The sequence below is a fragment of the Acomys minous genome, assembly GCF_964271855.1.
Source record: "Acomys minous genome assembly, chromosome: 13".
In the NCBI taxonomy this organism is placed as follows: domain Eukaryota; kingdom Metazoa; phylum Chordata; class Mammalia; order Rodentia; family Muridae; genus Acomys; species Acomys minous.
This window is the reverse complement of record NC_140495.1, coordinates 109405620-109523963: the sequence shown is the minus strand read 5'-3', so window position 1 is coordinate 109523963 and position 118344 is coordinate 109405620. Positions and strand designations below refer to the sequence as shown.

At 53.6% G+C, this 118344-nt stretch overlaps 4 protein-coding genes and 1 long non-coding RNA gene across 15 annotated transcripts; 2 read left to right on the top strand and 3 right to left on the bottom strand.

Moving 5' to 3' along the window:
• The first annotated feature begins 25226 nt into the window (after nucleotides 1-25226).
• Nucleotides 25227-31522, top strand: HMGA1 (high mobility group AT-hook 1). Of its 6 annotated transcripts, XM_084752146.1 has the most exons (6): nucleotides 25668-25796; nucleotides 26043-26163; nucleotides 28559-28727; nucleotides 29834-29917; nucleotides 30386-30436; nucleotides 31320-31522. In XM_084752146.1, exons 3-6 carry the CDS (start codon nucleotides 28593-28595, stop codon nucleotides 31371-31373), a joined length of 324 nt encoding a protein of 107 aa, XP_084608272.1. In that variant the 5' UTR covers nucleotides 25668-25796; nucleotides 26043-26163; nucleotides 28559-28592; the 3' UTR covers nucleotides 31374-31522. The 6 variants fall into 6 exon arrangements, with proteins under 6 accessions (XP_084608273.1, XP_084608276.1, XP_084608274.1 ...); XM_084752147.1 differs by lacking the exons at nucleotides 25668-25796; nucleotides 26043-26163 and adding an exon at nucleotides 25227-25419; XM_084752150.1 differs by lacking the exon at nucleotides 26043-26163 and having other exon boundaries at nucleotides 25658-25796; nucleotides 28584-28727.
• Nucleotides 31523-32574: 1052 nt separating this feature from the next.
• On the bottom strand, nucleotides 32575-34490 carry SMIM29 (small integral membrane protein 29). 6 transcript variants are annotated; one of them, XM_084752151.1, is made up of 5 exons: nucleotides 34395-34490; nucleotides 33361-33545; nucleotides 33176-33201; nucleotides 32941-33046; nucleotides 32575-32862 (listed from the first exon to the last, which is right to left on the bottom strand). In XM_084752151.1, the coding sequence occupies exons 2-5, from the start codon at nucleotides 33469-33471 to the stop codon at nucleotides 32797-32799; spliced, it is 309 nt and encodes a 102-aa protein (XP_084608277.1). In that variant the 5' UTR covers nucleotides 33472-33545; nucleotides 34395-34490; the 3' UTR covers nucleotides 32575-32796. The 6 variants fall into 6 exon arrangements, with proteins under 6 accessions (XP_084608277.1, XP_084608281.1, XP_084608279.1 ...); XM_084752155.1 differs by having other exon boundaries at nucleotides 32575-32760; XM_084752153.1 differs by having other exon boundaries at nucleotides 33176-33274; nucleotides 33421-33545.
• A 6746-nt stretch (nucleotides 34491-41236) lies between these two features.
• On the top strand, nucleotides 41237-42359 carry LOC311580650. Its single transcript, XR_014773539.1, has 2 exons — nucleotides 41237-41593; nucleotides 42163-42359. It is a non-coding gene; the product is annotated as an uncharacterized lncRNA (long non-coding RNA).
• Nucleotides 42360-48674: 6315 nt separating this feature from the next.
• On the bottom strand, nucleotides 48675-87917 carry NUDT3 (nudix hydrolase 3). The gene is made up of 5 exons (XM_084754187.1): nucleotides 87510-87917; nucleotides 64613-64723; nucleotides 53571-53615; nucleotides 52095-52179; nucleotides 48675-50282 (listed from the first exon to the last, which is right to left on the bottom strand). The coding sequence occupies exons 1-5, from the start codon at nucleotides 87606-87608 to the stop codon at nucleotides 50113-50115; spliced, it is 510 nt and encodes a 169-aa protein (XP_084610313.1). The 5' UTR covers nucleotides 87609-87917; the 3' UTR covers nucleotides 48675-50112.
• Nucleotides 87918-93395: 5478 nt separating this feature from the next.
• LOC311581691 (small ribosomal subunit protein eS10) lies at nucleotides 93396-98483 on the bottom strand. The gene is made up of 6 exons (XM_084754188.1): nucleotides 98330-98483; nucleotides 97454-97603; nucleotides 97065-97236; nucleotides 95369-95446; nucleotides 94089-94144; nucleotides 93396-93472 (listed from the first exon to the last, which is right to left on the bottom strand). The coding sequence occupies exons 2-6, from the start codon at nucleotides 97601-97603 to the stop codon at nucleotides 93431-93433; spliced, it is 498 nt and encodes a 165-aa protein (XP_084610314.1). The 5' UTR covers nucleotides 98330-98483; the 3' UTR covers nucleotides 93396-93430.
• Between the last annotated feature and the right edge of the window lie 19861 nt (nucleotides 98484-118344).

The window sequence follows — 118344 nt, the reverse complement described above, 5'->3', positions numbered from 1 at the left end:
GCGAGTTGAGGTCAGCCTGGTCTACATAGCGAGTTCCAGAACAGCCAGGGCTCAGCAGATTCTGTTTCAAAAAAGAAGAGAGGAAACTACACGTGTGAAGCCGGTGGTGTGCTGAACGCCCGGGAAACTTGGCTTTCTGTGGTTCTGGGGACCAGCTGGACCTGGGGCTGCACAACGTTCTAGCCGCATGCCTGGGGGTCATCACTGTTACAGGAGAGTGTGCTGTCTCTTGTTTTGTGCCGGGGGGGGGGGGCCTTTGATGGGCTGACAAACACCGAGGCGGCTGTGTGTGTTGGGGGGATGTGATTCTGCTCCCTCCAGGGATTAACTTGGGAAAGACAGGAGTCGAGCACTTTTGGAGATCAGGCCAGAGAGAAGTGGTTTGCTGAAGGGAACCATGGACACCTCTGGAAGAGGCTACAACTTGAACGTGGTGGTGTGCCTCTGACGTCACAGATGGGCACTGTGCTAAAGGCTGTAACAGTTCAGCCAAGGCTAACACAGAGAAACCCTGTCTCGGAAAAAAAAAAAAAAAAAAGAAAGAAAGAAAAGAAAAATAAAAAAGACTGTAATAGTTTGGACTGGAGAGGTGGTTCAGAGGTTAGGAGCACTGGCTGCTCTTCCAGAGGTCCTGAGTTCAATTCCCAGCAACCACATGGTGGCTCACAGCCATCTATAATGAGATCTGGTGCCCTCTTCTGGCCTGCAGGTGTACATGCAGGCAGAGCATTGTATATGTAATAAATAAATAAATCTTTTTTAAAAATATTGTAATAGTCAACACCGCCTGTATAGACTCCACACGCTGTGTCTGCTCCTTCACATATGTTCAGTCAACAAACACATTGACACAGCCACCCTGACCCCTCAATCTATGGTTAACAGTCCTTACTACTGGGCTAGAGAGATGGCTCAGAGGTTAAGAGCGCTGACTGAGGTCCTGAGTTCAATTCCCAGCAACCACTTGGTGGCTCACAACCATCCATATTTTGCTGTGATGCCCTCTTGTGCAGGTGTACATGTAGGCAGAGCACTGTATATATAGCGATGAATAAATCCCAGCCTCCCGCGTATGCCACCATGCCTGGTCCTGGTTTTGACTTTGTGACACAGGGTTTCTGTGTAGCCTTGGCTGTCCTGGAACTTGCTCTGTAAACCCAGCTAGCCTCAAACTTGCAGAGATCTGCCTGCCCCGCTGAGATTAAAGGTGGGCGCTACCAAGCCTAGCTAATATATATATATATATATATATATATACACACACACAATATATATACAATATATAATATATACATATATAATGTATAATATATATCATTAAAATATATTTTAATAAATAATATATTAATATATATATATATATCAGCAACAACAGCTAGAGCAGCTGTGCTTACACCTGCATCCTGGAGCAATTGAGGCCAGCATACATACTGAGTTCAAAAACCAAACAGCAACAGGCAGCCTGCTGTTCCCTAGCCCGCCCAGCCTCTTTCCCCAACATTCCTTCAGTGCTCAGGACCTCTGCAACTGCCTCGAGGTCAACGGTCAGTAATGCACGTGTCCGTTTCAAATTAACACATTTTTATGACGTGCCCTTTAATAAACACTATACTCTTCCAGGAAGCCAACTGGGAGAGATGTGGATTGTGTCACTGTTCCCAAGATGAGGCGGGGACCCCCAAGCAGGGCTGTGGACCCAGACTGACCCCCACTTGCTGGGGAATGCTGGGTACTGAGACCCTGCTGTCCAGTACAGTGGGTGTGAAGGAAACACTGGCGGTATAAAGTGTGTCACCACTCAGAGCTTTGATTCGTTTTCGAGTTTTCAACTGGGAAGATATTTGAAAGCTGCCATGAAGTGTCCAAGGACAGCCAAGGGCAGCTGCCGCCTTTGGGAACGGGTTCCTGTCTCTCTCCACCATGCACAACCTTATGTTCTGGGCTTTCCCACAGCTGCCGGGCTCCTGTTTCATGTGAGAAAAAAAGGTTTCCAAGTAAAAACTGGAAGTGAAAAGGGAGCTAGAGAGATGGCTCAGCGGTTAAGAGCACTGGCAGTTCTTCCAAAGGTCCTGAGTTCAATTCCCAGCAACCACATGGTGGCTCACGATCATCTATAATGAGACCCGGTGCCCTCTTCTGACTCACTTGCATGCAGAGTACTATATAAATATAAATAAATGAATTTTTAAAAAATATTTAATTTTAATTTATGTGCATGTATTGGTGTAGGGGTGTCAGATCTTGGAGTTACAGACAGTTGTGAGCTGTCTGTGAGCTGCCAAGAGCTGGGGATTGAACCAGGGTCCTTTGGAAAAGCAGGCAGTGTTCTTAACCACTGAGCCCTCCCTCCAGTCCCAAATAAATGAATCTTTAACAACAACAACAACAACAACAAACTTGAAGTAAGCCAGTCATGGTGGCGCACACCTTTAGTCCCAGCACTCAGGAGGCAGAGGCAGGTGGATGCCTGTGAGTTCGAGGCCAACCTGGTCTACAGAGTGAGTCCAGGACAGTTAGAGCTACATAAAGAAACCCTGATTGAGCCGGGCATGATGGCGCACGCCTTTAATCCCAGCACTCGGGAGGCAGAGGCAGGTGGGTCGCTGTGAGTTTGAGGCTAGCCGGGTCTACAAAGTGAGTCCAGGACAGCCAGGGCCACACAGAGAAACCCTGTCTCAAAAAAAAACAAAAAAAAAAAAAAGAAAGAAAGAAAGAAAAAATTTTTAATTTACAAATTTAAAAAAGGAAAAAAAGAAAAGAAACCCTGTCTCTAAAAACAAAACAAAACAAAAGGAGTGGGGGAGAGAAAGCACATCCAAGTGTAAAGGTTTCTGTGGAGGCCATCAATGAATCCCAGAACCCTGGGAGACAAAGCACAGTTCTTGCTCAGTCACAAGAGAACAGCTGCGCTCTTTCTCTTGCGCTATTTATGGAGTTTTCCCTTTGCTCTTTGAGATGAGTCTTTCTGAGGTCCTCAGGCCCCCGCCAGCCTCTGGCTCAGCCTACCCTCCCACCTCAGTCTCCCACAGCCAGAGGCGTTAGCCACTACACCTGGCTCCTGTTTGATCTTTTTACTATGATTATACATGTGAAATTCATTTTTTAAGTTATGGCATTATTATTGGCCATTATTATTGATGCCTTGAGCATTATTCAAATTAATGTATAATGGAAGAGAGTTTAAGAGACGCGTCTCCCTGGGGCTGGAGAGATGGCTCAGTGGTTAGGAGCACTGTCTGCTCTTCCAGAGGTCCTGAGTTCAATTCCCAACAACCACATGGCAGTTCACAACCATCTATAATGTGATCTAGTGCCCTCTTCTGGCACACAAGTGTACATGCAGATACACAAAATTAGTAAATAAAGCTTTAAATAAGAGAAGTGTCTTCGGGGCTGGCAAGATGGCTCAGTGGTTAGGAGCGCTGGCTGCGCTTGCAGAAGCCCTGGCTCCCAGCACCAGCATGGCAGCTAGCAGCTGCAGACAACTGTAGTTCCAGGAGAGCCACGGACCTCTTATGGCCTCTGTGGGCACGCATGAACATGCACATAGGCGAGCAGCCCTCAGACCTGTAAATTAAAATAATCTTTTGAAAGAAAGAACAGAGTGAGCAACCTAACTCTAAGAGACAAAAGTAACCCTGCACCCCCATGCCAGCCTTCTCCCCCTGCCCCGGCCACTTAGCTGCTCGGTCAGCTGGCCCCACCTGGAAGGGAGGGAAAGCACGCCCAGCTACACGAGGGAGTCTTCCCAAGAGAAGGATGGTTCCTTAGTCCCTGCTGTGTTGCTCTGAAGAGATGCACGGGAGCAAGTTGCCCAAGCCAACTCTTAGGAAAGAAAGCATTTAACTCAGAGCTTGCTTACAGTTTCAGGTTTAGCTCGTCATCACCATCACAGTGCAGAGAATGGCAGCTGACAGCCACAACCTCATCCACAGGCAGAATGAGAAGCCGCAAAGCCCACCCCCAGAGACATACTTCCTCCAGCAAGGCCCACCCCCCAGTGACGCACTTCCTTCAGTGAGGCCACACCTCTTAATCCTTCTAATCCTTCTCAAGTGTTGCTGGTCCCTGATGACTAAGCATTCAAATATATGAGCCTGTGAGAGACATTCTTATTCAAACCACCACAGCCCACAGCCGGATGTAGGGGGACAATTGTTCTGTCACACAGATAAAGAATCGTGGTCTTGGGCTGGAGAGATGGCTCAGAGGTTAAGAGCACTGACTGCTCTTCCAAAGGTCATGAGTTCAATTCCCAGCAACCACATGGTGGCTCACAACCATCTATAATGAGATCTGGTGCCCTCTTCTGGTGTAAATGCAGGCAAAACACTGTATACTTAATAAATAAATCTTTTTAAAAAGAATCATGGTCTTCCATCTGTCTGGTTGAGCCGGGGATTTGCTGTGTGTCTAAACTGACCCTGAACTTGCTATGTAGCTCAGGCTGACCTGGAACTTTTTTCAGAGGCTCCCCTGCCTTTCCGCCTCTGGAGCGTTGAGATTAAAGAACGGCCCCCACTACCCAGAGGAGTTTAAGAACAGAAAAGATGGGACTTGTGGGTGCATGTTGAGAAAACAGGAAGGATGAAATGGGCCTGTTGAGGGTACTGAGCGGCAGGGAGGGATGCAGAGGGCGAGGGTGAGCGGCGGGGAGGGATGCAGAGGGCGAGCGGCGGGGAGGGATGCAGAGGGCGAGGGTGAGCGGCGGGGAGGGATGCAGAGGGCGAGGGTGAGCGGCGGGGAGGGATGCAGAGGGTGAGCGGCGGGGAGGGATGCAGAGGGCGAGGGTGAGCGGCGGGGAGGGATGCAGAGGGTGAGCGGCGGGGAGGGATGCAGAGGGCGAGGGTGAGCGGCGGGGAGGGATGCAGAGGGTGAGCGGCGGGGAGGGATGCAGAGGGTGAGAGGCGGGGAGGGATGCAGAGGGCGAGGGTGAGCGGCGGGGAGGGATGCAGAGGGCGAGCGGCGGGGAGGGATGCAGAGGGTGAGCGGCGGGGAGGGATGCAGAGGGCGAGGGTGAGGAAGGGTCAGAGCGTGAGAGCCCCCCCCACTACCACCCCCACCCCCCATGGAGTGTGGCAGCTGCTGAGCTGAGAGTGGCAGGGGTCCGCCAGAAGCCTGCGCTGATATCCTGCCTTCTAGACATGCGGAGGGAGAGGTGGCAGGCAGCTTCTAGTCCGAGGACAGACAGTTGTGGGGGTGAAGAGAGCAGAGAAGACCGAGAAAGGCCAAAAGCCCCAAGACAGGCGCAGGGAGGCTGAGCCAGAACAGGACTTGGAGATGCGGGTGCAGGCTGTCCCACTGCCTCACCCTGGTAAGGCAGGAAAGGTCAGGAGTAAGTGACTTGTGTTCTGTACCTGGCCCGGCCCCTGCCTTCCTGAATCTCTGTTTCTCTGTAAAACAGGGGCAGCGGTACCATGTCTCTCCAATACCTTTCTCCACATCCCTTCCTAGAGCTCTGAGTTAACTAGGGGTAGAGTGCCAAAGGCCCCTTTAACCCCTCCTCCCTATTCTATAGCCAAGCATGTGGCTGGACAGCTAAAGACTACATTTCCCAGCCTCCTTTGCAGTCAGGTGCAATCATATGATTGTAGGAGAGGCACCCACATATGAAGGAACTTGAGTTTTTTATAAGTCCTAAGCAAATGCACCTTCTGACCTGGAAGAAAATACCATGTTCAAGCCGGGCAGTGGTGGCGCACACCTTTAATTCCAGCACTCGGGAGGCAGAGGCAGGCGCATCACTGTGAGTTCAAGGCCAGCCTGATCTACAAAATTAGTCCAGGAGAGCCAAGACAAAGAGACTCTGTCTCGGGGGGAAAAAAAAAAAGAAAGAAAGAAAAAAGAAAAAGAAAACACTATGTTCCCAGGCCGCTGACTCCACGGCCTTCCGAGAAAGAATCTTGAGCAAGGGTCAGACATGCGCCCCGCCCCCCTGCAACCTCCTCCCTTCCCCCACCCCATCCCCACCCACCCCAGCTGCTGGAAGGCCATGGCTAGGGAGGCTGCTCAGTAGTCAAGCCTAGGAGTGCGTGGCCAAAATGAGGGAACATCCACACGGGATATATTGTTGGCTGCTTCTAGGAAAATCCTTTATCCTTCTTGTTCTTTAAGTCATCCTGTTTAGACAGCATGTTTGGTGGTTAGCAGCCATCTTGTGACAGCCATTTGTAATCTTCAGCAAAACGTGGCTGATACCTTGGGCGATGACAACAGGTGACAGAGATAAATCTTAAAAGTAACGTTGGTTCTCCATGACATGAGGTTATGTGATGAACCAGACCGGAGGGAGGGCCTCACCTCAGGAGGGAGAGCCTCACCTCTGGAGGGAGGGCCTCATCTCTGGAGGAGGGCCTCACCTCTGGAGAGAGAGCCTCACCTCTGGAGAGAGAGCCTCACCTCTGGAGGGAGGGCCTCACCTCTGGAGAGAGAGCCTCACCTCTGGAGGGAGGGCCTCACCTCTGGAGAGAGAGCCTCACCTCTGGAGGGAGGGCCTCACCTCTGGAGAGAGAGCCTCACCTCTAGAGGGAGGGCCTCACCTCTGGAGGGAGGGCCTCACCTCTGGAGAGAGAACCTCACCTCTGGAGGGAGGGCCTCACCTCTGGAGGGAGGGCCTCACCTCTGGAGAGAGAGCCTCACCTCTGGAGAGATAGCCTCACCTCTAGAGGGAGGGCCTCACCTCTGGAGAGAGGGCCTCACTTCTGGAGGGAGAGCCTCACTACTGGCCTCATCACAGAGGAGCATAAACTGCCTCATGGCTGAAATCGTTTGCCTGAGGACATTCACACAGCCAGCCTGAGGCTTGCTAAGGGACACTGTGGTCCTCTCTCCCAGACACATGGGCTGGACCAGGCCACTCCAGCTCCTTCTAGCCCTGTGTCTGGTGGCTCCTGCCCTATGTCCAATGGAGAAGCCAAGGGGGCACACGGTCCCTGAGGACCACATGTGGTTAGTGCCAAAAGTTCAGCTTTGTGTCTCAGCCTCCTGGGCAGGAAAGCTTGGGGATCCCTAGAGGAAGAGCTTAGGGCTTGCCCCAATGGGTAGGACAGAGCTGGGAAAGGAGGGACACACAGTACCTCCCACTCTGGCTTTGAGGGTGTGGTGCCAGATCAGGTCATTGTTCAGCTCACAGGTGCAGGTTGGAGGCCATATGCTGTCCCCAAGGGGCCATGCCACAGAGAGACCCAAGCGCCTTGAGCAAGCTAATAAAAGGATTTGTAGAACACAAGTATTTCTTTACCCCTCAATGCCTCAAATTACCCTTCCCCCAATTAAATTCAATTTTTGACTCTTTTGATTCTTGAGCCCCTAGGATATGAGAGTGTAGGTGGCCAGTGAGTGTAGCTCACTCCCAATGCGACAAATACATCCATCCATGCATCCATCGGTGCATCCATCCATCCATCCATCCATGCATGCCATGGAGGGAGGACCTGCACCTCTGTTGAGGGTGCAGCACAGGCCCGGCTTGCCTGCTTGTTGACTGCTCCCCACCTGTCTCTCACCTGCCAGCAGCAGTTCAGCTGTGGAGAGCTTCCTACTGGGCGTGTCCATTGCAGCGAGTACAAGGCTGGGTAGGCAGTATGCCTGAGGGGCAGTCAGCCACTGGGTGTTAGAAGCAACGCTAATCTAGGAGATCCTGACACAGATATGTAAACTATCACATGTTTGTCACAGAGGCTGCAGGGCAGGGAGCTCTGAGTGGGAAAAGGACCTTTAAGTTTGATTTGAGCCACTGCAGGGGCCAGGGGCAGGGGGTGCTGTGCGAGTGCCTGCAATGTGTGTCCCCTGCCGGTCACACAAGCCATGAATATGACCCAAGTGGCAGAACACAGGGTGGGCCCGCCTGCTGTGGGCTGTCTCCTGACCCTCACAGTGTCCCAGCTGGAGCAAGTCCCCGGCCACTTGCAGAGCTGACCACCCAGCCACTCTGTCCTTGCTCTGACCCTGGAGCTGGGTTATCTCCTACCTGCATTGGGCTGCCTCACATGGGGCATCTAGGGCTGTGAGGCGGCAGCGTCCACAGGGATGTCACCACACCCTGTGGCTCCTTGATCCCTCCCACAGTGGCCCACAGAGCCCTGTTACACAGGCAGCCCTGCACTTGCCTTGCTCAGTGTCTGGGACCGCTCACGCTGGAGGACAAAGGTCACCTCATGAGGACACCCAGCCACAGAGCATCCTACCTCAACTCAGTACTTGCTCCACTGCCTCATCTCCCTGCTGGACATCAGGGCCATGTGATCGATGACCGGCAGCCTCACACAATGTCCGTTAGCCTCCCTCCCCACAGTGGCCCAGGGCCTCAGGTCTCCCCCCCCCCCCTTTTTTTTTTTAATTACTGAAACTTCTTCAGCTTCTTCAGTGATTTTCTCTCCCATGGATGCCACCTGAATGAAGTTACTTCTCTTTTCTGTCCCACAAGATACAGGCAGCCAAAGTGGACATGACCATGGCGCCACCCACAGGGCCAGCGCCCAGGGTCATCCCCCTCAGGGAAGCTGTATCCTGAAGGCCTGGTTTGAAGCAACTGCCTGCACTCCAGCCCCCAGGAGTGACTGCGGAAAACGTTGCTTTCTCTGACATTTTGCTTATTTCCAACTGACCATATCTAGCAAGGAAGCAATCTATTTTGAGGGCCAAACTGTGCCATGCGCTCAGCTAAAAATACAAGATTGTTAGTGCTCAGAGGGAGGAGGCTGGGCGTGTGGGACAAAGGCAGTCTCTGCCACACTGTCGCCCAGTAACAGGTCTCATTCTCATTCCTGTTTATTTGGCAATATAAAATAATGCAGCTTAGAAAGCTGAGGCTGGGGCTGGAGAGATGGCTCAGAGGTTAAGGGCACTGACTGCTCTTCCAGAGGTCCTGAGTTCAATTCCCAACAAGCAGGTGGTGGCTCACATCCATTTATAATGTGATCTGATGCCCTCTACTGGCCTGCAGGTGTATGTGCAGCCAGAGCACTGTATACATAATAAATACATAAATACATTTTTTTGGAGACAGGATTTGTCTGTGTAGCCTTGGCTGTCCTGGACTCACTTTGTAGACCAGGCTGGCCTTGAACTCACAGCAATCCACCTGCCTCTGCCTCCCATGTGCTGGGATTAAAGGTGTGTGCTACCATGCCCGGCCCTAAATCAATGAATTGAAAGAAAGAAAGAAAGAAAGAAAGAAAGAAAGAAAGAAAGAAAGAAAGAAAGAAAACAAGCAAGCTGAGGCTGAGCCAGGCAGTGGTGGCGCACATCTTTAATCCCAGCACTCGGGAGGCAGAGGCGGGCAGATCACTGTGAGTTCGAAGCCAGCCTGGTCTACAAAATGAGTCCAGGACAGCCAAGGCTACACATAGAGAAACCTTGTCTCAAACAACAACAACAACAACATCATCATCATCATCATCATCATCATCATCATAAATAAATAAATAAATAAATAAATAAAATAACCAGGGTTATGCTTCTGTTTTGGGGGGTTGTTTTGTTTTGTTTTGTTGTTTTTTCGAGACAGGGTCTCTCTGTGTAGCCTTGTCTGTCCTGGACTCGCTTTGTAGACCAGGCTGGCCTCAAACTCACAGCGATCCACCTGCCTCTGCCTCCCAAGTGCTGGGATTAAAGGCGTGTGCCACCATGCCCAGCCAGGGTTATGCTTCTGAACCAACTTCTGGGACCAGGAAAAGATCCCCCAGTTCTTCCTGCTCCCTCAGGATCTGAGCATGGGGGAGCTACAACAAAGGGTTCTCTTCTCTAGATGGGAGTTCCCTGAGGAACAGCTGAGAGGTAGGGCATGGGGGCCACCCACGCCAGCACAAAACCGATAGATGGATGGATGGATAGATAACTAATAGATAGATAGATAGATGGACAGATGGATGGATGGATGGATGGATAGATAGATGGGTGGATGGATATGGATAGACAGACAGATGGACAGATGGAAGGCAGAGAGATGTCAGCAATAAGAAACAAGCGTGCAGTGAGCTGAGCCAATCAGTGGGCTTTGTGTTTTGTCTTCTCCTTTTCTTCTTTTGTTTTAAAGATTTATTACATATACAATATTCTGCCCTCGTGTGTGCCTGCATGGCAGAATGGCGCGCTAGATCTCACTATAGATGCTGTGAGCCACCATGTGGTTGCAGGGAACTGAACTCAGGATCTTTGGAAGAACAGCCAATGCTCTTAATCTCTGAGCCATCTCTCCAGGCCCCCTTTTCTTCTTTTCTGAGAAAAGTAAGCTCTCACTGTGTAGCCCTCCTGGAGCGTACTGCAGCCCGCAGAGGCTGCCTGCCTCTGCCCAGTGCTGGGCTAACAGGAAGCCACACATTTTTGGGTATTTCCATATTCTCAATTATAGAGCATTTCCCACTTAGAGAAATTATAGACTGTGCTTCTTGCATTTTAAGTTTCCCTCAATGTAGCCTTCTAGGAGGTGTCCTGGACACTTCCAGCCTGGCTACTAAGCCCTGGAGACCACCTTGGTCACACTCAATACCATCACACGAAAATCACCCTTTTAGAAAGTTAGCTATGGGGGCTGGAGAGATGGCTCAGTGGTTAAGAGCACTGCCTGCTCTTCCAAAGGACCCAGGTTCAATTCCCAGCACTCACATGGCAGCTCACAACTGTCTGTAACTCCAAGATCTGACACCCTAACACCAAAAAAATTAAATATAAAAAAAACCCAGAAAGTTAGCTCACTTTCTCCCTCTCTCTCTCTCTCTTTTTTATTTTTATTTTTGAGATGGATCTTAACTGTGTAGACAAGGCTGGCCTCCAACTCATCTACAGGCCAGGTCTACAGAATGAGTCCAGGACAGCCAAGGCTACACAGAGAGACCCTGTCTCAAACACACCAACCTAGGATGAGGTTAGCAGGGGAGCGGGTGTGAGCTCCTCACCTAGCACAGCTGACTTCTGGATAAGATGTGGAGCCACAGGCACGCAGGGCAAATACCAAGTGACAACAGAGGCAGGAGTTAAAGCCACCAAGAGCAGGGCCATCCCGAGAGCCCTCACAGAGCACTGCCCAGCCCCATCCTGGCCCAGCCTCCTTGCACCCAGCGAGACAGGCCCCTCTGCTACCCAAAGTGGTCCGAGCCTGGCAGGAAATGACATGGAATCCATCCCAGATGAGTTAGCTCCCCCCTTAATGGAAGTGCTGTTTGCATGGGTTAGCGGGCGCCCTGGGTGGCAGGGTCGGTGAGGGTGGTGAGGCACTGCAACCGGGAAGTGATGGGAAGCCGCTGCACTCCTCCAGTTGAGAGGACACATGGGAGATGCTGAGTTCTGGAGCGGCCATGGGAGGATGACGCAGCAGGCACGCTAAGGACTGGAACTGCAGGCACCGTTCGTTCTGTGGCTGTCTCTCCTCTCCAGGGCTCTATCTAGTCTGCAAATGACAAGACTAAGGCACAAGACAGAGTTGGGAAGGCATCTGGGAGAAAGCAGGACTCAGCTGGGGTCCCCTGCCAGTCTCCCTGGAGGCTGGAAACAGCCTAGCCCAGTCCGGTCCGCTATCTGTGGCCAAGCCCTCACTTAGCTCATCTCTAGCATCCCATAGTCCCGGGCTCTGTGAAGGGTGCGCTCTCCTGAGTTCTTCCCCGCACTCTGGCTCCTCTCCTGGTATTTCACTTGGGACTTCCTCTCTCTATCTGACTTTTCACTTGGCTCAGTTATTCCCGGTGGAGGGGTTTTCCCCTGACGACTATGTGCCTCATGGAGTCCAATCTTTCTATATTTATTTTCATTCTTTCATTTGTTTTGAGATGGGGCCCCTTTCTGTTCCCCGGCTGCCTTGGAAGCCATGATGCAGAGCTGGCCTTGAACTTGCTGAGATCCTCTTACCTCTGCCTCCTGAGAGCCGGGGTGTCAGGCCTAGGCCATCACACCCGGCCAAGGCTTTTACTACAGTTTTGTATTTTCTGTTGCCTCTGTTTCTTAACAATTAGACTTTATTATACAATCCAACAACCCTATACAAGAAGGAAAAAGGGCTAAAGGGAAACAAGAGTGAACCTTCCGGTATCTGTTCCATGGGACGGATCCCCAGGTATCCCTGGCCTGCACGCTGGTCTCTCCCCAAATCCACGTGTTAACCTGCTCCGGAAGATGCAGCCTTCTCCTCTCTGGGTTAGGATACCTCCATCTATGTTTGATTAGAAACACAATAGCCTGGCTGGGGTCCCCCAGTCCCGCTTCCTGAATTTCAGACCGAGGCTGGCTCCATTCCATCTATCCATGGTGTTTCCAAGGGGCAAAGCCTGCCAAGACTGCTTTCACCTGGGACAAAGTTTACAATCCTTCCCACAATTTTCACTCTTTGAGACGGGGTCTAACGCAGCCCAGACTGGCCTTGAACTTGTGACTCTCCAAAGAGCTGGGATCACAGGCATGCAGCATCATGCCAAGCTTATGTCTCCCTTTATCTGTGGCTGAGTGTCCCTCCAGCCCCTATGCCTGCCTCGGGCCACCTAGCCTGTGCAGTGTAGGGGGTGGGGCAGGGCTGGCAAGGTGCCTGCCTGACTCACCCTCATGAGGCAGCCTGAGTCAGGCTGGGAGGGAAGTCCCTGCGGAAGGGGCTTTCCCAGTGTGAAGGAATCACAGGGACAGAGAAAGTGTGCAACACGCCCTTTGACACAGTGACCTTTAGGAGCCCTGGGCACCCTACCTCTTCCTCCCTGAAGACCACAGCTAGGGATGAAGCCCGCAGCTCCAGATGCCTCAGTCACACCTATCCACAGGCTGGCAGTAAGGAGGGACACCTGACAGGCTTCTGGGCCACCTTACATCCTTTGTGTGGTGCCGGGGCAGGCAGGAAAAGCTCCTCCCCTGTTCCCAGGCTGTCTCCAAATGAACCTTGACTTTCTATTCCGAACACCTACTAGGTCCCAGGTTTCCAAAACCTAAGCTAAGACAGTGAACAAAGTACATTTACACCTGCCTTGCCAAGAGCAAGTGTTCTGGCACAAGCAGGCATTTTCCACACTCAGAAGGCAGAGGCAAGCAAGGCTCTGAATTCAAGGCCAACCCGGTCTAAGCTACATAGTAGGACCCTGTCACAAACAACAATAAACAGAGCAGGTTCGCTGGGCTCAGGGCCAGCACCAATAAACCATAGATATGAGAAATGTGTGGGTCCAGCTACTGTAGAGCAGAGAGCAAGACTCGGCTGAGGACCAGGCTGGCCTTGAACTCAGAGCGATCCACCTGCCTCTGTCTCCCGAGTGCTGGGATTAAAGGTGTGCACCACCACTGTCCAGTTCTTGTTTTGTTTTAAAAAGACTTGCAGCAGGGCGTAGTGGCACACGCCTGTAATCCCAGCACTCGGGAGGCAGAGGCAGGTGGATCTCTGTGAGTTCATGGCCAGCCTGGTCTACAAAGTGAGTTCAGGACAGTCAAGGCTACACAGAGAAACCCTGTCTCAAAACACCAAAAAATAAAAATTTTTAAAAAACATGCTTATTTTGTGTGTATGAGTATTTTGCCTGCTTTGATGTCCCTAAATATACATTTGTTTGTTTTTGAGACAGGGTCTCACTGTGTAACCCTGGCTGGCCTGGAACTCACTGTGTAGACCATTGGTGAGCTGGGATTAAAGCTGAGGGTCACCAGGCCTGCTTACTGCTTATTGTTTTTCTTTTCTTTTCTTTTCTTTTTTTTTAAGACAAGGTCACTGTGTATCCCTAGGTGGCCTTGAACTTGCCACAGTCCTCCTGCCTCAGCTTCCTAAGTGCTAGGGTTGTACGTGGCACCACATTTAGCTAAAACACTCTAGTAAAACATGCGTGGAAGTGGCTGCTGACTGTAGCCCTGACTCAAGGAGCAGGAGCTAGCTCAGCCGGCTCTGAGTGTGACGTCAGAGCCCACATGGTGGGAGAGAACTGCGGTGGAGCCCACTGTCCTGGGGGCCACTTGCTGGGAACACAGGATTCCTGGAACCCCACAGAGCCCCAGCTTTGGCCTGCTCCTCGCTGAGCCCATTTCCTTTTCTTCCTTTTCTGAATGGTGGGGGAGGGGGTCCCAGCAGTGTGGTCCCCAGGAGTGCCCCCACGCAGCTGCCTGAGACACCCACACTGATGACGGCCTAGGGCACCCACCCCCTCCACCCCATCTTGGCCCCGGATCCTTTACCCATTTCATCCATTGCCAGATACAGCAGACTCTTGGGGCTCAGCCCAACTGTATAAAGGAGTGGTCTGAGCTCTTGGGAAAAGGGGAGCGTTTCCGGGGGAGGCCACTGTTAGGACTCTGCCCCAGTTTGCCTCCCTGACACTGAGCGTGGCCCTGCCCAGCGTATAAAAGGACAGATCCACCTCGCCCTCCCCCTTACCTCTTATTTTCTTCCTCTCTCTTATTCTTCTTTTTTTAACTGGTTTTTTTTTTTTTAGATTTATTATTTTTACAGTATTTTGCACACATGTGTGCCTGCAGGCCAGAAGAGGGCATCCGATCCCATTACAGGTGGTTGTGAGCCACCATGTGGTTGTTGGGAATTGAACTCAGGTCTTCAGGAAGAACAACCAGTGTCCTTAACCTCTGAGCCATCTCTCCAGCCCCCTCCCTCTTATTCTTTTCCGCTCTTGCTGTCTCTGTCTCCCTATCTCTCTGGGGTCTCCCCATGCTCATATAATAAACTTCTCCATATAATATCTGTTGCCTGGCATCTTATTTTTCGATCATTAAAACTGGGTGCGAGGTGGGTCTGTCCTTTTCTATACCGGGCAGGTAGGCAGGCTGGGGCAGAATGCTAACACCACCCTCCTAAGACAGACACTGTGTGAGTGGGGACAGCAGGTGGCAACCTCAGTCCATCTCTGCAGAAACTGATAGACCAGTTAGCTTTATTTTTCTTCTCTGTCTTTCAGGAGCAGGTCCTCTGAAAGAGGGGCCCTCTGAACAGTGGGCAGACCCCAGAGCATGGTGGGGGAACAGACCGTGCCAAGAAAGGCTGTTGTTGGTGAGGGCTTTGAGCCCCTTTACGTCAGTTCTGCAGCCCAAGGGACTCTCAGACAGTTAGCACCTAGGCTGTCCCTGGGGCCCCTGAGCTCAGGACTGAGGCTGCTACCACACTGGGGGGTGGTGGGGGGGATAGGCACATGCCCCAGAGGACACGGACAAAGGCAGCGGAGGGGCGTGAGCTTCTGAGGCACAGCGCTCGTGCTCCTCACCCAGGCCTGGGAACTGGCAGGGACCCTGGATGGTGACCTAGAAACCTGGCTGCCAGCTGCTCCTGCCTCACACTGCCCACAAGCACTGGAGTGGCTGGCTGCCGTCGGCAGAGCAACCCCTGGGTTCCCTGTTCCCCGATCTAGCCCTGGAGACCCCATCCCAGATGCTGTATGCCTGTGGGGAATCCCCAGAGTGGGTTAACCAATGCCCAGAGCACACTGCCCACTTCCGGGTGGTTTTGTCTGAGCAAGCCACTGGTGTATGGTGCTGTGGCTAGGTTCCTAGAAAGGAGAATGCAAAGAGGCTGCCTGAGCCAGTCTCAAGAGAGAGTAGGTTCTGAACGTGACCATGAGACCCGCGGCGGGGAAGAGGCCTGGAAAAAGCACAGGAGAGATCAAGACCAGGATGGTGGGGAAGGGGGGGGGGAGCAAGAGGGGCTCTGTGCGATCATCTCCAAACCACATTCCAGTCTGACTGCCCTGCTCCAGTCCCCACCTCCCTCTTCTACCAGGAGCCACCCCCCCCCCCACGCTGCCTCCCAGCTGCCCAGCTCCTCCGCCCTCCTCTGCCCTCTTTCACCCTCCTCCAGCCTCCTCTGCCCTCCTCTGCCCTCCTCCAGCCTCCTCTGCCCTCCTCCAGCCCTCCTCTGCCCTCCTCCAGCCCTCTTCTGCCCTCCTCCAGCCCTCCTCTGCCCTCCTCTGCCCTCCTCCAGCCCTCCTCTGTCCTCCTCTGCCCTCCTCTGCCCTCCTCTGCCCTCCTCCAGCCTCCTCTGCCCTCCTCCAGCCCTCCTCTGCCCTCCTCCAGCCCTCTTCTGCCCTCCTCCAGCCCTCCTCTGCCCTCCTCTGCCCTCCTCCAGCCCTCCTCTGTCCTCCTCTGCCCTCCTCTGCCCTCCTCCAGCCCTCCTCTGCCCTCCTCTGCCCTCCTCTGCCCTCCTCTGCCCTCTTTCACCCTCCTCCAGCCTCCTCTGCCCTCCTCCAGCCTCCTCTGCCCTCCTCCAGCCCTCCTTTGCCCTCCTCCAGCCCTCCTCCAGCCCTCCTCTGCCCTCTTCTGCCCTCCTCCGCCCTCCTCCAGCCCTCATCTGCCCTCCTCTGCCCTCCTCCAGCCCTCCTCTGCCCTCCTCCGCCCTCTTCTGCCCTCCTCCAGCCCTCCTCTGCCCTCCTCCAGCCTCCTCTGCCCTCCTCTGCCCTCCTCCAGCCCTCCTCCAGCCCTCCTCTGCCCTCTTCTGCCCTCCTCCAGCCCTCCTCTGCCCTCCTCCAGCCCTCCTCTGCCCTCCTCTGCCCTCCTCCAGCCCTCCTCCAGCCCTCCTCTGCCCTCTTCTGCCCTCCTCCGCCCTCCTCTGCCCTCCTCTGCCCTCCTCTGCCCTCCTCCAGCCCTCCTCCAGCCCTCCTCTGCCCTCCTCTGCCCTCCTCCAGCCTCCTCTGCCCTCCTCCAGCCCTCCTCCAGCCCTCCTCCGCCCTCCTCTGCCCTCCTCCAGCCCTCATCTGCCCTCCTCCGCCCTCTTCTGCCCTCCTCCAGCCCTCCTCTGCCCTCCTCCGCCCTCTTCTGCCCTCCTCCAGCCCTCCTCTGCCCTCCTCCAGCCTCTTCTGCCCTCCTCCAGCCCTCCTCTGCCCTCCTCTGCCCTCCTCTGCCCTCCTCCAGCCCTCCTCTGCCCTCCTCCAGCCCTCCTCTGCCCTCCTCCAGCCCTCCTCTGCCCTCCTCCAGCCCTCCTCTGCCCTCCTCCAGCCCTCCTCAGCCCTCCTCCAGCCCTCCTCTGCCCTCCTCTGCCCTCCTCCAGCCCTCCTCCAGCCCTCCTCTGCCCTCCTCCAGCCCTCCTCCAGCCCTCCTCTGCCCTCTTCTGCCCTCCTCCAGCCCTCCTCCAGCCCTCCTCTGCCCTCTTCTGCCCTCCTCCAGCCCTCCTCCAGCCCTCCTCCAGCCCTCCTCTGCCCTCCTCCAGCCTCCTCTGCCCTCCTCCAGCCCTCCTCTGCCCTCCTCCAGCCCTCCTCTGCCCTCTTCCAGCCTCCTCTGCCCTCCTCTGCCCTCCTCCGCCCTCCTCCACCCCTCCTCTGCCCTCCTCCAGCCTCCTCTGCCCTCCTCCGCCCTCTTCTGCCCTCCTCCAGCCCTCCTCTGCCCTCCTCCAGCCCTCCTCTGCCCTCCTCCACCCCTCCTCTGCCCTCCTCCAGCCTCCTCTGCCCTCCTCCGCCCTCCTCCACCCCTCCTCTGCCCTCCTCCAGCCTCCTCTGCCCTCCTCCAGCCCTCCTCTGCCCTCTTCCAGCCTCCTCTGCCCTCCTCTGCCCTCCTCCGCCCTCCTCCACCCCTCCTCTGCCCTCCTCCGCCCTCCTCCAGACCTCCTCTGCCCTCCTCTGCCCTCCTCCAGCCCTCCTCTGCCCTCCTCCAGACCTCCTCTGCCCTCCTCCAGCCCTCCTCTGCCCTCCTCCGCCCTCCTCCACCCCTCCTCCGCCCTCCTCCACCCCTCCTCCGCCCTCCTCCACCCCTCCTCCGCCCTCCTCCAGCCCTCCTCCAGCCCTCCTCGGCCCTCCTCCACCCCTCCTCCGCCCTCCTCCAGCCCTCCTCCGCCCTCCTCCAGCCCTCCTCCGCCCTCCTCCAGCCCTCCTCCGCCCTCCTCCAGCCCTCCTCCGCCCTCCTCCAGCCCTCCTCCGCCCTCCTCCAGCCCTCCTCCGCCCTCCTCCAGCCCTCCTCCGCCCTCCTCCAGCCCTCCTCCGGCCCTCCTCCACCCTCCTCCGCCCTCCTCCAGCCCTCCTCTGCCCTCCTCCACCCTCCTCCAGCCCTCCTCCGCCCTCCTCTGCCCTCCTCCAGCCCTTCTCTGCCCTCCTCCACCCTCCTCCAGCCCTCCTCCAGCCCTCCTCGGCCCTCCTCCACCCCTCCTCCGCCCTCCTCCAGCCCTCCTCTGCCCTCCTCGGCCCTCCTCCACCCCTCCTCCACCCTCCTCCAGCCCTCCTCTGCCCTCCTCTGCCCTCCTCCGCCCTCCTCCAGCCCTCCTCCGCCCTCCTCCAGCCCTCCTCCGCCCTCCTCCAGCCCTCCTCCGCCCTCCTCCAGCCCTCCTCCGCCCTCCTCCAGACCTCCTCCGCCCTCCTCCACCCCTCCTCCGCCCTCCTCCAGCCCTCCTCCGCCCTCCTCCACCCCTCCTCCGCCCTCCTCCACCCTCCTCCGCCCTCCTCCAGCCCTCCTCCGCCCTCCTCCAGCCCTCCTCCGCCCTCCTCCGCCCTCCTCCAGCCCTCCTCCAGCCCTCCTCTGCCCTCCTCCAGCCCTCCTCTGCCCTCCTCCACCCCTCCTCTGCCCTCCTCCACCCCTCCTCTGCCCTCCTCCACCCTCCTCCAGCCCTCCTCTGCCCTCCTCCAGCCCTCCTCCACCCTCCTCTGCCCTCCTCCAGCCCTCCTCTGCCCTCCTCCACCCTCCTCTGCCCTCCTCCAGCCCTCCTCCTCTGCCCTCCTCCGCCCTCCTCCAGCCCTCACCCATCCATTCACCAAACTTTGGCTCAGTCATGGTCACCGTGAACCTGCTGTCCAGCCAGCCTTCGAAGCCCCAAAGGAGCGTTCTGGAGAGTGCTCACTGCCCAGCCCTTCTAGCTCCTCCACTTCACCCTGCTCAGTTTCTCCCTCAGACCCCAGACAGCCTGAGATCCGATTGGCAGAACCCCTCCTGGCCACTCCCAAACAGAGACCAGGACAACTTTCTCAACACTAAGAAACATTCAGGTGAGGATTCGAGATAGCCTGGGGTCCCCAGTCTAGGAAACACATCAGCTCTGAATTCAGTAGGTAGCTGGTGCCGCATTCAAAGGCTGAGGGCTCCAGCAGAGGGCTCCCTACAGCACATACAGGACAGCAGTTCTGAGGCCCAGGCGTGCAGCCCCCCTACTTCCCAGGAAACACACTTCTCCCTGCCCCACAGCTGGTTGGTGTCCTGGCTCTGGGACAAGACCTTACAGAGATCCGCCTACCTCTGCCTACCAAGTGCTGGGATTAAAGCCTGCGCCACCACGCCTACTCCCCAAGGCAGATCTTAAGGAGCAGACAAAAAGAAACAAGGTTAGTATCTTGTGAAAAATCACCTGTAACCGTGGGGTCTGTTCTCAAATTAGAGTCACCCGAGTGGGAGCAGATGGCTGGAGAGACAGCATTTTCAGAGGTGACTGTGGCTTGGGAAGGCAAGACCAGCCCAGGGCCGCAAACTACAGCCCTGATTCCTTTCAGCACTCAGAGGGCCCCAGGCCCTAACAGACCTTAAACTGCTACCTCAGGTGGATGCTAAGAGGGGCACTCTCAAGGGCTCTACAGATGCCCTAGGTGGGAAAAGGTCTCGGTGTTTTACCTGCAGTCTGTCACTCTGGATGGGCTCTAAAGGGAAAGTATTTGATCTCATTAATTATGAAGATTTCACACAGCCAGACGTGGTGACACAGACCTTTAACCCCAGCGCTGGGGAGGCCGGAGGCTCTCTGTGAGCTTAAGGTCAGCTTGACAGAGGGAAACCCTTTTTTGAAAAACAAAAACAGGAGGCAGAGGCAGGAGGTTGGTGTGAGTTCAAGGCCAGCCTAGTCTACAAAGTAAGTCCAGGACAGCCAAGGATATACAGGGAAACGCGTCTTGAAAAACAAAAAACCAAAACCAAGCCGGGTGTGGTGGCACACACCTTTAATCCCAGCACTCGGGAGGCAGAGGCAGGTGGATTGCTGTGAGTTCGAGGCCAGTCTGGTCTACAAAGGGAGTCCAGGACAGCCAAGCCTAACCCAGAGAGACCCTGCCTTGAAAAACAAAACAAAACAAAAACAAAAATCCAAAAAGTTCGCAGTCCAAAACCTCATTTTCCCAGCCCAGCTCACCTTGAATGCTAGAGACAGACTTAATGCCCATCAAGTAGCCTTGCCAGTGTGTGGCCAGCCAGGGCCGCCAGCTCCTGAAGACTAAGAGACACAGCGCTTTCCCGTGTGTCAGAAGATGGGAAGCAAGGTGAGTACAGAGAGATCTGCTCCCTGAGGTCCAGGGGCCGTGCCGTGCCTCAGACGGGACCATCCTGCCACCCCATGGCAGCTACTGTCTCCTGCCTTCAGCTTGCCTAGAGGTTTGGGGGCAAGGCTAGACGTCTATGGATAAAGAGACACTGAATACCAGGCTAGGTCCTGGACATGTTACAGACAAGACAGACAGACAGACAGACAGACACACACATACACACACACACATACATACACACACACACACACACACACACACACACACACACCACTGGAAGAAAACATGAACCATTTACTAAGAACAGTTAAGTAGATAAAGGCAGGACAGGAAGAGTTTGTTTCTTTTTTTTTTTTAGATGGAGTCTCACTGTGTAGCCACGGCTGACCTAGAACTTGCAAATGTAGACCAGGCTAGCCTTCAACTGGTAGAAAGAAACCTGCCTGCCTCTGCCTCCAGAGTGCTGGGATCGAGGTGTGCAGCACTGCCGCCCGACTAGAACAGGCCTTGCATTTCTGGTAGGAAGAGATTTGGCACAGGCGCTTACAAAACTGTCAGAAAACTGGAGGAGCAGGCTCCAGACTGGGCCTCCTCAACAGGCCTGTGCTGCTGGCCGCTGCCCCAGTGAGGCACAGAGCAGGAAGGCAGGGACAGGCAGCCTGGTTGCCACCATATACCTGCATTCTAACCCACCGACACTGGCAAGTGGGTTCCAGTCCTCTGAGCTCCTGGTGAGATGCTGAGGAGGCCCTTCCTTCCTTCTGCTCTTGTCACTTTGTTCCTGAGACCTGGCATCTGACTGCCGAATCTGTCCACTCCCAAGGCCGCCTGCCCTATCCTCTACCCGGGCCCTGGGTCCCTGCACTGTGCTGTGCCAGCATGGACTTCGCCAGTGATGTTGCCCATGTCCTTTTCTGTCCCCCTACTCTTCCCCCCAGTGTAAGTGCCTTCAGTACACAAACTAACTACCCTCCAGAGATGCTTCTGGCTAAGCTGAAAGGAGCAGCGCTAGGTAGAAAGAGGCAGAAGTTTTGTTTGCCTTCTTGAGACACTGGTTTCACTATGTATCCTTGGCTGGCCTTGAACACAGAGATCTGCCTGCTTCTGCCTCCCCTGTGCTGGGTTTTAAAGCCTGTGCCCCATGCCCAAGTCTGTTAGCCTACTGGCCCAGTCTGCCTAGCAACCTATGACATCACTGTTATTACCTGCCTGCCACTAGGTGGGCTCCTGCCCAGGATTATATATAAGAACAAACCCACCCTCTCTCTCCCTCCCTCTCTCCCTCCCCCTCTCACTCTCTCTCTCTGGGGTACCCCTACCACTATAATAAACCTCTCCAGATCATACCTGTTGTGTGGCCCATATTTCATATTTAAGACAGCCCAAGACTCAGTTTTAATTCCCTCAGGACTGGGGTAGCAACACTGCCTCACTGGTGGGGAGACTGAAGGAGTGGAGCGCCTGTGGTCACAGCTCTGTTCTTGCTCACCAACCCCACCTCTTCCTCCGTTTTTTTCTGAGGCTGGATAAGAGCTGGGCTTGCTGGGGGGTTCTCTCTCTCTCTCTCTCTCTCTCTCTCTCTCTCTCTCTCTCTCTCTCTCTCTCTCTCTCGTGTGTGTGTGTGTGTGTGTGTGTGTGTGTGTGTGTGTGTGTCCTGCATCTTACAGCAGAGAGGTGCTCCTTCCTTGTCTGTTCTCTCTCTTTACGGTTGGTTTTTCCCTCGAAAGTTGGAACCAGAAGAGGCCCTCCTCCTCCTCTCCTGCCAGGCTTCCTGGCAGTGAGCTTGTGGTCAGCAGGGTTCTGAGGCTGATCCTGCCAGAGGACCAGACGCACTGGTAGCTAGGTGACTCCAGGAGAGTGGGCAAGCACCTTGGGTCCGGGTGGCCGGCCCCACACCAGTGGCTGGCATGGATCAGACCTGGTTAGTATGGCCCAGAGCCAGCACTGTGTGCCAACTTAACACTGGCTGGCGTGGGTCAGTCTTGGCTGGTTTGGGCTAGGTCAGGTTGATGCCTGTTGTCAGCTCGTAGTGCTGAGTGGCCCCGGCACTCTGTAGTGTCTGGTGTGTCTGCTCAAGGCCAGCACACAGCTATGGTCCAGCAGTTCCTCTCCTAGGCATGCAGACCTGCTCACTGAGCATCCTGAGACAACTGTGGGACCCAGCACCCATCAGAAACCCTTCAACAGAGCAGGGTAAACAAACTGCCTGACATCCATCCACACCCGGGGAGCTCAGAGCCTTGGGAGCAATGGCTCGGGTGAGGCTGTCTGGCAAAGGCCACACTGGACCACCAGCTGCCACTGCACATGCCTAGAGACAAACAGGTACGATGCTGGCAGACCTACTCCTCGGTCTTGGCGCAGTTGCTTCAAAGGCATAAATCATTGTGAAAAACACTTAAAATAGGAGATTTCTTACTTGTTTTTGGAGGACTTTTTTTTAAATCTAAGGTTGCAGCGGCAGGTGCTTCCCATATAGCACAGCAATCCGCTCGTCTTGTTTTTCCAGTGCACACACAGTTATCAATAAAAGGTAATGTACTCAATTTTTAAAAATCTTATGTATATGTGGGGGGGGGATGTGAGAAAGTCAGAGGACACTTTGTGGGAGTTGCTTCTCTCTTTTCACTGTCTGCGATTCCAGGATGCAACTCAGATGATCAGGCTTGACCACAGCAAGGCTACAGAGCTGAACCATCTTTTCTTTATTTCCAGACAGGGTCTCACTGTGTAGCCCTGGCTGTCCTGAACTCAGTATGTAGACCAAGGTAGCCTTGAACTCTCGGAGATCCACTTGTACCTGCCTCCCGAGTGGTGGGGTTAAATGTGTGTGCCACCATGCCCAGTGAGACAAGGTCTTTCTACACAGCCCTGGCTGGCCAAGAATGCTCTTCCTGCCTTAGCCTTTTGAGCACCACCACACTCAGTTACCAGCCTGCCTCTGCTTCCACACCTGGCCCTCAGTCACTTTTTAATTGAGGTTTGAGGCACAAACCTGGGGGGGCCTCACATTCTAGGCTTCCCTTTTCCTGGTCTGGTCAGCAAATTAGAGGACTCCTTTCTACGTAGTGTAGGGCAACATAGAACCCCAGACTGACCCTCACCATGCCCTTCAGGGAACCATCTCTGCCCTTCCATGTGACCTAACAGGGGGCCAAGAGTCTGTCCTGGGATACAGTTCTTTTGATCCCTGTGCATTTCAGTCGGGATCTCTGAAGGTCACTGTTTGTCCTTGAGAAGACCGTTAAGACACGGATGATTCAGGCCCAGAATGCACCCCTCCCCCACCTGCCTGCTGTACCTGTTCCACCCCCTCTCTGGCTTGCACAGCGCCCACCAAGTCTCCCAGGCTTCGAAGGACCAACAACTTGCTTCACTCACTGTATTCTAAGAACTTGGAAGCCAACAAAGGTTTTCAACCTCGTGGGCTCCTGCCTGGTCTGTGACGGAGTTCTTCGGTTCCTTACAGAGGTGAAGTCCTACGTCTCCTCATGTCCCCCCCTCCCCCGTTCACTCTTCTGCTTAAATCTTATTACCACAAAAGGAAAAGAATGGAATTTAGTCACGTGCAAGCCAAAAAGCATGGAGGTCAGTGGGTAGAGCTGTTTGTATTTCAGGATTACCGAAGGCAGGAGGGGACAGACTACTGTACCTATTTGCCTCCGGCTACAGTGAGTCTTAGGTAGCTTACAAGCACACACACAAGCTACAAAACACGCCGGTGGGGAAATAAGGATGAAAAGTGGAAAAATAAGATCAGGCCAGTTTACTACAAGTGGACCAAGCAATTGGCCAAGCCATCCCAGAGCCCACGCGGGAAAGCTATCCCTTTCTCGTCTCCTCCACTCTCCTAGGGATGGCCACAGGGGTCTTATACGCGGAGGGGTCACTACTATGTTGGGGGAAGGGGCCTGCTGGACCACTCCCACACTTTCCCCCTTCAGCGCCCTACCAAGGGCCTAAAGGCCTAGGGTGCTGGCGATGGCCTGTACCGCGGGAAGATGTGCTGGTGCTGGTGCGAGGTGATAGTTCGCCCAACCACACCTCGTTGACGAAGGTTCCCTAGAGCTCGCAGCAACTTCGTGCCCCTCCAGCCAACTCGGCTCGCGGAGCACAAAGATGGAGGGCGCGGCGCGCTTCCACCCCGCCCCGCCCCCACAGCGGCAGCACACAAAGGGGCAGCCGCTCCTCCCCCAGACTGCCCCGGCGCCCTAAGCTCCCCTCCACCCGATGGCCCGCCCCTCGGTGACTTCCTCCCTCTCCAGTGGCACCGCAGGAGTTGAGGGTCACCTGGATCCTAGGTCCTGGACCCGCTTCGGGTCGGCCGCCTGCCTAGGCCTCCCCGAGCCCTACCGCCGCGCCCCGCCCCCACCGAGCACGTGCTGCCCCGCGCCTAGGGCGCCATCCCACGGCCCATGGGGGGCTGGGCCCGTCGCGCTACCCACCCCCCACCGGAAACATTCCTGAGGCATTCCTGAAACTTGGGAGGCCCGCCTTCCACCACCACCCCCAGATCCCACCCCGCCTCCAGCCGGGCGCACGCTGGGCCCCGCGTCCCCTTCCACCGCCCGCGCGCCCCCCGAGGAGAGGGCTGACCGCGGAGGAAGGGGAGCAGAGCTATGAGTCACAGTCGTGTGTCACTGGGCCCGCATTGCAATTCCCTGCATCACGAGAGGTGTGGAAAGGCCGCCTCGGGAACCGAGGTGGGGAGGTGCGTCCAGGGCCCGCGCCCGGCCTGCAGGGCGCGCCTCTCCGCCTGCGTCCTCGCGCGCCATCTTCCCACTTAGGCTTTCTCCTGGGGCCCAGCAACAAGTCTTTTGTTGAGCGAGGGCACCCGGAGGCCGGAAACTCGAACCCCTGCCCTCAGGGCGCTTCCAGGAGCCCCTAATCTTCCTAACTCTTAAGTCCCAGTGGAGGGGATCACGCCAGTGGGACCGCGTGCTTCAACACCACGCCGCAGGTCACTCGTGGCTCCTCCCTCGGTGTACCTGCAAACGGGCCAATCGCTCTGCTCCCCAGGGGAGCCGGCACCTGGGTGGGCGGCCGTTACAACATTTAAACCGTCCGCCTGTGCCAAGTTTCGCGTTTGAATTTCACAAGACTCGTGTTTTCACGCGCCGTGTGGGCACCGGAGACGCACATGTCGTCACCTGCCTGGCCACAGGGAGGAAGTAAAAGGGGAGACCGCCGACGTGGGGATCGAGGGGCTGTGTGAAGGACGCGGGACGGGGCTCGCGTGGACCTCCGCAGGAACCAGCGTCGGCCCACGCCCCGCGAGGCCACAGCCCACGAAGGGCTCTTATAGGTGTGTCCCTGGCACCCTATGGCGAAGGCTGGGCTGCTGCCACCTACAGCCCGCTCCTCCTCTGCCCGCCAGCGCGGGGAACGGCGAGAAAACGAGCCGTCGGAGCGCGTCCCCGCGTAGGCCGCGCGCGTAACCGCGGCGAGATCGGCGACCTACCCGCGCGCGGCGGCGGCGGCTGGCGGGCGGGCGGCCGCCCTTTTAAATCCCCGTGCTCATTTGCATGGCCCCGCCCCCCGGTGACACGGCTGGCGCGGGCGGGCCCGTCCCCCCCTGCCCCTGGGTCGCTCTTTTTAAGCTCCCCTGAGCCGGGGCTGCGCTCCTCTAATTGGGACTCCGAGTCGGGGCTATTTCTGGTGTTGGCGCGGCTCCAAGAAGGCGTGAGTTCGCCGCCGCTCGGGTGGCTTCTTTTTTTCCTCTAGGTCTAAAAATCTCTAATCACATTATTATTTATTAAGGCCGCGCACGGGCCGTGCCCAGCTTCCTGCCCCTCGCCATCCTCCGGGGGAAGCGGGATCCGTCCGTGTTCCCTCGCCCCAGCTCGGATGTGACACACATCCCCGGCGGGGGCCCGGGCGGCGCGCACGCAGCGGTCTCAGCGCCTCTGCCCTCTCTCCCGGTTTCAGATCCGCATTTGCGACCGGCGGCGGCGGCGGCGGCGGCGGAGCCCAGGCCGGTCCCCTGCGCCCAGCCCCGCCGCGCCCGGCAGCCCCGAGCGCGCCCCGCCGGCGGCCTGCCGAGCTCGCGGTGAGTGTCCGCGGCGCGCCCGGGGGGCCTGCGGCGCGCGCTGCCCGCTTTATTCCCAGGCCCCGGGCTTGCGCGGGCCGCGGGAAACGGGAGGCCGCACTGTGCGCACGGGCGGCGGGGCCGGGGTGGGCGCCCCGCAAGGCGCCGCGTCCTCAGGCTCCTAGGCCTAGGGCGACCCCCCGCGCACCCGTGGGGTGCGGAGACCCCCGGGGAACGGTGCGCGGAGGGGGAGGGGCGCGCGGCTGCGACGAGCGCGGCTTGTGCACCCGGCGGCGCCCGTGCACCTCGCGCTCGGCGAGCCCGGCCTCGGGGAGGGGTGCGCGCTGCGCAGCGGCGGGAGGTGGGCGCGCGCCCCTCAGCCAGGGAAGTTCTAGAAGTGCGGGGGAGGGGTCCGGCGCCCCGAGATTTCTCTCTGGCCTTTACTCGGCCTTTCCCAGGGTAGTGCTTTGCGTGAACGAGGCCGGATCGCGAGGGCCTGGGTTTCGGGGCTTCACCCACACACACACCTTTGGCCCTGCCCTGCGCCTCCCCAGCCCCCAGGGCCGGGCCTGCCCTCCGCCCCCACAAACTGGTTCCTCTGCTTTGCTGGGTTCTGTTAGAACTAGTCCTTTTGACTCCCCGTTTCTGCCCCCCCCTTGGGGTTTTGGTTTTCGGGGAGGGAGGAGGGGGTTTTCTTCCTCCGACTCGCACCAGGTTTCCTGCCCCCAAGGCGGGCTTGGGTGCCCCCTCTGGCAGGAAGTGGGGCCGGGCGCACCCGCGTGGCGGTGCATGTGGTCGGGGTGCGCCGTTTCCCGCGCCTGCAGGCCCTGCGCCCCTCCCCCCTCGCCCCAGCTCCTAGAAGCGCCGGCCTACAACCGCCAGGCCGGGACACTGGCGCAGGCACCCTCCCTCTGCTGTGGAGTAGAGGGCGCCAGGGTCGTAACCTGCTTCTTGGTAAACAAAGTGGCGGTCTGTAGGCATTCCGCAGGAACCTCCATTTTACCAAGTTGCTGTGTGACCTTGGGCCACTCCGGGGTCTTCTCTGGGCTATTTAAAAGAGAAATTAAAAGTAACAATGGACCTGCCAGGATGTTCCTCCTCTGGTCATTGCTGCGTAGCTCTTTAAACATTGAAGGGCCACCAGCGTGTGCGCCGCGCCGTTGTGAGGAGACGCAGGAGGCCCAAAAGAGCACATCGGGCTTGGACCCTAAGTGTGGCTTCTGCATGCCGGGCCGCCCTCATTTCAGAAACAGGTGTTGATGGATGAGTGTTCCCTTGGCCTCACTGGACAGGGACTCTGAGCCTTTAGTTCAGTCGGGCACTGGGGAAGAGCAGGTGGTTCAAAGCGGTCCTAGCGGCAAGAATTCAGGGGCACCAGGTGGCATCTCCAGCCAAGCCGGGTGCGTGGTCTCTGGGCTTGGGGCCGCCTGTCCCCCACGACCCCCCCGGAGGGGGCCTCCGGCAGACCTCAGTGTGAGGCCAGCACTCATTTAGCTGATTAATTTTGATGTTTGGTTTTGAAGGAGACCTACGGTGTAATGTAAGAGTCTAATCACGGCCTGTAATTAGAGAACGGGCCGAGGCACTAATGATGGAGCTGTCCCAGCCACCCTGTGTAAAGGGGTCTCGGGATTGAAGGAGTAATTAGCGGAGCCCCGCCATCTGGAGAGCTCCTTGATTCTTGAGAATTAGGAACCGTTAAGTGTTCTAAAAATGACAAGTTTTCAAAAAAAAATGTTTTCCTGTCATTGAGTTAATAAGCAGTTGCCTCAAAAATCCAAAAAGAGGGAAAGGGGAAGAGGATTGGGGCGCAGCTTGGTACGCGCGTGAGGCCCTAGGATGGACCCTCGGCCAACTGGAAGAAACCTGGTCCTCGGTGGTAGTGGGGCGGTTCTGCCTTGCGACTGCTGCCTTCAGTGATGGGGCCATGGCTCCTGCCCTCCTGAAGGACAGGCTGTGTTGGTCCCTGGGCCTGTGGCTCCCTGCACACTTGTTGGGTGTCTTTGACCTCTACACAGGAGATCCCTGAGTACAGGGCGCAGGCTCTCCCTGTGGCAGTGTCCCCCACACCACCACCCGTGCCTCCTGGACCTTGAATATGGGGGCTTCTTGCTACCCAGAGTCTTAGGTTGCCATCACAGACTCCAGATAACCTGGGAGCACCCTTGGCTCCACCCATTGCCCCCACCTCTGCATCTCAGGCTGGGGGCTGCTGGGTATGAGCCCTCTCAACTAGCCCCAAGTCACCTAGGGCCCCTCGAGCCAGTTCTGAACACGCTGGACCTCATGGGTGCCACCCTAGCATTGTACTGGCAAGGGTCTTCTCTGCCACTGGCAGTTTCCGCAGCGTGCCTTGGGGATCGGGTGGCGGGGACACCTGTGTAACTGTACCACGCTTTGTCTCCCTGCGTCACAGCCCGTCACTCTTAACTGCCCCATAGAGAAGGAAGATGAGCGAGTCAGGCTCAAAGTCCAGCCAGCCCCTGGCCTCCAAGAAGGAAAAGGACGGCGCTGAGAAGCGAGGCCGGGGCAGGCCGCGCAAGCAGCCTCCGGTGAGTCCTGGGACGGCGCTGGTAGGGAGTCAGGTGGGTGTCTAAAGCTTTGCTTCTGTTTCCTTTCTTGGGGCAGGGAGGGGTTACAGAACTGTCTCCTTGTGTGTGTGTGTGTGTGTGCCCGCGCGCTCGAGTGTTTTCTGTCCCCCTTTTGCTCACCGCCCAAAGGTATTCAAGATGGATTCCAAGAACTTGGTTTCTACGGTCACAGTGTGGCAGGCCACCCATATATCTTAACACTGACCCAGAAAAGTGGAGGCTTTTTTTTTTCCTTTCCCCTGCCCAGAATGGAGCCAAGGGCTGGGCGTTTTCACTGACCTGTAGCTGTGTGGTTTTAACACATGATCAGACTCTTGTTTTTGCTGCCTCGCTGTCCGTTTCTGTACTTCTGTCAGGTAGGAAAGAGTTCTTGAGCCAGTGTGTGCCCTTCTTCCCCCCCCCCCCCTTAAAATTTATTTTGTCCCTGGCTCTGTGAATGGGCACTGGAGCTCTGTGTGAGGTCCCTGAAAGGAAGGCCGGCAGGATGTTGGCTTTGCCACCTGCCTGGCTCTATGTTGGGGCTCTCAGCCCTCCCGAGTTGGGGGAGGCTGTTGGTAGCCCTGTGGAGGTGGCATAGCATGTCCCCACCAGGCGGTCTTAGCTGCTGTCTTTAGATGGGGGTCGCTGGGCCAGGGCTGCTGTTTAGCAGTCCGCCGTCCTTGACATGTGGCCCAGGCTGGCTTGAGATTCACTCCACCTCTGCTTCCTTGGTTCTGGGATTGGTTATAAGTAGGAGAGCCCCCATGCCCAGCAATCAGAACCCATTATTCTGGCCTTGGCTGTCCCAAGGTTGGGTCTGGATGTGCAGAGGGGTTCCCAGGTGAGAAAGGAGGGGCCTAGCAGTCATGACCAGTGTTCTCCATGCTGCAGCACTATGCATTCTGATCAGGGCCACCATACAGGGGTCCCCGGCTCTGTTGACACCTTTCCCAGAGGTCTTTGGTTTCTTACCTTTCTTTGGCTGTGGGGTGCAGGGGCTTGAAAGCTTTTGAGTCCCCAGGGCTTGCCTGCTGCGTCTTCTATGGACTTGAGGTTGGGGTGACCTCCTAGGGGCTGACACAGCTCAGTGGTTACTGTTTGCCCGACTCCTGTCCTTGTAGAAGGAGCCCAGTGAAGTGCCAACACCGAAGAGACCTCGGGGCCGACCAAAGGGAAGCAAAAATAAGGGTGCCGCCAAGACACGGGTGAGGCTCTTCTTCTTACATGATGTCCTGGGGTCATGCCAAGAGTGTCAGTGGGGCTTTGCAAACTGGAAGTTGAGGTGCCCATAACAGGGTGTATGGGGGAGAATAGCATTTCAGATCTGGGAAAAGATGGACAGATTTAAAGCCTGTGCCAGCTCTGTGCTCAGAGTGTCACCTTCGCTCATCCTGAGGACACACAGCATGTGGGGAGGGCCAGAGTCAAGGTGGCATCAGCCTTTCAAAAAAGTTGTCTTTATTTATTTATTTTTTTAAACACACGACTCATATCCTCTGAGTCACTTGTGGAGGAGGGAGTAGGGGTGTGTGTGTGTTGGGTGGGGGGCGTGGGCTGCCCAGTCACCAGCAGCTGGGCTTGGGTGGACCTGCTGGGGGGCGTCCTGGGCTGCCCTCTCACTGTTTGACTCTGCACTTACAGCTATGTCTTTTTTTTTTTTCCTAACCCTCTAGAAAGCTACCACAGCTCCAGGGAGGAAACCAAGGGGTAGACCCAAGAAGCTGGTAGGTCTGCCTGGCTGTTAGCCGGGCTGGGGGTGGGGCCAGGTGTGCTGAGCCTGCCAGTGTGGGTGAGTGGGTGGGTGTATAGATCGCAGGTTCAGGGCCATCCTCTGCGTCAGGAATCCCTTGTCTCCGGCAGGTAATTCCTAATTTCAGGTACCCACTATGGGAGGGGTGCTGTGGGGCCTCATTGGCCCCCTCAAAAATGGCCCATGCACATAGCTCCCTCACTAGTCCCTGATGGAAAGACCCCAGGAAGTGTAGATACGGGCAGGGAAGCCTGTCCTCTGGGCTGCTGAAGGAGACCTCTGCCCCCCAGGATCCTGTGCTCCTCAGTCCTGTTTCCAAGCTGTCCAAGGCAAGGACATGCCCCCATCTGAGCCACCCCTTAGTGGAGGGGCTAGGGGGCCCTGCTGGCGAGGCCCCAGGAATGAGTAACAGGAAATTGGTTGTTTTGGAGTTTGCCTGGCACTGTGGGGGCTGTGGGGCCCTGTGGTGTCCCAGCATTCCCGCCCAGTGAGTGAGCCCCTGGGGCACACATTTCCTTCCCGCCCTGGCTTCCAGGGTCACCCACTGGCCTTCAGTGGCCCAACACCTGCCTCATGCTGCCTTCCAGCTCTAGCCCTTCTGCCTCCTCCCTGGAGGGACTTCTGCCACTTCCTTAGCCCTCGGCATAGGTCTGGGCTGGCCTGTGTGTGAGAGCAAATGTGTGGTTTTTTTCCTCCCTTTAAATCCTTCATTTTTATGAATGAAAGCAGCGTGGAGGTTGCTGAGTCACCCACACTCTCAGCCCTGACTCATCCCCTTCTGCAGAGGAGAGCCTGGGCGGGGAGGGAGGGGTGTTGGCAGAGGAGGGCCAGGCCCAGAGTTCCTCTGCTTCCCACAGGAGAAGGAGGAAGAAGAGGGCATCTCCCAGGAGTCCTCGGAGGAGGAGCAGTGACCACCACGTGCATTGCCGCCTGCTCCTTAGCCACCGTGGAGCAGCTTTCCCCTGGGACTGGAGGCCCTGCTCCCAGGCCCCTCCCCGCCCCCACTGCACACTACCGCACCAGCTGCAGGCTCTGCGGCACCCCGGGGAGCAGGATTTGGCTCAGTCCCTGTGCCCTCCTCTCACCACACCTGCCCTCTCCTGACAAGGCTAACTTCCCACTTGGCCGCAGCCCACCCTGCTGCGCACCCCCCCTTAGAGACACTGCTCTCTGGGCTCTTTGTTTTGCGGGTCCCTTCTGCTCTGCTGTTCCTGGCTTCCCTGTAGAGGGTTCTGGGAGCATTCCCTGGCCTTAAGGGGTCCCAGCCCCGTCTCACTCTGACAAGCCCCATCGCTGATCTGGCAGCAGCAGGTGTGGGATGCATGGATCCCAGCGGGCCCCACCAAATTCACCAGGTGGGTTTTCTGTCCCTTTGGCCCCACACTACCTAGACCCTGCAGTAGGTTGGTGAAGCCCCTTGGAATACCGGAAGCAGGACAGGCGCTGGCCCCACCCGCCTTGTTTTCACCTGGGACCCAACAGTGGCAGATGGAAGTTACCACCCACCTGCAGCGGGAGGTCCTGGGTCCTGTTCCGGCTTTCACTCCAGGCTGTTCCATTCCTCCAGTGGGGCACTAAGGAGCTAGCCTTGCCCCCCCCCTCTTTTGCTCCTCCCTGCCCCCCAAGGTTCTGGTTCCATCTTTTCCTCTGTTCACAAACTACCTCTGGACAGTTGTGTTGTTTTTTGTTGTTCAATGTTCATTCGTTAGACACCCACCATCGCTGCTGCTACCAGCGCCAACGTTTATCCTCCCGTCTTGCCTGCATTCTCCTCCCCAGACACTAGGGGAAGGGGGCTGGGGCGCAGCAGGCTGGTTACCGACTACCCCGCACCAGGGAAGATGGGGCCCTGCCCCATGGATGCTGCAGCAGAGTGAGGAGGGGGCCCACTTTGATGGGAAAGGGTGTAGGACCACCTCCTCCCCTTGTTCTGCGGGGGAGGGGTGGCAAGCGTTTGTCCCAGCCTGGGGCTCCCTCTGGTTTCCTATTTGCAGTTACTTGAATAAAAAAAAAAATTGCCTTTTCTGGACTGAGTTTCTGGTGTGAGGCCAGTAAGTAGGGCATAAAGCATCAGCGTGCCCTGTCGAGAGATGGAGTCCGCCCCAAGGAGGGTAGCTTGAAGCCACAAAAGTTTATTTACAAAATATACACTGGATGCTATGCATCTGGGCTTGTCACCATGGGAACAATGCCAGGGGCCTCTTGCATTACACTAGAGAAAGCAGAAGAGCTGCTGTCCATGCCACAAGGAAGGAAGGCCCAATGGTAGGCTTGGCTCTGGAGCACTCATCCCAGTACCTATATGGGTTAGTGGGGGGGGGGCGGCATGGACACTCAGGTCCTGATGTCCAGCAGGGGCATCCTCTTGTGTTGGTAGCTGTTCTGCCAACCGTGCGCCACCTGGGGGGAGGGCAAGAGGCTGCAGCTCAGAGGCGCCGCGTCCCGAGGCAGCATGGAATTTCAGCAGGATGTGCTCACCTTGGGGTCTCCCACATCGCACAGCAGTTCCTGCTCAGCCTCGTGAAGCTCCTCTGCTGGGTCATAGCTATACATGGGAAGCAAGTGATGGCGAAGCCGATCCACCCTGGGGAACGAACGGGACGGCAGGGCTCAACCCTAACCCTGCACTATCTGCTCCCCATCCCCCCCAGCCAGTAAAGGGGCCTTGACAAGACAGGGCAGAGGGCATAGCGCCAGGGGTACAGACACTCACCGCTTTTTCTTCTGCACATACATTACCTGTAACAGAGACACGGCACTGTGGAGGCTGGGGAGGTCAGCATGGCCCATCCTGAGGACCCGCTTCCACACCCTTAAGAGACAGCTGAGATGCTGTGGGCACCAGGCCAGGCCCACCCAGCAGCCGTCTTAGCCGCGTCTGATGTGGGAGCTCCTTACCACAGCCACCACCACCCCGACCAGGGTGATGAGGAAGAAGGGCCCCAACACATAGCCCACCATGGAGTCGCTGTTGGCCTGGGGGGCATTGGGCACTGTCGTGTTACTCATGACATCAGTAGCCTGATGGCTCAGTGGTCTGCATGGGCAGCGGTGGCCTCGGGAGGGCGCCTCCCCTGGGCTCCCTGGGGAAGGAGGAAGAGGGCTTATCAGTTGTACCTAGGAGCTGGAGTTGAAATCCAGGTACCAGGTATCCATGGCTCTGAGCATCGATTGGCCTGCCCAGCACCTAATGCACGAGGGTGTGGCCCAGCTCAGATGATGGTGACATTGCAGGGTGTCAACTGCTTGGTGAAGATTAGGTGCAGGGTCAAGGCTACACAGAGGAGGGCCTGCAGTGCGGTGTAGGGGCGAGGTAGGATCATGTGAAGGGGACCTGGGTTTGTCCCCATACTGCAGGCTACGAACCTCAGGTCTGGGCCTGCACTCTTCTTATCCCTGATGTAACCCTAGACACGGTCCTCGGCCTCGCTCTCAGGTACTAGTGTGGACACCCTAGAGATGGATAGTATCTAATCTGGACGTCACCTGCCTCTAGTACATCCAGGTCTCCGCCTGTATCTCCCCCCCACCCCACCCCGCCCGCCAGGGCCTGAGAGGCAGAGGTGGAGAGGATGGCGGCGACACTGTGGTGGCCCAAGTTCCCGTTGGGGACTCGCAGACATAGGAAGAGGCACGGGTAACCGCCCCAAGTCCGTGGGCCAGTTTTGCCAGTTCCCCAGTCGCGAGCTTCCCGTCTCAGGCCGAGGGGGCCAGCCAGAACGGGAAGGGTATGAGGCCGCACTTAGGATTCTGGCCCGCCACGGCGGGCGGGAGCTGGTTCCCACGGCGCTGGGAGGCTCGGGAGGCGTGGGGTGGGTCCCGGGGGGGGCGGCGCCGAGGGGCCGCCACCCGCCTGGGTACCCTGGAACCCCGGCACCCCGAGATGCCCGGTGCCGGCGCGCCGCAGCCCATCCAACCCGGCCATGCCTTACCTCCCGCCGTGCAGCCCTGACAGCAACACCGTGGGTTGGCTCCGGCCCCGGAAGAGCCCTCCGGCGCGTGATCAAAGGACCCGGAGGGAGGGCGGGGCCTCAGCGCAGAGTCCAGCACGGTGGCCAATCCGGAGGCGGGTGGGCGGGCCAGGCGGGGGGGCCTGCAGCGTCCACGCCGCGGCAGCAGGGGGCGGCCGAGCGCCGCGCAGCGGGAAGGCCGCGGAGGGGCGGCGCGCTTCCCCCCCCCCCCCCCGGGCACGCCAAGGGGGTCACCGCGGGACCCGCGCGCCCAGGCGCTGGCCCAGGGCCTCCCTCCTTTCTGTACCTGCGTCTCCAGTGCAGGTTGTCGTGAAGCTGAAATGATGCCGCGGGACCGGAGCCCAGTGTTAAGCTCCTCTGAGTCCTTTCCCGCTTGGGGTGGAAGGGGCGAGCTGAAGGGGGAGCGGCACTTCTTGCTTGGGTCACGGGCAGCTTGGTTAGTTTGAGTTCAAGCTGCCATGCATGGTCTGACCGTTGAAGTTACTGAGACTGGAGAAATCTGAGTGTGATTAAGTTTAGGTGGGAGAGATGGCTCAGCGGTTCAGAGCACTTACTGCTCTTACAGGCGATTCAAGGGAGGCTCCCAGCACCCATGGGTGGCTCACAACCCTTCCCAGAGGATCCAGCACCCTCTTCTGAAGCCGGCGGACACCAGGCAAGCAGGTGGTGCAGGCAAAAACACGTCAAACACACCTTTGTTTTGTTTTTCAAGACGGAGTTTCTGTGTCCTGGTCTTGCTTTGGAGACCGGGCTGGCCTCGAACTCACAGCGATCCGCCTGCCTCTGCCTCCCAAGTGCTGGGATTAAAGGCGTGCGCCACCACCGCCTGGAATTCCACAATTTTTTGTGCTTGTGACCAAATCTCACTGTTTGTCATCCCTGTGCTTTCTGTGAGCTTCCCGGATGCTGGGTGGGCATGCATCACCACACCCAGGGAGATCCAACGCCCTCTGTCTCACTGTAGCTCAGACTGGTCTTGAACTTTGATCCTCCTGCTGTCAGGTCACCAACTAAATGCTGGGATGACAGGCTTCCTGAATGTTGGCCAAGCATTCTACCAACTGAGCTAGCTTTCTCCCCCAACCCCAATCCTTCTCCCACTCCCACCTTTCTACCTGCCAGAGTGTTGGGCTTAAAGGCCTGTGCTGTCACACCATCTGTGTATGCGTGGCGTATGTACCTACACGTGCGTACTCTACGCGTGTAGTCACGCGCCAGATCTCTTCGGCTCAGAGTGACAGCTGGATGACTCTGGCCTGGGCTGAAAGTCGTCTAGGCGAATGGTGGGACTGAAACAGGCTGAAGCCTCCTGCATCAGTCAGGTAACAAGGACGAGGGACAGCCGGGGTGCCCTGTTCTCGCAGAAGGACCCCAAGGGGAAGACGAGCGGTGGCCAGGACTAGGCCCACTGGCTACTTCCTGTCTGGCAAGGATGCTGTGAGTTACTCTGGCTGGCCAGGCTGGATTTCCTCTGACCCTTCTAGAGAAGGCTGGATGAGGGCAGATCGGGTGGAGAGGTAGACCCCACGGGGTAGAAGGGAACCTGGGAAGGACAGGCAGAGGGACCGAACCGAAGAAGCCCCTCAGCCCGAGGTTCCGGGGGCATCCGCTATCGCCTTCAGCAAGGAGACAAGCCGCCTTGGGCTTCAGTCAGACCTCCAAGGATGTCGGAAAGAGCCTGAGATTTTAGAAACTGGGTCCCTTGGTTGTCCACGCACCCACCCAGCTTCTGTTTATCCCCCGGGACTTTTGCAGTTTATCTTTTCTCCAGACTTCTGCCTCGACTTCCAGTGTGCTGTGATGCTGGCTGTGCACCGCCATGCCCAGCTGCAGCTACACATCCAGGTGTGTGGAAAGGGTAGTTCATGTGTGCAAAGGGCCTGGCCTCATTCCTAAGACAGAAACCCTGATAAGCTAGCAAGCAGCGTGGTAGCCAGCCGCTTGTGCTGGCTCCAAGCCTCTGCCTGGACACTTCTGTGCTGAGAGAGGCTCCAAAGCTTTATTTGCAAATTTAAATTTTCTGACTTTGTGTGTGTGTGTTAGTCAGGGTTTCTAGGTTTGCAATGAAACACGCCAACCAAAAAGCAAACTGGGGAGGAAAGGGTTCGTCTGACTTACACTTCCACAACACTGTTCATCAGAGAAGTCAGGACAGGAACTCAAGCAGGGCAGGAACCTGGAGGCAGGAGCTGACGCAGAGGCCATGGAGGGTGCAGCCCCTCATGCCTTACTTTCTTAGGAACACAGGAGAACCAGCCCAGGGATGGCTCCATCTACAGTGGGCTGCCTTCCCCTCCACCAATCACTAAGAAAATGCCCTGCAGGCTTGCGGGCAGCCTGATCTTATGGGGACATTATCTGAATTGAGGTTCCCTTCTCTCTGGTGACATTAGCTTGTGTCAAGTTGCCACAAAACTTACCAGCACGCGTGTGTGTGTGTGTGTGTGTGTGTGTGTGTGTGTGTGTTGTTAAAGATCAAAGCCTAGGCTTTAGGTGCGCTTTAGGTATCTCATGTGAGTGCCCTGTCACTGAGGGACATCCCAGCCCCGCCCCTCCTGCCTGCCTCCTCACTTGGTCCACCATTTGAGATTATATTCTGTTTGCTTTGTGTCCTTTTGCACCATGCTTGCCAAACAGACCAGGAAACCACAGAGGCTGAGCTGTTTGCAGGTGACATAACTGCATTTCACAACCAGGCTCGGCAAGGCACAGGCCAAGGAAGGCAGAGACAGCGAGGGCTGGGCGCCCCTCACACGCATGTGCCTTAGGGGTCAGGGCTGAAGCTCAGGGTATGGTACCTGCTCAGGGAGCAGCCCTTCACCCCCCCACCCACCCACCCCCACCCCGTTGGAGTTGGTCTGATGTATTCTGATGCTAATTACTGCTTGTGGCCCACCATGCCTAAGAGCCCTGCCTGTTTGACCAATAAAAGGCCATCACCCTGAGCAGGGCAAATGGGATAGGTGTGGCTAAGGATCCCGGGCTTGGGAAGCCAGTGGGAATTTTGGGAAGAAACAGGCTATCATGGGTTAGGTGGAGGAGAAGAAGCACATGGCCCAGATGATGATAATTAGCAAGCATTTGGGATCATGGGTGGGAGGTAGCTTGATATAAGGTATTAGAAGCAGATGGCATGGGATTGGGGCAGGGATTGCACACCTGCCCCACTATGGGAGGAAGTAGTTTAGGGGATTAATATCTGCCCTGCCCCAAGTTAACTAAGGCTACTTTAAAGTATAACAGGTGTCTGTGTCTTGATTGATTGCTAGCGGGTTAGAAAATACTGCTGTAATAATAATTATAGGCCTGATAATAAACATTATTAGGCTATACTAGTAAAAATTTAACTGCAACATCCCTTCCCAAAAAAAACATTTAAAGATACCTGGAGGAGCCAAGCATGGTGGCACACACTTAGTCCAGCTTTCAGGAGGCAGATACCTGGGAGTTTGAGGCTAGCTTGGTCTACAGAGTTCTAGGGCAGTCAGGACCACACAGAAAGACCCTGTCTCAAAACAAAAACCTAGAGGTTCGGCAAAGAGACAGGAAAATAAACCAACCCACAATACAAATTTAGCTGAAGACTGCCTGGAACTGACACCAAGAACATCACAAACAGACCTGTTTCACGTCTGAACAATTAAGATGAGGAAGGTCGAGGAATTTAGGCTTTCTGAGACGGGTTCTAGTCTCTAGTGCAGGGTGTATGTGCATGCGCCCAGAGCCGCACTGCACTGCCACACCCAGCACAATTATTATTTTTTTTTCCAAGACAGGATTTCTCTGTGTAGCCTCAGCGGTCCTGGAACTCACTATCTAGACCAGGCTGGCTGTGAACTCAGAGATCCGCTTGCTTTTGCCTCCCCGAGTGTTGAGATAAAGGCATGTGCCACCACTTCCTGGCACAAAAATGTTTTAATAATAATAATAATAATAATAATAATAATAATAATAATAATAATAATAATAATAATAATAATAGCTGGGCACACACCTTTAACCCAAGCCTGGTGTACTTATCAAGTTCTAGGACAGTCAGAGCTACACAGAAAGATCCTATCTCTAAAAAAAGAAAAAACCAGCCAGGTGGTGGTGGCACAGGTCTGTAATCCCAGCACTTGGGAGGCAGTGGCAGGTGGATCTCTGAGTTTGAGGCCAGTGTGGTCTATAGAAAGCTCCAGGACAGCTAGGGCTGTTACACAGAGAAACCCTGTCTGGAAAAGATACACACACACATACACACACACACACACACACACACACACACACACGGAGGAGGAAATAATGGGTAGAGAGATGGTTCAGCTGGTAAGGTCATAAACAGCTCTAGGGAGGACTGAGGACCCCAGGGCAGTTGTTTTCTCCGTACCCACAGCAGGTGGCTCACAGCCAACCTTTACTCAGCTCCAGGCAGGCTGACACATGTGAACATGTATGTGTGCATGTGTGCGGAGGGCAGAACAAGCCCTGTGAAGGCCCTTGTTTTAAGGTAGGATCTCTCACAAGCCTGGAGCTCAGCAGTAGGCTGGTCTTCCTCCCCAGTGCTCAGACTGCAAGGCTGGCCCACAGGCAGCCGCGTTACACACGTTAGAGAGGAAGCTTGGGGCTCCCTGCTGTGTTGACTCCACCCTGGGGTAAAGGGTCACTGGGCTAAGACAGATGGCCATGCAGTCCCTGGCCCCAGAGTTTGAGGAAGTGCGGCATGGCCTTTGTTTCAGATCAGGCCATCCACGTGGTCTGGACAGCTACCCGCCCCTGGGCCTGTGGCCATGTTGCCCCAGTTCCTCCAGCTAAGGAGGCTGCAGGTCTGTGTTATGTCCCCACCCCCACCCGGCCCTGCCAGCCTCTCACTCCAGAGTTTCTCCCAGGCCCCAGGGCAGCTTGGTTTGCATCAGGGTGCTGGGAAAGGGTATGCTCTCCTGCTCTCTCCGTGTGTGTGTGCGTGTGTGTGCGTGTGTGTGTGTGTGTGTATACAATGAGTGGCTAGAGCGGCTGTTGCTGGGCACACATTCCATGTACTGTCTTCAATGTGCCATTTAGCTGTTTTCTCCAGCCAAAAGAATTCTGAATATCCCAGGAATCTGCTTTGCAGCACCGAGCTATGAGGACAGACTCTGGTCCCGGAAAGCACCTTCAGAATGGGGGCATGTCCAAGGGGACACAGTCCAGTTTAGAGGCAAAGATCTGAGATCTTTCCCAAAGTGGGGCAGTGAGCATGTGAGCAGGGAGCACTGGGGTGAGAATTGCAGAAAGTTCCAGGACACAGGAATGGTAAGGCATTAGTCCGCCAAGGTGAGCAGAGCCGACTCACTAAGTAAGGGTAGTGAGCAGTCATCGAAGCCTCTGCTGGGGGCGCCACTGCCAGTGTCAAGTCCTGGCTGGCCTCCCTGCCAGGCCACCAGAACCCCGGCTTACCTTGCCCTCAGCACTGCCAACCACTGTCACATGTTCCAAACCCAGCCCTGTCACCACCACCAAGTCAAGGTGTTCCTCACGGACCCTCAGACGGTGTGTCCCCCTTTGGGGAGGACCCACTTCAGCCCTGAGCCTCTTTTGCTAACACTTTAGATTAAACCCAGGTCATGCACATCCCAGGCAAGTTTCTGCTTCCAACCTAAATGCCTGGCTACTTTTTGTTTGCTCTTCAAGACAGGGTTTCTCTGTGAAGCCTTGGCTGTCTTGGACTCATTTTGTAGACCAGTCTGCCTCCCAAGTGCTGGGATTAAAGGTGTGCACCACCACGCCCAATGAGACCTGGGCTTTTATCATGAGTCTGTGGAGGATTCTTTGTAATCACCACAGCACCTCGCCAGCTCTGCTGCCATACACACACACTGCTTATGAACACAGTACTTGGGGCTGACAAATGGGCCACATCACAGAGGCCATCAGTGACCCAGCTGCACCCTGGCCTGGCGCCAGAGCTCACACTGGCAATCTTCCTTTCCTACTGTGGTCCTGTGACACAGCCCCTCCTACCCTGATTCCCATGGCTTACTCCCTCCAGATTGTCACCTCTCCCATTTCATGTCACCTGTCAGCCAAACAGGTGCCTGCCTGAGGACTGCGTGTGCCACGTTTAGCACACTGCTGGTACTTAGGACACTAAACATGGAGGCTCATGGCTGTACTCTCAGTTGTGTAGTATTAGCTGGGTGTCGTAAGACCATGGTGAGAAAACAAACCCTTCACAGCCCACATCAGCCTGAGTCCAGAAAGGTCCTGGACCGTAACAGGCTTCTCCCAGCACAGGGATCATCAGCTCTCCAGGGACGGGAGCCAAACCTGGACAGGGGTGATCAGAGCTACCATGCCGAGTGTCAACAAAGGGTGGCAGGGATGCAGTGCCTGTCCCCAGTGACAGGAGCCCCTGTTTTTTTGGGGGGGGTGACTTCCTCCCATAGCTCAGACCAAAACTTGTGGGGGCCTCTTTTGATGTTTCTCTTTTCTAGATACAAATCCTAGAGGTTGCTAGGAGCTCAGCCTGCTGGAAGGCGATCCCACACTTTGATTTACCCGAGAACGACTGGCCCATGGTGATCATTATAATGTAGGTCAGAGGAAATGTTTTAAAAAACCCCAATTACAGCTACAGGACAGTTGGCTCATCCCCCTGGTGGGAGAGAGGAACTGGGCCAGGGATCATGAGTTCAAAGCCAGCCTATGTTACTTAACAAGATTCTGTTTCAAAAACAAAGACGCACTAGGGGACAGCTCTGTCAGCCATGGGCGCCTGAGCTTGCCCCCTGAGGCCCATAGCCACGCTGTCATCTCAGTGCTGGGGAGGTGGAGACGGGGGGGGGGGGGGCTCCCTAGGGTTTGCTGGCAGCCAGCCCAGCCCATCAGTGAGCTGCCAACTAGAGAAGCTCTGTCTCAAAAGTGGTGACAGTAAAGAAGCCATGGGTTTGAATGAGAACAAGGAAGGGCGTATGGAAAGCTTTGGAGGGTAGAAGGGAAGAGAATGAGGAAATTAGTCTAAAAAAAAAAAAGAATGAAAAAACAAGGTGCAGAGTGACAGACATCCAGTGCCGCCCTCTATACGTACAGAAGGGAGGGGAAGGTCTCAGCGTGGCACAGCGGAAGGAAGCGGGCAGAACTCAGGCATCCCTGCCACGGTGATGGGAACCACTCTACTACAAAGCAGTGGGCACGCAAACCAGGTGAGGTGGTCTGACCTTGCTCATCAGCCGCTTGGGTGAACATGTTAGCCTCTGTGCTGGGATGTGCATGATGTGAGCTGGGTGTACACGTTAGCCTCTGTGCTGGGATGTGCATGCATGTGAGCTGGGTGTACACGTTAGCCTCTGTGCTGGGATGTGCATGCATGTGAGCTGGATGTACATGTTAGCCTGTGCTGGGATGTGCATGCATGTGAGCTGGGTGTACATGTTAGCCTGTGCTGGGATGTGCATGCATGTGAGCTGGGTGTACATGTTAGCCTCTGTGCTGGGATGTGCATGATGTGAGCTGGGTGTACACGTTAGCCTCTGTGCTGGGATGTGCATGATGTGAGCTGGGTGTACATGTTAGCCTCTGTGCTGGGATGTGCATGCATGTGAGCTGGGTGTACACGTTAGCCTCTGTGCTGGGATGTGCATGCATGTGAGCTGGATGTACATGTTAGCCTGTGCTGGGATGTGCATGCATGTGAGCTGGATGTACATGTTAGCCTGTGCTGGGATGTGCATGCACAATGTTTACCGCTGCTTTTACTCCCATCTATTCGCAGGTCCTCCCCAGTCCACACGGCCTCGATGGTTCAGCTTCTACAGGCTTGACATTCTTCACGGGCAGCAGCCACGTGACCCCTGGCTCAGGAATGTACCGTATGTATGAAGTCATTACTCTACGGCCTGTTTGGGGCATGTGTGGTTTCTACAAAATAATCTCATATTGTTTCTTTCTTTTTCTTTTTTCCAAGACAGGGTTTCTCTGTGTGGCCTTGGCTGTCTTGGACGAACTCTGTAGACCAGGCTGGCCTCGAACTCACAGCGATCCGCCTGCCTCTGCCTCCCGAGTGCTGGGATCACAGGCGTGCATCACCTTTTGGCACTAAGAATGTTCTTCAAGCTCGCCTCGGTGGTTTGACCTACAAACCTGGAACTTGGGAGGCGGCTAGACGATGCGAGTTTGAGGTTAGCTGGTCTACACAGCTAGACCCTCATCTCAGAAGACAAACAATGAAGCCCCTTTTCCATGTTGGGGCCAGGGGGCACAGCTTGCTGAATGATGCTCCGCCCACTCCACCCCCATCCTGTTTTGTTGCCTTCTGCCTTCAAGTCCTGACCTTCCTGGCTATTCTGCCCCACCCAAAGGACAGCCACCGCTGCAGTGTGCCCTGTCCTGGCTGGGCTGGGCTGGGCCGGCCCTATTCTCAGCACAGGGCACTGGCAGTCTACCTCTTGCTCTGCCTGCCCTTAGCTCCTCTGTGTCATGAGAGACATTTCATGGGACCCCCTTTGGCCTCTAGAACCCAGCGGGGGTACGCGGGGGGGGGGATGGGGGGGGACATGATGGGGGTGTGTGATGAGAGGGAGGCTGAGCAGTGAAACCAAAGGGCTGATAGAGACCAGTAGGATGGCTCAGTGAGCTGGTCAGCCTCAATGACTGGCATTTGCTCCCAGGAGCAAAGGAAAAGGCGCTCCCTAAAGCTGTGCTCTGGCATGTCCATGTGCACCGTGACACACACGCATGTGCACTGTGACACGCTCAAATGCGTCTCCTTCCCTAGATAACAATAAATACAAGTCTTAAAAAGGACTGGCATGAAGGACTCAGGAAGCCACAGGAAGGAGACCAGGCGCCAGCAGGTGTGTTTCGAACACTGGTTTTTATTGGTTGGCACCAGCTTACAGTCTACAGTTCCAGGGTCCTTTGTACAGGACTCTCAAGCCAGCCCAGCAGGTAGGAGGCTGGGCAGCACAGGGCAAGGTTAAGCATTCGTGTTTACAGGGGGCGCTGCTAGTCAAGCGAGGGTTAGCAGGAGACTTGGTGGGGCCCCACCTGGCCTGCTGTAAGGGGGCAGAGATGGCGCACCTGCCCTGTGCCAGACTGTAATTCTCTGCTCCCCTCCACAGTCCATGGAGAGGTGCGGAGGAGCCCCAGAATGCTGCATCGAGGAAAGCGAACAGGAAACTCAGCTTCCTCCTCTTTCCCAGGACACAATCCCACAGGCACTGCCAAGGCCTCCCTAGCAGGGCTCTAAGGACGCTGGGAAGGAGGCCAGGCTGGCTGCTGGCCAAGAGCAAGCAAGAGAAAATGCTGGACTCACCAACAAGTGCCGGGAAGGCTGTTGGGAAGGTGGAAACCGTGGGCATGCCCCACAGGCTGTGAAGCCTGAAGTGCGGCGCACCGCAGCGCTTCCTCCGCTCCAGGGCCCGCCCCTTACACTGTCCTACCCAGCTCAGGGGCGTCACTCATGTGTCCCCTTCAGCAAGGGTCAGCCTCAGCTCTGGGGACGGTACTAAAGTTCACCATTTCACCTCAGCTGAAAGGTCTGAAGGGGTAACAAAGTTACACTCAGCGTATTGCGAGGCCACCTGGCCCCATGAGGTGGGCTCCCTGGATGAGGAAGCGCCTGTGGACAGCACACCCAGGCCATCTTTTAGATGGACCGGTCCCAGCCACTGCAAGCTTTCTGCTGCTGAGTGGAGCAGGGCTGTCACTAGGGCCCACTCCATGGGGTTCTAGATGGGATGAAGGCAGCTCCCCGAGCCAGGCAGGGCCAATCACAGATGGGAGGCAGCACTTGCCTTTCCTTCATCACAGTGGCTTCCGACGCCAATCGAGTGCTCCCGAGTGCTCCCGGCTTCTTTTCAGCACTCACCCAAGTGGGAGCTGTCTGTGCTAACTAAAGTTCTACTTTTAACCAGACTTTTCCTTGATTATAACCAGCTGGAGGCATTCAGACCATAAAAAGAGGGGAGCACAGCCAACGTGCACAGAACCATTCCACAGGCTGTTTTGTTTATAATATTATAAACTGGACCAATTAATTGTGTCCCTCGCATTGCCACGCTCCGCACAGCACACCCTTGTCCGCCTGTAGGAAAGGCCAAGCCACAGAGGCATCGAGTTACGCTTTCTTTTGCTTTTCAGTACTGGGGACAGAATCCAGGGCCTGTGCCTAAGGAGCAAGCCCTCAGCCAACCAAGCTACTTCTCAGTCCTCTGGTAAGGTTCTCAGAGGCCCCTGGGGGAAGGGCTGAGGCAGGTGCTGACTGTCTGTGGGCCGAAGTTGGCAAGCCCGCCCTCCATTCCCTGAGAGGACATGGTCTCTTACTCCTGTCCTGCCTGCACATCAGGGTTCTCTCAAGCCTCACCCCGGAGCTGCTCCTGGCTGGTCCGGTCCTGTCCTGTTTCTGGCTCTCCACGGTAGTCCTGACCCTCCCCTGAGAAAATTGAGTCTTTTAGATTTGGGTGAAGCGTAACCCACACTAGTGATGCTTCTCTCCGCTACAAAGGCTCAGTTGGTCCTGAAGAGCTTGTCACTGAATAAGGACCCGGAGCAGCTGCTGTGGCTTGGGAGCATGCTCAACTCAGGGCCACAGCTCAAGTCAAAAAATGGCCTGATGGAGTGTGCAGTTCACCTCTGTGGCAAATGCGTTCCTCAGGGAGCCACTTCACCCCACAATCAGCCAGACTGGGGCTCTGCATCCTTTTCCCTGAGGTTAGGCCGCCCTAAAGTGGGGTGTGGTGGTGCATACTTTAATCCCAGCACACAGGAGACAGAGGCAGGTTCGTGGCCTCTGAGTTCGAGGCCAACCTGGTCTACAGAGCAGTTCCAGGACAGCCAGGGCTACACAGAGAAACCCTGTCTTGAAAAACTGAAATAAATAAAAGTCTTTTCCAGGGTTGTCTAATAAAAAGTCAGGTAAGGCCCGGCGATGGTGGCACACACCTTTAACCCCAGCACTCAAGAGGCAGAGGCAGGTGGATCCCTGTGAGTTCGAGGCCAGCCTGGTCTACAATGTGAGTCCAGGATAGCCAAGGCTACACAGAGACACCTGTCTCAGGAAGGAAAAAAAAAAAGGCGGATAAGAGTTGGGGCTCGAACTTTGCAAATGATGAAAACCCTGGATTGAGCAAACAGCCAAGACGGCTAGGGAAGGGAAAGCAACAAATCTGCCTTCTAGTGGGGCCCTCACCAAGACCTCCTCCTCCCCAGCACAGGCCCTCTGGCCTGCACGAGAACAGTCCTTCCACTGTCCTCCTCCCTAGGGCGTATGCCATGTTCTAAGATGCTGTGCAGGGAGCCGTAGGGGGCAGGAGTGACTCTAAAAAAGCTACATGCCGATAGCCGAGCTCACGCCCCTGTCCTCTACGCAAGGAGTGGCCCCAAGCGCACGCGTGAAGAAGGGTCAGAAGGGCAAGCCTGTCTACACTGTGAAGGTGAGCGGCATTGCTCTCTGGGGCCCCTGACCAAGTCCACATCCTTCCAGCACTCAGCTAGGAAGTTTCTGGACTAGCCCAAAGCCACAGCTACAACACAAAACTGCGGATGGTGGGGAAGGGGCCTAGGGGCTCAGAACACAGGGACGCTCTCAGATGGCAGTCAACCTGACTTCATCTGAAAAATGACATGGAAAAGAGCTTCCTGGACACTCAAAACGACAGGGTCACTAAGGGCCTTCACTGCAGCAGAGGAAACAGGCTCCCGGGCGGTGGGCATGAGCATCTTTCCAAAGAGCCAAATGGCTTCCCTGTTCCCCTAACACTGACCACACTGTCCTGCCTGCCCCCTTGTGTCAAGAAGAGGATGTTTCCTGAAATGTAGGCAGAAGAAAAAATTATTTCTTCAGGTATTTCCCCTTTAATTCTAATTTTTTTTTTCCTGAGCAGGGTTTCTCTGTGTAGCCTTGACTACCCTGGACTTACTTTGTAGACCAGGCTGGCCTCGAACTCACAGAGATCCACCTGCCTCTGCCTCTCAAGTGCTGGGAGTAAAGGCGTGCACCACCACTGTCCAGCTCAATTCTAAATGTCTCTCAACTAAACATACTTAGTGCATTCTCCAACAACAGCGAAGTCAGCCAGCTGCAACAGAACCGTACCGTTTAGCTGAGTGTGGTGGCACACGCCTTAATCCCAGCCCTCGGGAGGCTGAGGCAGGCACTCTGAGTTCGAGGTCAGCCTGGTCTACACAGTGAGGTCCAGGATGAAGAGGGCTACAGCCTGAGACTCTATCTCAAAAAGGAAACAAAACAAAACACAGTGCCTGGTCAGGCCTTTCTGTGATGGAGAGAAGGGTGTAGCTCAGGCTGAGCTGTTTCTAAAATGACAACAGGAGAAGTGAGGAAGGACAGCTTGCCAGCCACACAGAAGGATGACCGAGGCCGCCTAGTGCCGCTACAGAACCAGCTCCCAGCGAGGACCATGCCAGAGGGAAGGGGCAGGGCAGAGGAGCCGCTGCAAGGCTCTTCCTCTGCTGCAAGCCCAGGGCACTCAGGCCGCCCCTAATCCACACAGTATCTCTGCCACTAAGAAACTGGCTACACAGCTTCGCTTGCAAAGCACTGACACACTCCGCAGGGGAATGACTCCCCCTGCGCCCTGAGGCTGCAGGAAGCAAGGCCTCCCTGTAGCAGGCACCATGCAGCACAGGGCTGAGGATGGGTGGATGGTGGTGCTCCCCCAGCTCTCCCCCAGCTGAGGATGGGTGGATGGTGGTGCTCCCCCAGCTCTCCCCCAGCTGAGGATGGGTGGATGGTGGTGCTCCCCCAGCTCTCCCCCAGCTGAGGATGGGTGGATGGTGGTGCTCCCACAGCTCTCCCCCAGCCGAGGATGGGTGGATGGTGGTGCTCCCACAGCTCTCCCCCAGCCGAGGGCTCGGCTTCCTCCGTGCAGCACTGATGGGGCAGGGGCGCACGTGTGAGAACAGAATGTCGGCGTGTGTTGAGGGAGTCAGGGCTGCAGTGTCTGGGACACTACTATAGAAAATCTAACATGGCTGACTCATGTTCTCTCTCATAGGCGATGGAGGCCAGGCTACACTTAACTGGCAACAATCCTCCTGCCTCAGTTCCCAAATGTTGAGACTGTAAGCATTACTCTAGCATTAAGCTATGCCTGGCTTCTTGCTGGTTCTTATATTGCACATGCAGAATTAATTCCTGTTTCAAAAAGATCACATGACCTCACTATTTCCCTAATGTCTATAATCATAAACAAAACACTCCACGCTCTCTTTCCCACCCTGAGCATGGTGGACGCTAACAGGCACTTTAGTAGCTGCAGAGTGGAGGACGTGAAAATGTGCTGTGAGGCAGGAACTGAGCCTGAGGAAACCAGAGGCGGCTCAAATGTCCACAACAGCCTGGATTCTGGGTAGGTTTGTTTTTCACTTTCTTGTTCTTTTTACTTTCTTCGCCACACTAAAGACTGGGTCTAACCAGCCTGTCACAAAGGGACTCCAACTATGCCAGCACCAACAGCCAGCATGCTGACGAAGCCAGAGAGGAAAAACACCAGCTCTACTCGCCCTGTCAGAGGGAAAGCACCCGGTGACTGACCGGCGCTGTTGAGAGCTGGCTTCTCTTAGCTGAACTTGGGGCCCAATCTCTGTGGCCACCTGCTGCAACGGGACATGGAGGCCTCTGGAAAGGCCACGCTGCACTTGGCCTTCTTGACTCAGTGACTCCAACAACAACGAGGACAGGCCTGAGGGCAGGCGCAGTCAGCACCGCTGCCGAGGCCGTGAAGGCAGACAGCAGCCTGCAATGCTTCCCCCACAACACTTCCTGCAGGCTGGGTGGCCGAGGGAGAGCTGATAGGAAGAACATGCTGTGGGATTAAGTTCCCTCTCTGATCCTGGTGGCGCATGCCTTTAATCCCAGCGCTGCAGAGGCAGAGGCAGGCAAATCACTGTGAGTTCAAGGCCAGCCTGGTCTATAAAGTAAGTCCAGGACAACTGGCTGTTACATAGCAAAACCCTGTCTCAAAAAACACAAATACAAAAATAAAGTTCCCCTCTATGTGTGGACTGAACTCCAGCGGCAAGCAGCAGAGTGTGAGTCCACATGCACCTCGAGGAGCGCGCTGCTCTCTGAACTCATACCCATGGCTGTTTCTACCTTGGGAGGCCATTCCTGTCCTGACCCCTCCCACCCCACCCACACTCAGGTGAAGCCTGTGTTTTGACATTGGGAGACAAAATGCAAATTAGACATATGTAAACATAAAGCCACCAGCGATGGCGCAGGGCACCACATATGGCCCTTAGGTGGAGCGAAGAGCAAAAACGTTTCCAAGTTTGAGTATTTATTAGTTTTTAAATAAAGAGAAGTACTATTTTAACTTCACATCTTGGCTATGTTTCAACATAGACAATGCCACAAAGAGTACCACGCTCCCACGCTAGCCAGGCGTCAGATCCCTCCGTTCCTTGCTGAAGGCCCCGCCCAACACCGTTCCCTTCCCAACTAAACCCCACACCTGGCAGATGAGTTCCGCACAAACCTGTATAAACAACAGCAGGAGCCTGCAGCAAGCCAGAGGGAGGGTCACAAGTGAGCCCCTCTCATGGTCGACCCCTCACTGGGCAGACAGTACACTCAGGTTCTGAGCACACCCTTGGTGCAACCGTGGCACATGCTGGGACGTCAGCGAGGCAGGTACACTTTCCTTGCCCTGGGTACTTCTCAGGACCTCAGTGGGGCTGAGCACAGGGAGAGCACTACTGAGGGTGGCGGCAGAGCATGGGGCCCGTATCCAGGTCAGTGTGGTGTAAGGCATTCAAGGGTAGGAGAGGCCATGTCAGCAGTAAAGAGCATTATGGGAAAAGTTTGCAGCCAGCAGGACAGACACGGTGCCTGAAGCTCCAGTCTCTGGGTCAGTGAAGGTGTCCAGTTTAAAGCTCATGTGAGCGTACTGGGCAGAACTCAACCTCTATCCCTGCTCCTACAGGCTTGGCAACACAAGACAAAACAGGGTCCCTTCTCTTCTCCTTGGCGTGACAATGGCCTGGAAGGCCAGGGTCCCAGGAGCACAAGGAAGGTGACCAAGCTCGCCATGGCTGGGAGTGCGGGACAGGGAGGCCTGCCTAGTGACTAGCACTGAAACAAACGTGGGGAGTGTGAGGGGCTTCAAACTAGAAAGATCTGGAATTTTTTTTTAAAAGAAGGAAAAAAACAAAAAACAAAACTCTGAAAAAGTGAACAGTTAAGACCCTCTTTCTAAGCCACATATTTACACGTTGTATGTCAGTTTATAATATACAGACAAATGCATCCTTGAAGGGGACATGGCCAACCTACGACTCAACAGCACATTACAGGACAGATGCTTACAAAGTTTCATCTCACATGGGTTTCTTTTAATGGAAAAAAAAAATCAGAGAAAATATCTGGCTAGGCTAGGCTGAGACAAATGGGACCGCTTCAGAACCCCAGGAGGGGAGTGGGCGCCCCCTCTCTTGGAGGGCAGGGTGAGCAAGGGAGGCACGGAGCATGCAGGAAAGTACTCGTGAGCTACACCCCAGTCCCCCCCTCAGGAAAGAGAAAAAAGTTCCCACCATGCCACACCCCACCCACCTCACTCCACACCCCACAACAGCACCTCGGTGCACCCTCTCTGCTGCCCACCATGGTGAAAGAAGAGGCCGTGAGGAGGGTGAGGGGGCGGTGAGGAGAGCCATATTTCAGTCTGGTTTCCACTCTCCGGCTCCTACAGGAAGTCTGCAGTCATCTGATGCCTGACATGGAGCTGGAGTACGTGGCGGTGGCCACGACAGGGGTGCCGTTGTTGGCGGAGTAGCCTTGCCTCAGCGTCTCAAAGTAGGAGGCCTGCACAGGCTTGTGACACTGCAGCACCTTGACGGCGTCTTCTATCGTAAACCACTCTCTTTTCCTTCCTGTGGAGGCAGAGGGAGGAAGTGAGCACAGGCTGGAGCAGCGACTACAGCGCTGAGAGGAGGCGGCAGGCTTCGTGGCTGCTGTGTTGCCTGTGATCCCAGCACTCTGGAAGGCAGGAGGGTCAGGAACTGAGGGTCATCCTTGGCTACACAGAACAAGACCAGCCTGGGCTACAACAGCACCTAGATCAGTTGCATAGCCCAAAGCAATGCTTCTCAGGACTTTTTGCTCCTTATAAAAGCAAAGCCGCACTCCACATGACTGACATGCTTTGCAGAGCCCACTGCGGGAGCCGGCTGGCTGGGACCCCCGCCTGAGGACTGCCAGCAGCAATCCTCACAGCAGCCTTCCCAGAGCTCTGAGCACTGGGAGCCTGCATCTCCAAGGAGAGGCCCAGCACCCTCGCCTTTGGAAACTAACCAGTGTCAGCTCCCAGGATCATGATGATGACTGACTTATAATCTGCTATCCCTTTTTTTTTTTAATGTATTAAGTGAGCCAGGCATGGTGATACAGGCCTATAATCCCAGCACTCTAAGAGGCAGAGGCAGGTGGATCTCTATGAGTTCAAGACCAGCCTGGTCTACAAAGTGAGTCTAGGACAGCCAGGGCTACACAGAGAAATTCTGTCTCGAAAAACAAAACAAAACACAAAACAAAACAAAACAGGGAAATATTTTAAGAGAGGGACACTGACTTAAGAGCTAGGTCCCAAGCAATCTATTAGGCTGCACTGCTGGCATTTAACCATTTCTCTGGGACGTTAATAGCCTGCCATTACAGCAACTACAAATAGGCATGATTTTTAATTTTCATCTGTCTTGACACGTATATCTATATGTAGACAGGCTGCATCTGTGTAGATGAGACCTGGGCCTTCTGTGTGAGGGGCAATTGCTCTAGCACCGACCTAAGCGCTCAGCCCCTCGGAGATGACACGCCATCTTGCTGTCTTCAACCCAGGAGAGCATCCGGGCGGACGCTTGGCCCTCCAGAGCTCTGCCCTCCCAGAGCACAGAGAAGAGAACCCAGAGCCTGCACAGGTCAGGCCAGGGCTTCACCACAGCAGCCCAGCACCAGCCCAAGTCTCCATCACTGCCGAGTACGCTTCATGGCTGACAGCGTAACACAGTGGGAGCCACATCTACTGCGACTTCCCATTCCAAGGACGCTCTCGGTGCACACAGCCCTCTCTCCACCCTGAGCCCGCAGCCCCAGCCATTCCCCAGGCCTCAGTATGCAGCTCCACGAGAACAGTTACCATTCCCAAGAACAAATGCATCTTCCTTCACTTGTGATTTACACTTAAGACCCAAGTTTCCACCAGCAGAGAATGGGGAGCAGGTGGGATGGTGCAGTCGGCATGCAGAGGCCAGGCGGGAGCTCAGCGCACCCAAGGCGGTACACACAGCTCGGCCCCTGTGCTCAGATGCTCTCACCGCAGTCACCACTGAGTAGTGCAGAGAAGCGAGAAAAAGATACCAACCAGCCACGGTGCCTTAAAAACTGGCTGCGGTTCCTGCCAGGCTGAGTGGCAAGGTCAGGTACAAACCATGCTCATCTCGGTCTCCAAGGTAGAGCAGTGGAGCCATTTTCGGGGTGATGCAGGGTTATCTCAGAAGCGCTTCTACTTTTATGACATGCTTCCACTTTCCCACCCTATTCCCAGCCTCAGCTTCTCTTTGGACACCTCAGATGCTAACGTCCTCGGCTTCAGGATGCAAACCACTGTGGCATCTGAGCCAGCTGCTGTGGGCAGAGCCGGGCATGACGGGCTGCTGGGGGAGGCGCCCTGCCCTGCAGTGACTCACCAATGTTCACCGAGTCTTCCCAGTCTTCCAGGACCTCTGTGACAATAAGCACGTACACGTACGTCCTGTGCTTCCTCTCCTGGTTCTGAAGGGCACACAAAGAACAGGGAGGTTCTCCTTAGTGGGCTGAGGTGCTAAGGAAACAATCCTGCCCACTGTCCAGGAACCCAAGGCACGATGCCCTCTGCTTCTGCAGCTTTGTCTGAAGAGGGCTCCCACCAGCATGGAGGCCACGCCCTTTGGACAGACTTTTTAAAAATGTGTGTGTGCATGCGTGTGTGCGCGTGTCCATCCGTCCATGTCCGTCCCATGAAGGCCAGAAAGTGGCGTCCCATCACCTGGAGCTGGGATTAGAGGTAGGTGTTAGCCACCAGACATGAGGTGCTGAGAACTGAACTCAGGCCCTCCGTAAAAACAGCAAATGTCTTAGAAACTGCTATGTAGAGCAGGCTGCCCTTGAACTCACAGAGGTTCTCCTTCCTCTGTTAGCCAAGGGTGCTGGGATTCTTTTTTTTTTTTTTTTTTTTAAAGATTTATTTATTTTTTATTATGTATACAGTGCTCTGCCTTCGTGTACACCTGCAGGCCAGAAGAGGGCGTCAGATCACGTTATAGATGGCTGTGAGCCACCATGTGGTTGCTGGGAATTGAACTCAGGACCTCTGGAAGAGCAGCCAGTGCTCTTAACCTCTGAGCCATCTCTCCAGCCCGGGTGCTGGGATTCTTGAGGGCTGAGCCACCGTCCAGACTCTTCAGGCCAAGCTTTCCACTCTGCCTCTGCCCTAACCACAGCTGCACAGGAGCATGTATGGTGCAGCCTGCGCCTCTGTCCCCATTTCCTGCTTCCTGAAACCTTTCCCAGCTGCTCTTCCTGTCCTCTGTTCTACTCCTCCTGTCACCCTGAGAGGAGGGGAACAGCAGGAATGGCAGCGAGGCCCCTTCAGGGCGACGCCGTCTAATGGACGCCACATGCGCACACGCATCCACATAAACGTGAAACAAAAGAAAAGAGCAGAGGCCGGGTGTGGTAGCACACGCTTGCCCCGCCCCAAGATCTATTTAATATGTACAGTGCTCTGCCTGCATGTGTGCCTGTACTCCAGAAGAGGGCGCCAGATCTCATTACAGATGGCTGTGAGCCACCATGTGGTTGCTGGGAATTGAACTCAGGATCTCTGGAAGAGCAGCCGGTGCTCTTAACCTCTGAGCCATCTCTCCAGCCCAGTAGCACATGCCTTTAATCCCAGCATTCAGGAGGCAGAGGCAGAGGCAGGCAGAGCTCTGTGAGTTCGAGGCCAGCCCGGTCTACAAAGAGAGTCCAGGACAGCCAGAGCCGTTACACAGAAAAACGCTGCGCTGTGCTGTGCGCCGTGCTGCGCTGTGCTGTGCTGCCTGCCGTGAGGTTCAGGGAGATGGCAGAGCAGGTCAGGACATGACGGCTATTAGCGACTCTCAGAACAAAGGCGTTAAACTTACCTCAAAAATTCCAACTAATCTTCCCAATGTGCCTTTCACTCCAGCCTGAAAGAGGGAGAAACAAGAGTGAGCACAGTGACCGTCTCTGCGCTGCCTGGGGTTTTCCCTGGTGCAGTAAATAGAGCTGTGGGCTCAGTGGTTTGGAGCACGCGCTGCTTTTCCAGAGGTCCTACCTGTGAGTCAGGTAACTCACAACTGCCTGCAGCTCCAGTGGATGCCACACCCAGAGTGGCCTCAGCAGGACACACTAGAGGACAGTCACACCCAGAGTGGCCTCAGCAGGACACACTGGAGGACAGTCACACCCAGAGTGGCCTCAGCAGGACACACTGGAGGACAGTCTTCACAGCTCTCCAGTCTCCCTCACTACTGAACAGCTTGCTAAACAAGGTGACTCATGAAGCCCAGTGAAGCTGGGCCAAAACATTTTGTGTACTCACTGATGTACCCATGCAACAAACAAATGCTGAGTAGGAAACAAGGCGGACGTCAGAGGGCCCACCATGCCCAGGCTGGGGAACAAGCATGGTCCATGACGGACAGCAAAACCTTCACTGACAGCAGTAATCCCTGCACTCAGGAGGCAGAGACAGGAGAATCTCCATGACTGAGGCCAACCTGGACTACAGGAGCTCCAGGACAGCCTGGGCTATGTAGAGACCCTGCCTGCCTCAACAAAACAAAACAAAATGGACTAGATTCCTGGGTGACTTATACTTTGAAATTAGGCTGTTATCTGTCTCAAGTCTATTATTTTTTGTCCACTTAACCTTTTGGTGTTGTGAATGGAATCACGTTACCTTTTTTTCTTTCTTTTAGATTTTTATTTATTTTATGCATATGAATCTATCTGCATGTACACCTGCAGGCCAGAAGAGGGCATCAGATCACATTACAGATGGTTGTGAGCCACCATGTGGTTGCTGGGAATTGAACTCAGGACCTCTGGAAGAGCAGCCAGTGCTCTTAACCTCTGAGCCATCTCTCCAGTCTCAACATGTGATAAAACAAACAAACAAACAAAAACAAAACAAGACAAAAACAAACTTGTTTATTACTATTTTTTATGTGTTTGAGTATCTGCCTGCATGTATTTGCACCATGTGCATGCCTAGTGCCTGTGGGTCAGAGAGGGTCAGAGCACCTGGTACTGGCTTACAGCACAGACCGACTGCTGCCAGCTGCCAGGAAGGCTCGATCAAAGCTAACACTGCAAGCGAGCTGCAGGCCTGTCAGCTTCAGGAAACGCTATTTCAAGCCACTGACTGTGGAGTAGCTTGTGTGACATCAACTGAAGCACACCCCCTCATCTTTGTCCCTTCTCCACACTCGGCTCACTGTAGCTAGTTCCCCTATACCCTGCTATCAGGATAATGAAGTGAAGTTATGTCACATCAATTTTATTCTCTGCTTTGTAGTATTGCAGATAGTTTTTCTTTTTCTTTTCTGTTTTTTGTTTTGTTTTTGTTTTTGTGAGACAGGATTTCTCTGTGTGGCCTGACTGTCCTGGACTCATTTTGTAGACCAGGCTGGCCTTGAACTCACAGCGATCTGCCTGGCTCTGCCTCCCGAGGGCTGGGGTTAAAGGCGTGCGTCACCGCTGCTGCCTCCCTCCTTCTTTGGGAGCTCCTGAGATTCAACTCAGGTTGTCAGTCTCAAATAGCAAGCATGGTTACCCACTGTGTTGGCTTTGAGAGAGGAAAGTGCTTGCTCAGACTAGCTGAGAGGCCACGGTCTTCCCTACAGGCTGCAGTGACACCCTTTTCTGAGGACCCTGCACGCACACACACAGCCTCTACATTTACTTCCTGTGTGTAAGCTCTGCCGGGCGTCCTTCCTCTCTGACTGCAGCGGCTGATGCTGCTGACTCCGTTTCAGGCAGACAGAAGCACGTGTCCAAGCCCAGCGTCCTGACCAGGAGGCTCTGGAGGCAGGAGCTGCAGTTGTCAGTGCCTGCTGAAGCCCCTGTGAACCCACGCACATCCTTCCTAACGCCTCAAGATCCCTCCTGGAATGCGGAGCTGGATGGAAAAGCAAACACAACTGTTCTGGAAGACTCTGCTGGACTCATTCCACTTAACAGGAGACTGGCTGTTATCCCAGTAATTCAACCTCCATTCAACAGAGTTCCAACGCAAGCTAGTCCAAACATAGTACAATGCTCCTAACAGCAGATTCTAATCTCTGTCCTTAGCTACTGAATTAGCTGCTCACCAATGGGTAGCATTCAACTGTGTGTGATAAGCTGCGTAAAAAGAGCCTTTTCTCTTCTTCTGGGATAGGCCAGGAAAACGTTGAACTCCTGACCTTCTTGCCTCGCCCTTTAGGAATACAGGGGTGAGCCCTCTTCCCAGCTCACATATATTTAGGAATACAGGGGTGAGCCCCCTTCCCAGCTCACATATATTTAGGAATACAGGGGTGAGCCCCCTTCCCAGCTCACATATATTTAGGAATACAGGGGTGAGCCCCCTTCCCAGCTCACGTATCTTTAGGAATACAGGGGTGGGCCCTCTTCCCAGCTCACGTATCTTTAGGAATACGGGGGTGAGCCCCCTTCCCAGCTCACGTATCTTTAGGAATACAGGGGTGAGCCCCCTTCCCAGCTCACCTATCTTTAGGAATACAGGGGTGAGCCCTCTTCCCAGCTCACATATATTTAGGAATACGGGGGTGAGCCCTCTTCCCAGCTCACGTATCTTTAGGAATACGGGGGTGAGCCCCCTTCCCAGCTCACGTATCTTTAGGAATACAGGGGTGGGCCCTCTTCCCAGCTCACGTATCTTTAGGAATACGGGGGTGAGCCCCCTTCCCAGCTCACGTATCTTTAGGAATACAGGGGTGAGCCCCCTTCCCAGCTCACCTATCTTTAGGAATACAGGGGTGGGCCCTCTTCCCAGCTCACGTATATTTAGGAATACGGGGGTGAGCCCTCTTCCCAGCTCACGTATCTTTAGGAATACGGGGGTGAGCCCCCTTCCCAGCTCACCTATCTTTAGGAATACGGGGGTGAGCCCCCTTCCCAGCTCACGTATCTTTAGGAATACGGGGGTGAGCCCCCTTCCCAGCTCACGTATCTTTAGGAATACAGGGGTGAGCCCCCTTCCCAGCTCACGTATCTTTAGGAATACGGGGGTGAGCCCCCTTCCCAGCTCACCTATCTTTAGGAATACGGGGGTGAGCCCCCTTCCCAGCTCACGTATCTTTAGGAATACGGGGGTGAGCCCTCTTCCCAGCTCACGTATCTTTAGGAATACGGGGGTGAGCCCCCTTCCCAGCTCATGTATCTTTAGGAATACGGGGGTGAGCCCCCTTCCCAGCTCACGAATCTTTAGGAATACGGGGGTGAGCCCCCTTCCCAGCTCATGTATCTTTAGGAATACGGGGGTGAGCCCCCTTCCCAGCTCACGTATATTTAGGAATACAGGGGTGGGCCCTCTTCCCAGCTCACGTATCTTTAGGAATACAGGGGTGAGCCCCCTTCCCAGCTCACGTATCTTTAGGAATACGGGGGTGAGCCCCCTTCCCAGCTCATGTATCTTTAGGAATACGGGGGTGAGCCCCCTTCCCAGCTCACGTATATTTAGGAATACAGGGGTGAGCCCCCTTCCCAGCTCACCTATCTTTAGGAATACAGGGGTGAGCCCCCTTCCCAGCTCACATATATTTAGGAATACAAGGGTGAGCCCCCTTCCCAGCTCACGTATATTTAGGAATACAGGGGTGAGCCCCCTTCCCAGCTCACGTATCTTTAGGAATACGGGGGTGAGCCCCCTTCCCAGCTCACCTATCTTTAGGAATACAGGGGTGAGCCCCCTTCCCAGCTCACGTATATTTAGGAATACAGGGGTGAGCCCCTTCCCAGCTCACCTATCTTTAGGAATACAGGGGTGAGCCCCCTTCCCAGCTCACGTATATTTAGGAATACGGGGGTGAGCCCCCTTCCCAGCTCACGTATATTTAGGAATACGGGGGTGAGCCCCCTTCCCAGCTCACGTATCTTTAGGAATACGGGGGTGAGCCCCCTTCCCAGCTCACGTATCTTTAGGAATACGGGGGTGAGCCCCCTTCCCAGCTCACGTATCTTTAGGAATACGGGGGTGAGCCCCCTTCCCAGCTCACGTATCTTTAGGAATACGGGGGTGAGCCCCCTTCCCAGCTCACGTATCTTTAGGAATACAGGGGTGAGCCCCCTTCCCAGCTCACGTATCTTTAGGAATACGGGGGTGAGCCCCCTTCCCAGCTCACCTATCTTTAGGAATACGGGGGTGAGCCCCCTTCCCAGCTCACGTATCTTTAGGAATACGGGGGTGAGCCCTCTTCCCAGCTCACGTATCTTTAGGAATACGGGGGTGAGCCCCCTTCCCAGCTCATGTATCTTTAGGAATACGGGGGTGAGCCCCCTTCCCAGCTCATGTATCTTTAGGAATACGGGGGTGAGCCCCCTTCCCAGCTCACGTATATTTAGGAATACAGGGGTGGGCCCTCTTCCCAGCTCACGTATCTTTAGGAATACAGGGGTGAGCCCCCTTCCCAGCTCACGTATCTTTAGGAATACGGGGGTGAGCCCCCTTCCCAGCTCACGTATCTTTAGGAATACGGGGGTGAGCCCCCTTCCCAGCTCACGTATATTTAGGAATACAGGGGTGAGCCCCCTTCCCAGCTCACCTATCTTTAGGAATACAGGGGTGAGCCCCCTTCCCAGCTCACATATATTTAGGAATACAAGGGTGAGCCCCCTTCCCAGCTCACGTATATTTAGGAATACAGGGGTGAGCCCCCTTCCCAGCTCACGTATCTTTAGGAATACGGGGGTGAGCCCCCTTCCCAGCTCACCTATCTTTAGGAATACAGGGGTGAGCCCCCTTCCCAGCTCACGTATATTTAGGAATACAGGGGTGAGCCCCCTTCCCAGCTCACCTATCTTTAGGAATACAGGGGTGAGCCCCCTTCCCAGCTCACATATATTTAGGAATACGGGGGTGAGCCCCCTTCCCAGCTCACGTATATTTAGGAATACAGGGGTGAGCCCCCTTCCCAGCTCACGTATCTTTAGGAATACGGGGGTGAGCCCCCTTCCCAGCTCACGTATCTTTAGGAATACGGGGGTGAGCCCCCTTCCCAGCTCACGTATCTTTAGGAATACGGGGGTGAGCCCCCTTCCCAGCTCACGTATCTTTAGGAATACGGGGGTGAGCCCCCTTCCCAGCTCACGTATCTTTAGGAATACGGGGGTGAGCCCCCTTCCCAGCTCATGTATCTTTAGGAATACGGGGGTGAGCCCCCTTCCCAGCTCACGTATATTTAGGAATACAGGGGTGAGCCCCCTTCCCAGCTCACGTATCTTTAGGAATACGGGGGTGAGCCCCCTTCCCAGCTCACCTATCTTTAGGAATACGGGGGTGAGCCCCCTTCCCAGCTCACGTATCTTTAGGAATACGGGGGTGAGCCCTCTTCCCAGCTCACGTATCTTTAGGAATACGGGGGTGAGCCCCCTTCCCAGCTCACGTATATTTAGGAATACAGGGGTGGGCCCTCTTCCCAGCTCACGTATCTTTAGGAATACAGGGGTGAGCCCCCTTCCCAGCTCACGTATCTTTAGGAATACGGGGGTGAGCCCCCTTCCCAGCTCATGTATCTTTAGGAATACGGGGGTGAGCCCCCTTCCCAGCTCACGTATCTTTAGGAATACGGGGGTGAGCCCCCTTCCCAGCTCATGTATCTTTAGGAATACGGGGGTGAGCCCCCTTCCCAGCTCACGTATATTTAGGAATACAGGGGTGGGCCCTCTTCCCAGCTCACGTATCTTTAGGAATACAGGGGTGAGCCCCCTTCCCAGCTCACGTATCTTTAGGAATACGGGGGTGAGCCCCCTTCCCAGCTCATGTATCTTTAGGAATACGGGGGTGAGCCCCCTTCCCAGCTCACGTATATTTAGGAATACAGGGGTGAGCCCCCTTCCCAGCTCACGTATCTTTAGGAATACGGGGGTGAGCCCCCTTCCCAGCTCACCTATCTTTAGGAATACAGGGGTGAGCCCCCTTCCCAGCTCACGTATATTTAGGAATACAGGGGTGAGCCCCCTTCCCAGCTCACCTATCTTTAGGAATACAGGGGTGAGCCCCCTTCCCAGCTCACGTATATTTAGGAATACAGGGGTGAGCCCCCTTCCCAGCTCACCTATCTTTAGGAATACAGGGGTGAGCCCCCTTCCCAGCTCACATATATTTAGGAATACGGGGGTGAGCCCCCTTCCCAGCTCACGTATATTTAGGAATACAGGGGTGAGCCCCCTTCCCAGCTCACGTATCTTTAGGAATACGGGGGTGAGCCCCCTTCCCAGCTCACGTATCTTTAGGAATACGGGGGTGAGCCCCCTTCCCAGCTCACGTATCTTTAGGAATACGGGGGTGAGCCCCCTTCCCAGCTCACGTATCTTTAGGAATACAGGGGTGAGCCCCCTTCCCAGCTCACGTATCTTTAGGAATACGGGGGTGAGCCCCCTTCCCAGCTCACGTATCTTTAGGAATACAGGGGTGAGCCCCCTTCCCAGATCACGTATCTTTAGGAATACAGGGGTGAGTCCCCTTCCCAGCTCACATATATTTAGGAATACAGGGGTGAGCCCCCTTCCCAGATCACGTATCTTTAGGAATACAGGGGTGAGTCCCCTTCCCAGCTCACATATATTTAGGAATACAGGGGTGAGCCCCCTTCCCAGATCACGTATCTTTAGGAATACAGGGGTGAGCCCCCTTCCCAGATCACGTATCTTTAGGAATACAGGGGTGAGTCCCCTTCCCAGCTCACATATATTTAGGAATACAGGGGTGAGCCCCCTTCCCAGATCACGTATCTTTAGGAATACAGGGGTGAGTCCCCTTCCCAGCTCACATATATTTAGGAATACAGGGGTGAGCCCCCTTCCCAGCTCACGTATCTTGTTCTTTTGTCTTTGTTTTGAGACAGGGTTTCCCTGTGTACCCTTGGCTGTAATGGAAGTTTGGGTTCTTTGTAAACTCAGTTAAGTAAGTGTGTTTTTGTTTTAATCCCAAGTGTGGGATTTTAGCCGGGGCTTTAGTTTGACCGCTGTTGAGAACAGCCTCACACAGGGCGTGATCTGTGCCAGCTGGAGTCAGTTGAGGACTCTGAGGGGAGAAGGGGTGGGGTTTGGAGACGGATGGAGGCCGGTCTGCTGGCGCGCTGGCTCCTGGCTGCTGGGTGTCCTGAGGACTGGTATTGACTGGTATTGCCCAAAAAGAACGCAGTGGCCCTTTTATCCTCCTAACCTCCTACCTGGAGGTGGGGGTGGACGGGAGGTAAAGACATTTAAGAACCCTAAATAAAGTGGGTTTGTGAAAAATCTAAGTGTACACTTGACTGTCTTGGAACTAACTTGGTAGACCTGGCCTGGAACGCAGAGATCCGCCTGCCTCTGTCTCCCTGAGTGCTGGGATTAAAGGTGTGCGCCACCACGCCCAGCTCTCATATATGATTACTCCTGTTCTGGTTAGTTGGCTGGTTGGTTTGGGTTTCTGTACAAGGTCTCTCTATCTAGCTCTGGCTGTTCTGGATCTTGCTGTGTAGACTAGGCTGGCCTCAAACTCAGAGACCCTCCTGAATCCAAGGACTAAAGGCATGTGCCACCAGACCTGCCTTTTTCAGTTGTAAAGTGGCCTGAAAATAATTTGGGTAGTTATTTACACTGAAAGTACTGCGAGGGTAGCCTCGAACTCAAAGAGATCCCCCTGCCTCTGCCTCTTGTGTACAGGAATGAAAGGTATGTGCTGTCACAATGCCCAGCATAGCTTTCTGCATTTTTATTTATTTTTTAAAAAGATTTATTTATTTATCATTATGTATACAGTGCTCTTCCTGCATATGCACCTGCACACCAGAAGAGGGCATCAGACCACATTATACATGGTTGTGAGCCACCACAACCATGCTGGGAATTGAATTCAGGACCTCTGGGAGAACTCAGTATTCTTATCCTCTGAGCCACCTCTCCAGCCTTCTGCGTGTGTGTGTGTGTGTGTGTGTGTGTGTGTGTGTGTGTGTGTGTGTCTGTGTATACGTACACTTATGCCTTTAATATGCCTTACACTCTGGGGCTGGGCAGAAGTAAGCCCTCTAAGTTCCCTTGCTACCTCCCAGCCCCACAACCCGTGCCACCTGCTTTCACTGTATCTCTCTGGCTACCCTACCCTTCATTCCCACCAACACGTGCACATGCTTGTCACCTGGGCCACTTGTCCCCAGCACCGATCCTCAGAGTGACCTCCTGGCCACAGTCCTTCTTTATGCTAACCCATGGCCACCTCCCTTCTCCTCTCCCTCCGCCTACCTCACTTCTGCCCAACCCAGGTATGTAGGCAACTTTATTTAGCCAGTCAGCGATAATTTGGGAGGCAAAGTTATACATCACTTTAGTATATGTGAGGGTCTGCTCGTAGAACAGTAAGAATCTTGGGGAGTAAGCAGTTAACTAAATACAAAACACCAGACCATGCCTGAGCCTGCTGCTGCCAACTCCCGTCTAACACTCTTTGTCATCAATCCAAACCAGCCCTAGTTACCCCTAACAACGCATGCTACCACCACCAGCATCCTTTCCTGTTACGGTCAGTACTGATGGTTATCAGCCTAACGCTAGCCTTTGCGTGCCTGTGAGCGGGTTACTCTCATCAGGCTGATGGAGGCGGGAAGGCCACTTTAACTCTGTGTGGCAACATCCATGAGCTGGGGGCCTGGGCTGAGAGAAAGGAGAACGGGGCTGGGCACCATCGCTCATCCTTTGCTTCCTGACTGGAGGCACCGTCACCAAATGCTGCAAGCCTGCCTACACAGCCTCACTCTGACCACAATAAACCCTCTCCCAGGACAAGCAATTGACACCACCTCCCCAGAGTTCCCCCTGAAGTCAGCAGAGTGGCAATAAAAGCCACCGTGGGCTCCACAACACTGTCCTGAACACATTGGCAGCTCTGTTCACTTTAATTCAGTTCCTGTTTCAAGATGAACAGATGTTACAAGCCACTTAAAATTTTACAGTGTCATTCAATTGGCTGTGAAGCAGAAAGATCAGAGTTCAAGGCCAATTTAGGCCATGCAATAGGACCGTATCTTCAAAATCTACCGCAATCTGTTACTACGTCAATTTGGTCAATTAAAATAAAGTCTTCAGAATGAGTAGCTTGGTAGACTAATCAGTGTGAGGAGAGATACATGATGCTGGGGAGGAAACCTAGGTCAGGCTCCACTTCTGCCCCTGAAATGAAGTTCACTCTGATCCTTTCTTGCTCTTACTTAAAAGTAAAGCAGGATCAAGAAGGATTAACATCAGCCGGGCGGGCGTGGTGGCGCACGCCTTTAATCCCAGCACACGGGAGGCAGAGGCAGGTGGATCGCTGTGAGCTTGAGGCCAGCCTGGTCTACAAAGTGAGTTCAGGACAGTCAGAGCTACACAGAGAAACCCTGTCTTGAAAAACCAAAAAAACAAAACAAACCAAAACAACAACAAAAACCAAGCCAAGAACTATATATACCTTCTACTGGTCACTCTTTTTACAATTATTGTTTATTTACTTATTTTGTTTATTTGTGAGGCAGAGGCCCTCCTTCCTTCGCCTCCTGGGTGACGAGATTAAAGGTGTTTGTTTATTTTGAGACAAGGTCTTGGTATATAACCTGTCTTGAAATCCAATTCACTATGTAAAACCAGGGTGGTGGCAAACTTACAGTGAGTCTCCTGCCTCCGCCCTAGTGCTGGGATTTTGGCTTCAAATACTACACCAGGCTGGTTCCTTTGAAAAGGTTCTCAAAGCCGAGCCTCAGCAGGCAGCAGCTCCACGGGCCGAAACACGGTCGGCGCTGGCAGAAGCTAGTGTAAGCACGGATGTGTGAAATGGCTCTGAACCAGCAAACAGTGTGCGGGAGTCAGGAGAAGGCCCCTCTGCCCTCCATACGAGCAAACACTGAGGATGGAGCAGTGGTGGCCAGGACAAGAAGGGAGGGCTTGGGGGGCACGGCCACCGCCTGCCTGCGGTGCGCCCTCCAGCTGCCGCTAGCTGACACAGGTCAGAAGACACAGCTAGAGTGACAGCGATGGAGCCCGAAGAACGCTCTGGGTAAAGAAATTGATGGAGCTTAGCAAGGCCAACCAACAGAGACGCCACGCAGGCCTCTAGGCTGTTTGACGTGGGCAGCTGTAGCTCAGGCTGCCTCTCGCTCACTGTGACTGAGGACTTGAACTTCTGCCGCCCCCTTCTCAGTGCTGGGATCACAGGTGTGTGCCACCATCCCAGCTCCAGGCACGCAAGGTAACCACCCTACAAACAGGGCCACGTCTGCCCACAGCCCAAGGAATCTTTTTTTTTTTAAAGATTTATTTATTTATTATGAATACAGTGCTCTGCCTGCATGTACACCTGCAGGCCAGAAGAGGGCACCAGATCTCATTATAGATGGTTGGGAACCACCATGTGGTTGCTGGGAATTGAACTCAGGACCTCTGGAGGAGCAGTCTGTGTCCTTAACCTCTGAGCCATCTCTTCAGCCCACAGCCCAAGGAATCTTTTCATTTGGTTTTGGCACTCCTGGGAGCTGACGTGCTAGGCAAGCGCTGTACCACTGACCTGCCTTCTCAGGCCCCTGGCACGTCCTAAGTGGCACTAACTGTATGTGCCAAGGAAGCTCAGTGGGCAAGAGAAGGCACACCGCTGCGCTCCAAGGGCCACCACAGGGCGCGGTGCTGCCACCACAGGCTGCAGAGGACCGAGAATGAGCTACGCTAGCAGAGGGCTCCTCTCAGCACTGACATCTGAGCTATGACAATTACCAGAGGTGATGCTGGAACAAAGCCACAAGAAGCCACGAAGCCCTGACACTGCCGACACAGCCTTCCTCCTGCAGCACACTGGGACAGACACTGCAGCGGTGGCGGCGTGCTGCCCACTCGGTGCTGCCTCTGTGGTCACGAGCACGGTACGCAGGGGTGAGACGGGGCGCAGCAGTACCTACAGGACGGTGACAGCACGTACCTCCTCACAGACTTCCCGGACTGCTGCCACGCTTGGCTCCTCCTCGGGCTCCATGCCTCCGCCGGGGACAATCCATCGGTCTGGATGGCGGCTACTGCTCACAAGCAGCACCTGAAGTCAAGGCACACGCAAGAAGACACTCATAAGTCAGTCCGAACAGAACAAACAGAGCTGGCTCTTGCTTACATCTCCAAATAATGTTTTACCAGGTGGTGTCTGTTGGGACGGCGGACACTCTGCCCAGGACACACCAAGGGCAACTGCTAGGAACAGCCCGGGCCGTGGCCTTTCCCCTCCCTCACACTCCGCTATCAGCGTCACCTTTCTCCTCTATCTTATTCTCAAGCCCTCGAGACACACAGCTCATGAGGTGACAGATAAAGCAGGTAGAACCATCAAGTGTGGAACAGTGGAAGAGGGCCAGGAAAACGAAGTCCCTGGCTGTGAAGGCCACCACAGCCGCACACTCTGCCCTGAGCCGGCAGCACCCGCGCACTCCCAGGGCTGAGCTCGCTCTGGGCTCTGAGCAGCAGTCGTCCCGCCAGGACTCAGCCGCAAGACAGCTGATGGGCAGAACTCTTTTCACCTACTTTATTTTGTTTTGTTTATTTTTTTGTTGTTGTTGTTTCATTTTTAGAGACAGGGTTTCTCAGTGTAGCCTCGGCTGTCCTGGACTCACTTTGTGGAGGCTGGCCTCCAACTCAGAGATCCGCCTGCTTCTGCCTCCTGAACACTAGGATTAAAGGCGTGTGCCACTAACACCTGGCTTGGCCTTAGCTCTTGATCCTCTTGCCTCTTTACAAGTGCTGAGATTTACACATGTGCCATCATGTCTGGCTGGAATTTAACTTAGATTGTTTATTAAGAAATGGAGACCCATGGGGCTGGGGAGGTGGCTCAGAGGTTAAGAGCACTGTTTGCTTTTCCAGAGGTCCTGAGTTCAATTCCCAGCAACCACATGGTGGCTCACAGCCATCTAGAGTGAGGTCTGCTGCCCTCTTCTGGCCTGCAGGGGAACAGGCAGGTAAAAACACTGTATATGTAATAAACAAATATGTCTTTAAAAAATAATAAAATAAAAGATGTGTTAAAAAAAAAAAAGTAGACCCAGCACTTAGGAGGCAGAGGCAGGCATCACTGAGTTTGAGGCTAGCCTGGTCTAAAAAGCGAGTTCAGGACAGTCAAGATAACACAGAGAAACCCTGTTTTGAAAAACCAAAGGAGGAAAAAAGAAAGAAGGAAATGGAAGAGGCCAGGTGTGGTGGCGCACGCCTTTATTCCCAGCACTCGGGAGGCAGAGGCAGGTGGATCACTGTGAGTTTGAGGCCAGCCTGGTCTACAAAGCGAGACCAGGACAGCCAAGGCTACACAGAGAAACCCTGTCTCAAAAAAAAAAAAAAAAAGAAAGAAAGAAAGAAAGAAAGAAATGGAAGGACGACATAGCGAGTTTCAAGACAGCAAGGGCTATAGAGAGACCCTGTCTCAAAACAAACAAACAAAAAGGAAAGAATAAGAAAAATGGAAGCCGGGCATGGTGGCGCATGCCTTTAACCCCAGCACTTGGGAGGCAGAGGCAGGCGGATGGCTATGAGTTCAAGGCCAGCTTGGTCTACAAAGCGAGTCCAAGACAGCCAAGGCGACACAGAGAAACCTTGTCTCGAAAAATAAAAACAAAAAAGAAAGAAAAAAGAAAGGAAAGAAAAGAAAAGTGGAACGGTATGGCTAGAGACACGGCTCCGCTGTTAGCGTGGGCTTGCTGTTCTCAGAGGACCCAGGGCCTCCCTCGAGCTGAACGGACAGCACATTCATGTGTGCATATACCCACACAGAGAAACGGAAAGGCCAAATCTTTAAAGCTGTAATTTACTAATTCAGACTCAAGCAGCACTCTGCTGATGGCTGAGATAAGAACGTGGAATTCCTCTAGTCTCTTTCCTGCCCCTCTGCCCCCTCCCACGGCCACCCTGGGACCCCAGGTGAAAGTGCAGAGCAACTACGTGCAAAGCTAGGGAGCAAGCTAGCTGTCCCCACACACCGCTTTCCGCTGAGGGCTGAGCCTCCAGTCCTAGTCTAAACCACAGCCTCTGTGCGCACGCCCTTTCTGCAACGAGCTTCTGCCTCTCTGGCCCTCACAGAAGCCTCAAGGCCTTCTGGGTACTGACCTTCAAGCCATCTCCCTTCCTTTCCCTGTCATGACATAGTCTCCTGCGGCTCATTCCTAAACTCTGTCCTGTGCAGACTCCCTGAGGAGACCGCAGAGCAGACGGATCCAGCGGTTCACACACAGCACCCATCCTAGCATCACAGACTCAGAAAGCGCAAGTCCTGCTTCAAGTAATACGATGTATTGCCCTGGCAGGAGGCTGCAGCGCCATGCCAGCCTCAGCTGGTCTGCACAGGTTGCTCTCCTAGTGGCCTTGGCCAAATACCCGACAAGAAGTGACCTCAGAAGGTGGGGCTTGTTTCCTGGCTTACAGTTTGGAGGGCAGGACGGGCCCCTTGCTGGGGAACAAAAGGCACAAGCTGCCATCTCTGCAGGTCAGGAAACAGAGCCAAACAGCCCAGTGAGGGCAGGGAGGCCAGCGTTTAAAAGGTTCCACAACCTTCCACGACAGCCCAGCTGCTGGGGCCAAGTGTCAAACACTTCAGATCACATCCTGCAAACGTAACTGGAGGACACGGAGATGGGACAAGACAGGCCATAAAAGTCATCGCTAAAAACCAAAGTTCTCATCCGACTCCTCAGTTAAAATACCAAGGCTAACTCAAAACCCAAAGTGACTGCTAAAGCTAGAAGCACTGAGCACGGAGGGCATCTCTGCCATCTCAGACTCTCAAGACACACCACGTCTGTCTGTACGGCAGGGCCTCAGCAGCACAGTGACAACAAAAGTAAGGCCAGCTGCACTCCGAAACTCAGAGGCTCTGTGTGACCTTCCAAGCAGGCTGAGGGGCCGAGAGGCGAGGCGCACTGGCCACACTCACCTGATTCTATTTCCAGCACTACCCCACTGCAGTGCACACTCAGTGTTAGTGTGTGAGTGCACGCATGCCTGTGTACACTTGCCGGAGTCTATTCTTTCCTTCTACCATGTGGGTCTCAGGCCTGGCAGCGATGCCTTTACCCAAGGACGCCTCTCCCTAGCTGAGGCTCATCTTCCTGTCAGAGAGCTATGCCGCCCCCGGGTGGTGCAAAGGCCACACGCCTACCTCATCTCTGTGCCCCGTGAACGGCCTCAATACACAAGTGCTTTGTCACCAGTTAATACAGGGCTCCTTGTAAAATGTGACCACTATAAAAGTAAACAATTGTTTGCAGTGCTTGGATTCAAAACAGGTTTTTAAAATAGAATTTAAATTTTGTTGTTGTTGTTGTTTTGAGACAAGGTTTCTCTGTGTAGCCTTGGCTGTTCTAGACTCACTTTGTAGACTAGGCTGGCCTCGAACTCACTCTGCATCCCAGAGTGCTGGGAGATTACAGGCGTGTGCCACTGCATCCCGCTTACTTTAAAAAAAATTTTTAATTGTATACGTATGAGTGCTTTGCCTGCATGTGTGTCTGTGCATCACGTGTGTGCTGTGCCCACAGAAGCACGCTTTGGGTCACCTCGGACTAAAGTTACAGTTGTGAGCCACAGTGTAGGTGCTGGGAATCAAACCCAGGTCCTGTGGAAGAACAGGCAGCGAGCACTCTCAGCCTTTGAGCCATCTCTCCAGCCCTAGAGAATGTTTTAGAGGAGAGAGCCACCCTTCCACACAGTGACCCAGGAACTGCTCACAGGACGCTCAACACTAAAAGGAAGTAAAATAACCCACTGAAAGTGAATCAACAGTCGGTCACAAGGTCAAGGAGCTTCAAGTCTTAGAATGTTTAAGCAATTTTAAAGCTACTTTTTAGTCTACAGAGGAACAAAAAACAAACCCAGGCTAAGGAGGAGCTGCTGGACTGACACTCCGCAGATGGCCCAGCTGCCTATCAAGCGGGCTGTGTGCCGTGCAGTCACTAGGTGACTTGACACTACGGTGGGCGCAGCCACAGCACTGCACACAGAATCGCTCTCCAGCCCTAGGGCTGCTAGCTGCACAACGTCTGACGCTGTGGTTGGGGAAGGGAGAGGCACGTGCCCCTTGAGGGCTCTGGGAGAAGGGTTAGGGACTTCCTGGCAGACCCAGAAGAGAGAGAACTTTTAAGCAACGCCTGCCGGAAGAGTGCAGTATATCCAATACTCTGCTCTCTCAACATCACTGAGGCAATAAGCAACTGCACTCTTGACCCCCACAACTAGGTGTTTCCTCCCCAGGGCTGAGCTAGAGGAACACTCTGGAAAACCCCTGCTTGTGCACAGCCATGTTCTCCATGTTCTCTGAAGGACAAACTGATGGAAAACAAGGGCATCATCCGTGCGTGCTTCAGCCTACCTTAAGGAGTGCCGAGGAAAGCACAGGTGCGTGCTGTCCCCTTACAAAAGGACACTCAGCAGCCCTGTGTCACCTAGCAGACGGCTCCTGACACCACCAGCCTGCAACGCTAAGGAAAAGCCATCTCTCCAGGCTTTTTTAGCTTCACAGTGAGGGGGTCCGAAATCTCTACAATCCTTCATAGGACTAACACTTCTATTATACTAAATTTACACGAGTGTCTAGACTATGGTTCCTAATTCTACTTAAAAATTTTAATTTTCTTCAATAATAAATATGTTTAAGATGTACAAGAGGACAAACTGAAAGTAGGCTTGAAGCTGGGCACAGTGGCATATGCCTGTCAGTCCAGTACTTGGAGGCTGAGGCAAGAAGATCAGAATTCAAGGCTAGCCTAGGCTACATGAAACTCTGTCTACACAATCCTTCAAAGAAAACTGCACAGCAAGCTGTCCTTACTTCTGCCCCAGGCCGCCCTGTGAGGGCGTCGGGCTGGTACAGACAGTGCAGCCCTTAGCTGTAAGTGACACACACAGTGTCACTCCCGGTGCTAACAGTGTGCCATCCACAGCGCTCCATGTCACCTTCTCCTTCTCCTGTGTGCGCAGATCGGCACAGCAGACCGGAAGGCTTGCTCACTTGTTCTCTATGGTGTTGCCTCTCCTGCTAAGACCGCCATCCATCCTGGCAGTGCCTCACTCTTGTCTAAACCTCTTGTGGTTTTTTTGTTATTGTTTTTGTTTTTTTCTTTTTCGAAACAGTTTCTCTGTGTAGCCCTGGCTGTCCTCGAACTTTTAATAGTCCAGGCTGGCCTAGAACATGGAGATCTTCCTGCCTCTGCCTCCCAAGTGTTGGGATTAAAGGTGTGCACAACCACTGCCAGCACCTCTTGTAATTTTTGAAGCTCCTTTAATCACAGAAAAATTTCAAATATACTTAAAAGTATAGAGAAAATACAATGGACGCGCCCAAGTAATTGCCAGCCAGCTTCAATAACTTTGCTGATCTTGGTTGCCTTACCTGTAGCCCACACTAGTGAATATTTCAAAGCAAATCCTAGACATCAACAGGCTTTTAATGCTGAATACACGTTAGCACAATCCCCTAATGTCATTTCTGAACTTGGCAAGGCAGACAGCTCCTTATGATGATCTAAGAACAGGACCACACTCCGATTTTTCGGAACTAACAGAAATGTTCCGATGCCTATTTATAAACCTGGCAGCAGATGGCGCTGGCTGGGATCCCACCGGCTGGGTTCCCGCTAAAGTAAAGGGGGGAAGGAAGGCAGGGCCGGCTAAGCAGCAGCTCACAGCAGCTCAGGTCTCTCTCCTCACTTGTCCATGACAACATGACACCGCTGCCTCACGTGCTGCCTCCAGGCTTCCCCCACACCACAGCCCTTGCGAACCCTCCTTCCCACAAGTGCCCTTGGCAAGGACTTTGTCCCAGCAACAAGAGTAACTGACATAGCCCCACCCCACAGGCCAACCCTTCTGGGACCTGCACCGCCAAGGATGGCTCCTGCTGCCCTGGACCTGCCCCCATTACCACGTGTGCGTACTCTGCCTTCATGTGTGTGCGCACCACATGGGCACCTGCAGAGTCCGGAAAAACAGTATCAGCTTAGCTGGAGAGATGGCTCAACAATTAGGGGCAGTGCTCCTCCTGAGCACCTCTTACAGGGGACCCCATTTAACCCCCAGAGCCACAGGACAGCTGACAACAGTCTGTAACTCCAGGTCCCAGGATCTAAAACCCTCGTCTCTTTCTGTGGGCACTGCATCACACACACAGAGGCCAAATAGTCGCATAACACAAAAAATAAGTGTTTAAAAGGGGGAGGCATCAGACGCCCTGGAAGAAGTAACAACCATGTGTGAGCTGCTTGGGGGTTCTGGGAAGGGAAGCCCAGTAGTGCTCTACCCGCTGACCGTCTCCCGACCCTCCGAAGACTTATTACTATGGCTATGCCGTAGTTTACTTAACCCACCTTCTGTTTGTTTCTATTTGACTTTAAGTGTTGGAAGTTCACAACCTTGTATGTGCTAGGTGAGCACTGACTGCTGAGCCACAACCCAGCCTTTCTGATGGAGACCTTGGGCGTTTCCAGTTCGCTGCTGTTACAATTAGTAGCCTTTTACACCAACTATTTCACACATGTGAATACACTTGAAGGTTACATAATTCACCCAACTAATTTCACTGGCAATGAAAAGTTTACTGGGTATTAAGGTGTCTTAGTTACTTTTCTATAGCTATGAAGAGATACCATAATCAAGGCAACTTATAAAGGAAAGCATTCAGCCCGGTGGTGATGGCGCACGCCTTCAATCCCAGCACTTGGGAGGCAGAGGCAGGCGGATCTCTGAGTTCGAGGCCAGCCTGGTCTACAGAGAGAATCCAGGACAGCCAAGGCTACACAGAGAAACCCTGTCTCGAAAAACTAAAAACAACAGCAAACAAAGTGTCCCGTAAAGTGTCAAGCAGCCAACAGGAAGGAGCAGGGCAGATCTAACTCATGCACTTGCAGCACTAACACACAACTGCGCGTGTGCCAGCCACCGCGGGAGTGCAGGACGCAGGCTTGTCACAAGGGTAAAAAGCAGACTCGGCACTTCTGGGGTTAGGGTGTCTTGGCAGTGGGAAAGGGCCCAAAAATAGATGCATCAAGTACAGCTAAGGGGGAGTTCTGAGCAGCATGTATTTTTAGTAATGGCATACTTACAACTTTTACACGTCCAAGAGAAAACTAATCCAGCCAACAGCCTTCAGAAACGGTACACACGTACACACGTACACACACACACACACACACACACACACACACACACACACACACACACACACACACACACACACGTCCCTCTCAGAGAGGCTCTGGACAGCGCCCTGGAACTACTTCAACTGGACATCAAGAGTTTAGGAAGAGCGGGCCGGCATGGCGGCTTAACTGTAAAGATACAACAGCGCTTGCTGAGCAAGGTTGCCCGTCAGAGTCAGGCCCTAGGAGCCACGTAACAGGCAGGGTACAGCAGTGCACATCTGCAGACCCAGCTTCCCTACAGCAAGATGGGAGATAAAGACGGAGCAACTGCCTGCAGCAGAACCACGTCACCACACACGGCCTGGGTTCAGCGTAGCAGCAGAAAGAACCAGAGAATAGTCTGGGCGTGGTGGTGGCGGTGCATGCCTTTAGTCCCAGCACTCGGGTGGCAGAGGCAGGTGGATCTCTGTGAGTTCGAGGCCAGCCTGGTCTACAGAGCAAGTCCAGGACAGCCAGGGTTACACAGAGAGACCCTGTCTCGATAACAAACAAAAACAATTACTGGCTCTGCAGTTGCCTCACTTTAAATACAGTCTATTGTAAACATTTAAATACAGTCTATTGTAAACATTGAAAAAAAAAACCAAGAAATATTGTAAGAATATGTTTTCATTTCAGGAGACTGACGCTGCCCACTGCACTGAGAAGATACTTGTGTTTTAATTTTAATCCCAGGTGTGGGAATGTGAGGCTGCTTTGGACTGTCCACAATTGTGCGACATCTGGAATTCTGGGAATTTTTCAGAGGACAGATAAACGCTAGGCCCCCAGAGGTGGAGTTGGTGGCTGGTGGTTCAAGGGGGTTGGTTGTGGTTTGTTAGTAGTCGTGCTCAAAGAGGAAAGAAGAAGAAATTAGATTCAGCTCACAACTCCAGGAGATACTACACCTCTGGCCTCCATGGACACTTAAAAATTATTTAAAAGGGCTGGACAGATGGCTCAGTGGTTAAGAGCACTGCCTGCTCTTCCCAAGGACCCAGGTTCAATTCCCAGCACCCACATGGCAGCTCACAACTGTCTGTAACTCTAAGATCTGACACCCTCACATCAATGCACATAAATTAAAATTAAATAAAATATTTAAAGAAAAAAAGAAGCCAGACATGGACACATAAAAGTGGTTTAAAAAAAAAAAAAAGACAGACACAAAGGCGTATGCCTAATTATAGCACTTGGGAGGCAGAGGCAGGTGGATCTATTCGAGTTCCAGGCCAGCCTAGTCTACAGAGAGAGTTCCAGAACAGGCAGGGATACACAGTGAGACCCTGCCTTGAAAAAAAAGAAACTAACTAACTAAATATAATATTTTAAATGCCTACTAATGAGCTGAGGCTACAGCTCAGTGGTAGAAAACGTGTCACCTGCATAGGCCCCAGGCTCAGGTCCCTGCGCCCAGGACATAGTCTATAATGACATTTCTGACTGCTGCAAAATTCCACAAGTCTTGCCATACCCGGCAGGGAGGGGGCTACAGAGGAGCAATCTTTACAAGACTGTTACTGATTTCCTATTGCAAGAACGAATCTATAGCAGCCCTTTCTGCCATCATTAGAGACGGCCTGCTGACATGCGGAAATGACGCCTGACACTCTCTCTCTCAGCTTACACTGCACAGTGACCAGATGAAGACCAGGCTTCTCACTCACAGGCACTGGGGGAGGTAGACCGTGTACAGCAGCCATGTTTGTTTGTTTGTTTCATTTCCATAAGACAGGGTGTCTTAGGGTTCTACTGTGGTGGAGAGACAGCACGACCACAGCACCTCTTATAAAGGAAGACGTTTCACTGGGGCTGCCTTACACGTTCAGAGGCTTACTGGTCCATTGCCCTCACAGAGGGGAGCACGGCAGCAGGCAGGCGGGCACGGTGCTGGGGACATGAGACGGCAGCAGCAGGAGACTGTGAGCCACACCAGGCATGGTTTAAGCACAGAACACCGCAAAGCCCGCCTCCACAGTGACGCACTTCCTCCAACAAACCACACGGAACAGCACCACTCCCTGTGGGCCAAGCATTCCCACACAGGAGTCTAAGGTGGCCACTCCTATTCAAACTACCACACAGGGTCTCACTGGGTCCAAGTGGCCTTGAACTCACGATCCTCCTGCCTCAGCCTTCTGGGTCCTAAGATTACAGGTCTATATCCACCATGCCTATCACGGGGAATGGAATGGTAAAATTCTGAGTTTTGCCCAAGCTAGCTTCAAACTCACTGTGTAGCCAAGAACTTTGAATCCCCCGGCTCCGAGGGCCCGAGGGCTGGGTTACAGGTGTGCGCTAAGCCCAACTACTTACCCTAGGGTCTTGTGCATGGTAAGAAAGCACTCTACTGACTGAGCTCCACTTCCCGTTCAGAGGACAGTAATTTTCAAAGATCATGTGTTAAGTGTCACATACATCTTCACAGTGTGCACTCTGTGACTAGCAGCAGGACATGCTGTGATGGATGAGTGACGTCACCCACAGCAGGAGGACGCTGAGTTACTTCTTTACGCTATACTTACGAAGAGGCGGGCTCTGCAGCCCAGGCTGGAGCTTCCTGCAGCTCAGGGCTTACACTCACAGCAACTGCTCCTGACACATCAGGCTTTTGGGTTTCGAGATACAGACCTAAGTCACTACAGCAAACTCCACAGAAGAACAAAGAAATCCTATTTTATTATAATTTATTAATTTTTATTTTATGTGCACTGGTGTTTTGCCTGCATGTGTTTGTGTGAGGGTGTCAGAGTCCCTGGAACTGAAGTTACAGACAGTTGTGAGTTGCCACGTGGGTACCGGAAATCGAATCTGGGTCCTCTGGGAGAGCAGGCAGTGTTCTTAACCCCTGAGCCATCTGCCCAGCTCCCAGATATTACTTTTCAACATTTTATGTCTATGGGTGTTTCGCCTACATGTGTGTCTGTGTGTTGCAAGTGTGCCTAGTGCTCTTGGAGGCTGGGAGACAAGAGTTATTATGAACACTTGTGAGCCTCCATGTGGGTGCTGGGAATCAAACCCAGGTCCTCGGGAAAAGCAGCCAGGGTTCTTAACTGTTGAACCATCCCTACAGCCCTGTAAGTCAGACTGTTCACCTGCTTGACGCCATAAAGCCACTAAAAGCATATACAGAATTCAGACTAGAAGAATGTTTATTGCAGGTATTGAGACATCATAAAAATACAAATAAACTGTTTGTGACGTCACACTGCACCTGCCGGCTGAGGAAACAGATGTCCTTCATGTGCGCTGCAGGGCACTGTCAGGAGACTGAGCGGCACTGACCTGATGGTAGAGGGCACCACGCAATGTCACAAAGGCCAAACCACATGCAAGAGACACGTTAGAACTCAAGTAAGTCACATCTGGTGGGCCCATAAGAGGATATTTTTTGAGTCAGTACTCCAGAAGCAGAGGCAGGAGGATCGCTGTGAGTTCAAGGCTGGTCTGGTCTGCATAAAGGCCAGTGAAAGCTGCATAGTGAGAAAGACTGTCTCTCAAAAATAACAAGGCCCAGAGACTGCTCAGTAGGTAAAAGCACTTGCTGCTCTAGCACAGGACCCAGGGTTGGTCTCTAGCACCCACACTGTGGTTTGCCACTGTTGATAATTATGGTTCCAGGGGATCTGTCAACTTCTTCTGACCTTCAGGGGCACTAGGCACAAATATGGTGCCTATGTAGGCAAGGTATCCACTCACATAAAATAAGATGACAATGTCAATAAAAAATAATTTGCTATAACAAACGAGAAACGGCCTTATAACAGAAAAACTAATAGTGAAGTGGATTTCAGACCTGTTTTGAGATTTGCCCAAAATAGCTATGTTTCTGAGGAACGCTTAGGCCTCTGTGCACAGCATCCACACTTGTACAGCTGTGCTGCAGCCTCTCGGGCCACCATTTGTGACTCTGTAAGGCTGGGGTGCAGCCCACTTTAGAAATGTATGTTTGCTCAAGCCATTTCCCTTTGACTTGCTCAGCTCCTTCTGTGGATCTGCCAAGAGAAAATGCGCGTCCTGTCTGGTGCGCACTGCTTTACCACAGACAGCGCCACAGAGCTGAGCGGCCAGGGTCTCACTGAGGTGGGCGACAGGGCACGGCTAGAGCTCCTTCCAGGCTGCCAGGCTTAAAGACTGTCTGATCTGAGTCTTCCCCCTTCCAGAAGGAAAGAAAAGACCCAGCACCAGTCAATCTTTCCTTTCTTCTCATAAACCACAGTGAACTCCATCTTGTGTAGTGAGAACTAACATTTCTTCCTGCAGTGATGGAGGTGAAACTGAAGGCCTCTAGACACGCGCCACCGTTAACCCTGCACAGCCTGCAGCGCGCAGCAGATGTCAGCTGACCTTTCAGCCCCAGCCCCTCCCCCATTCCAAACGTCTCATACCCAGCATTCATCCCTGACGCCTGCTGGACAGTTCTGTCCCAACACTCATCACACTGACCGGTGTGCATGTGTCACAGCAACAAGCGCTAACCTTCCCTAGCTCTCATCACGTCTCTCAGGACTTCAGGAATTAGGTACTTACCTCCGTCTTACAGACAAAACAAACTTCCAGGTATGCTGCCCTACGCCCTCACCCTAGCACTTTGAGTTCAAGGCCAGCCAGGACTACATAAAGGGACTACATGCCCTTGCCTTTAAAAAAACAAAAAGATTTATTTATTATTATGTACACCGTGCTCTGCCTGCATGTAGGCCTGCAGGCCAGAGGAGGGCATCAGATCACACTATAGATGGTTGGGATCCACCATGTGGTTGCTGGAACTGAACTCAGGACCTCCTGAGGAGCAGTCAGTGCCCTTAACCGCTGAGCCGTCTCTCCAGCCGATAAAGGAAGGAAGCAAAGAAGGGAAGGCGGGAGGGAAATGAAATTCTTAGTCAACTTCCAACGCCTCATCTTATACCATGTAGACAGCCACTGTGGGCTCCCCACTTCCCCAGTGTAGACAGCCGCTGTGGACTCCCCACTTCCCCAGTGTAGACAGCCACTGTGGACTACCCACTTCCCCAGTGTAGACAGCCACTGTGGACTACCCACTTCCCCAGTGTAGACAGCCACTGTGGACTGCCCACTTCCGCAGTGTAGACAGCCACTGTGGGCTGCCCACTTCCGCAGTGTAGACAGCCACTGTGGACTGCCCACTTCTGCAGTGTAGACAGCCACTGTGGACTGCCCACTTCTGCAGTGTAGACAGCCACTGTGGACTGCCCACTTCTGCAGTGTAGACAGCCACTGTGGACTGCCCACTTCTGCAGTGTAGACAGCCACTGTGGACTGCCCACTTCCGCAGTGTAGACAGCCACTGTGGACTGCCCACTTCTGCAGTGTAGACAGCCACTGTGGACTGCCCACTTCTGCAGTGTAGACAGCCACTGTGGACTGCCCACTTCTGCAGTGTAGACAGCCACTGTGGACTGCCCACTTCTGCAGTGTAGACAGCCACTGTGGGCTCCCCCAAACGCCCGCCCCCCAGCACCCCCACTCTACCCTCCGGCGCCCGCTGCCCTCCACTCCTCTCTAAGGCCAGCACAACCCCAGCTTCACTCTCAGCTTTCCCCGCATCAACGTCCCCACAACTGACATCGCTACTTGGCCTGGCATGACAAAATCCCAAGTTCCTCCAAAACCTATCGCTCTTCCGAATTTTGCACATTCTCGGTCTTTAAGACCCTTCTAATGCCAGCACTTGGGAGGCAGAGATAGGCAGATCTTCTAAGTTCGAGGTTAGCCTGGTCTACAAAGTGAGTCCAGGACAGCCATAGAAGACTTGTCTCAAAAAACCAAATAAATAAATAAATAGTTCTTTTTTTTTTTTTTGGTTTTTCGAGACAGGGTTTCTCTGTGTAGCCTTGCCATCCTGGACTCACTTTGTAGACCAGGCTGGCCTCGAACTCACAGCGATCCGCCTGCCTCTGCCTCCCGAGTGCTGGGATTAAAGGTGTGCGCCACCTCGCCCGGCTAATAAATAGTTCTTAAAAAAGACATTGAGCCGGGCGTGGTGGCACACGCCTTTAATCCCAGCACTCGGGAGGCAGAGGCAGGTGGATCGCTGTGAGTTCGAGGCCAGCCTGGTCTACAAAGTGAGTCCAGGACAGCCAAGGCTACACAGAGAGACCCTGTCTCGAAAAACCAAAAAAAAAAAAAAAAAAAAAAAAAAAAAAGACATTGAGCCCTGTGTATGGAGGACAGGCTATGCTAGGAAGCCGCAGCCTCGGCCTGGTGTCGCAGCGACCACCTGTGATCCCAGCTCTCAAGAGAGAAGCAGGCAGCTGCAGAGCTCCCAGGTGCAAGCCCTGTCTCCATGGAGGCAGGAGGGAAGGAGAGACTGACGACAGAAGCGAGCCTGGCCATGCCACTGCTAACTTTAGAATCACTTTAAGATCCAGATTTGACATGCGTTGTTGGCTCTGAGCCTACATCAGGTCACTGGACAGCAGATTCATCTTGAGGGACTGATGAAAAGATTCCAGGGCAGAGCTGGGCAGTGGCACACACTTTAATAGAAGCACTCGGGAGGCAGAGGCAAGCAGATCTCTTGAGTTAGAGGTCAGCTTGGTTCCAGGAAAGCCTTGGCTATCCCAGACTTGCTTTGTAGACCAGGCTGGCCTCGAACTCATCGAGATCCATCTGCTTCTGTCTCCCAAATGCTGGGATTAAAGGTGTGTGCCACCACACACAGCTCTGTTGTTTTTGAGACAGGGTTTCTCTGTGTAACCTTGGCTGTCCTGGACTCTTTGTAGACCAGGCTAGCCTCAAACTCAGAGATCCACCTGCCTCTGCCTCCTGAGTGCTGGGATTAAAGGTGTGCGCCACCACACACAGCTCTTATTTGATATACGTCTTAAAGATGGTCTAAGAAGGGCTGCAGAGATGGCTCAGAGGTTAAGAGCACTGACTGCTCTTCCAGAGGTCCTGAGTTCAATTCTCAGCAACCACACAGTGGCTCACAGCCATCCATAATGAGATCTAATGACTCCTTCTGGCTGCAGACAGTGCACTGTATACAAAATGAACAAAAAAATTTAGAAAAAAAAAAGATGGTGTGAGAAGATGACAGGGGAGTGAGCCTGGTAAGTAACACGAGAAAGAACCGAGGCCAAGTAGCTGGAAAACAAGGATGAGTAAGAAGGTGAGAGGGGAGCGATGACGTCAGAGGCACGGCAGGGGCCTCCGCAGTCACAGTTCAAAGACTGGACTTAGGCTGCAAGGGACACGATCTGATTCTGGGTTAGAACAGTCGTTCTGGGCCGGGTGTGGTGGCGCACGCCTTTAATCCCAGCACTTGGGAGGCTGAGGTTGGTGGACTCTGTGAGTTCGAGAGCTCTGGACTACAGAGCAAGTTTTAGAGAAACCTTCTCTCAAGGAAAAAAAAGAAGAAGAAGAAGAGTCATTATGGCAGCTGGGGCGGGGGGAAATGGGAGGAAGGGCAGAGCAGCGAAGCCAGGTGAGCCATGGCGATAGTCAGGGAAGAGGCAAGACTGGGCTAGAGCAGTAGAGCAGCACAGTGAGGCTGAGACATGGCTACAGTTGGCAGGCTAGAGCTGAGGACGGAGTAAGGAAAGCCCAGGATCAGCCCGAGGTGTCCACCCTGAGCTACACAGCACAGGAGTCTGATTTGCTAAAAGAGAGGCAGGTTTGTGCAGCTGGCTGTCAGGCATTTTGAGACTGGAATCAACATTTCAGTTTGAGGGCTGAGGGTAAACTTCAGCTGAGTGGAAACCCGAGGCCCTAAGTTCAGTTTCTAACCACCCACCTCTGCTACACAGATGCCTGTGTGTATATGCATATATATATGTGCACACATATATGTGCACACATATATAGTGAGTATGTATGTGTGTTTAAGAAAGGGTCTGGAGGGGCTGGAGAGATGGCTCAGAGGTTAGGAGCATTGGCTGCTCTTCCAATGGTCCTGAGTTCATTTCCCAACAACCACATGGTGGCTCACAGCCATCTATAATGAGATCTGGTGCCCTCTTCTGTTGTGCAGGCAAAATGCTGTATATATAATAAATAAATCTTTAAAAAAAATTAAAAACAAAACAAAAAACCCAACATGGCTCATTAGGCATGCCTGTAATCCCAGAGCTTGGGAGGCAGCAGGACCACAGTATCCAAAATAGCCTGGACCACACAGTCAACCCTGTCAGAACACCATCAAGTCCCTGGGCTCTCCAGCCTGAGCTGTCCATCAGGCTCCGCGGAGCCATGGGGTAGGCTGCAGGCCATTAGAACCGATTTGAGGAGAGCGTGCACAGTGGAGAACAGACTTCTGAAAGTCACCAGTACCTAGGAGACAGGGAGAAGGGCTCAAGATTGCGCCCTCTCATACTGCCACCAAGTCTGACAACTGTGAAGGAAGCAATCCCTAAGAAGGGCCAGGGCTGGAGAGATGCCGCAGAAGCATGAAGAACAGGCTCCCCGCAGCAGGAGGGGGGCGGGGCAGGAGGGGGGATGGGGGCAATGGGGGCAGTCTCTGTAGTGCCAGCACTGGGAGGGTAGAGGCAAGAGGGTCAGGATTCAAGATCATGTTCAGCTCCAAAGTTGAGTTCTAAACCAGCCTGAGCTTCATAACCCTGACTCAAAAAGAACACACCTTTACTCCCAGTGCTTAGGGAGGCAGAGGCAGGCAGACTGCTGTGAGTTCAAGGCCTGGCCTAATAGTTCCAGGCCATCCAGGGCTGCAGACCAGTCTTAATTCCTACCTCCAAAAAGGAAAGTGATGGTGTAGAAGGCAGAGTGCATCACTGTGGGGAGGGGGGAGGAGAGACAGGCAGACAGGCAGACAGGCAGACAGAGAACATCACTGTAGGAGGGAGACAGAGCGCATCACTGTAGCAGTGAAGAGAGCGCACATCACTGTAGGAGTACAGCAGTGCGTTCACTAGGTAGGCAGGAAAGGACACACAGGCAGAAGGGCTGGCTTCATGAGTGTCCATAGAAACGAATCCACTATAGAGTTCTCAAAAAGATATTTTAAGCCACCTGGTGACGGCGGTGCACACCTTTAATCCCAGTACTCAGGTAGCAGTGCTAGGCGGGTCTTCCTGAGTTCCAGGTTAGCCTGGTCTACAAAGTGTGTCCAGGACAGCCAGAGCTACAAAGAGAAACCCTGTCTCAAAAAACAAAACACACACACACACACACACACACACACACACACACACACACACACTTTAAGCTGGGCATGGGGATGTGCGCCTGTAATTTTAGCCTAGATAGGCTGAGGCAGGAGGGTCACCCAAGCTTAAGGCTAAGATTCAGTGATCTCCTCACCCCCTGCCTTTTTTTTTTTTTTAGACAGGGTCTCTCTGTGTAGCCTTGGCTGTCCCAGACTCACTTTGTAGACCAGGCTGGCCTCAAACTCACAGCAATCCACTGCCTCTGCCTCCCCAGTGCTGGGATTAAAGGCGTGCACCACCACGCCCAGGCCCCCCTTTATTTATTTATTTGTTTGTTTATTTATTTATTATGTACAATGTTCTGCCCGCATGTGTGCCTGCCTGCCAGAAGAGGGCACCAGATCTCATTATAGATGTTGTAGGTTGCTGGGAATTGGTGCTGGGTGCTGGGAATTGAACTTAGAACCTCTGGAAGAGCAACCAATGCTCTTAACCTCTGTTAAACACACATATATACTCACTACATATGTGTCCACATATATGTCTGTATATACATATATACATACACACACAGGCATCTATGTGTACATAAACATACATGCATGCCTGGGGAGACAGTGTAACTAGTAAAAATACTTGCTGAGCAAACCATAAGGACCTAAGCTCAAAGCCAGAGTTTATGTTGTTGGTGGTCTGGTTTTTTTGTTTTGTTGTTTGGGTTTTGTTAGTTTGTCAAGACAGGGTTTGCTGTGTGTGTGTGTGTGTGTGTGTGTGTGTGTGTGTGTAGCCCTGGCTGTCCTGCACTCCCTTTGTAGACTAGGCTGGCCTGGACCTCACAGCCTCTGCCTCGAAAGTGCTGGGATTAAAGGCGTGTGCCACCACTGCCTGGCTGTTGATTTTAAGAACAAGGCATGCACGTTATAACGCTAGCCTTGGGGAAGTGGGGACAGGTGGGTCTATCTCTGAGGCTCACTGACAGGCCCTGTCTCAAAAACAGACAAGCAAAATATGAAGGTGGACAGCAAATGTGAATAACAGGTTGACCTCTGGCCTCCACATGTATAGTTATACACAGGCGTGCACACACTCTCTCTGAAGAGATAGAAATGATAAAACAAATGTATTACTAGCTGGGTATGAAGATACACACATTTAATCCCAGCACTCAGGAGGCAGAGGCAGGTAGATCTCTGAGTTCAAGGCCAGCCTGGTTACAGAATGAGTTAAAAAAAAAAAAAAAGACTGCCAAGGCCGGGCGTGGTAGCATACACCTATAATCTAAGCAGTTGGGAGGGGCAGAGGCAGACAGACTGCTGTGAGTTTGAGGCCAGCCTGGTCTACAAAGCAAGTCCTGGACAGCCAAGGCTACACAGAGAAACTCTGTCTCGAAAAACCAAAAAAAGAAAAAGAAAGATCCTTCTCACTTGTAGCAGGTGATGAAGAAAGGACCAGGTTACACACAGTAGAGATGCAATGTGTGACTGAGAAAAAAGACCCATCTAGAAGCCAGCGGGATAATCCCAGCACTCGGGAGGCAGAGGCAGGGGGAATCTCTGAGTTTGTGGCCAGCCTGGTCTACAGAGAGAGTTCCAAGATGGAGAGAGATACACAGAGAAACACTAACTCAGAAAAAAAGAATCATCTGGAAATAACAAGGAGGGCTAAGGCAGGAAGTAGTTTCAAAAATGGAGCAGAATGGCAGCTGCCTGTGGTGGTGAGTTCCTGCACCCAGGTCCTCGAGAGGCTGAACACGGCAGGAAGATTCAGAGTTCCAGACCACACTGGCCAACACACTGAGTTCAGAGGCCACGCGGACAACACAGAGGAGACCTTGGGAAGAAGGGGGAGAGAGGACCTTCAAAATAAGTTTTGAGCTCACATCAAACCCACACACGGGAAGGAGGGAATTAGATCAAAGCCACGGGGCCAGTGTAGAGAAAAGGAGAGCAGAGTGCCCTGTCACCTTACCGTGCGTGATGCTGGACCGCAGACAACAGGCACTAGCATCCCCCCTCAGCCCCGCATCTCAGCTATCGCCACCCGGGGTACCACCAGGGCTTTACTGGCCTCTCTGGAGTTGGCTGGAAGGTGTGGTGTGCAGTGACGTCCTGCTACCTGCCCCTCTGAGGGATTTCAGAGACAAACACTCAGGCCACCAGAGCCTCTGCACACTGAGGATCTCCAGAGTCAGTCCACTCCCAATCGACTGAGTGAGCTCAGGGTCTGAGGAACCACCGAAGAGCGACCTGCCAGGCAAACCCAACACCTCACTGTGGAAAGGCATGGGGTTTACCTCTCTTTTAAGAAACAAATGGAGCCGGGCGTGGTGGCACACACCTGTAATCCCAGCACTTGGGAGGCAGAGGCAGGCGGATCTCTGAGTTCGAGGCCAGCCTGGTCTACAAAGCAAGTCCAGGACAACGAAGGCTACATAGAGAAAGCCTGTCTCAGAAAACCAAAAAAAAAGAAAACAGAAAAGCATATGGATTTGCTAATCTTTGTAGAGCCAGGATTTTGGTATACAGGCAAACTGCAGGTTGTGAGTACGGTTTAGTGGTGGAGCACGTCCCCAGCATGCAAGAGGCTCCCAGGTCAGTCACACTGAACAAGTATCTCAAGTGTGTCAAGTAGGCATGTGCACCCAGCACTGGGAGGTGGAGGCAGGGGCTGGGCGTGGTGCACGCCTGTAACCCCAGCACTGGGAAGCAGGGGCTGGCAGATCGCTGTGAGTTCCAAGGCAGCCTGGTCTCCAGTGTGACTTCCAAGACAGCCAGGCTACACAGAGAAACCTTGCCTAGAAAAAAAAAAAGAAGAAGAGGAGGAAGGAAGGAAGATCAAGAGTTCAAGACCAGGGCTGGAGAGATGGTTCAGGGGGTTGAGAGCACTGGCTGTTCTTCCAAAGGTCCTAAGTTCAATTCCCAGCGACCACATGGTGGCTCACAACCATCTACAATGAGATCTGGTGCCCTCTTCTGGCCTGCTGGCTCACATGCAGGCAGAATACTGTGTACATAGTAAATAAGTCATTAAAAAAAAAAAAAAAAAAAAAAGAGTTCAAGGCTCCAAAACCAAAACCAAAGCCGGGCGTGGTGGCACGCACCTTTAATCCCAGCACTTGGGAGGTAGAGGCAGGTAGGTCTCTGTGAGTTCAAGGCCAACCTGGTCTACAAAGGGAGTCCAGGGCAGCCGAGGCTATACAGAGAAACCTTGCTCAAAAAACAAAACAGAACAAAACAAACAAAAAAAACCCAAAACCAAAACAAACCAAAAGAAGTGCTGAATTACAAGCTGACTTTCTTTCCTGTGCCACCCACATAATGAATGGCCTGTTCCTACATCTCGCCTGTGAATGGGATAAAAATCCAAAAACACTAGGTGGTATCCATGTGTGCCTAGGCCCACAGCAGCTGTTCAGTCCTTCCACTGCCCTGTGCCCGTAGCCAAGCAGTGATTTCTTCCACAACACGCGTGTGCAGTCTTTCTGCAGCGTTTGAAAGGCTTCTTTCCCTCACACGCGCACAAAATGACCCTTTTTGACCTGAAGCTCCAGGATGACAAAGTGAGGACACACGCACGCACGCACGCAGCACTGAGACAGCAGAGTCTTCGTGAGGGAGCCGGGAGACAGCTGCTGACGACAGCACTGGTGAAGGGCACCTGCCACAGCACCACGGCCACCACGTCAGCTACCACAAGTGCCCATTTGCAGAAATGTGAGCAGCAGCTAGTACAGTCCCCTGAGCAAGGTACGTCTTTCCCTGTTAATTTCAACTTACCAACAGGAAACCAGCCAGGTCTGGAAGGAGCGCTCCTGCACCTGCAGCCCAGCGAGCCTCTCTCCCCCATGGGGCTCTGAGCTCGCGCCTATCTATCCTGCTGCGGTACAGAGAGCTCCACCTTCAGTGGCCGCTCAGAGACTCTCAGCACACACCCATCCTGATCTGGACGTGTCTTGGCTCTCCTGTAACTGCTACACTTTCCTGGGGACCAGTGATTTTTGGTCAACTGGTTTTGGTTTTTTTGTTTTTTGATGTTTTAATCTCTTTCTTCACAATGTATGTATGTTTCTTGACATTGGCTAAATTTAAAAACCAAGGTCCCGTTTACACTTACATCAACCACTCTGGCATTGTGCTGATAATATTTTGTAAATAATCCCTTTTTGATTAAGGCCATTGGTGCCCCCTGAATGCCCTCCTAAGTGTGAATTTCAGTCTCCCCCAAGGGTGTCTGGCACTTCTACTGAGAACATAAAAGTTCCCCTGAACTAACAGAGCACTACTCTTCCAACACAATTACATAATGTGACTGTTATACCTTTCCCCAGAGTCTATGGTCCACCATCCTTCCCTAGGGGCAGTGTAGATCTGCAGGCCTCACTACCGTGCTGGGCTCTTCGGTCAAAGCATGTGTGTTTCCCTGAGCAGAGTGTGTCTCTAACCCTGGCCTTCAACAGTTTTCTCTTTCCCCAACTTTAACACATACGGAATCTACAACGCAAGATTAACGCGACTGCTCTACTCATTTTTTTGTTTGGTTTTTGGTTTTTCCGAGACAGGGTCTCTCTGTGTAGCCTTGGGTGTTCTGGACTCGCTTTGTAGACCAGGCTAGCCTCAAACTCAGCGATCCACCTGCCTCTGCCTCCTGAGTGCTGGGATTAAAGGTGTGCGCCACCATTGCCCGGCCTTGGTATGGGTCTTATTGCTGTAAAGAGATACTGTGATCATGGCATCTGGTGGTTGTTTCTGTGTCATTTTTTGTTGTTGTTGTTGTTTTTGTTGCTGGGTTTGGGTGGGTTTTGCTTTGGTTCTTTTTCTACCCAGGGTCTCTCTGTAACTCCCCTGGTTGTCCTGGACTCACTTTGTAGACCAGGCTGGCCTCGAACTCACAGCGATCCCCCTGCCTCTGCCTCCCGAGTGCTGGGATTAAAGGCGTGTGCCACCACGGCCGCTGACTGCTCTGCTCATTAGCCAGTGTACAAAAGGAAATTTAAAAAGGAAACTCCACCATGAAGCACATGACATGCTTTAATCCTCCTTTGAACAGTTTAAATTTTTAACCTGCTACAAATCAAGTCCCATGCCTGGTGTGACCTACAAGGCCATAGGTGGCCAAAACATCCCAACAAGCTGCTGTCAGTCCCTTATAAAACTTTTAACCAAAAACGGAACATCACTTGTTCCTTTGTTTGGGTTCTTAAAGTTTCCAGAATTTATCCAAAATAATAATGTTTTCCCCCTAGGATGATTTAAAAACAAAACAACAACAACAAAAAACAAAAGGTCTTGCTGCATTCCCATGACTAAATTACACAACCTACTTATAACCGAGGCACAGACCTAAGCACAGCACTGTATTAGCACTGTTATGCTAATTAGTTTTCTCCATCTGACTTCCCATATGATAATGAAGAGAACAAAGCCTCTAGGACAGCATCACACAGTTTATGTAAGTAGGCATCCTAAAGGCCGCTGTCTTTTCCAGTTTACAGCAGGATCCTAAGCCGCTCTTCCAACCGCCTTTGTAATAAAGGCCAAGTAACAAAGTATACATTTCCGAAACTCCTGCTTCGCTGGAAACATTCACAGCCAGTCCCTCAACAACACAAAGAATGCTTTCACCGATTTTCCTCAGGCCGTATTTAAATTCCCTCCTCCTCCTAAAAATCTCGGGACAGTGATTCCTGGCAGTCCATCTGTCTCTTTCATCACGGCTTTTCATAACTAGCGGGTCAAGTTCCTTCCCCCATTTCTACACGAGGCACTGCACCGCAGGCTTGCCACCACAGCCCACCGCCGCTCGCCGGAATAAAACCTTCTGTTTCACTGCCCTTCATTGTTTTCAAGCTAACTGCCATTTTACCGCCGTGCACACGACAGAAATGTGTCCCCCACAGGCATTTTATGAATTTCCAAAGCAGCTATTCTTTGTGGATTTACAAAACATGCACCTTTTCTGAATTCCCTTCATCACCACAGAAACTGCTTTATGGAGTTGAGGGCGGGGGGAATGTTAAAGTTCCTTAAGCAAAAAAGGAAACAGGCTGTAAAAATTTCTGTTTTCCTAGCACAGCCTACGAGTCATCCTGACATGTCAGGATAAAGATCTTAACAAATACAGCTTTCGATGTTTGTGGATTTTTCGACCCACGAAAAATAAAAATTAAAAAAACAATAATAAATAATAATAAACAATGATATCCAATATCCTTTCTCCCCGGGCCCCTCCACACAGACTCATCAGCTCGACGTTAGAATCGAACGGCCGGCTCCGGCTTGTGCACAGCGCCCGGGCGCTCCCCGGCTCCCCCAAACCTCCGCCACAAAGGCCGGCCTGCGCCTCGTGCACGTGGGCCGAGCTGACAAGCTCCGAGCCGGCCTTCCCGGGGTGAACGGCGGCGGCGGCGGGGCCCCCAGCATGGGGTGGCATCCCCCGGCCTCGGGCCCGCTCCGCCGTCCCGTTTCTCCGCGGGGGAGCGCGTCGGAAGCCCAGGGGAGGGCCGCGCCCCGCACTCCCCGACCCCCGCCCCAGGCGCCAGGCTCACCTCCTCCTCGCTCTCGCTGCGGAAGCACAGGCACGCGGCCCGCTTCTTGTAGCCGTCGCCGTCGTAGGTGCGGGTCTGGTTCGACTTGAGCTTCATCATCCTCCGGGCCCTGGTTGGCGGGGATGCCGTGCGGGGCCTCGGAGCCGAGGGATGGGGGCGGGGGGCGGGGAGCCTGCGGCGGACGGACGGCCGCGCGCGCGCGCGCCCCCGGCTCGGCCGAGGAGGAGGCGGGGAGGAGGGTCTGCGTGTCCGCTACACGGCTCCGCGGCGGGACGGCCTCATTGCCCCCGGCCCAGGCCCCGCGCCTCCGTCACGGCCGCCGTCGCCACCGCCGCCGCCCCCTCTGCCGCCGCCGCCCCCGACGACGACCGCGCCGCCATTTTGGGCGCGCTGCGTCAGCCGCGTAAGGGCGCGCGGGCCCGCGGGAGAGGCGCGCGTGCGCAGCGCAGACGGCGTTCGGGAATCGCGCCCGGCGCAGAGGCTCCTGCGCGGAGGGCGGGCGGGCGGCGGGGGCTGGCGCGGCCGCTACGCAGACAGCGACGGCCTGGCGGGGGGCGGGGGCGGAGGGGGACGGCGGGAACCCGGCGAGTCGCGGCGCGTGGGCGCCCCCCGGGACCCCCACGGTCCGCTGCGCCGCTCCGCAGAGAGCAGAGGCCCAAGGTCACCGGGTGAGCGCTCGCCCAGCCTGGTCCAAGGTCGCGCCGCTCAGCAGCTGACCCGGGCGGTGACAGCGCCGGTCTGCGGAAAAACGGGGCGCTGCGCCTCGCCGCGGACCGCCCACCCTAGCTGCGGGGATCCGGAGTGGGAGTGGGGAGGCGTGCGCCTGCTCTTTGCAGCCAGTCGGTGGCTGCCAGAACATGTGTGCGTCCTGCGGTCATTTCTTTTTGTGGGGCCGGGGAAGGCAAGAGCTGTTCAGCGGTGAGGCTTCTGGGCTGACCGCTTGCCTGACAGGATTGAGGGCTGGGTTCGAACCCACCACTGCAAAAGGAGGGAAAAAAAAAAAAAGCAAAACACATCCTCCTAAGCAAGAGGAGCAGAAGGAGAGAATGAGTGTGTACAGAACATATGAAATTATGAAACATCGTTTTGAGCATTGAGTATCTATTGGGACGACCCTCTTGGAGAACGTGAAAGTGGGGTACTGCGCGTTCCTGTGCCAAGCACAGCACCATTACCATGCACTAAACATTTGGAAAATACTGTCAGAATATTTAGGATTTGTTAGTAAATCCCAAATTATTTATTTATTGGGGGGGGGGCGGTGCCATATGCTTATGTGAGGTCAAAGGTCAACTTGTGTGAATCCTTTCCACCCCGTAGAACCAAGAAACAGAACTCACGTGGTCAAGCCTGGCTCTTGTCAGTTCCTGTTTTAATCAGCTTGTATGCAGTACATTCATTAATAGTCTAGAGGGTCCAAGAGACCCCAATAAATGCACTTACCGCAAAGCCTGACAGCCTGAGCTAGATCCTGGGGACCCACACAGTAGAGAAGCAACGCCCACAAATTGTGTTCTCTGACATATGTAGCCACATACATAGTAACTTTTAAAAGTAGTTTGAAAATGTTCATTTAAAAAATATATATTAGAGGTTGGGGATTTAGCTCAATGGTAGAGCACTTGCTGGGCCCTGGGTTCGGTCCTAAGCTCTTAAAAAAAAAGGGGGGGGGGGGAGGCTTGAGAAATGTTAAGTGGTTAAGAGCACTGACTGCTTTTCCAGAGGACCCGGGTTCAATCCCAGCACCCACACGGGAGCTCACATGTATCTGGGGTTCCAATCCCTTCACATAGACATAAATACATGCAGGCAAACCACAACAAAATAAAAATAAGTAAATAAAAATGTTGGGCTGGAGAGGTGACTTGGGGTCAGGAGCACTCTGCTTTCACAGAGGACCCAGGTTCCATTTCCAGCACCCACATGCTGCCTACCATCTGTAATTCCAGTTTCCAGAGACCCCATGACCACACACATGCTGGACACATAAGCAGGAAAAGCATCCATAAATAAGATCAATAATTTTTTTTTTAGACAGGGTTTCTCTGTGTATATCCTGGACTTGCTTTGTGGACCAGGCTGGCTTCTATCTCACAGAGATTTGTCCACCTCTGGATTAAAGGTGAGCACCACCACCACCGCCCAGCTGATGAATAAATCTTTTTTTTTTTTTTTTTTTTTTGTTTTGTTTTTTGAGACAGGGTTTCTCTGTGTAGCCTTGGCTGTCCTGGACTCGCTCTGTAGACCAGGCTGGCCTTGAACTCACAGCGATCCATCTGCCTCTGCCTCCCGAGTGCTGGGATTAAAGGCGTGCGCCACCACACCTGGCTGAATAAATCTTTTAAAAAGACAGACAGAAAAGAAAAAATTGGTCAAGAGGACTGAGGATTAATCTACCATGTACTGAGTCCCCAGCACTGCATAAAGAAATGTGTCCTGTGAGGTGGCACATCCCTTTATCCTAGCTCTGGGGAAGTAGAGGCAGGTGGCTCTGACTTCTAGAGCAACCTGTAACATGGGCAGGGAATGTAACTTTTTTGGCAGTGTGTATGAAACTCTAGGTTCCATCCTAAATACCAAGTGACCTGGGCAGCGGCACAATTCTTTAATCTGGTTACTCAGAAGTAAAAGCAGGAAGATGAGGAATGCAAGGCCATCCTTGGCTACACAGGAAGTTTGAGGCTAGCCTAGGGTACATGAAATCCTGTTCAAAAGGGGAAAAGTGTAGGAGAGGAGCAATGAAGAGATGGCTTAGCAGTTAAGAACACTTACTGGGGGCCGGAAGGATGATTAGGAGTCAGAGGTTTAGTGGTGGTGGCGCAGCCTTTAAGCCCAGCTCATGGGAGGCAGAGGCAGGCAGGTCTCTGTGAGTTCGAGGCCAGCCTGGTCTACAAAGTGAGTCCAGGCCAGCCCAGGCTACACAGAGAAACCCTGTCTTCAAAAAACAAACCCTGGTATTGCAGAAGCCCCTAGTCTGGTCGCCAGCACCCATGTGAGGTGGCTCATCACCACCTGGATCCTGTAGACACTACACATGTGCTGCTACATACAGGCATGCATACACACACAGGAAATAAAAATAATCTTTAAGGCTGGGCATGGTGGCATACATCTTTAATCCCAGCACTCGAGGCAGAGGCAAGCAGATCGCTGGGAGTTCGAGGCCAGCCTGGTCTACAAAGTGAGTCCAGGCCAGCCCAGGCTACACAGAGATCTCTCTCATGAAAAACAAGAACAGCAAACAAACTAACCATGCATGTTGATGCTTCGCTGTTACGCCCTCCCAGTACCTAGCTTGGTGTCCTCTCCAAAGATGCCCTTTCCTCACAATGGCCTCTTTGATGTGTCAGTCAAGCCAGCAGAGCTTATTTCTCAAGTGGCTGCCTCTGGACCTGGGCCACGCATTTATCACAGGCTTCCACTAAAGCGATTCTGAAGCACACTGGCCTCTGGGCTCCCATGGCTGGAACTCCCTTCTCCCCACCAGTGCCCTCATTCTGTCCCGGCTTCTTTTTCTAACCCTGAGAAAATGATGGATTTCCCACCCTCACCCCCTTCTTTTTGCTAGCAGTTTCCCTGCACTGCGGTCACTACTGACCCAGCACAAGGTGACTAGTCAGTGCCTGGAGCAGCCAAGGCCAGCCTGAGAGTCTGGGACTTTTTTTTCTCACACCTGTATTATTGAAGTTTATGTCTTTTAAATGAACTATTGACTACATCACATAATCCCAGCACTGGGAAGGCCAGCCTGGTCTGCACAGTGAACTCTTGTCTCAAAGCACAAACCTGACTTAATTTCTAAAGCCAGGTGTGGTGCCCCATGCCTTCAATCCCAGCACTCAGGAGGTGGAGGCAGGAGGATCACTGTGAGTTCGAGGCCAGTCTGGTCTACAAAAGCCAAATCCAGGACAGCCAGGACAATTTTACAGAAAAAAAACCTGTCTCAAAAACCTAAAAAATAAACTTACTTTGTGTACATTTGTTTTGCCTGCACATACACCTGTGTAAAGGGGGTCTGTGGGACCTCCTGGAACTGGAGTTATACAGTTGTGAACTGCCACGTGGGTGGGTGCTGGGAATCAAACCTGTGTCCTCTGAAAGGGCAGCCAGTGTTCTTAACCCCTGAACTATCTGTCCAGGCCCTGTAGATTTAGTTTTTTTTCTTTTTTTAACGTTTATTGTATGAATGGGGCAGAGCAAGCACCTTCAGTGCGTATGTAGAGGTCAAAGGACAACTTCCAGAAGCTGCCAGGCTGGTTCTTTGTTTTTTGAGACAGGGTCTCTGTGCAGCTTTGGCTGTACTGGACTTGCTTTGTAGACCGTGCTGGCCTTGAATTCAGTTGCCTCTGCATCCGTGCACCACCAGCCTAGCTTTGCAGGCTTTCCAACAGGTGCTTCAGGGTAAACTGCCTTCTCAGCCCAGCCAGGCTGGAAACCACTGTTGCAAAGACTGTCCTTTAACCTGATTCCGCTGCTATCCCAGTGACCGGATTATAGGCACAGACCAACAGAGCCATCTTGAGTGTTTATTCAGCCCCTAAGAAATGACTAGTGGGCCGGAGAGATGGCTCAGCGGTTAAGAGCACTGCCTGCTCTTCCAAAGGACCCAGGTTCAATTCCCAGCATCCACATGGCAGCTCATAGCTGTCTGTAACTCCAAGATCTGACACCCTCTCACCAACGCACATAAATTGAAATAAATAAGTGACTAGCAAGCGGTAAGACAACCATCCCCACCAAGGACTGTTGCTTTAGAGTCCTTGAAGCGCCTCCCAGCCTGCAGTGATCTTAGATTTTCATAGCCGGGTCTAACCGCACACTCCTGCCTGCAGCACAGGGAAGGCTGAGATGAGAGAACAGTCTGAGGTGATCTAAGACACAGGGGAAGACCCTGGTTGTTTGGGGCTTTTGGAAGCAGGGTCTATGTAGATCAAAACTCACAGACCCACCAGCCTCTGCCTCTCTAGTGCTGGGATGCAGGGTGTGCACTATCATGCCTGGCCAAGATCCTGGTGTATTTTAGGAAGTTGAGGCATGATCCACACTTCTGTCCAGCACATCTGAGTTAGAGCAGAACCTGTTCACCATCTCATAACTAAACCCCTGACTTCCATCATAACATTTGCAGAGCCCCTCTACTCCTGGCTGGCCTAGGTAATCACAGCCAGGAGCCACTGGCAATTTTCCTGGAGAATCATTAGACAGTCCCCAGTGTTTAACTTCACACAAGCTGTGTCTGATGGGCAGCCAAGGCAGCTGGGAACGCCCCCAACCAGGGCCTTTGCAGTCAGAAAGCTCCTATGGTTGGTGCTGGGAGCTCCAAAGCCAGCTGCCCAGGACTTAAAATTCAACTGCGCAGTGAGACTCAGCAACTGCCACCTAGTGGCCCAAATCACCAATGACTACCATAGCTCCCCAGGAAACTTACTGTGACCATTGTAGCTCTTGAATGCTGGCCCTACCTCCATCCTATTAGGACTACCAAGGACACGCCTTTTACCTGCCACTCAAGCCAAAATAACATCTTCATCTCCCCAGAGAACTGGACACACCTCTTGTAGCCTCTCAGCACTCAGGGCCCCCAAAAAGAACTGCTATTCACTTTCTTCCCAATTGCCCCACGGAAGAGCTCCAGCAGCTTCCATCCCAAGGCAGCCTTCACAAGCCTGGGCGGGCTTGAATGCCAGGCCTCTCCTAGACAAGGGAGCCGCAGGCTCTGCAGCGCAGGCCAGGTGTGACACTCGGGAGGCAGGACATCAGCCAAGGTTTAGCATGGCTGCTCTGTCACGGGCGGCACTGACCGACCCTGCAGGTACTCCCCAACAGCCCAGCCCCCCCCCCCCAGGTAGTCCCTGTTAGGCTACACACAGAGTGGACAATGTCTTCTTTAAAGTTTATTCAACACAACACATCCTCCAACTTCACTGCGGTGGCTGACCACGTCCACGACCGAAGCCGCCTCTCTGCAAGACAAAGCACAGGGGAGTTAGCAGCAGGCCCAGCCCCGCTAGGATTTCTAGTGCTTACTGTGCGAGGAGCACAGCGTCTGTCTCCTCACACTTAGAAGCGCATGTTTAGATATGGCCGGCTCCAGCACAGGGAGCCACGATGGCTCGCTCTCGCTACCTCTCCTGAGATGAGCGCTGAGGATGGTCTGTGAGGACGGCCACAGCGCTCCACGACACTGCAGTCCTGGCCTTGGAGCGGAGGACCCCGCAGGAAGAGCTGGGCTGTCTACAGGTGCCTTTGCGGTGGCAATTACCTCCATTTCACAGAGAACCAAGACCCTAACGGAGGGAATTCTGATTCTAGAGCAATTCTGTTCTGGGACCCTCAGAACCTCCAGCGTTCAGTTCAATTGCAAGTGTCACTAAGTAAATTCAGAGGCTGGGCCTTCACCGTCCAGTCAATACCAGCATGCGTGGGTTCTGACATGAGACCAGCAAGCCTGTGTGCTCAAGACTGCTCCTAACATGGGGGGAAATGAGACAGCACACCCCCCAGAACCCCCTAGGTGAGGGCACACACCCCACCCCCCCCCCCCCCCCCCCCGCTGACTTCAGAAAGCAAGATACTCACAAACTGGAATTCCGTCGCTGAGCCGGCCCCAGCCTCGGCTTTCTTGTCAGCACCAGCTGGAAGGAGAACAGAGTAGAGCTGACCTGAGTGGTCACAGCAAGGCAGAGCCACACACAGCCACGGCCACCTCACCAAGCGGGTGGGGGTGGCTCAACCACCTTCCAAACTCACCAACCATCTCCCCTAGGAAAGCTGCTTAGGGCACCAAGGACCCAAACTGCGTGTAGAGAACACTCAGGCAGGGGGAGAGGGAAGGTAATAGAGCACGGGGCCGGGGGAGCCGAACACTTTACAAGAAAGCACCAGACACAGGACAGCAGGCCGCAAGCCTGGAACCCAAGCACTCAAAGCCGAGGCAGGACTGCACTGACTGCATGACAGACCCATTCACATCGCAGCCCCAGTTCAAACTAACGTATGCAAAGCTCCATAGGCCAGATTTCAAAGAGTAAAAAGAAAAAAAAAGTCAAATACCCAGTTTTAGGAGGTTAGATGTTAAAATGACACTTTAGGGCCACATACCAACACTAACAGCCACCCAAACTCATTCATCTGGGTTGGGAGAGCTGGGGCCACCAGAACAACTTCAGGAAGTGTTACAACTGGAGGCTCCCCTGTCCTTTCCCGCCAGAGGCTGCTGCTGCTCACTTCCTGCCCCTTAACCAAGTCTAGTCTGTCCTCCAATCAGTGTCGACTAACCTAGGTTCATAGGTCCCACCCTCTAATTGAGGATCCCTCAGCAGGAGCTGGGGAAGGAGTTCAGGCTGTGCGTGCGTGTGTATGTGTGTGTGTGTGTGTGTGTACACATATACACACAGAAAGGGTGGCAAGCCTTACCTCCCAGGCGTCCCATATCTTCCCCTGAGGGCCCTGGCCTGCAGTCTCCCGAGTCCAGCTGGCCCTTCAGGTGCTTGCTTAGTCTCACTTCTGCAAAGCTTCTCTACATAGCTGACCTGACAGCTCCCTTCCATTTCCCCAATTACTAAATGCAAACTCAGTGACAGGGCCATGCAGGCCTGTCCCCAGCTCCTCCCAAGGTACCTGGCACACAGCACACACCTGCCACTCTGCCTCAAGGCAGATTCCGCAGGGACAAGGCAAGCACCTGCTTCAGCTCTCCTGAGGGGCAACTTAACCCTAACCACAGGTCCTCAGTGTCCAGCACACAGGCCCCCCTCCAACACCAAGGACCTTTCCTGGCCACCTTGGCATCAAGGACAGCGCCACCAGGGCCACCTGAGAATCTGGGTTCAACCCGTTACGGATGACACGATACTCACGAGGCACGGCGCTCCTTCTGTAGGTGTCTCTGTCTGCCTCCCCTCTTGTGAATCTTGCAGGCCGCTCACCCTCTGGACCTACAGAAACCAAATTACACTGTGAGTGTGGGGCAGCAAATGACTACAGGGCAGCAAGAACTGCATGCAGGTGCGCCAGCGCTCACTGGCAGCCACTGACTGCCAGACCCACAGCAGTGGCCACAGCTCAGATGTCCCCACAGGACCTTGTCACCATCCTCATATTTTTTCCCCTAAAATTTTTATTACATAAACACCTCTGTCCATATGTGTGCCTGCACACCAGAAGAGGGCACCAGATCTCCTTATAGATGGTCATGAGCCACCATGTGGTTGCTGGGAATTGAACTCAGGACCTCTGGAAGAGCAGCCAGTGCTCTTAATCTCTGAGCCATCTCTCCAGCCCAGTTCTTCACATCTTAATTAAAACAAACAAGCTGGGCGGTGGTGGGCCACACCCTTAATCCCAGCAATGGGAAGCAAAGGCAGTAGGATCAGAGTTCAAGGCCAGCTTGGTCTACAGATTAACGTCCAGGACAGCCAGGGCAACACAGAGAAACTCTGTCTCAAAAACCAAGAAGAACCCAGAACCACACAGCCAGTGACAGTTCCGTCCATAAAAGATGCTTTCTGTGAATGAAGTTCTGGGGACCTGGTCTTGATTGATCCCAGATGCCACAGAGGAAAGAGCCGCCTTTCTAAGTCATCCCCACCTCAACACACGCCAAGGTACACTTGAGTTCCCATCGCCTCCTGCACACACCTCAGAGGAGGTTGTATTTAGCACATACGGGGTCTCCTATATCCCCTAGCTAGGCCGCCTGCCTCTGCTTCCTGAGTGGTGGGATTAAAGTTGTTCCGTAACTAATGGCTAACAAATTTATTCTATTTGTTTCTTGATTTTTTTAAGACGCACAAAATCTCCCTGTGTAGTCCTGGCTGTCCCAGAACTCAAGTGTCCTGCCTCAGCCACCACCGGCTCCTTAACAAACTTTTAAGAAATACACCCAATTCTGTAGCTAGCAGCAGCAAACATGCTTGCCAGACCCAGGCAAGGCACCCCAAGCTCTTTTCCCCAGGTGGTCCCCAAGGTTCCAGAGAATGTTTTTGGCTCTGAGGATACAATCTACGTAACCCCTGGGTCCCCTTCTGTACTGCTAAGCACTCCGCAGGCAAACCCTGGAACCTCTACCCTAGCGCCTCAGCCTGTAGCTAGGACAAGTTCAAGCAACTGTGAGCCAGCGGTGGCCTCAGGAGTCAAGAGGAACATTCCAGACGCGACACAGAGGCATATGCTCTGAGGTCTGTAAATACACAGAACACCACTTCCTTTCTCTCACACATGGTGAGCAGCTCTGCTTTGGGCTAAACACATCACTCTGCTCCACAAGTCCCTGGTCACGTGCAGACACCAGGGAAGGTTACAGACATGAGAAACCACTCAAGCCTAACGCACTCTTACGGGGCTGTCACCCAAGGCCCCGTGTGCCGTAACACACTTCTGAGCTGGGAGTAGTGGCACACACCTGTAAACCCCAGCACTCAGGATGTTGAGGCAGGAGGATTAAACCTCATTCAAGGTCAACCCCAGCTACATACGGAGCTCAAGGCCTGTCCGGGCTTCACGAGACAAACACCATCGCCCCTTAACCTCAACCTGGGTTATTCAGAACCGTACCTTTGGGCCGAGGCCTGCCAGTCTCGGGACGACTGCGGCGCAGGGTGGCGGGCACAATCTCCGGAGGCAGGTGGAGGTAATCTCGGAGATACTGGATGCCCTCGTTGGTGAGGTACCAATAGAAATGTCTCCAGGCAAACTGCTCCTTCACGTAGCCTCGAGATTTGAGAGACTGGGGGACAGAGAAGTTTGGTTACAAAGACCATTGTGGGGCACGCGTGTGTACCTCTTCAAGCTGGGAAATCCTTAAAGGTCCCGGGTCCCCAAGCCTAAAGGGTCTTTTGGGGTGAAACAGATCTGGAAAAGGCTCAACTAGACTGGGACCCCGTCCTTGGAAGGCGCCTGCCTGCCAACCTCACCACACTCCACAGCGGCCAGCCCCTCCATACCTGCATGGCCTTCATCACGTGAAGGTTGGGCACATTCTTGTCGGCCAGCTCGGGGTGTTTGGGCATATGGACATCCTTCTTGGCAACCATCACCCCTTCCTTAAAGAGGAGTTCGTAGATGGCGATCCGGTTCTTCTTGGGCATCAACATCTGCAGGCAAACAACTTCTTCAGCACGGTGCCCGGGAGGGGGCACGCAAGTCCGCGACCATGGCTGGCGCGGGGTGGAAAACTCAAAAAGAGCGCGCGAAGCCGACCCACGGGTGGGTGAGACCACGAACCGCAGAAACCAATCGCCCAGGGACCAGCGCTCTACACCCCAACAGTGCAGAGAGGACTGCCGGGGCGGTGGGCACCCCGGGTGCAGGGGCACACATCTGTCTCCCCGCTGTCACAGCCCTCACGACGGGTGTCCAGGGGCGGAAGACACAGACCCTCTAGTGTCATCGACACCTGGGGGCCATCACACCCCGACAAGGGGCTCCGCTCCCCGCGAGGCGGAAGACCCGGAAGCAAAGCACTGAATGCTCCCCTAAAATCCGCCCCCCAGACCTAAGTGGAGGGAGCAGGCAGGGGCTACGGGGCCTGCGGCGAAGGGACGCACGCAAGCGGACGCCGCCCTCCCCCCGGGCCGGGCGCCTCCCGCCACACGTGGCCTTCGCGCTGGGCTCCCCCGTCCGTCCGTCCGTCCGCCGCGTCCCCTCCGCCCCCGCCGCCGTCGGAACGCCCGGTCCTCGGCAGCGGCGCCCCGCACAGGACCTGCGCCCCCGGCCCTCTCCGGGGAGGGCGGGAGAGGCCTCCGCCTGCCGCCCCGAGGACGCAGGCCCGCCACGGCGCCGATGGCGGCCGATGGAACCCGGACGCCGGAGGAACTCACCGCGGCGGCTGCAGGGACCGAGGCGGAGGCTGGAAAGGAAGGGGCATGCGCGGCGCGGCGTCTCTTCCGGGCTGCGTGGCCCCGCCTCCCTGCAGGACCCTCCCTGTGCCGCCTTGGGTGGCCTCCGCAGTGCCTGAGGAGCGCGGGCGACTCTAGAACGCATGTGCGAGCCTTGCCCCGCCCCTCGAGGGTCCGAGCCTGCGCGTTGTATCCGGAGCCCGTCTGCCCTGGCAGAAAGGCTGTGAGGTCCGCATCGTGTACCAGATTTATTCGCAGGAAGAAACTATCAACCTGCCAGCAGTAATTAGGGCACACTCCCCATTAACCCTTCTTATACTGGAGGAAATTTTACTTAAGGTTTTTAGTCTCTCAGATACGAAATTTTTTGGTTTTTCGAGACTGGGTTTCTCTGTGTAGCCTTGGCTATGCTGAACTTGCTTTGTAGACCAGGCTGGCCTTGAACTCACAATGATCCACCTGCCTCTGCCTCCCAAGTGCTGGGATTAAAGGTGTGTGCCACCACACATGGCTAAGAAATGTTAACGATCAAGTAGTGCAAGGTCCAGGCTAGCCACATCAAGTAAGACCCTCTCTAAAAATATATAATAACAAATTTAGTCAGGTGTGGTAACGCCGCCTTTAATCCCAGCATTTGGGAGGCAGAGGCAGGCGGATCGCTGTGAGTTCGAGGCCAGCCTGGTCTACAAAGTGAGTCCAGGACAGCCAAGGCTAACCCAGAGAGACCCTGTCTCCAAAAAAAAAAAAATCCAAAACAAACAAACATATATAATAACAAACTTATAAGGCAGGGCATTTTATCTGAATTTATTTATTTGTTTTGACACAAGGTTTCCTTCTTTGGCAGACACCTGCCTTGAACTTGCAGCAGCCCTCCAGCCTCTGCCTCACAAACGCTGGGCTTACAGGCATGCACCACCATGACTGGTTGGCGGGCTACCTTCTCAACACCATCTCCTCAGTGAAATGAGCTGCTCGTTGGCAGAGTGCTTGCCCAGCATGCACAGAGCCTTGGGATTGTCCCAAATAAGCTGGGCACAGTGGCGCCAGCACTGCAGGAAGTGGAGGCACAAGGAAGCTGAAGGTCCCAGGCCCTGCCTGGGAGGGAAGAGCTAAGTCCCAGTTGCCTTGACCTTCGTTCCTCCCTCGCCCTCTTCCCACCCAGCACAGGTCTACAGATGGGTGACTGAGATGGGATGCCAGGGTCTCACTCTGTCGCCCGGGCTGCCCTGCTGTTAGCCCACCCCAGAAACCCACAAAAGCCTTTCGTTTTAGGGCACCCTGGTCTGCTCTATGATCTCGGCAGGCCATCTGCCTCTTTCCCAAGAGAACTAACTGCCTGTGCTCCCTGCCCCCGCCCCCATGTTTGCCTCCATCTCCCGTTCTATGGCTTCTGTGCTAAGAACCTCCAAATTGGCCCAGAGAGATGGCTTAGAGGTTAAGAACACTTATTGCTCCTCCAGAGGTCCTGAGTTCAATTCCCAGCAACCACATGGTGACTCACAATCATCTACAATGTGATCTGATGCCCTCTTCTGGCCTGCAGATGACATGTAGACCACTCTCTATATAATAATAAGTAAATAAACCTTAAAAAATAAAAAAAAGAACCTCCAAATTTCAGGTGACATGGTAAACATTATGGAGTTCACGGGCTTCCTTGCAGCCATCAGGCACTCAGGCCCAACACCGGGCTTAAATAGGGTTCTGGTTACAATGGACAGGAGCAACATGCATTCCACATCAAGCAATACACAGTCCAGTGTGTAGGTATATGTGCGCATCTATGTTGAGAGCATGTGAGGAAAAAGGAGGCTGCAGGCAGTGAGCAATGGAGTCGGGAGGGGAGCCGGAGCTGGAGAGGCAGAAGGACAGGAGAGAGGAGGCTCTGCTGTGACAGAGAGCCGGAGCACCGAGCCCAGGGAGACGCTGCACAGGGACCTTGGCTCATCAAAGTGCTACAAGCGACAGGGGCTGTGGCGCAGTTGGCATCATCCGGCCGGCACTCAAGAAGCAGGAAGCCCTGGATTCAGTCCCTAGCACTGTGTAAAGTATCCGCCTGCCTCTCCCTCCCGAGTGCTGGGATTAAAGGCGTGTGCCACCACACCAGGCCCGAGAGCAGGTTCTTTCTGGCCACAGCTAACACTAAGAGCCTTCAGCCATGAAGCTCTCTCAGAGGCCCAGACACGTCCAGCTGTACACGGCTGGAGGCAGGCCCAGGCCATCATGCTTGCTAGGGCAGACATAGCTGCAGCTGGCCTGGCACTGGGATGTTTTCCTTGGTGTGCATTATACCAATATACCCCAGGGCATTCTGGGATGGATCTATCTAGGCCAGCCGTTCTCAACCTGTGATTGAGATGCCTTGGTGGGGGGGGGGGGTCACAAATCAGACATTGTGCATATCAGATATTTGCATTAGGAGTCATAACAGTAGCAAAGTTACAGATATGAAACAGCAACAAAATAGTTTATGGTTGGGGCTCACCACAACACAAGGAACTGTATTAAAGGGTCGCAGCTTTAGGAAGGTTGAGAACCACTGTTCTGGGCCACAGACAGGATATGGCCAGCAGCTCAGTATCCCTGCCTAGCCTCCACTCACCCCAAGTACACGCCCCCCTGACTGTCACAGGAGTAAGCCTGCTGAGTGGTGTTACCTGCTCCACTTTCATCACTAGAGTAGGCCTCGAGAAGAATCACCCCTGTCCTGTGTCACCTGCTTCTGTGTTCACCAGCTGATGGACAGTGGCTGTTAAGGACATAGGCTGAGTGGTGGCACACGCCTTTAATCCCAGCACTCGAGAGGCAGAGGCAGGTGGATTTCTATGAGTTCGAGGCCAGCCTGGTCTACAAAGTGAGTCCAGGACAGCCAAGGTTACAGAGAGAACAGAAGAAGAAGAAGAAGAAGAAGAAGAAGAAGAAGAAGAAGAAGAAGAAGAAGAAGAAGAAGAAGAAGGTATTTAAGCCAATCTGGTGGCCCCGATGTAGCAGAGCAGCTGAAGCCAGGAAGCCAGGGCAGGAGCCAAAGTGTGGGTTCATGGGCCCCCTGGGAGTCCCCCCAGGTTGGAAATAAGACAGCTGGCATTGGCTTCAAGTCCCTTCCCTAAATTCTTAGACCTTTAAATCCAAATTGTAAGGTCAGGAACGGAGCAGGCCTGGGGCAGCAGCGCCCCCTATGGGCAGCACCTTGATGACGCCGCTGACTTCTAGGGCTTTGGCTACCGATAACCCAGATAACCCAGATAACCCCCTAGCACATCCTACATCGCCCTTCACACACCTAGAATACACCTGGAGCCTGTCGCCTCTTCCCACCCACACAGAGGCTCCTAGGGAAAGCCATCTGCGCCGCAAGGCCCCAGTGAAGCTCCCAGCACAGGAGAGTGTGCTACACCCAAGCACGCATGCTTGAGTCGCCCGCACCTGCCGCGCGGGGTGAGGCTTCGACTTCTCTGCATGGAGTCTCTCGTGGTCCCCTCCGGGACGGCAAACCATGCAGGAATTGACCCCGTAGGTGACCACACCTTCGCCTGTGTCGGGGTGGCGGTGCCTCTGCCCTCCTCGCCTGCCTGCGTCACTCTTCCTCAACCAGATTAAAAGGGCGCCAAGAGCTGGGCAGCACTCGGGAGGCAGAGGCAGGTGGATCGCTGTGAGTTCAAGGCCAGCCTGGTCTACAGAGTGAGTCCAGGACAGTCAAGGCTTCACAGAGAAACCCTGTCTCGAAAAACCAAAAAAAAAAAAAAAAAAAAAAAAAAAAAAGGGCACCAAGGTGAGAAGAGGGCACCAATTTATAGGCGGTTGGCTCTGTTGTCTTGTGTCCCAGATCCGTTGAATGAGCGAGGATTTTGTACGCAGTCCTGTGGCCTGCCAGGGACTGGCCTGGAACGCTCCGTGTAGACCTCAGCTGGCTTCCTCCGTCCTGCTTTTGTTTCCCAACTACACGCGTGTGTCACCACACCCTGATAAGGCCCTGTCTCCTCTTCCTCCTTCCCCAAGCCCCTCCATGCAGGGTCTGTCACTTCATAACCCAGGCTGGCCCGGAACTCACAGAGATCCACCTGCTTCTGCCTCCCGAGAGCTAGCAATAAAAGCTTCTGCCACCATGCCGAACATGGTTGACGACTTCTTCTTCTTCTTCTTCTTCTTCTTCTTCTTCTTCTTCTTCTTCTTCTTCTTCTTCTTCTTCTTCCTCCTCCTCCTCCTCCTCCTCCTCCTCCTCCTCCTCTTCCTCCTCCTCCTCCTCCTCCTCCTCCCCCCCCTCCTCCTCCTCTTCTTCTTCTTTTGTTTTTTTTTTCAACACAGGGTTTCTCTGTGTAGCCTTGGCTGTTCTGGACTCACTTTGTAGACCAGGCTGGCCTCAAACTTACAGATATCTGCCAGCCTCTGCCTCCCACGTGCTGGGCTTAAAGGCTGCGCCGCCAGGCCTGGCTGTTTTTGTTATTTTTGAGGTGGGGTCTCTTGTAAGTCAGACCTGGGTTGAACTGACCCAGGCAGGGATGACCTTGAATGTGCTTTTTGGTCCAAAGGAGCCAGGGGTGGCCTTGAAGTCTAAGGTTGGCCTTGTTCTTAATCCTCCTGCCTCCACTTCCTAAGTGCTGGGATTGCAGCCGGAAGCCAGCACACCTGGTATCCATTGTCTTTATTTATTTATTTTTATTTATTTTTCATGTAATTTTTATGATCATTATTATAATTGCTATTATGTAGCCCAGGCTGGCCTCACACTTGATATGCAGCCAAGACACCTTTGAGTTTCTGGTTTTCCTGTCTCACCTTCCAGATGCTGGGGCCACAGACTTAGGCCGCCATGGCCAGATGATGCCTTGCTGGCCTTCTGGATGCTTCAGACCCAGGTCCTCAAGGCTGAGTTCTTCATCCTCCTGCCTCTGCTTTCCATGTGCTGCATGACAGGCCTGTGCCATTTCACCTTTTTTTTTTTTTTTTTTTTGGTTTTTGGTTTTTGGTTTTTGGTTTTTCGAGACAGGGTTTCTCTGTGTAGCTTGGCTGTCCTGGACTTGCTTTGTAGACCAGGCTGGCCTCAAAGTCACAGCGATCCACCTGCCTCTGTCTCCCAAGGACTGGGATTAAAGTTGTGCGCTACCATGCCCGGCTTGTTTTTGTTTTTTTGGTTTTTTTTAAGATTTATTTATTTATTATTTATACAGTAATCTGCCTGAATGTCTGCCTTCAGGCCAGAAGGAGGCACCAGATCACATTATAGATGGTTGTGAGCCACCATGTGATTGCTGGGAATTGAACTAAGGACTTTGGGAAGAACAGCCAGTGCTTTTAACTGCTGAGCCACCTCTCCAGCCCAAAGTGTTATTGGGTTTTTTTGTGTGTTTGTTTGTTTTTGGTTTTTAGAGACAGGGTCTCTCTGTGTAGCCTTGGCTGTCCTGGACTCACTTTGTAGACCAGGCTGGCCTCGAACTCCCAGCGATCCACCCGCCTCTGCCTCCCAAGTGCTGGGATTAAAGGCGTGCGCCACCACACCCGGCTCTGTTTGTTTGTTTTTTGAGACAGGGTTTCTCTGTGTACCCCTGGGTTTCCTGCACTCGCTTTGTAGACCAGGTTGGCCTTGAACTCACAGAGATTCACCTGCCTCTGCCTCCCAAGTGTAGAGATTAAAGGTGTGCGCCCCCACACCCTGCTGAGTCACCAAGTATTTTAAGGGCCACAAAGCTGTGACTTGGAGGCCCCAGCTCTCTCCCTTGCTGGCAACACACTGATGTGGGCTCCCTGCTGCAGTAGATACTTCCAGAGGGACGCGGTGAGGGAGCTATTGCTGTCTGCCTTCTGTCAAAGCAAGTCCCAACATCCATTGGGACTCAAAAGGAGGAATACACACTGTACTCTCTGGTGAGCAAAGTGGCTGGACCAGGCAGGGAGCAGAGGGAACACGGCTGCTGTCTTTAAACTTCCAGATCAGGTTGGTAAAATGGCTCAAGAATACACACACATATTCATATACACACATATACATACATACATACACACACACACACACATGCATACACACACACCACTGTTTTGGTAAGATTTATTCTTTATACAACATCCTGCCTGCATGTGTGCCTGTCCACCAGAAGAGGGCACCAGATCTCATTATAGATGGTCATCAGCCACCATGTAGGCTTAAAAATGTGTGTGTGTGTGTGTGTGTGTGTGTGTGTGTGTGTGTGTGTGTGTGTAAATTTAGGCTCGCTCAATCCAGAGCCTATACAAATGCCAGCTCAGTGGCTTGGGACACTTGGCCCCAGGTAATGAAGGCTATAGTGATGATGTCACCGAGGGGGCGGAGTCCCAGCATCCCAGTCCTACTGAGGCAGTTGCTCTGTGGATTCTAGGAGCTCTAGTGCTGGCCTCCCACCCCCACCCCGCCATCACTCTCAGGCCTCCCTGGACAGGCAGGACATATGGCCCTGCCAGGAGAAGTCAAGCCGGGAGTTCTGCCAGTGAGGGCCAGATGGAGCAGCCAGAAATCACAAATCAGCTCACGGACAGCACCATAAATAACCCTCGTGGGTGGGCGCAGGTCTGAGGACGCATTTTACAGCCCTGGGGTGCCTGGGCTGGCCCTCTCCGCCTTGGACCTGAAAACTCATCTCTCTAACAGAACAGCTCCCTGCTAAGCACAGGTCACAGGCTAAGGACAGATGAGCCGGTGTGTCAGGTCACTTCAAAAGTCCTTCTAGACCCGGGGACATGGCTCTGTTGGTGGGCCGCTTGTCCGGAGTGTATGTGTTGGAAGCCCCCTGAATCACAGCACCCTATAAACATGGTGCCACACACGTGTAGTAGCCCCAGCATTTGGGAGGTTGAGACAGGAGGATCAGAAATTAATTCTAAGTCTTTTTGGCTACATATCAAGTTTATAATAAATGAATGAAGAAATAACAAAACCAATAATACAAGGAAGCCCAAAGTGGTTCCTCTGCCTTCACCTCACTGTGCTCAGGGCGTGGGGCAGAGATGTTTGGGGACCAGGACAAGCTGCCCCTGGAGCCTTGTCATTGGATGGATAAAGGGCAGTGAGTTCTGCCTCAGCTTTTTTTTCTTTTTCTTTTTTTCTGAGTCGTTGCAGTGCCAGCCAGGCTGTTGCCATATGGCCGTTCCACCTCTCTAGTTCTAGTCACAGAAGTAGCTTTTTGGAAACTGGGGGACGGGCTCTGAGCCTTCCTCTCCCAGACTTCCTCCATGCCCAGCTGTAGTGCACCAAGGTGAAGATCTCACTCTTTTGTTGATTTTATTTTTTAAACAAGGTCTCACTGTGTGGCCCTGGCTGATCTGGAACTCACTATGTAGACCAGGCTGGCCTCCAAGTCACAGAGACATTCCTTCTTCTACGTCCTAAATGCTGGGATTAAAGGTGTGCGCCAAGACGCCCGGCTATTTTTATGTATCAGATTTTGTTTGTTTGTTTGTTTTTGTTTTTTGAGATAGGGTTTCTCTGTGTAACAGCTCTGGCTGTCCTAGAACTCACTCTGTAGTCCAGGCTGCCCTTGAACTCACAGCGATCCGCCTGCCTCTGCCTCCCAAGTGCTGGGATTAAAGGTGTGTGCCACTGCCGCCCGGCCTTTGATTTAATTTTTTGAAATAAAGTCTCACTCTGGGATTCATGCTGGCTCGAAACTCACAATATTATCCAAGCTGGTCTTGAACTCACTGTAGTCTGTCCCAGCTTCTCAAGTGCTAGGAAAATAGGAATACATCCTTGTCCCTGTTCAAAGGTTTGCCTTGGCCTCTGGTCAAGTCTCCATTCTGCAGTAAGGAGGGGCTGCCACCCCTGGGCCTGCAGCATCTGTCTGCACCCACAGCAGCCCTGGAGGATGCACAGGGTGAGTGAGGAAGCCTTCGGGAGCTGTGGAGCTTTGGGCACGGAGCTACCCTCACCTCCCTGTCCATCCCAATGACCTCGCGTCAGCGTTTGCTTGAACTAAGAAACATCTTCGAGCTGATTCTCGACGCGCAGCAGGAGGCTGGCGTGGGGGCACAGCCTCCATCTTAGAATGTGGGAGGCTGAGGCAAGAGGCTTTCTTCAGGAGGCTTTCCTGTTTCAGGCCAGGGTGGACTACATCATTAGGCTCTGTCTCAAAGCAAAATAAAACACACATGTGCACATATACACATGCATACACACACACACACACACACATACCACGAAGGCATACACACAAACATGCACATATGCACATACACATACACACACACACCCTATGTGACTTTTTGTTTTGTTTTTTTTTTTTTTTGAGACAGGGTTTCTCTCTCTCTCTCTTTTTTTGAGACAGGGTTTCTCTCTCTCTCTCTCTCTCTCTCTCTCTCTCTCTCTCTCTCTGTCTTTGAGACAGGGTTTCTCTGTGTAGCCTTGGCTGTCCTGGACTCCCTTTGTAGACCAGGCTGGCCTCGAACTCACAGCGATCCTCCTGCCTCTGCCTCCCGAGTGCTGGGATTAAAGGCGTGCACCACCACTCCCGGCTTCTCTCTCTCTCTTTTTTTTTTTCAATGTATTTATTTATTATGTCTGTGAGTACACTGTCTTCATGCACACTAGAAGAGGGCACCAGATCTCATTACAGATGGTTGTGGGCCACCATGTGGTTGCTGGGAATTGAACTCAGGACCTCTGGAAGAGCAGCCAGTGCTCTTAACCTCTGAGCCATTTCTCCAGCCCTGAGACAGGGTTTCTCTGTGTAGCCCTGGCTGTCCTGGATTGCTTTGTAGACCAGGCTGGCCTCGAACTCACAGCGATCCACCTGCCTCTGCCTCCCAAGTGCTGGGATTAAGGCGTGAGCCACCACGCCCAGTCCACACACACCAAGTGACTTTTTAAAACAGCACACACAGCCAGGCCTGAAATCCTAAACTTGGGACGTGGAAGGAGGAGGGTCAGGGAGCTCAAGGCTTCTGGTCTGTAGCGAGCCTGAGGGCAGCCTGACTGCATGACTCTCTCCTTCCATCCGTCTGAGTGCTAGCCAGGCCTGAGCTCGACTAGCTTCCGAGATCACGTGAGATCAGGTGTGTTCAGGATGCAGAACTTGTCTTTTTTTTTTTTAATATTTATTTATAGCCGGGCAGTGGTGGCGCATGCCCTTAATCCCAGCACTTGGGAGGCAGAGGCAGGCAGATCTCTGTGAGTTCGAGGCCAGCCTGGTCTACAAAAGCGAGTCCAGGACAGTCAAGGCTACACAGAGAGACCCTGTCTCAAAAAACAAAACAAAATAAATATTTATTTATTACATACACATGCTCTGCCTCCATATACACCTGTACATCAGAAGAGGGCACCAGATCTCACTATAGATGGTTCCATGACCCCTGGAAGAACAGACAGTGCTCTTAACTGCTGAGCCATCTCTCCAGCCCCACCAGAACTTGTCTTAAATCTACAGCAGAGTAGCTGGGTGTGGTGGCGCACGCCTTTCATGCCATCACTCATGAGTCAGAGGCAGGCGGATTGCTGTGTGTTCAAGGCCAGCCTGGTCTACAAAAGCGAGTCCAGAACAGCCAGGACTGTTACACAGAGAAACCCTGTCTCAAAAAACCTAAAAAACAAACAAACAAAAAAAGACCCTACAGCTAAAAAGTCCAGTGTGGTGGCGCATGTTGATCATTGTGAATTCAAGGCCAGCCTGGTCTACAGAGTGAGTGCAGGGCAGCCAAGGCTACATAGAGAAACCCTGTCTCAAAAAACCAAAACCAACTAACAAACAAAAACCTACAGTAGAAAATTAGGGCTGAGGAGATTGCTCAACAGTTAAGACCACTCTTCCAGAGACCCCAAAGTCAATTGTGAGGACGAAGCTCACAGACACCTGTAAATACAGTTCCAGGGTATCTGACGCCCTCTTCTGGCCTCCATGGGTACTGCATGTACACAGTGTTCATATGTACATGCAGGCAAAGGACTCATATACATAAAGTAAAAATGGATACGTTTTAAAGAACAACAAATTGTTGCTTGGAGGCTGGAGATATGACTCAGAGGTTAAGAGCACTGTCTGTTCTTCCAAGGGTCCTAAGTTCAATTCCCAGCAACCACATGGTGGCTCACATTCACCTATAATGAGATCTGGTGCCCTCTTCTGGCATACAGACACACATGCAGGCGGAACACTGTACATAAACAAACAATCAAACACTGTTGCTTGGGTTTTGGAGTGTACTACACAGGTAGTGGGATCCCTCCCTTTCCTTTCTGTGTGCCTTGGGGAGTGGACAGGTCCCAGCGTGGAGGAACAGAGGAATTCAGGGAAGGTAAGAGGGCTGTATATATACTGCAGGTCAGCTTGCCTCGGTGTTTAGCTGTCAATAGCCTATTCTTGGCCTCTTGAGAGCAGACGGGGCTGGGGACTCAGCTTCAGAACATCTCTGCTTTGGCTGGGTTTGCAGCAGCCAGCTCAGCTGTGCTCCGAGGCAAGACTACACACGCTGCTGTAGATCTGGGACCACAAGCTGGGCATGACAGTGCACCCCTGTCCTCCCAGCTCTCGGGAGATGGAGGCAGGGGAATCGGGAGTCCAGGGTCATCCTTGGCTACATAGTGAGTTAAAGGCCAGGCCAGCCTGGGATTCATGAGATCTCAAATGTATAAACAAACAACAAACCAACAAACCCTAAAGCGGATCATGGACGATAAGGACACTTAGGTGGTGTGCAAGGTGCTGAGCTGGAATTGTGTGTCACAGCAATGTCTTGGGCCTGTTCTAACTGACACTTCAAGTTGTCCTCACATGGTGACAGTCTCTGTTACTGCTGGTGGCTCTCACTGAGGGATACTGATGCATGCACTGTGCCAGGGACCCAGGTCTTCTCGGGAGCCCACTTGGTGTGGGTCTCTGGCCAGCATCTCCTCTGAGGTCAGCGCAGCCAGGGCAGGCAGTTAGGCTGGGGTGAGGGTGGGGGTGGGGGTGGGGGTGGGGGCTCACTCAGGTGCTGGGATGTGTTACACTCTGACCAACTCTCACTGCTTTGGAGCCCTGCTGGGGACTCTACTGTCCTCGCAAAACCCTCTGCAGTCACCTCCATGACTTTTCTTCCTGCTTTGAGTTCAAGATCAGTGAGGGCAGGACAGGGTGCACTCAGGGGTCACTCCGCTCCTGCCTTCGCCCACTCTGCGGCAGGTGGGGTCCAGTGGACAGATCGGGCTGAGGGATGCAGGGCGGAGTGAGGGAGACAGCAGACTGGGGGTGGCAGGACGAGCTGCCACTTAGGACCAATGCAGGTATTTTTGCCAGAGACCCAGACAGATGCTGGAGACTGTGGGGGACTCCCCCTCGGCACTCCCTTTCAGCACCCCACCCCATGCACCCCTCCTCCCTGCCCCGAAACCCAGAGAGAGAGAGAGAGAGCCTGGCCTTGGAGCAGAAGATCCCACGGAAGGGCTGAGCGGTCTCGCTGGTGTCTGTGAGAGTCCAGCGTGCCAGCCTCCGCCACAGCCCTCTGATATTCAGCCAAGCTGCCGCCGGCAAGAACTTTTGATTATTTTCTTGAGGTCATTTTTTAACACTGTATGGATGGTGTCCTTGGGACAGCCAGTGACCTCCTTTATAAAGAAAAATCCATTCTTCACTCTGTTTTGTTGTTGTTGGGTTTTGTTTTGTTTTGTTTCTGGGCTGGAGCCTCCCTATGCAGCCTTGTCTGGACAGAGCTGGCTTTGTAGATTAGACCAGCCTCAGACTTAGAGCGACAGGCCCACTGCTCTGCGTCCCTACTGCTGGGATCAATGTCATGTGCAGCCGCCACACTACCTCTGTCTGGTTTTCTGAGACAAGATCCTATCTTCGGCTGTATATGGTGCGTGAACATACATGCAGGCAAGACACCCACACGTGAAAAAGAAAACATCCCCAAGACCAGAGCCTGGGGAGATGGCCCACTCGGTAAGGTGCTTGCTGTGTGAGCGTGAGTTGGATTTCTCACACCCATGTAAAACTTGCAGGTGTGATGGCAGTGTGCTTGTAATCCCTGTCCTGACTCGAGAGACGGGAGGGTCCCTAGACGCCACTGCTCAGCCAGCCTAGCCCAGGCAGTGACCCTGTCACAGAAAATAAAGTGGGACATGATCAAGGAAGTCACCTGTCATAAACCTCTGGCCTTCACACACCCTTCCACACACCAAAACATGTATACACAGACATGTACACATATATACACACACATATACCCACACACACACACATGCACACATGTATGCATACACATACATACACACAAGTACACACACATACACACACATGCCCAGACACATACACATGCACACACACACACACACACACACCAAAACAAAAGACCAAAAAGCATTAAAAAGCAGAGAGCAGAGGCTAGAAAGTTCTGTGCTAAGCCTTGACAGTGTCTCAGCATAAACCCCATTTTCCTTCCAATGGGGGTTTGCTTTTGGAGAAAGAATCGGAGAAAGACTGAAGTCTATAATTCAGAGGAACGGGGTTTGAGACCCGCTGATGTCCCCGGACCTGTGGGTGAGTCACCCAACCTCATAGCCAAGAGCGATGGCGTTCGACCAGATGCGGCTTCCATGACCACGGGGTGCATGGTATCTGGAGCGCTGGGTTTGGGTTCGACATCAACTCTGTCCATTTCTTCATCAAAAGAGCGTGAGCTTCAGAGTGGAATTATCTGTATGATGGTTCATCTTGTTGTTGTTTGCTTGTTTTTTGGAAACAGGGTTTCTCTGTGTAGCCCTGGCTGTCCCGGACTCACTTTGTAAAGGCTGGCCTCCAACTCAGAGATCTGCCTGCCTCTCTCTCCCTGAATGCTGGGATTAAAGGCATGCGACAATGCTCTCACCTTTAATCCCAGCTTTTGGGAGGCAGAGGCAGGCGGATCTCTGTGAATTTGGGGCCAGCCTGGTCTACAAGAGTGAGTTCCAGAACAGCCAGGGCTACACAGAGAGACTGCTGGAAAGAAAGGAAGAGAAGTCTAACCACGTCACAGGGATTCGTGTCCACCCCACTGGTGTGACAAAGGCACTCCCACGGCCAGTACACTCCACTTGGCTTCAGCCCCAAGGCAATAGATCCAGTCGACCCTGAGCCAAAATAAACCCCTTTTCCTCTTAAATGAGCTCTCTCAGGTATTTGCCACAGCGAGGAAGAGCTAACACAGTATGGCAAGAGGCTAGCTGTGTCTGACCGACTCGGAACACCGCAAAAACCAACACCCTGTACAGACTGCCCTTCCCCCGGCTATTGCTTTTTTTTTAATTTTTTTTTTTTTTTGGTCTGACTCTTGGAGACAAGGTATTGCTCTACAGCCCAAACTTAGGTGAGACTCTTTATCCTCCCGCCTCAGTCTTTTGAGTGCTGAGGTTGCAGGTGCATCTCTCTGTAATCCTAGGTGTCGATGTTAAGAATGCGTGAGAGTGGGTGGCTAAGTGGGTAAGGAGGCTTGCGGCCGAGGCTAAGGTTCTGAGTCTGATCCCCAAGACCCATATGGAGGAAGGAAGAGGACCAGTGCCCAAAAGTTGACCTCTGACCTCCACAGATCTTATCGCCCCCACCCTGAAACAAATAAATAAACAACTTGTTTAAAAGAAAGAAGGCGGTAAGATGGTTCCATGGGTAAAGGTACTTTCTGACCAGAGATGCAAGCCTGAGGACTTGGGTTTGAATCCAGGAGACCACAAAAAGTTAGATAGAGAACCAACTCCGTGAAACTGTCCTCTGACACACTTATAATAAAAATAATAATTAAAAAACCAAAAAGAAAGGGCTGGGTGTGGTGGTGCATGCCTTTAATCTCAGCACTCGGGAGGCAGAGGCAGGCAGATCTCTGTGAGTTCGAGGCCAGCCTGGTCTATAAAGCGAGTCCAAGACAGCCAGGACTACACAGAGAAACCCTGGCTGGAAAAACAAAAACAAAAACAAAAAACAAAAACAACACAAAAAAAGAATTTAGGAGGTTGAGGCAGGAGGATCACACTGAGTTCAAAGCCAACTTGCACTACACTCTGGTGTGAAATCTTGCCTCAGAAAACAAGAGAGGCTGAAGAGATGCCTCAGAGGTTAAGAGCACACACCCATCCTGCTGAGGACCCGGGCTCAGTTCCCAGCACCCACATGGCGGCTCACAGGGGATTCGAGCGAGCACCGTTATCTGGGGAGTGGAGGAAGGAGGATGAGAAGTTTAACACCGTCCTCAGCTACAGGGTGAGTGCAGGCACTCGGGGCTACGTAAGACGTCGTCTCAAAAACCTAAATCTGAACCAAAACCGACCAAACAGCACTCCCAACCCCCACCCAACATACACTTGGGTTGAATTGACATCCCACCTCCGATTAGGAATTCCGATGTATTTAAGGTACCACACCACTAGGTGGCGAGAGTGTCCAGGCCATAGCCACGGGGACCACAGTGACGTAGAGTAAGCACCCAGGCTGCTTGCTCGGTCCAGGTGCGTGGCTGGACGCCGTCCTGCCAGGATTTGTATCTCAGATCCAACGCTTTCCCAGCTGTGTGACACCGCACAAGTTACCTAACCTCTCTGGCCTCCGTGTCCCCTGCCTGTAACAAGTCAGCCAGTAATCAAGGGCGTCTCAAATTCAGAAAGAACCTGTTTGTCTCCAGGTTGAGGTCCTAAATCTGGGCACCTCCCAGAGGTTGAGGGTTTCATGCAGGACGTGAAGCACCCACAGAGGAACCCACACTTGCAAGGCTCGGGACACCCGGTCTCGGGGTTCAGGGTGCAGCCGGCCAGGCAGGGTGCACCAGGCAGGCGACCGCACGAGGTCTGGGTAGGGGTCTGGGGACATGGCGAGAGGGCAGAGGGACTGAGGGGCCGCCCCTCAGCACTGCCTGTTCCCACATCGCGCTGCTGAAAGGGAGCTTAGCAAATAAAGCGCTGCACTGGGCAGCCGAGCGCCGTCTCATTCCCTGTCCCGCCTTGCCCAGCCTGCAAACAGGAGACCAGGAGCAGCAGCCCAGCCCAGCTCAGAGATCTAGGGTCCGGCACTGACATGCTGTGTGACCTTGAATGAGTCACTTGCACTCTCTGGGCTTCAGAATCCCCATCTACCAAGAATGGGATCCTCTCTGACCTTCCTGTACAACCAAAGCTATGATAAGAACGGGGTGGGGGTGGGCTGGGGGTGTGGTGGGTTGGTACAGTGCCTGTTGAGCATGCGCAGGGCCCTGCTCATAAACCCAGGCTGCGGGGAAGGCTCCTGAGTTCAATCCCTGGTCTCACCCGGAGAAAGGAGAGCGCCGACTCCCCAAATGTGTCTTCTGATCTCCTTACGTGCACCGTGGCACTTGTGCTCCAACACACATATAATGCATGCCACACACACACACACACACACACACACACACACACACATATAATAGCCTCGGACTCAAAGATCTGCCTCCCTCCTGCTGCGATCAAAGGTGTGCGCCACTATGCCTGGCTACTAACAGATAATTTTTAGCCAACATGGTGGCGCATGGCTTTAATCCCTGCACTCCTGAAGCAGAGGCAGATGGGTCTCCGTGGCCTTTTTGTTGTTGTTTGTTTCGTTTGGTTTTGGTTTTTGAGACTGGGTTTCTCTATGTAGCACTGGCTGTCCTGGAACTCACTCTGTAGACCAGGCTGGCCTCGAACTCAGAGATCCACCTGCCTCTGCCTCCCTGAGTCCTGGGATTAAGAAAATAATAGATTTTTTTTTAAATTAAAAACAACAGCCGGGTGTGGTGGCACACGGCTTTAATACCGGTACTGAGGGAGGCAGAGGCAGGTGGATCTCTGTGAGTTCGAAGCCAGCCTGGTCTACAAAGTGAAGTCCAGGACAGCCAGGGCTACACAGAGAAACCCTGATTTGAAAAACCCAAAAAAAGAAAAATAAGTAATAAAAACAACAAAATCCCAAACCGGGGATGCTTGTTCACGCTTGTCATACCAGCCTTGTAGAGAGAGCAGGAGAAGTCAGAAGTTGGACACCACCCTCAGCTGTTCAAGGCCACTGTAGGGAGACAGACGGAGGTGGGGGTGGGGGGATGGGGGGCAGGGGGGGGACTCACAACTCTCCTTCTGTCTCTCCCTTTCTCCTACGCCTTCTTTTTGCTGTGTGGAAGCCATGGGAACTGAGGTCTCCCTGCTGCCTGCCTCCTCTTCCAGACCTCACTTGCAGTATCAGTTTCCAATCCATTATTCATTCATTGATTTCTTCATTCCCACGCCTTTCCGTGCTGGCCTGCCTTTCTGTCCACATGTCTTTTGTGTCTCTCTGGCATCTGAAAACCCCTCGGGGACAGCTGCGCCTGGCTCCCTGCTCTACGTGGCAACAAGTCTGAGGGAGGCTGGACTGAGGGAGGCTGGGAGCAGTGGGTGGGAAGGGACGGTCCCATGGGAACAGAGACAGGTCAAGTCTTAACGGGGGGCTGAGAAAAGTGAGGCAGGGACACCAGAGATGTGGGAACGGCTCAGAAAAGTAAAGCTCGCTGTGTATGAGCGAGGACATGTGTATTGAGGCAGAGGCACAAAACAGGAAGGTGAGTTGGGGTCATCTCTGAGGAGCAGGAGGTCGGCCATCGGAAGGCCTAGAAGAACGCCGGGCGTGGTGGCGCACGCCTTTAATCCCAGCACTCGGGAGGCAGAGGCAGGCGGATCGCTGTGAGTTTGAGGCCAGCCTGGTCTACAAAGCGAGTCCAGGACAGCCAAGGCTACACAGAGAAACCCTGTCTCAAAAAATCAAAAAAAAAAAAAAAAAAAAAAAAAAAAAGAAGGCCTAGAAGGAAGCTGGTTTTATTTAAGAAACATGCACACTCCATGTCAGTCCCGGGAATGTTTTGTTTTGGGTTCCACAGGGCAGGAGTGTGTGGGCCACACCTCAGCTCTGCACAGAGGACCCCTGGCTGTCTTCTCACTCACCCTGAGATGTATTTTTAATTGTGTGAATGAATGCATGTGTGTATGTGCACACATGTGCAGGTGTCTAAGGAGGCCACTAGAGGGCATGAGACGATCTGGAGTTGGAGTTACATGTAGTTGTGAGCTGCCTGATGTGGGTGCTGGCAACCAAAGTCAGGGTGTCTGGAAGACAGAAATTTCTCTTTTAAACCTTCGTTGGTTTGATTTTTAAAAAATATTATTCATTTATGTATTTTTAAAAGATTTATTTATTATTTATACGGTCTTCTGCCTGCATGTGAGCCAGCAGGCCAAAGAAGGCACCAGAAGATTATGAGCCACCATGTGGTTGCTGGGAATTGAACTCAGGACCTTTGGAAGAGCAGCCAGTGCTCTTAACCTCTGAGCCATCTCTCCAGCCCCTATTTATTTATTTATTTATTTGGTTTTTCGAGACAGGGTCTCTCTGTGTAGCCTTGGCTGTCCTGGACTCACCTTGTAGACCAGGCTGGCCTCGAACTCACAAAGATCCACCTGCCTCTGCCTCCCAAGTGCTCGTATTAAAGGCATGTGCACCACGCCTGGGAATTTCTTTTAAAATGATTTTTTTTCAAGACAAGGTTTCTCTGTGTGTCTGTCCTGAACTTGATTTGTAGATGAAGCTGGGCTTGAACTCACAGTGATCCGCCTGCCTCTGCTTCCCAAGTGCTGGGATTAAAGGTGTGGGCCACCACATCTGGCTTTGCTGTTGGATTTTTCAAGTGGCCCAAGCTGAGGGCAAACTCACTGTGTGGTGGAGGAGGACCCTCCAGCCTTCACTTCCAGGGCGCCGGGGTTACAGGCCTGCACCACTGCCCCCAGGTGAGTGCTAGAGCTGGAAGCCAGGGCTTTGTGTGTGCTCAGCAAGCACTCTGCTAACCAAGCCTTGTGGGTCTCCTGACAGATCCACAGCTCCTGTGAAGGTGGCTGCTCTTTTCCCAGCATCTCGCCTCTCTTCCCCACTGTTTCACAGCCTTCTTCCTGGCTGCCCCCCTCAAGCACCCCCTTCTGACTCTCATCAACTCCTCCAAATGTCTGGCCATCAGGGGATAGTAAGTATCCTGTTGGGAAAGTCTGGTGCTGTGGACTATCTTCTGGCTTTTTATATTATTATTATTGCTGCTGTTGTTATTATTTTATTTTATTATTGAGAGAGCTCACTGGTCTCTCCTTGGCCTTCTCAGCCCTTGTCCCCTCTCCCCGCAATGTCCCCCCCTCCCCGCCTCCGCAAGGCTCCAATCTGTCTCTGTGCAAACACTTCACCACTGAGCTAGGCCAATGCATGAGAAAGCCTTTGGAATCAGGAATCATTGCACTGGGAGAAAGCACGAGGCGCTGGTGCAGCCTAGGTCCTTTGCATTCCTCATCTTGTCCCAGCCCTGGCATGTCAGAGGCTCCCCTGGGCCACAGATACTCCACTTGCACAGCTTATCACAGGGGGTGGCACTAAGAGGAGGCTGAGTCCTGGAGTGAAATCTGGGCCGGCTGGTGTGCAAGTCACACCTTTGCCTGCGGCTGATGGGAAACTACTCCAGGCTGGGGTGTGGGGATCAGGGACCAGGAGGTGCTGAGGCGGGAGTAGAGGGTGGGCTTCATCAGCCTCAGCCTTTAACACCCCAAGAACAGAGGCAGCCCAGAAATGCTGGCCTTGCCTAACTGTTCCCAGACTCCTAGGCCGTCTGCTGCTCTCTGGCTGAGCGTGGGAGGGCGTTTCCAGGAATGATTGGCTGAGGGGAGAAGCCACTCTCCCCCCACGGTGGGCGGCGGCACCTCCTTGTGGTGGCCTGGTATCAGAAGTCTCAGGGGACAGCCAGGCTGTTTGCTTGCCCACCTTCACTCTCTGCCTGTGAATGCACCTGTTAAGATGCTGCTGTGGCAGCGGCAACCAGAGCCCCACCCCTGAAGGTCTTCTGGAACCCTCCAGACCTCCAGTGCCAAGTCGGGACGGCTGAGGAACCCAGCCTCCCGGAGCAGGTCCTGCATTCTCAGCCTCTGCAGCTCACAGGCGCTGGGAGGGTGTAAGCCAGTGCCACAAGCCCCTTTGTAACTGACACCCGCTCTATCCTCTGCTCCCTGACTTTCCCGTGCTGTTTTCAATTTTGGGCACACCACTTCAAAATATATTCTCAGCAGGGAGGTGGTGGCGCACGCCTTCAACCCCAGCACTCGGGAGGCAGAGGCAGGAGGATCTCTGTGAGTTCCAGGCCAGCCTGGTCTACAGATGGAGTTCTAGGCCAGCCAGGGCTATAATACAGAGAAACCCTGTCTTGAATAACAGACAAAACAAAACAAAACCACGTTCTCCTTCAAGCCCTGTTGAACACTCAGTTGCCTCATGAGTGTGGGCCAGGGAAGGGCAGAGGTTGGTCCGGCCTGTGCTACTGGTCTGGCCAGCAGTGCCTGGTTTAGGGCATGCTCGACTCAGACACACTGAATGGCTCTTCTGGTTCCTGGAAGCAGTCAGAATACAAGGGATGACCTCAGCTGCAGCTGGGGTCACCTTTTAGATCCCCAAGTCCTAGAAGGCCTTTGCTGACAGCCACTGAGGTGAAGTGTGGCCTGAGAGTCCACGCAGGTCTCCTCAGCCTAGCTGAGGGTGGGAGTGGGCCGTGGGATAGGGTGAAGGAGAGCTTTCTCACTCCGGGGGTAGTCTGAAGGCCCCTCCTGCACGTACCCAACACACAAGGGGACGGGGGTCATCACACCAGACTAGACCACAGGCCCTGTCCTGCGTGTATACACACACACCCATACCCACACCCACACGGGGAGGGAAGGGGGTCATCACACCAGGCTAGACCGGAGGCGCTGTCCTGCGTGTACGTACACACACACACACACACACACACACACACAGGGAGGGAAGGGGGTCATCACACCAGGCTAGACCGGAGGCCCTGTCCTGAGTGTACGTATACACACACACACACACACACACACACACACACACACACACAGGGAGGGAAGGGGGTCATCACACCAGGCTAGACCGGAGGCCCTGTCCTGAGTGTACGTACACACACACACACACAGAGGGAGGGAAGGGGGTCATCACACCAGGCTAGACCGGAGGCCCTGTCCTGAGTGTACGTACACACACACACACACAGAG

Excerpts from the sequence above, each read along its gene's own strand:
- LOC311581691 (XM_084754188.1), bottom strand. The coding sequence starts at position 97,603 with ATGTTGATGCCCAAGAAGAACCGGATCGCCATCTACGAACTCCTCTTT. Across the intron at positions 94,145-95,368 it reads CAGAAGGAGCGCCGTGCCTC|CTGGTGCTGACAAGAAAGCC; the intron begins GTGAGTATCGTG and ends TTCTCCTTCCAG. Across the intron at positions 93,473-94,088 it reads CAGCGACGGAATTCCAGTTT|AGAGGCGGCTTCGGTCGTGG; the intron begins GTGAGTATCTTG and ends TTTGTCTTGCAG.
- SMIM29 (XM_084752151.1), bottom strand. The coding sequence starts at position 33,471 with ATGAGTAACACGACAGTGCCCAATGCCCCCCAGGCCAACAGCGACTCC. Across the intron at positions 33,047-33,175 it reads TATGTGCAGAAGAAAAAGCG|GGTGGATCGGCTTCGCCATC; the intron begins GTGAGTGTCTGT and ends TTCGTTCCCCAG. Across the intron at positions 32,863-32,940 it reads GCGATGTGGGAGACCCCAAG|GTGGCGCACGGTTGGCAGAA; the intron begins GTGAGCACATCC and ends CCCTCCCCCCAG.
- HMGA1 (XM_084752147.1), top strand. The coding sequence starts at position 28,593 with ATGAGCGAGTCAGGCTCAAAGTCCAGCCAGCCCCTGGCCTCCAAGAAG. Across the intron at positions 28,728-29,833 it reads CGGCGCTGGTAGGGAGTCAG|AAGGAGCCCAGTGAAGTGCC; the intron begins GTGGGTGTCTAA and ends CTGTCCTTGTAG. Across the intron at positions 29,918-30,385 it reads AGGGTGCCGCCAAGACACGG|AAAGCTACCACAGCTCCAGG; the intron begins GTGAGGCTCTTC and ends CTAACCCTCTAG.
- NUDT3 (XM_084754187.1), bottom strand. The coding sequence starts at position 87,608 with ATGATGAAGCTCAAGTCGAACCAGACCCGCACCTACGACGGCGACGGC. Across the intron at positions 52,180-53,570 it reads GATTAGTTGGAATTTTTGAG|AACCAGGAGAGGAAGCACAG; the intron begins GTAAGTTTAACG and ends TGTGCCCTTCAG. Across the intron at positions 50,283-52,094 it reads GGAAGACTCGGTGAACATTG|GAAGGAAAAGAGAGTGGTTT; the intron begins GTGAGTCACTGC and ends CTGCCTCCACAG.